At 46.2% G+C, this 104,077-nt stretch overlaps 12 protein-coding genes and 3 pseudogenes across 14 annotated transcripts; 12 read left to right on the top strand and 3 right to left on the bottom strand.

The window, feature by feature from the left end:
* The first annotated feature begins 313 nt into the window (after positions 1 to 313).
* On the top strand, positions 314 to 5,689 carry LOC117863437 (uncharacterized). Its single transcript, XM_034747133.2, has 10 exons — positions 314 to 723; positions 1,638 to 1,795; positions 1,943 to 2,115; positions 2,731 to 3,089; positions 3,162 to 3,234; positions 3,345 to 3,688; positions 3,775 to 4,194; positions 4,336 to 4,497; positions 4,580 to 4,668; positions 5,168 to 5,689. The coding sequence occupies exons 2-10, from the start codon at positions 1,683 to 1,685 to the stop codon at positions 5,319 to 5,321; spliced, it is 1,887 nt and encodes a 628-aa protein (XP_034603024.1). The 5' UTR covers positions 314 to 723; positions 1,638 to 1,682; the 3' UTR covers positions 5,322 to 5,689.
* A 279-nt stretch (positions 5,690 to 5,968) lies between these two features.
* Positions 5,969 to 11,436, bottom strand: LOC117863436 (uncharacterized). The gene is made up of 6 exons (XM_034747132.2): positions 11,116 to 11,436; positions 9,317 to 9,883; positions 9,115 to 9,221; positions 7,451 to 9,023; positions 6,834 to 7,327; positions 5,969 to 6,756 (listed from the first exon to the last, which is right to left on the bottom strand). Exons 1-6 carry the CDS (start codon positions 11,290 to 11,292, stop codon positions 6,285 to 6,287), a joined length of 3,390 nt encoding a protein of 1,129 aa, XP_034603023.1. The 5' UTR covers positions 11,293 to 11,436; the 3' UTR covers positions 5,969 to 6,284.
* An 11,453-nt stretch (positions 11,437 to 22,889) lies between these two features.
* LOC117863913 (nuclear pore complex protein NUP155) lies at positions 22,890 to 33,106 on the top strand. The gene is made up of 13 exons (XM_034747817.2): positions 22,890 to 23,769; positions 24,221 to 24,390; positions 25,009 to 25,135; positions 26,372 to 26,634; positions 26,719 to 28,354; positions 28,440 to 28,652; positions 28,779 to 29,026; positions 29,134 to 29,533; positions 30,186 to 30,391; positions 30,479 to 30,824; positions 31,574 to 31,792; positions 31,889 to 32,217; positions 32,433 to 33,106. The coding sequence occupies exons 1-13, from the start codon at positions 23,533 to 23,535 to the stop codon at positions 32,533 to 32,535; spliced, it is 4,497 nt and encodes a 1,498-aa protein (XP_034603708.1). The 5' UTR covers positions 22,890 to 23,532; the 3' UTR covers positions 32,536 to 33,106.
* Positions 33,107 to 33,782: 676 nt separating this feature from the next.
* Positions 33,783 to 38,648, top strand: LOC117863914 (probable UDP-3-O-acyl-N-acetylglucosamine deacetylase 1, mitochondrial). Of its 2 annotated transcripts, XM_034747818.2 has the most exons (8): positions 33,783 to 33,921; positions 33,998 to 34,309; positions 34,487 to 34,693; positions 35,304 to 35,402; positions 35,874 to 35,938; positions 36,645 to 36,789; positions 37,416 to 37,544; positions 38,287 to 38,648. In XM_034747818.2, exons 1-7 carry the CDS (start codon positions 33,859 to 33,861, stop codon positions 37,509 to 37,511), a joined length of 987 nt encoding a protein of 328 aa, XP_034603709.2. In that variant the 5' UTR covers positions 33,783 to 33,858; the 3' UTR covers positions 37,512 to 37,544; positions 38,287 to 38,648. The 2 variants fall into 2 exon arrangements, with proteins under 2 accessions (XP_034603709.2, XP_034603710.2); XM_034747819.2 differs by lacking the exon at positions 37,416 to 37,544 and having other exon boundaries at positions 33,784 to 33,921.
* Positions 38,649 to 40,067: 1,419 nt separating this feature from the next.
* LOC117863916 (histone H3.2) lies at positions 40,068 to 40,739 on the top strand. The gene has a single exon (XM_034747820.2). The coding sequence runs from the start codon at positions 40,172 to 40,174 to the stop codon at positions 40,580 to 40,582; it is 411 nt and encodes a 136-aa protein (XP_034603711.1). The 5' UTR covers positions 40,068 to 40,171; the 3' UTR covers positions 40,583 to 40,739.
* Positions 40,740 to 46,058: 5,319 nt separating this feature from the next.
* On the top strand, positions 46,059 to 49,782 carry LOC140223467 (BTB/POZ and MATH domain-containing protein 1-like; annotated as a pseudogene).
* Positions 49,783 to 50,912: 1,130 nt separating this feature from the next.
* Positions 50,913 to 55,177, top strand: LOC117862604 (zinc finger CCCH domain-containing protein 28). The gene is made up of 9 exons (XM_034746104.2): positions 50,913 to 51,334; positions 51,446 to 51,541; positions 52,366 to 52,411; positions 52,783 to 52,872; positions 53,072 to 53,185; positions 53,468 to 53,549; positions 53,655 to 53,749; positions 53,842 to 53,951; positions 54,879 to 55,177. The coding sequence occupies exons 1-8, from the start codon at positions 50,928 to 50,930 to the stop codon at positions 53,932 to 53,934; spliced, it is 1,023 nt and encodes a 340-aa protein (XP_034601995.1). The 5' UTR covers positions 50,913 to 50,927; the 3' UTR covers positions 53,935 to 53,951; positions 54,879 to 55,177.
* A 1,016-nt stretch (positions 55,178 to 56,193) lies between these two features.
* Positions 56,194 to 59,457, top strand: LOC117862606 (glycolipid transfer protein 3). The gene is made up of 6 exons (XM_072295213.1): positions 56,194 to 56,716; positions 56,940 to 56,995; positions 58,365 to 58,487; positions 58,660 to 58,797; positions 58,932 to 59,075; positions 59,191 to 59,457. Exons 1-6 carry the CDS (start codon positions 56,362 to 56,364, stop codon positions 59,224 to 59,226), a joined length of 852 nt encoding a protein of 283 aa, XP_072151314.1. The 5' UTR covers positions 56,194 to 56,361; the 3' UTR covers positions 59,227 to 59,457.
* Positions 59,458 to 61,198: 1,741 nt separating this feature from the next.
* On the top strand, positions 61,199 to 62,117 carry LOC117862607 (probable calcium-binding protein CML25/26). The gene has a single exon (XM_034746108.2). It carries the CDS (start codon positions 61,450 to 61,452, stop codon positions 61,930 to 61,932), a length of 483 nt encoding a protein of 160 aa, XP_034601999.1. The 5' UTR covers positions 61,199 to 61,449; the 3' UTR covers positions 61,933 to 62,117.
* Positions 62,118 to 63,210: 1,093 nt separating this feature from the next.
* LOC117862605 (uncharacterized protein C57A10.07) lies at positions 63,211 to 65,952 on the top strand. The gene is made up of 4 exons (XM_034746105.2): positions 63,211 to 63,532; positions 63,622 to 64,387; positions 64,970 to 65,094; positions 65,255 to 65,952. The coding sequence occupies exons 2-4, from the start codon at positions 63,808 to 63,810 to the stop codon at positions 65,573 to 65,575; spliced, it is 1,026 nt and encodes a 341-aa protein (XP_034601996.1). The 5' UTR covers positions 63,211 to 63,532; positions 63,622 to 63,807; the 3' UTR covers positions 65,576 to 65,952.
* A 134-nt stretch (positions 65,953 to 66,086) lies between these two features.
* On the top strand, positions 66,087 to 68,760 carry LOC117864713 (uncharacterized; annotated as a pseudogene).
* A 504-nt stretch (positions 68,761 to 69,264) lies between these two features.
* On the bottom strand, positions 69,265 to 74,544 carry LOC117864711 (dolabradiene synthase KSL4, chloroplastic-like; annotated as a pseudogene).
* Positions 74,545 to 75,485: 941 nt separating this feature from the next.
* Positions 75,486 to 79,954, bottom strand: LOC117865397 (probable pectinesterase/pectinesterase inhibitor 51). Its single transcript, XM_072295099.1, has one exon. It carries the CDS (start codon positions 79,834 to 79,836, stop codon positions 78,457 to 78,459), a length of 1,380 nt encoding a protein of 459 aa, XP_072151200.1. The 5' UTR covers positions 79,837 to 79,954; the 3' UTR covers positions 75,486 to 78,456.
* Positions 79,955 to 80,028: 74 nt separating this feature from the next.
* Positions 80,029 to 82,636, top strand: LOC117865399 (uncharacterized). Of its 2 annotated transcripts, none has more exons than XM_034749598.2 (5): positions 80,029 to 80,447; positions 81,048 to 81,121; positions 81,202 to 81,377; positions 81,831 to 81,939; positions 82,081 to 82,636. In XM_034749598.2, exons 1-5 carry the CDS (start codon positions 80,147 to 80,149, stop codon positions 82,390 to 82,392), a joined length of 972 nt encoding a protein of 323 aa, XP_034605489.1. In that variant the 5' UTR covers positions 80,029 to 80,146; the 3' UTR covers positions 82,393 to 82,636. The 2 variants fall into 2 exon arrangements, with proteins under 2 accessions (XP_034605489.1, XP_034605490.1); XM_034749599.2 differs by having other exon boundaries at positions 80,030 to 80,444.
* Positions 82,637 to 83,096: 460 nt separating this feature from the next.
* Positions 83,097 to 83,718, top strand: LOC117865400 (uncharacterized). The gene has a single exon (XM_034749600.2). It carries the CDS (start codon positions 83,097 to 83,099, stop codon positions 83,529 to 83,531), a length of 435 nt encoding a protein of 144 aa, XP_034605491.1. The 3' UTR covers positions 83,532 to 83,718.
* The last annotated feature ends 20,359 nt before the right edge of the window (positions 83,719 to 104,077 follow it).

The following is a 104,077-nucleotide window of genomic DNA, read 5'->3' as shown; positions in this document are numbered from 1 at the left end:
TAATCTATCCTATAGAAAATCCAAGGCCGCATTTGCAATCTAGAAGATTAGTGAAAGTTTGCAAAAGTATAACTCGGGGGTGAGCTTGGTATTCCTTGTTCCATTGAGGGCCTAAGAGGATATTCAACTTTATCTTATTCGATTTTGTAGACTCGTTCACAGATTATGTCAAAACAAACCTTCTCCATACAAGATTCAATAAAACCCATAGTCGTCTAGAAAACATTTAGCAACTAGCATAACACAATTCTATACAACCTTTGATACACCAAATTTGTGTAACTCGCATTCTAGGTACTAGACTTCTTGTAGAACGGGAGAACAAATTCTCAAATTCCATCCAGTCCGATGGTGACCAAATAACCCCAGAATCGAGGTACCTGGCTGCAAAGGTGCTCCCCAGTGATTAAGCGAGCAACCGTCCGTTTGGCCACATCAAACCGCTATAAATTCCCCCCCCGTCGTTCCCTCTGCCATTTCTCCACCACCTTCCCGTTCTCCAATCTCCCTCCCACCTCCGCTCGGCCAACTCGAAAACTCGGGCGCCAAACCACCGCCGCGGGGCCAAGCTCGGGGCCTTCACCGGCGGCGCCTCCCCGCCCACCGCGGGGGGCGCGCGCGTGCCCGCGCCCAGCCGGACCTCCACCGTCGTCCCTGCAGCTCCCCGACGCGACGGGGCCTCCCGCACCGCCGCCGGCCGTGCCGTACCAGCGAGACTTGTCGGTGAGCCTGGAAATCCTGTCCTTGTTACTGTGTGACGCTGTTTGGTGTAGGTTTGGAGGCGACGAGCTGATGCTTAGGTGGTTCTGAATCTCTTGATGCGCTCTCGGGTTTCTTGGTGCTGGGATGGTGCGCGGGTGGTCGGTGGCTGGTGCGGGTTGCGTTGGGCTAGGGTTCGTAGGCGCCGATGCGGCTGTTTGGGGGTTTCGTTCTGCGGGGTTGGGAATGGCAGAGTTTTTGTGGAGCTCGAATCGGGTTTTGTGGGGGCGTGCTCCAGCGGCAATCGATGATTCGGTGGGGATGATCATAAGGCCATAGGGAGTTTATTGATTCTTGGATTTGTGCCGATTGGAGTGGCGTGTTGATAAGTTCGTGCTTGATTTTCGTACCAGTTAAAAAGGTGGATATGGCTGGTCTTGTCTTGTCCTCTGTAACTTGTACTGAGCAGTCATACTGCATTGTTGTGTATTTCTGGGTTTCTTGATCTTTAACTAGAGAGAGACAGAGTGTTAAGCCAAGGCCCAAGGGTATGTATCCTATCTTGCATTCTGTGTCGAACATGGCTGTTGTCATATGATATGTGCCTCTTGAGCAGCTGAGGCGAATGCTTGATGATGTAATCGGCATGCTGTTGGCTTTGAAGTACCGCACTGGTTGTATTTACTTTATATTTTTTATCCTGTATCATATATAAGTTAGATTTTTTTCAATGGAAATTAGCATGTGCATACTGAAACAAAGACTGACTTGGAACTTTACGTGTTGATTGTTAATAAATTTTACTATGCATGCATTGCTTACAGTGTCTGGTTTTATCAGTTAACACGAGTATGCATGCTTTATTTGTGTGGTGTGATGGCTAGGAGCTTACAGCTTTCAATGAAGGAGATTGTAATTACAATCGTGAACTTTTGCAGGTGTCAAATAAATAGTCCATTTGGAGGTTGTATAACAGTGATCCAATGCCTCTACTAAGGAGATCCACTTTCTCCTTACTGGAGCCACCAGATAACTTGGATCCTAATGAGGAGGTGTTCCAAATTAGGTTCACTAAGGAGATATTCCGAGATTATCAGTATCCTTTTGCATGCCATTAATGCCAGCTAATTGATATGTACCTGATATGAATAGAACATTTTAATCAAATCGGATACCTTGTAACTTTCACACTTTCCTAGATTATATTGCAGAAATATGCTTGTGTCCTTGACTATTTGATTAGGGAATACCTGAATAGGTTGAACCTTTATCGTCAGAAGGTCTGGACTTGTGAGGTGTCTGGAAAGTCTAATCTTACCTATGAGGAAGCTTTGGTTTGTGAGCAACAAGCTGCAGTGAAGGCTCAACTGTTGCCGAAAGAGCTGATAGCTCATGTTCTCGAGATGATTCAATACAGTAAGGCTAAACCTCTTTCAGTTTTTTTTAAACATTTATTAACATTATTGTTACGATTGTACACTGCCGAGCTTGCTTGCAATATTATTTTTTATTTCTTGATGATACACACTGTTGGTCTTGTCCAAATTGACCTAGCATTTTCTTATGTGTTTTCTCATTTGTCCTATGTTAGATAAAGGTACATCTAGCTAATATTGTTTGGGCGATCTATTATCCATAGTTTTGATACCTTGACATGTTTAGAATTTTATGTTTCTCACTGAGTTTTGTATTGGACATTTTCCATTATGTCCATTGACTAGTCTTACTCATACCTGGCACTACTTTCCTCTTGATGTTTGCAGTTATTTTTCTTGATAAATTTGAAGGCAATTCTATATCATTGTAAAAAATTCTTAAGGACTCGCAATCTGTCAAACGATCCCTACATATAGATCACAACATACTTATTTTACATATATTGTCCCCCTGGTACTTCCGTTTCTTGTTTTTTGCTTCATGCTGTCATGATACATTGATCTATTATGTGAAGAACATTTTTTTTGTTTCTTTTTGTAGAATTTTGAGGTTCTTAAATGTGCCTAATGAAATTTTCTGCTACATTTACTTCAGGCACTCTTAGCTTGACTGATCTTCTCGAGAAAGTATACTGTAGTCTGCTATTGGATTTTTTTGAAGGACAAGAATTACATGCTAAAAAAGATGGTTCTGAGGCTGCTTGCAAGATCTTGAAGGTTATAGGCTCTGGTAGCACCAAATTGTACGAGGTGGGTTGGCTTGGCCAAGAGAATGCAGTAGTCAACACTTCAGTGGTTAAAGCTGATGATCTAATTCGCAAGAAGGCACCTGCTAGTCGTAATATACTGAAAATGTTTATTAGGGATTCAACATCAAAAAGATCTCCATGGATAGTAAATGCAGATCTTGCAAGGAAATATGGGATAGACACTGAGCCCCCAGAAGACATTATGGTAACCATATTTTCTCATTTCCTTTGTTTAATTCCATATTTATCATTACTCTAAATCAAGCATGGCTCACAGAATGGTGAAGATTTGTACAAAGGAAGGAAACGGTTTGCAAATGGAGAAGATACCAGTAACAAGTTGAAGAAAGGTGATCTAGCAGATATCCTTGCCATTTATTTCAGTTTATAAGTTTAAATAGTTTCATACCACTACTTTTTCTGCTAGGCTTCTTACTTTTGGCTTTCATATGATTTACAGATGAGAAGCTAGTAGGTTTGCCAGTTAAATATCCAATTGATGATCTTTTAGTAAAGCCTACGGCAGATGATCCCATTTTGCCAAAGAGACCTCCACTATCTAGAGACTTTAGAGTGCCTGTAGATTCTGTGGGGGATCTCCTTATGGTCTGGGAATTCTGTTTGTCATTCGGGAGGCTTCTATGCTTGTCACCATTTTCCCTCTCAGATCTGGAGAATGCAATTTGCAACAAAGAAAGCAACCTTGTTCTTGTGGTGGAAATGCATGCTGCACTTTTCCACTTGCTTATTAGAGATGAAGGTGAATATTTTACATTTCTCCTGAACAAGAAAAAGACACTAAAGGTGATTTCTTCTTCATTTTCTTAATTCAGGTGGCCTTGAGGCACTCTTGTACTTTTCTTTTCTCAGTTGCTTGAATGTTTCTGTAGGTAACTCTAGTCACCTGGGCTGAGTATCTATGCAATTTCTTGGAGATGATAAGAAAAGAAGAATTCTCCAGTAAAGTGTCAAAGATACGAAGGGGTCATTATGGTCTTCTTGACACTGGTCTAAAGCTTAAAATTCTCAGGGAACTGGTAGAGGAAGCCATTACAACTTCTGCAGTACGAGGGCAATTAAATGAATGGATTGACCAGCAACAAGCACTTGCAGCTGCAAAAAGGGAGGATGCTAGAAAGAATAGGGAAGAGCAGAAGTTTAACATGGAAGGGGTAGCAGAAAACGGAATAAATCACACTGATACTATACAAAATGATAACGAATGTCCTAAGAATCAGCCTGAGGGAAAAGAGCAAAAGGGCTTGAACATTTTTTTGTCCAGCAAGACTGGAGATGAGAAAATGTTTCTGGTGAGAACTGTGAATATATACCATTTTACATGAACTTCCATGCGCTCTTGTTCATTCTTACATCTGCATATACATTTATCTGCTGAATCTGTTCATGAAAAAGTTTATATGCTAACTTCTTCCTCGTCTTCTTTTTTTTAGAGAAGACACCTTGAAACTGAAATGGAGCAGCAATCTCTACGACCCGGTCATCTTGGAAAAGACAGATTCTACAATAGGTATTGGTTTTTTAGGTGTGAAGGGAGACTTTTTGCTGAAAGTGCAGATTCCAAAGAGTGGGGTTACTACAGCACTAAGGAAGAGGTGATTGCTTTGCTACTGAGATCCCTATGCTCCCTATGTTTCGCTTTCTTGTTGTAACGTCTCGGCCAATTTCAAATAACAGCTTGATGCACTTCTGGGATCATTGAACATCAAAGGCACAAGGGAGAGAGCACTCAAGCGTCAGCTTGACAAGTCCTATGATAAGATAAGGTGCGGAATTTCTTTACGGAGTATATACTGATAGGTGGTCAGTGGCTCAAGAGCCAGGGCCCATGTTGAGTACCACAAGATTGTTTCTCTTAGTTCTTGCGTAATATTGTTAGCACAGTTTTGGCCTTTCCAAGACTCTTTCTTTAGGGGACATCACGCGTGAATTACTGGCTGTAGCAGTTTTAAATTTACAAGCAAAGTATCAGTTTTCTGAAGCATTCTTGATTTGGAAAAACATGTTATATAGTTCTTAATAAAACATTGAGTTTGTCTTCAAATGGACAAGTATATTGTATATGTTTTCTATTTGTGAGCTTTTGGACATGTTGTCTTTTACTCTTTTAGTTACAAATAGAGCATGATGCAAACCTTTGTTCAAGTCCATATTGCCCTGAAACTGCTGCTCTTAGGTTTAAGCTATTACGCAACAGCTGGTTCGGTGCAAGTTTTGCTCTTAACCCTTCAACTAATTTCTCTTTCCCCTCATTTGTTCATGCAGTAACGCTTTGGAAAACACATCGAAGGACACTGAACAGAAAACGTTACATGAAGAGGTTGACTTGCGGCGTTCCACTCGTATACATGCTCAACCAAAAGAGGATAGCCCTTCCATGTCATTCCTCAAGTATATCAACAAATGGAAACAAAAATGAACTAGTACTAGTTGCTAGGGTTGGTGTCTTTTTTTCATAGCCTACTCTTTGGTGGTCCAATTTGAAACCTTGATGCACCAAAATGAGTATCCGTCATTTGAGAGCTTTTGGAAGCTGAGCCAAAGGTTCTTGATTTTGAGCTAATTTGTTGAACATCTAAGCAGCAGAAAGTCTGCGTGCTAATTGGTTCCATAATGCCATTGTTGTAATTACATCATTTTATTTTTCTTAGAGGGTAACCGAGAGCTAAAGATACCATTAGTAGGGAATGTAGGATCCTATGTATATCACCAGTCAGTTAATGGCTGCATGCCTGTATTTGATGGAATTGATAGTCGGGCGAGTTCCATCTTATTCACATTCTGCTACATGTGTGTGATTTTGAGATGTTTGTCATCTGAATAGTTTGTGTGCCTCCTTATGACCTTATGAGGAATACGTTGTGTATGTTACACTCCTCTGGTCAAAACAGGACGCTGCGTGCCAGGGCCCTCTGCGTGAGATGGTTTGCCGCTACCAGCAAATTTTCAGCTAGTATCATGCACGATAGGCCCTTCACACTCTGCAAAACAATCACGAACTTGCGCAAGATAGCTAATACTTTGAAAAGAACGTATGTTTCAACCAAATTCAAGTCTTCCTCAATCGAAACAAGCTGACATATGCACAGCATATAAATAACTTTCATCAATTATTTACATTATTCAGTTCTAAAATCAAAAGACCACGTCACAATTTACATCCCCAGATGCAATTTAGCATCCTTTGAATCCAGACTAAATTCTGGTGCACGGACATCCATATTCGCCCAGTTCACCAGAATTCTTCACATCCTGAACTTCCTACTGATCAACAACTATAAATTGCTGTACAACGCCATACCTCCCACCTCACCCAGTGGGTCAGGGAATTTACACATTTTGACCGTCTATATATTCACAATAAGAACCAAACCGTTGGCATTCACATCAGAGCTTTGTACCAAGGACCATGGACCTTCTCTGACACCGTTGCCACCTTGATCAGCACCTCAGCAGCCTTCACCACTCTGTCGACAAGCTTCACTGCGCCGATGCGGCGCATTGCTGCGTCAGCCAGCTTCTGGCCCTTGGGGCTGCTGCCACCCAGGACTACACCGCGGAAAGCACAGTAGACTGCCCGGGAGACCACCTTGAAGACCACGTCGCCGGGCTGGAGACTCTTGAGGAACACCCGGGTGATCATCTGCCTCCTGGCCTGAATTTTCTCCTCTGATGGTGAGCCAACTGAGGCTGATGCGCTGATCATCGCCTCCACAATCTCTTCCGTGCCAGCATCAGGGGAGCTGTCCAGTATCTTCTCGAGGGCCTTGAAGAGTTCTGAGATGGCATTTTCCAGTTCCAAAGGAGTGGCCTTTGAATTCTCACTCATCAGAACTTGGCGAAGGACGAGCATGCTGAACAAATAACACGATTCATATCAGTATGACATGACAGACTAGTTATATCAGAGGCCAAATGATAGAATCGTTACCTTGTGGCGATCGCAATCACTTTCTGGAATTGGCTCTGCACGGACCTCAGCCTCAGCAGATTAATTTGCAAGCTTTCAGGAGTTGACTGCATTTGCAAGCCTTCCATGCTAGTGATGAGTTGCAACAGGCCGATCCTTATCAGCTTGTCCAGCTTCTCACCCTTGCACTCTGGTTGACCAGAAGCGCCTGCTGCAGATGAAGATGGTTGCTCTACTGGAGCTCCATGACCAGCACGGAGCACTGGAACAAGGGCAGGAGCCTGGCCTGCTGATGGTATTATTGAAAGACAGTCTGAATGTTCACTCCATTCTTCTTCCACAATGTTCTTTGACGTCGAAATCCATTGCATAGTTAGGGGGAGAGAAGCTGATGCATTGTCAGGTGGCCCATAGCGATCAGTGAAAGCCTTCTGCAGGTACTCCACTCCCGCAGATCCTTTTATAATCGGCTGCATCAACTGGATTCGTGCCTTACTCACTTCTGCTTGCAGTTCCTGTTTTGCAAAGGATAGTGTAAGAATCTAAACATATGCAAGGTGCAATCAATTCTAGGAATGTTTATTTTGATGATAAAGGCTAGGAATGTTTAATGTGTTAAGATTAGCACAAGAACGTACCTTTATTTCTTCCAGTATGAAACGCAGGCCCTTGATGACAGCAATGACAAATGAGTTGATGCCATTGTCATTGACTTCAGAACTTGCAGCCAACTCACTCAATAGTTTGTCGTGGCTTTTCTTCATCTCATCCTCCTTTGCAGCAGCAGAGAGCTTGCGGACCATAGCTAGAGAATACTGCAAAATCTGCCCCAAGTATTGTGCATCCTGGGAACCTGACCCAAGTACCTGGGACAGAATTTCTATGTCAATATTCTCTAGTATTTCCTCCTTCCACTCCTTTGGGGCCAACTCATGTAATGAATCCCTCACTTCCTTTACAAGGTTGATCAATCGACTATAATCAGGCATGTCTCCTCTAATTGAGTCGGTGACCGAGTCCCAGAAAGCTTTCTCCATCGTTTCTCTCACTTTCTTCTGGAACTCCTCCTCAGCAGTATTAGCACTATCAGACCTTCCAGCAAAAGCACTGTCATCCTCATGAAGCATTTCATTGACCATTTGCTCATTCTCTGTCAGCTGCTTCACTGGTGATGTACTGCTTGATGAAGAAGCACCAAGCAGAGAACGGGCAACAGAACTTGATCCTAGAGCATTTGTCCTCGAATTCTCCTTAACCACAGAAGGGGTCTTCCCAGACGAATTAATGCTCAAAGGGGTAAATACATTTGCAACTGGTGCTGCTAATGGACTTCCATTCTCCTTTGCTTCAAAGAATTTTGACCTCGTATCTGAAAGAGCAGAGTCCATCCGCTCAATGCCAGCATCGCCACTCAGGTGCTGAACCTTCTCGCGTAAGAGCTTTTGATCATCAGTAACCTGCTTCTGAATTGCCTTCATGTCATGAGTAAGATTATTTGGTGACTGCCCATCCGCAGTTAGCTTGCATGTTTGCATCATTGACAGCTCAAGCTTGCATGCAGCCCTAACAAGATCTTCCTCCAATAATCTTGCATCTTTTACCTTCCACACCACAAAGCAGTAAAGATATGTGCACCACGCCTTGTCAAAATTAGCCAACTGAGTCCGGAATTTCCTCTGACCAGTAACATCAGATGACCGCCCTGGTCCATCAAGTATTATCTTAATTAACAGCTCGAATTCCTTGATAAAGTTTGCTGCTGACTCCATAAGCTGTTTCTCCCTTTCACCTTGCCCGCTTAAAACAGCACTGGGATGAGCCAGTATCATGTAAGCGCAAAGCACAACCCTCAGTGAGTATCTAGGCAATCTGATGCTTGCCACAGAACTTTTAGCTGATCTTTTTGCAACTGCCCGTGTTCTTCCCTCCCTGCTAGGAGGTACCTTCCTCCTCGGTGGAGAACTAACGCGTTTCAGTAGATGGTCAACATTTTCCAGTGACGAAGATGCTACTGAATGAGAAATGACAAGACGTCTCTCCAATCGGTCAAGTAATGCCTTTGTAGTCTGAAGAACTGTAGGAGATTCCATTGACATAGCTAAATTTTCAAAGGGCATACTTTTCACAGACTTCTCATTAATTCCCAAGGCATCATAAGCTTCAACCAATGTAAGTGTTGTCTTCCTGGATTTCACAAATATTCTCCAGCATCTGAAGTACAATAAAATGACCGAAAATATCAGATTAATTCCACTCACCAGACAGAATATAAATATGTATTTGTTGAGAGCAACATCATTACCTCGCTAGCTTTATAGAGAAGAAATCCGCATGCTTGATGTAATCAGCATGGGCAGAATTGCGAGGACTTCCTCGCTGCTTCAAATACTCAGCTCTCTGCCTCTTTGCCTGTTCCAATCAGATAATCTATGAATATCAGAAATAGAACAGAAGGATAAAAAATTCTAGAATTAACACATCTATGAGAAGTTGAGAATAAGTACCCTCTGAAGTTTGCTGTCCAACTGTTCTTTCAGTTTTTTCCTCTCTGTTTCTCTTTGGCTGCATACAGTCATGGCGGCTTTTTGGATGCGCAAAAGCCTAGCTTGAGCCTTCATCTTTTCAGCTTCCAGCAACCTCAGCCGTTTCTTCTCAGCAGCAGTGCGCTTTTGCAAAATTGCAGTCCGCACTTGCTCCATGTATTTGCTCTCTGATGTTGCCTTCTGCACCAGGGACCTCGCTGTTCTCTCCTTCAGCGCAGCTCGCTTCTGCATATCAGCATGCAGAAGCCTCAAGCGATTCTCCTCTGCCTGCCGGACACGAGACTCAACTCTGGTCTCAAGTTCTTCCCTTTCCTTCTCAAACCGCATTTCCACATCATTCTTAGCAGCCTGTCGGAGTTCATCCAACTTGGCCAATCGGTTCCGCGCCTTTGCCAGGAGGCTTAACCTCTTCTGCTCAGCAGCCAGAAGCTTTGCTTCAAGGCGCTGCCCATGATCTTCCTCCTGAGAGGACCATGACGGGCTCCGCGGCTTCTTCCTTGCTTTGCAGGCCAACCATTCATGGAATTGCTGAAAAGTAACATTTGAACATAAGTCAGCAAGTTATCCTAATACAAATTCGACTCCACTTAGTTGTTTCCTATGACAATTCTCTCAAACTGAATCAAATAAACAGGAAACATGACAACTCTCGAGAACCATCGGACTGCTGGCAAGCCCAGGAGACTCTAGCAAGCTCAGAATTTCCCCAAGAAAAAACCTCTCGGTTGTTAAAAGCAAACTGGACTGCACCTATCAAATCACATCAACCAACAAAAGTTTTAACCATGTTTCTAGACTTCTAGTAACCCAACTTCTGCAGAGGTACAGGTGTCAGGCAAGTTACTTCTAAGCCAATCCAAGTGGTCGGTGGTAACCAAACTGCTCCTAACAAATTACCTTAATTTTATTACCACGAATACCAAAAGGTATATCAATTTATCTACTTTCTGATTTATGAAAAAGGTATTTTCACAAACATGCAAATTGGCATACGTCGCTGCAGGCAACTAAAATACAATCTCAGCAGTCGTTTATTACGTTTTCTAAGACCTGCGGATAAAGCCAAAGCCGATAATAATAAGAGTACATAAAAAAGAGTCAAAAGGCGATGGAAGGAACCGATGAAACCGAGACCTTTATTTGGGGAAAGGACGCTTTAATCCATATAGCTCAAAGCCGCGAGGTGAGGAAGAACCGCGGCAAGCCCGAACCGAACGCAAAGGCAAAATTGAAGGCACACGTGAATCCGACTTGAGCTCATGACTACCTCAGTACCTACCGCGAATAGAATCCGACAAGGAATGTTACTTCAACTCCCCCACGAATCCTAACCACCGAAAGGGAGCTTCGAAGGTCACAGAAAACTTTCCACATGCTGCGCACCTCCCAATTTCCCGTTCCTAACCGGCCAACAAAAATTGCACCAAGCAAAGAGCAGAAAAGTTCGTATCTTGCAACAAAAAAAAAACTCCAATTTGGGAGTAAGTGAAACGCCTCTGAAATCGCACCATTTTTTTTTCTTAAAAGGAAGCAGCTTCAGAAACAATCGGACAGAAAGGACCCTCCTCACCTCACCAGTAAAAACTGAAAAGCGATCGAGTAACTTCTCTCTAAAGAGTTCAGGCAAAGACTCCGATGAATGAATACTTGGACTTCACAGTTCACTCCACAGCCACGCAACCCAACCCAACCATGAGCGAGAAGCAACGCGAACCAAACTACCACGGGGAAAGGAAACGGAGCACGACAGTGACACGTACCTGCCTCCGGAGCTCGGCCTCCCTGAGCCTGGCCTCGATCTCCTCCACGCTCGCCGGCGCCCCGCCGCCGCGCGCCCCCTCCACCAGCCTCCTCCTGATCCGCCGCGGCGGCGACCTCGCCGCCGCCCCTTCCTCCGCCGGTATCTCCATCGCCACCGGCTCCCGCGCCCCCATCATCAGTTCCCCTCCCCCGATCAACTCAAACTCGGCGGAGAGACCAAGCCGATTCCCTCTCTCTCTCTATCTCGCCGCCTCCGCCGCGCCGCGCTAACTTTACTCTTCCTCTCTCCTTCCCGTTGCTTCGCGCGAGTTGGTTTGTTCCGTAACGAGATAGTCGCCGCCCGGCGGGCGTCATTGATATAGCGGCCGTGCGCCGCTGGGGAAGCGGTTGGGCGAGTCCCGGACGCGATCGCCGATCGGACGGCCGAGCCGACTCGGAGAAGGAGGAGGGCGTTTCTGTAATTTGGCTGCGGGTGACGGCGTTAGGCGACATCCAGACGGTTCGGTAGCTGGGCCCACGGGCTAGGGGCTTCTTCCCTCGTCTGGGCTGCGGGTTTGACCAAACTGCCCCTCCCGACGGCGAGTACTACTATGCGTCTACGATGCCGTGCTTGTTTGTGATTACTCCTTGATCGAACACGCGGTTTAATGCTAGCAAAGCCTCTTGCCATCTTTTTTAAAAAAACATTATATTGGATAAATTTAGTGCTTGGTAGAGCATTTCCAGGAAATATCAATTCCCCAATCCACTATAATATTGAAAGAGTTGGTGCAAAATATTACTGTAGCAGATTTCTTTTGTTTTTCTCTTTTCCTAATAATTTGTAGAGCTTCACCCCTTGGCTCATCCTGGTATTAAAGAGGTTGATAATTATCTTAGTAAAAATGATAAAGTTTAACTTAAGATAAAATAAACATATTTTGCGTTTTTTCGAAAAAAATACTGAAGAACATGGTATGCTTATTTTGCTAACTCGGTACATTTGTTTGATACAAATTTGTATTTAGCATGCAAAAACATTTTAGATATACATTGCTTCGAATAGGAGCAAAATTAGTAGCTTAGTTTTGCAGTTTTCTACTTACCATATAATTTTAATGAATTTAATCGCACAAAATTTATGTGTTCATTTTCACTCCGTGTAATATGTATATTTTTCTAGGGGTGAGGACATGGGGCAAAGGCCACCAATATATAACCATTGATTGGAATAAGCATATTTGCTCTCCGAGCTAAAATTATTGCCTTAATCATTTTGCTTTACATCAGTTTAATTATTAGATTATTGGCACTCGTTAAAAGAATACCACGGCATGCTAAGAATTCACTAAAATAGACTTATTATATAGACTTATTATGCATGTGTGTGTGTGAAGAAAACATGGTGCATGGATCCGACCAGTTTCAGCATTCATATCTGTGCCTGAAATCCAAATTTTGCGTCAACATCTCTCCATGTTATGGTGGGGAGGGAGGCAGAGGCCCCTCAATGCCAAGTTTACTGTAGAGATAAATATCTGATTATTGAGCTAATAAGCATACTTGTTCTTCAAGCCAAATTTCTAGCTTTGCTCTGAGCGTTTTGCTTTACATCATTCTGATTATTTAGCCATTGACACAGTAGACGGAGTTATGTGATCGTTATATGAATATCATGACATGCCAGAATTCACTGAAATGGATTTATTGTGGCGCGTATAGTATACTCATGGAGAAAAGATGGTGCAGGGACCAACAAGTTTCGGCCTCCACATCTGCGCCCACCGTAATTTTTCCATTTGCATTTATGGGAGAAAGGGAGAGGGCGGAAGAAGAGCCCCGGAACTTTTGGTCCACGAGCTAATGAAACGTCTGTACTCCTGCTAGATTGCCTAACTTGTATAGAGATAACATGCAGGCTGCTTCCCCCTGCTGGTGTGCCGAAGACTTTCCTGCTTTTATACATTAGTGTACGATGATGAATGCTCTTGTAACGTCGTAGCACAGTACCCTGCCCCTTTTTGCTTGTCTAAGCACCAGACATCTGGTAGCCGCCGTAGCGGTGGTGCAGAATCCATCGCCAGATACAGTGACCAAAAGACACGTCAGCCGCCGGCGAGCGACCACCGTGAAACGAGCCGCGCGAGCCGTGTCCCGGTGGCCGATGAATCTCGGCCAGAATCTTGGCGTGGTGGGGGGGTGCTTGGCGAGCGGCGACGCCGACCCGCATGTGCGGCTAGCCGACTCGGACACGTCACTTCGCCGTCACCTTATATTCCCCTTTCCCGGTTTCCCCCGCGTGGCGGCGGGAGCAGGTAAAGGTAACCGATCACGACCGCGCTGCCACTGACGCGTGGGGCCAGATTTGCTCCGTCCCCACATGGCAACGGTGCGCGTCTCGCGGGTGGAGTGAGTTGCCGCTGGGAGTCACGCTGACGCGTGTACGCGCGGTCCTCGCAGCAGGGTACGCATCCGATTGTCCGGAGGGAGACGTGGCAGGGACCGCACGGATACGGAGGGAGGTGGGCCAGTCCTACAGTGCTCGCTTTTTGCCGGATTACGGAAATGCCCTCGCGAGCCTCTGACGGTTTGGCCCCACCTCGCGCGCCACGCTGCACGTGTGATTATCCCGTTCTTGCGGATAGCGTGCGCGTGTCTGCTTCCTGACGGAGGCACTTGTTGCTGGTTACTGTACGGGGCTTAGGGGCCACCCACGGTCAATTCGTGCATCACCTGCCGTGTTTGGTGTAGCAGTGTTTTTTTTTACAACGGCAGGGAATTACCGTTGGGAAACTACGGCAGGAGCAGTGACTCGATGAGGGTAAGAGGGTGCCGAAGGTAAGAGGGTAGAGGGCTCTCCCCGTCCACTTCACCGCTTTTGGGAGTCAATCGTTGTGCACTTAAAAAGGTTGATCTGCTATCATGTTCACATGGTTGATTTGGTAAGTGTAGGCGTCGATCGCTGAATCGTGAAACGGATAAGAGCAACTCAAAGAGTCTATCGAAAAATCTCCTCCAAAACTATCTACTGGGAGCTCTACTAAAAATTTATTCTTCTAAAATTATATCATCCCACAGTAGATCCTCAATACATCAAAAATGGTCACGTCACGCCCTTCCCTTCTTTGCTTCTCTCGCGGTCTCGCTAAAGCCCAACCCCCTCCCTCCCACCTCCGCCAATCATCGCATCAAGTCCTCTCCTCCCCTCCACCCCCTCCGACATTTCACAAACTCTTCCTCTGATCCTCCTCCTCTCGCTGATGGTGGCGGTAGAGCAGACCGCCGAGCAGTTCAGGGGCCAGGCGCAGTTGCTCGGCTTCGCGGTGCCATGGCACTATGACCTGAGCCTCGCGCCCGACCTCACCGCCTACGCCTTCACCGGCTCCGTGGCAGTGGGCCTCGACATGACCACGCCCACGCGCTTCCTTGTGCTCAACGCCGTTGAGCTCGATGTCGCGCCCAGGGGCGTCAGCTTCACGTTGCGGGGATCCGGCAAGGTAAACTAATCGCTTGCTTGCTCCAGGACTAGGTGTGCTTTGTCCTCGTGACGGGCGGGCGCCTCCTCCACGACGTCCTCTCCTACCCCTCCCCCTCGTCCTGGTCCTCGTCAGCATGCGGGAAGGAGCAGTTCAAGACAATTGGGGAAGACCGGACTCGCGGATATATACAAGGTAACGAAGGTGTTTTTCGCGTCCGCGTATTTTTACGGGAAGGATGAGGGAGCTGTTGGAGGTAAGATTTTTTTTATTTTTCCTTTAAATAAGATTTTGAGGCAATTTTAAGGGAGCTTTTGAAGTTACTCTAAAAGTTGGAGAAAGTGGTGGTGATGTGGTAGATGAAAAAGGGCCGAAACGGACAAGCACTCTTGGCGCCGGCGAGAAATGGCTCATGAGTCATCACCGAAGAGGAAGTGCAATTATATGCAAAGACGGACTAGTACTAGTACGGTGTCCTGAACATCAAATCCTTGCGAGTTTAGTACGATGCTGACGTAACGAACCCCGGAAAAAAAAATCAAATAAGGGCGGGAGCGTTTAATTTTGCCGTAATAACAATCAATGAGTAATCGATTAGTGATCCAACACGCGGCGTAGGTGACACACTGATCGGTCGGTTGATTGCTCGGTGAAGCAACCGTGCCTGATGCGGGCATCCAAGAGTTCCAGACTCGGGTCCCCGTCCCGGAGGCCGCACGTCATTGTCGTTGATAATTTGCCTGCTCGGTCGCGTCCGGGACCGGCGCACGCGCTTTGCTTCGGCAGCTGATCCGATGATCAAGGGAGGGAGACGAGACGAGACGAGGTGGGCTGGTTTTGCTTTGCTCCTGTAAAACAAATTTTGGTTGTTGGTGGGGAGGCGGTCGCGTGGAAACGGTCAGAGCCCTCGACCGTCGATCAGGTTGCTCTCCTGGGTCTTGCACCGACGGACGGGACGGGGCGGTGGCGCGACGCATGCGCCATGGATTGACGGATCGAGGCTGGGACTGGGGGGATCATCGGGCGGATGCATCGGATATATACTTGGCCCCCGGGACGAGGAGATCCTCTCGGCATCGCGTGCACCCGAGGCTCCGGCGAGTGACATCCACCAGCGAGAAAATAAAGCTTGGCGAACGAATCAGCTCCTGCTTCCCGGCCACGACAGGGCTGGCCCAGGCCACTGCGCGCGCGCACCGAGCCGAGCTGTGGTTTCTTCCTTCTTCCTGATCAGCACGGCCCCGGCCTTGTTCTGGCCCGCACCATGGAGCAGCGGAAAGCCTGAAACCATAAAAACCAGCGTCACTTCTCCTTGCGCGCCACTAGCGAGCACTCCCCTGTACTACTGCTGCTGCTGCTATTAGTAGCAACTGTTAAAACACTTTATCCTGATGTCCTCATGACCTCTGTACTCTGTATTCTCATCGATGGAGAGCCCATGCCCGTCCCTCTCGGAGGAGGACGCGAGTAGCTTTGATGGTGATGATATGGTCTGGAGCCCGGCCGCACGCGCGCATCATGGCCGACCGCGTCGCTGCCTTTCCTCCCGCAGCATTCACTCACTCGATGTCGCAGCGCGCGCGCGCGGGTTAAATTAACATTGCGAAGCGAAGCGAGGCGAGCGAGCAAGCAACGCAAACCCAACCCGACCCGACCGGCCTCCTCCGTGTCCATCCACGGCCACGGATGGCTGTCGCGCAAGCCTCCCCTGCCTCCCAGGCCCTCGACGGCTCGACGGCGACGGCTAACTGCCCCCTTTGCCCGGCCGTGGACCTCGCAACCAGAAAAACCGCCGCCAACTAATACCAGAGTACCTTCCTGCTGGGTTCGTGCATCACGCATCACGTCCCCTTGGCCCCCTTGCTGACTGACGCACGCCAGATTCCAGTCCATGGATGGATACCATATCGGTCGTGTAGGCATCCCGACTGCCGTGGCACGGTTTCCTTGTGTTCAGATTATTGATCAGTGCACGGATCAAGCATTGGAGCAGGCAACAAGAAGACTGATTGTTTAGGCTTAAGCCGATGGTTAGGGGTCCAGCAGGAGCAGGTTCTTCCAAAATCCAATCAATCCCGCGAAGACAACACTGTCCCCTCGTGCCGTGCGTGTCATCCGATCCGTCCAGCCGGGGGGCCCCGGCCCGTGGCGTGCGGCGACGGCGACAGACCTCTAACCTCTTCATTCCACGCCTCCGTCTCCCGGGGCTGAGAGAGATGATGGATCGGCCTGATCCCCGGCAAACGTTTCGTGGCCGTTGAGGTCAGCCTCGCGGCCGTGACGCGCGAGAAAACGAGACGAACATACGACCTCTCTAACTTTTTATCTGTCTCGAGATTTAAAATCATGTTTCCCTCACAAACTTGCTTCCCAAGCGACAAATAATAAGGAAACGGAGGGAGTATAATATATTATGCAGCAAAATAAATTTTCTTTTCTTTTCGGGGAAGACTGCTCAGAAACACATGAAGGCAAAAGCATCCTGTAGCTGTAGCGATCAGTCACAGTTGCGTGCCCGGGGCATCTCATCCCCAATAGGGGTGTTTGGATACCCCTCCTAAACTTTAGCACCTGTCACATCGGATGTTTGATATTAATTAGGAGTATTAAATATATTCTAATTACAAAATTAATTGCGCAAATGGAGTCTAATTCGTGAGATGAATATATTAAACTAACCATTTGCTAATAATGGATTAATTAGCCTTAATAGCTCAAATTTAATCCTTATTAGTATCCGAACACCCGATATGACCCTACTAAAGTTTAGCAATTCGTATCAAACACCCCTTAATAATCCCGGTGTCGGGATTCATGTGATTCGGAGGGCGAGCTCCCCAAGCCTACCAAAATTCCTGCCATTTCTGAACCAAGTAGTAGAACAAAAACAAAGTGGCACAGATTCCACGTGGACCACTATATAGGAACAGGATAAGGATATCCATCCGTGGACTTTTTTTTTCCTCCCTTTTCCTCGTCAGTGGGCGGCAACTGCCCTGCCGAACGGGGCCACTTTCCGCGGCCAGCAAGCAGCCGGAGGAGAGGGAGAGGGCATTTCTTTTGTTTCATCAGTAGCCCAGACCAACACAGGCCAATGATAATCCTGGGGCCGGGAGTGGCGCGGAGGTGGGAGGCAAGCAAGCTCGAATGCTCGATCACCCGACGAAACCAGACACCGCGATGATCCGTCCGTGCCTCCCGCTTTCCACGGCGGCTGCGGGCTGATGACAGGACAGCGCGCGTCGCCGCCAGGCCACTCCGGCCGCACCACTTCCATGTGGCGGAGGAGGGAGGACGCCAGGCCGCACGCGTCCGCCTCCCGGAGCGCCGCAGGATGGATGATGGGGGCCAACCGGCCAGGTCCACGCCGCCACCGTTGTTAACTCATCAATCAGCCATCGTCTCGGCGTGGCATGCATTGTTCAACCGATCGAAAGCCTCGGCATCAGCCTACTCAACTCTCTTTTCTCTGGGTCTGGGCCAAGTGACGCGTATCATGACATGTCCACAGCACTCTGGCCTCTGCACACCAAATCCCTCTCCTTTTTTTTCCCTGCCTATCCAGTAGCCTGGCATCCTAGGGTGTTTGGGAGATAAGATAGCCCTATCACATCCGATGTTTGATACTAATTTAAATATAGGTTAATTACAAAACTAATTGCACAACCCAAAGCTAAATTGCGAGACAAATCTATTAAGCCTAATCAGTTCATGATTTGACAATGTGATGCTACAGTAATCATTCGGTAATGATGGATTAATTAGGCTTAATAGATTCGTCTTGCGATTTAGTCTAGGAGTTCTACTATTAGTTTTGTAATTAGTTCATGTTTAATCCTCCTAATTAGCATCCGAACAGCTGATGCAATAAAGTTAAAATTTAGCCTCTGATATCCAAGACCCTAGGAGACTCTAATAACAGTAATCCGTGGCGGCCTGCACATTGCACGTCGCAGTTGTGGGGGCGGCGGTGGCCGGAGCGACGAGGGACCATGATGATGGCGGCGTGGCTCCGGGCCCCGGGTGGCGCGGGCGGCCAGTCCATGGGGGAGATGGCTGCAAGGAAACGGAGGGAGAAGCCCGGGCCATCCGGGCGCGTGTGTCCACACGTCCACCCCTCCCATATGATCGATCCATGGCGCCAACGTCCTGTAGCTAGCGATGACGGGAACGCGAACGCCCTATCTGGGACGGCGGATGCTCGCTTGTTCAGTTGCGGAGGCTTGACAATTGACAGGCCGCTTTTTGTGAAGGTGAGGTGCTAAACTCTCTGCACCGGGAAGGCATGGTGCTTGCCCGCCCTTGTGTGGTGATGCTTGGCTTGCCTTGCAAAAGCGCTGTGACCGGTGAGCAGGAAGGGGGGTGCCGATTCCGAATTGTTTGAGAGCTAAATGCTCTCCTGTTATTCCGTCGCTAGACCAGCTCCACGATCCCGTTCACTCGGACGTGCCTGCAGATTAGGGAGGTTGGTTAGGCAGTTCCGTTGTTTACGTTGTGCTCTTGTACATGTACCATATATACACCTTGAGAGATCAATACAGAATTGCGTTGACAAATCCGATCCGCGCAACTGGTCCCAGCATTTGGCCCAAAGCTCGCGGCTCCAAAGCTACACGGTAGAAGAACAGTGCTTGTGGACCTGTCGTCTCTGAGGCCTGGTTTGGTTCGGTTGCTTATTTTTAAGCACCCGTCACATCGAATGTTTAGATACTAATTAGGAGTATTAAACGTAGACTATTTACAAAATCCATCACATAAGCGGAGGTTAAACGGCGAGACGAATCTATTAAGCATTAGTCCATGATTTGACAATGTGTTGCTACAGTAAACATTTGCTAATGATGGATTAATTAGGCTTAATATGTTCGTCTCGCCGTTTAGCCTCCACTTATGTAATGGGTTTTGTAAATAGCCTACGTTTAATACTCCTAATTAGTATCTAAACATTTAATGTGACACTTCCTAAAAATAAGCAAAGGGAACCAAACGCCCCTGAAAACGGAAAGTCAAAAACTACCTGGATGCCAAGATATGATTTTTTTCCCCTCTGATATGGGCAGGCATCTCACTATGCATGACAGTGTTAATGTATTGTAGATTGTAATCCAGACTTTAGTAACATTGCTACTACTGTTTTGAAGGCCTGATTTATGGAATATGCTACCTCAACTTGCTGAAATCTGGTAACTACATTTTTTTTAAAAAAACTAATAATCTGGCAACTACGTTGCCGCTCCATTCAGGTTAGGGTTAGGTACCATTGCACAGAAAATTCTAATTATGAAAATGACCAGAGAAATAGTTTTTTTTTAGGACTGAGAAATACAGTTGAGAGATTTTTTTTAGAACAAATATAGTTGGCATGATGCATAAAACCTAGCGCAGTCGCACTTGTAATCGCGATTTTCTTCTGCTCCATACGGTCTCTTAACCGTGACATACATCTGAATTTTTTTGACATTTCTTTTTGAAAAAAAAGGATTCAATCTTGAAATGAAGTTTCTCGAGCTCTTTTTACCCGACTCCATTTACGCTCCCAGTTTGATCTAAAAGCTTCATGAAATTCGGTTCAGGTGCCGCCGAACTATCTACAGGTATTTTCCAGAAGAAGCAGAACTCGACCGCTGGAATCTGATTTCAATCAGGTGTTGTACTTTTGTCAAGCAAGTCGAAAGGATAACATTCTTCGGGCCCGTTTGGTTCCTTTGCTTATTTTTAAGCAAGTGTCACATTAATATTTAGATACTAATTAGGAGTATTAAACGTAGATTATTTACAAAACTCATTACATAAGTGGAGGCTAAACAGCGAGACGAATCTATTAAGCCTAATTAATCCATCATTAGCAAATGTTTACTGTAGCAACACATTGTCAAATCATGAACTAATTAGGCTTAATAGATTCGTCTCGCCGTTTAGCCTCCACTTATGTAATCGGTTTTGTAAATAGTCTACGTTTAATACTCCTAATTAGTATCTAAACATTCGATGTGATGGGTGCTTAAATTTAAGCAAGTGAACCAAACCAGGCCTTCATTGGGCTGTGAGCCTGTGACAAGAGCTGGTACCAAACTGGAGGAAGAGAAGTCAGTTCACACGGAAAGATTAGCTGATGAGGAGGAGGTGAGTGGAGGTCCCTGTAGGACTGGCCCACCTCCCTCCGTATCCGTGCGGTCCCTACCATGTCAAATAATATACGCCATCATAAATTCTGGTGAAGATTTTTTTCTTTCTGCAGTAGGCGCAGTAGGTTTATATTATTTGTATCGGAAAGTTCGGCTGATGTGTGTTAAAGTATAAATAGATTTGGGGCAAATTTTAGGAAACATTAGGTGAGAGTCCAGGATAAAAGGTATCATGTGTAACAATGGGAGTTATTGATAATAGGAGTGACACGTAGGTGATTCCATAGGAGGATGTGAATCCTGAAGCTAACATTAGAATTGGTGAAATATTTTGTAGTCTTTTAGGTTATGGTGAAACTTGTAAATTGGGGCAAAAAAGTGGAAATTAGCATACACCGAGTGGTGGCAGTTTTGAAATACTAAAAACCGCCCTGGTCTAATTTTAACTGGTAAGCTCAACACTGGCTTATATGGGATGAGTGATGATGTTGAGCCCAAGTTAAGGTTGAACTAAGATTGTTGGCTCTTTACAACTTTATTGAAAAGAAAGCACTGTAACATTAAACGTAAGAATAGTTTTAGCTTGAGCTTTTTTTGATAGGTGACATCATTCACTCAAGGGACAAATTCTCAAGTATTGGGAATTGAATTAGTAGGTGGTAGTCATTTTGCCTGGTTTGGTTGGTTGAGAAAATGGGATAGTGGTCACTGTTCATACTTTAAAAGTAGATGGTCATTTATGTGATTTTCCTTTGCATTGTTTTGTTTGTTGGATTTACAAAATCGTTCATGTTTTAAGTTTTAACTCGTATGGTGTTAGGATGAAACATGAAGAATCTACATACATCGGTACATGTTGGATGTTTTTGCCTCAAATGCTGGATTCTATAATTCAGAAGTTTTATGACATTGGACATGATCTTCTTGCATGGTCTAAGAAATGCATTGCAGGACCTATTCTTTTCTACCATCTGTGTTCATTTTAAGTTATGTCCGCAAAGTTAAATATGAAGTTGTTCCACAAATATAAATGCCCTTTAAAACATTTTGTCTCTTCTACAGTGGCCTCCTTTGGTGGAAATTGCTGAAACTCGTCAGCTCCCTCCTATGTTGATTGAAAGATACAATACTACAGCCGGTGAAGGAACAACCCTTTGTGGGATCTTTTCTGACATACACCGGGACCAAGGGGTCGGGCGCATCCGACCCCGGGACCAAGGGTCGGGCGAGACGGAGTTCCACCCTCAAGGGGTTGGGCGCATCCGACCCCGGGACCAAGGGTGGAGGGCGAAGGTGGGAAACGGCCGCAGGCTCCGGATCTGGACGGAACGGCGGCGGGATGTCGACGGAGGATGATGGCGTCGATGTCGGAGGACAGGAGGAGGGCGAAGGTGGGAACCGACCGCAGGCCCCGGATCCGGATGGAGCGGCGGTGGGAAGTCCACGGAGGATGATGACGTCGATGTCGAAGGATGGCGGGAGGTCGTCGGTGGACATGGGGTGGAGGGCCGGACGGAGCGGTGGCGGCTAGATCCCCAGAGGGAGGGCGGCGGAGGAAAGGGAGGGGAACGAGGGAGCTAGGTGGAGGGCCGGACGGAGCGGCGGCGTCTAGATCCCCCGAGGGACGGGACCGGAGCCGGACGGAGTGCGGCGGATCTCGATCCCCCGAGGGAGGGGAGGGGAACGAGGGAGCGGAACTCTTTTCGCTTTAATACCTCGTTTTCCTATTTTTTTCCACTCAAGCCCCCCTATACTCAGAATTGGACTGCGGGTTGATATCACGAAATGTCAGGATTTATTTGAAAAATAGTCCGACGGACGAAAAATCCAGGCAGAAACGTTACTTGCTTTAATAATAGGTAAAGATTATGGATAATTCAATCGGATGGTTACAATTTTAATTGTCACATGAACCATTTTTCTGTAGTAAACAAAATTTATATACTATGTTCCAACTAAGAGATAACAATAAAGATTTGAACATGAATTAGAATAATTTAGACCTAAACTTATCGTGTGATCCTATTTCATTTTTTTCACAGTAACGCAAGTTTTAAATTTCATTCAACTGACATAAACGGACTTCTTACGGGTCCACTGTGCTTTTCTCTCACTGAAAAGGAAAATTTCCTCGAAGCGCCACGGCAAAATCCGGAACCCGCCCAGACGCCCACGAAAATCTCAAAAGCCCAAACATCCCATCCCCGCCGTCCCCTTCCCTCGCGCTCTAGGGTTTTTCACCGCTCTCCCGGCGCACCATCTCCCGGCCGCACCTTCTCCCCTGCCATCTCTCCCGGCCGGACCTTCCACCGGCTGGATCTCGCCGCCGCCGGACCTTCCAGGGGCTGGATCTCGCCTCCGCCGCCGCCTCCTTCCCCCCATCCGCCACCCCTCTCCCGGCGCACCAAGTCCCGGCCACACCTTCTCCCCTGCCATCTCTACCGGCCGGACTTCCACCGGCTGGATCTTGCCTGCGCCGCCGCCTCCCCTACATTCCGCCATCCCTGACATCCTCCGCCGCTCCTGACCTCCGCCGCCCCCCTGCCATCTGCCGGCGCCCCTGACCGGTGCCGCCGCCCGTGCCATCTGCCGGCGCCCCTGACCGCTGCCGCCGCCCCTGCCATCTGCCGCCGCCCCTGCCAAGCGCCGCCCCTGCCATTTGCCGCCGCCCCTGCCAAGCATCGCCCCTGTCAAGCTCCACCTCCCCTACCAAGTGCCGCCCGTACCAAGCTCTGCCACCCCTGCCATCCGCCACCGCCGTGTCCCCTGCTCTCCAAGGTAAGGAAAGTCTACACCATGCTTGACTTGGTTGATATTTGAACTGTATTGGGTTCGGATGCTCCTGGTTGATAGTATTGTGGGAGGTAAGCCGCTCTCCTGCACCGCCGCGTTGTGCCGCGGCGCTCCGACCATGGCATGGGGGGAGGACGAGGCCATCGGCCCCGACGTGGCCTCGGCGGGGCTTCACGTCTCGGAGCGGATCGGCCGCGACGCCGCCGCACAGCCCGACCTAGAAGAGGCCCTCGAGGCATCGCGCTACTCGTCCCACCCCTACTCCTCGCACCCCAAGGAGGTAAGCCCCGCCCGACTTGCCGTCCACTGCGTGTGTTCTGGTTGCTGCACACGCTTGAGCCGTTGATCTGTGTCAGCGTCCGTTCTGGGCGAGCATAGATAGTGTGATTTAAAAGTAGATGGTCATTTATGTGATTTTCCTTTGCATTGTTTTGTTTGTTGGATTTACAAAATCGTTCATGTTTTAAGTTTTAACTCGTATGGTGTTAGGATGAAACATGAAGAATCTACATACATCGGTACATGTTGGATGTTTTTGCCTCAAATGCTGGATTCTATAATTCAGAAGTTTTATGACATTGGACATGATCTTCTTGCATGGTCTAAGAAATGCATTGCAGGACCTATTCTTTTCTACCATCTGTGTTCATTTTAAGTTATGTCCGCAAAGTTAAATATGAAGTTGTTCCACAAATATAAATGCCCTTTAAAACATTTTGTCTCTTCTACAGTGGCCTCCTTTGGTGGAAATTGCTGAAACTCGTCAGCTCCCTCCTATGTTGATTGAAAGATACAATGCTGCAGCCGGTGAAGGAACAGCCCTTTGTGGGATCTTTTCTGACATACACCGGGCCTGGGCAACGGTTGATAATTCATTTTTCATCTGGCGTTTTGACAAATGGTAAACCACTAAAATTTGTTTTATTTTTTCTTTGTACATGTGTGATTAGTCTTAAACAGTTAAAATGGAATACCATTTAACATGACGTTTACTTGGTATCTCAAATTTATCTCATTGTCAACTTGCCATTGATATAGAGTAGTGTTGCTTTGTAAGATTGTTCTTTTAGAGGAGTCCTCTATCAAAACCTTCCATGGTCCATTTTCATATCTGTTTTGAATTAAATGATTGTGTGGTCTATGAGATGTTAGTTCTGAACTTTTGGCCACTGTTAAAATCACTTGTCTAATTGTAAAGTGAGAGTATTCTGTGGCCCATTGGAGCAGGGGTGGCCTAATCATCCAGCTATCTCTATCAAGCCTTCCATCTATCATCATCATCATCATCATCATCATGAAGTGGCACCTCTTTTAACATGTATAGCACACTTTGTCGTATTGGTACTATCTAAATAGTCTAAAGTTGATCTCATGTATTTAGTTTTATTAAATAAACAGCTTAGCATTGTGTAAGTGATGCCACTTTCTCATTGGTCATAAGTTGTCTAAATGATACGTTTTCCTCAATGCGGGCATGGCATGCTTGTTGCTTATAATTGTTTTATGGTTTTGTTCCCAGGGATGGACAGTGTCAAGATTATAATGTGGATGAGCAAGCAATTTGTGCTGTTGGCCTTGCTAGGGCAAAGCCTGGGATTTTCGTTGAAGCCATTCAATACCTTTTAGTTTTAGCAACTCCTGTTGAGGTAAGGATGATTTATGTTTTCTTTTGAATTGCAACAAACATGCCGACCTTGAATGTCACTTCATAAATTCATGCTGTTGCAAGTGATACATAATAGCTAATCAAATCGATACATTTTTATTGTGAAATATCTACAGTAATATACACTGCCTGCAAAATTCAATCTCTAAATTAAAACACAAAATGAAGCAACAACATTTGAGAAATAGGTTCTGGATAATTATAAAAATATTCTTCCCAGTACCCTTGAGCCATGTATAGTGTTGAACTTTTGTAGTGTATGACTCTTCAACATTCCTTGGAGTAGTGGACTGTTGGATACCTTTATGTTTGCTTTCTTGGCCTTGCCTGGCCTAGCCTTTGGTGGGCAACGAGCCAAGGGAATCGAGTCCATCTTCACTAATGCAAGCACACACTTTGAACTATTGTGTCCTCAAACGTGTGCCTAATGGTTTTGCTATTCTTTCAATGTATTGAGATCATCACTGGATCTTGTTAAATATTGTAAACTATGTAAAATGAAGCAACAAAATATGAGCAGAAGATCTGTTTCTCAAAATAATGGGTCAACCATCAATTTTTTTACTAAATCCTGTTGAAGGTTTTGTATCCAAAATTTATGAGGAATCTAATAGTCAGGATAACAGTATGAAATACCAAACACAACTTTTGGTCAATAGAAATACTCCCTCCGTTCCAAATTATAGTTCACTTTAGCTTTGTCCTAAGTCAAACTACTCTTAACTTTGACCAAGTTTTTAGAAAAATACCCCATCCGTCCCACATTACAGGTCGTTTTGGCTTTTCTAGTGCATATTTTTTGCTTGTGCCTTTTCCTATAAATTTGGTCAAAGGTAGACAAATTTGACTTAGGACAAAGTTGGTGTGAGCTATAATTTGGAATGGAGGGAGTATTTGCAATGGTGACACTTTTATATGTACTGCTTATGAGTCGGACCATATTGAATGGCCATGTCTTGAAAATTTTTAGACCATGTAGCATAATATCAGATAGGTGGCTGCTACTTTTGTAAGGACAGTTAGTAAATGCTTGATGAATATAATCAAGGCATGAAGCAAGTTTATTTAGTGGAGTATCATGTCTTTGATGCTCACATTGCTCATATGCATCGCTGAAAATCTTACTGAATTGAGATACATCATAGAAAATCAAGTTGCCATTTCTTTTTTATTTTTGTCCAAGCTAATGTACTTTCACCTACATCTGCTGTGCCAGCTGGTACTTGTTGGAGTTTGCTGTTCTGCTAGTGCTGATGGAACAGATCCGTATGCTGAGCTTTCATTACAACCTTTACCTGAGTACATGATTGCCACTGATGGTGTCACTGTGACATGCATCACATGTACGGATAAGGGCCAAATTTTCCTAGCTGGACGTGATGGGCATATATATGAATTGCAGTATACAACTGGCTCAGGCTGGCGTAAACGCTGCCGTAAAGTTTGTCTTACTACTGGTATTGGCAGCCTTCTTTCCAGGTATCTACTGCTGTAAGACCAGAAATGTGATGCTTTATTTGCTTATTAGAGGCCACCTGCTTATTCAGCCATCATGATTTTCAGGTGGGTCCTGCCAAATGCATTCAAATTCTCAACTGTTGATCCTATTGTTGATATGGTCATCGATGACGAGAGGAACACTATCTATGCTCGCACCGAAGGCATGAAATTGCAGTTATTTGATTTAGGAGCTAATGGCGATGGCCCTTTGACAAAAGTTACAGAAGAAAAGAACATTGTTGATCCACGGGATGCACCTTATGGTGGTCGAAGGTCTAACGCACAAAGATCTGCACGATCACCAAAACCATCAATTGTCTGCATCTCACCTCTATCGTCTATGGAATCGAAATGGCTTCATGCTGTTGCTGTTTTGTCAGATGGGAAGAGATTATTTCTTACCACGTCAGGTGGAAGTGGTTCTTCAGTTGGATTGAGCAGTAGTTTGCAGAGGCCAACCTGTTTAAAAATTGTTGCTACTAGGCCGTCCCCACCCCTGGGGGTTGGTGGTGGGCTTACATTTGGTGCTGTTTCTGCGGCTGGCAGAGCTCATCCTGAGGATCTAGCTTTAAAAGTTGAGTCTGCGTTCTATTCTGCTGGTGCTCTTATAATGTCAGATTCATCTGCTACAGCCATGTCATCTCTTCTGGCTGTGCAGAAAGATTCAGCTGCGCAGTTATCCCTTCCGAGTACGTTTGGAACAGCTTCTAGAAGCTCCCGAGCTCTACGAGAAACAGTCTCTGCTTTGCCTGTTGAGGGTCGAATGCTTTGTGCCTCTGATGTTCTCCCACTTCCAGATGCTGCTTTCACGGTGCAGTCTTTATATGCTGATGTGGAATGCTTCACAAGTTTCAGAAAACCTTCTGAGAAAGCATCTATAAAACTGTGGGCGAAAGGAGATCTTCCTACCCAGCATATCTTACCTCGGAGGAGGGTTGTTGTATTCAATACAATGGGTTTGATGGAGGTAATTTTTAACAGGCCTGTTGATATTCTAAGAAAATTGTTTGATGGGAACACCTTGAGATCGCAAATTGAAGAATTCTTTAATCGCTTTGGCGCTGGAGAAGCTGCAGCAATGTGCTTAATGCTAGCCGCGAAGCTACTTTATGCTGAAGATAGTCTGATAAGCAATGCTGTTTCTGAGAAAGCTGCTGAGGCATTTGAGGACCCTGGACTTGTTGGGATGCCTCAAATTGATGGCACCACTGCTTTATCTAATACACGAACTCAGGCTGGAGGCTTTAGTATGGGTCAAGTTGTTCAAGAAGCAGAACCTTTGTTTTCCGGTGCATATGAAGGGCTCTGTTTGTGCTCTTCAAGACTACTCTATCCCATATGGGAGCTTCCTATTATGGTGATTCGAGGACCTGCTGGTGCTAATGAACACGAGGATGGCATAGTTGTTTGCAGGCTGTCAGCTGGGGCCTTGAAAATTCTTGAGAGTAAGATTCGTTCACTGGAAACATTTTTAAGATCTAGAAGAAACAAGAGAAGAGGCCTGTATGGTTATGTTGCTGGCCTGGGCGATTCTGGTTCGATACTCTACAAAACAGGGCCTATTATGGGTTCTGGGGGGCGTGGCAATGGAAGGAGTCCGTACAACTCCCAAATTCGAGATATGAACCCCACCGATCAATCTGCATCAAGTAAAAAGCCAAGGCTGGTTTATACATCAGCAGAACTAGCGGCTATGGAGGTAGGTAACACTTAGAAATTACTCAGCAGAATAAGAGCACAGTTTAATTCTTTTTTTTTCTGACATGCATCAATTGGATCAACAGGTGAGGGCAATGGAATGTCTTAGGCGGTTGCTTAGGAGATCTGGTGAAGCACTCTTTCTGCTTCAACTTATCTGCCATCATAATGTTGTCCGCTTGGCTCAGACACTGGGCAATGATTTACGCAAGAAATTAGTTCAATTAACGTTTCATCAATTGGTATGTTCAGAGGACGGCGACCAGCTTGCGATGCGGCTTATTTCTGCACTCATGGAGGTAATACTGTCAACCTCCCTTTCTTTTCTCTGCTTATATGGAAATGGGGAATCTCATGTGCAGCATTCACATTCAAATTTCTCAACTGTTACAATTTAGGTCTGTAATTTTATATGATTTTTGCAGTACTATATTGGCCCAGAGGGCAGAGGAACTGTTGAGGAAATCAGTACTAAATTGAGGGAGGGTTGCCCTAGTTACTTCAACGAGTCAGACTACAAATATTACTTGGCAGTGGAATGTCTTGAGAGAGCATCTATGACTAATAACCCTGATGAAAGAGATATTCTTGCTAGAGATGCTTTCAACCTCTTAACTAAGATACCAGACTCTGCAGATTTGAGTGCCATCTGCAAGAGATTTGAGAACCTAAGGTTAGTCACTTGCGCTGGTATTTTTCAGCCTAAAATATATCAACCTTGATAGCTTCTTTTCATATCTGCTAGCTGATTATATATTCTTTTGTTGTGTGGGGGTTCAGATTTTATGAGGCTGTAGTCCGGTTGCCTCTGCAGAAAGCTCAAGCACTTGACTCCAATGCTGATGTTATCAATGGTCAAATTGATCCAAGGCATCATGATATGATAACGTTGCAGCGTGAACAGTGCTATGAAATAGTTATGAATGCTCTACGCACCCTCAAGGGTGTTGGGCAAGGTGCAGATAAGTCATCTGGTTTAGCAACTGCTGTTGATCCAGCTTCTCGAAGCAAGTATATCAAACAGATCATCCAACTTAGCGTCCAATGGCCGGACACAGTTTTCCATGAGCATCTATACAGGACACTGATCGAGCTCGGTCTAGAAAATGAGCTTTTGGAGTATGGTGGTTCTGATTTGGTTTCTTTTCTGCAGAGTGCTGGTCGTAAGCATCAAGAAGAGGTTTGCCCTAATCCTTATTTTCCTACTAAAATTTGGAACTATCGATACATGATTAGTACTTTTATCAAACTGGAAACTTTTTCTGGTGTGTTGGTGATAATTATCCTATTCTGGGGTTTGTCCATTGATATACAAGTAAATCATTCGGGGGCAACTATATTGCCATTGAATTCTGTTGTCCCAGGGGAGTCCTGAGCACCTGCCATTGATCATGGTGTATGTTTGTTGAAGGTTACCTTCATTTCTTGTGTTATGTTCTATACCGCCCTCCATCCCTTCCCTTCAGATGCTTATTTCTCAGACAGGATCCAAGGCCCATGCATCTTGATAATACAGAAACAAAAGTAATAGTATGTTTTCACGTGTCCTGTTTAATATAAATAAAAGAGGTTCTGGATTTGCTTAGGTTTAGCATGCCCATCAAATACTAGGCAGATCCGTTTTTTACTACCATATACTGGTATTTAATACTCATCATTGCCATGAATAGCTGCAGAGAACTTCCTTAGATACTGGTGATGTGATCACATAAATGCCTTTCATGTCACTGGATCCTTCCAAGCCATTATTGTCCATGCATCATTTAAGTCTTTTAACCAGGTCGTGTAAGACCAGCATGTTGTTCCTGACTACCTAATTTTCACTGTATAAGGTTCGGGCAGTTTCTTCACTTACATCAGGAGCTGCTAAGTTGCAAGATTTAGGTGCACCTATCTCGACTAGCCAAACAAAGTATCTTGAGCTCCTAGCAAGGTACTATGTTCTTAAGGGGGAGCATATTGCTGCTGCCAGGATGTTGTTAATATTGGCAGAGAGACAATGCTCCAATTCTGAAGAAGCACCTACCCTTGACAAGAGGTCTCTCTCATTATTTTCTTTACCTTTTTATGTTCCATCATTTATATGTAATAACAGTATAACACCTACTGGAATACTGGAATACAGGTACGAATATCTCAGAAATGCAGTGCTTCAGGCCAAAAGCGCAGGCATCGCTGCTGATTCATCCAGAAATCCTATTGATAGTAGCACAGTGGATTTGCTTGAAGGCAAACTTGCAGTGCTTCGCTTCCAAATGCAAATCAAACAAGAACTGGAGCTCATGGCAGCACGGGTTGAAAATATTCTGAGCAATTCTGAATCACCAAATGATCCGTTCCCTCGTGACAACATTCTTGCTGATGCAGAGGCTGCTAAAGCTGCCAAAGATAAGGCAAAAGAGCTTTCATTGGGTCTCAAGAGTATCACTCAACTATATAATGACTATGCTGTTCCGTTTAATCTCTGGGAGGTATGGTTTTATTTTTGTGAATTTAATCTTCTTCATTACATCTCAATGATTTGCATGTTCCCAAACTATGTAATAAGCTCATCCATAGGACCTTATTGCTCTGCAAAATAACTAAGTTTGTGGACATGCAACATTTTGAAATAATAGACATAAGAGTTAGATGAAACTTGAAAGAACAGCATTTGTACTGAATAAAGCTAGCCGCCTTGGAGCCAAGCAGAACACTAAAGGACAACAGAAAAGTGAATAGAAAGGTTCACTCTGGTGACTGGCTGAAATTATTCTTTCTTTCCATCAGTGAACTTACTTTCAAAAGGATTTCCTTAATTGAGCACTGCTCGTGTTGGATACGTCAAACCCTCTTTGCTTGAACCTCTACACAGTAAGCAGGTTCCACCAAATCAATTTGTTGTGCTGTATTTCAAACTCACAACTGGGGTCAGGATATGAATTTTGAGCAGATTTTCTCGATCTTCTGAACCTAATTTTAGATTGGCTACGGTGCTGCTGTGTAAGGGTGGGGCAGGGGTTCGGGGGTTTTCTTGACCTGCATGAGAAGGTCTTCAGTCTTCACTTAAAAAATGCCCAAGGGCTCTTACCGCAGGTCGAGTTTTTTTTTTTTTAAAAAAAATTAGGCCGTCTCTTGTCTAATGGTACTAGGAGCACCTTTTACAAAATAATTCTTGCACGCATATTGGTTATTAGGAAATGATTTCTCGCGAAAATGACTAGTAACGTCTTCTTGTTAGGTTTGCCTGGAAATGCTGAGCTTTGCTAATTACTCCGGAGATGCTGATAGCAAAATTGTTCGAGAAATTTGGGCCAGACTCCTTGACCAGGCACTTACAAGAGGGGGTGTTGCAGAAGCATGTTCTGTGGTGAAAAGAGTTGGCTCGAAACTTGATCCTGCAGATGGAGCTTGTTTGCCTTTGGATATAATATCCCTTCATCTTGAGAAGGCTGCATTGGTAATGTGTATTTTGTGTTCTGTATATACCTGCATGCTCGAGTCGAACTTTGAGGGCATTCCACCAACTCATATTATATCCTGCTCTTATCTACAGGATAGATTAAGTTCAGGAGAAGAATTAGTTGGCGATGATGATGTTGCAAGAGCTCTTCTTGGTGCCTGTAAAGGTCTTCCTGAACCAGTGCTTGCTGTGTATGATCAGCTGTTATCAAATGGGGCAATCATGCCTTCACTTAATATAAAGTTGCGCCTTTTGAGATCAGTTCTTGCGATCCTTCGTGAGTGGGGGATGTCTGTCATTGCACATAGACTAGGCACCACAAGTGCTGGGGCTTCATTCTTTTTTGATGGAACATTTTCGCTGAATCAAACAGGAACTGCAAATCAAGGTGCTCGAGATAAAATAATTAGTTTGGCGAACAGGTAAGTTTATGTATGAATCGCATTTTACATTTACATCTCTTTCAACTGCATTGTTTCATACAAGTGTATTTGTATCAGTTGTTTAAATGTCGTAAATTTACCCTAGACTCTTAAAAAAGTCCATTCACACTATTTCACTATTTTACTTCTTTTGTTGTGTGAACCCACTTCACAGATATATTTGACCATTCTCTTGCGCTGTATTGCAATTTCAGGTATATGACTGAAGTGAGGCGATTAAACCTTCCACAGAACCAAACGGAGAATGTCTACCGTGGTTTCCGTGAGCTTGAGGAGAAATTACTCTCACCTTATTAGCCATTTTTCAATTGTATCCTCAGCATTGTAAAGTATGGGTCCTGCATCAGTTGTTGTATCAAGAAGAGAAAGAGCCAAAGGCCTCCAGATTCACCTGTGCTTGATCTCTATTGTTTCTGTCTTACACTTTATGTCTGAAAGAACCCAAGGCTGCGCTGACCATCACTCAGAGTTTATCCATGTGCAGCCTTCTTTTATTTGATTTCGAGTCAACGTGAATTATGGAGCTGCTGTGTAAAGTTGTTTCTGAGCTCGGTGTTGATTACTTGCTAATCCCGTGGGCAGATGCTCCTCCTCTGGTTTTACCTGAAGTGGGAAAACAGCTGGAAAACTCAGTTTGGCTTTACAGCAACAAAGATCTATCTGTTGAATACATGTCGGTTTTCATATAGGAAATTGAAAATTAGTATGTACCATGAGATTGTACAGTTTGATAGTAGAATATTCTTTCAGGGTTGTAAGCTCTGTAGCTCCTTGTGTTTATTGGCATCAAGGTATACTGTATTTCAGTAGCTGGGAAGACGATCGTTGTAGTGTGAGAAATGCTGAATTTTAGGTCCTTTTTTTGTTCCGTCTGTTTGGTTTTCCCCTTACTGTTTGGGTTTTTTTAGAAAGCTGCCAGGAGCACTGGCCCGTCGTGTCGTGTCGTGTAAGAACACGGGTGAACATCCGCGCTGACCGCGCGCTCGAACGCGAGCGGGCTGCCCGGGCTGTCTCGGGACGCGCCACCAAGTCTTTGGCTGGGGCCTGTTTAGTTTACCTTAAATCCTAACTTTAGCACTATGTAAAAAGAAGATTTCCCATCACATCAAACTTGCGGTACATGCATGGAGTACTAAATGTAGACGAAATTAAAAACTAATTGCATAGTTTTGTTGTACTTTGCGAGATGAATCTTTTGAGCCTAATTAGTCAATATTTGGACAATAATTCATAAATACAGACGAAACGTTACAGTGTTGCTACAATATTTTTGACACTTCGAAATTGAGCAACTAAACAAGATCTTCCCTGTGTGACACCTGCTGTTCGCCCAGACTGGGAATTGAACGCGGGCGCGGATAGCCTGGCCGCTGCCAGCGCTACCACCGAGCTGCAATAATTTTGATTCGATTGTTGTGTACAAATGTTTGGACCTCAATCAGTTTCACGATCTGATTTCAGGCAATTTACATATGTAAATGGTTAGTTCGCTAAAACTAATTGCGTTCATGTTAAGGGGGTTTTATGTAAGTTGTTGTGATCATGTCATCATGCTCCGTTTTAGGGCGTTTTCTGCAAAATGTGCCTGCCTCCTCTGCTGCTCGCAGCCTCGCCGTCGCCATGTCCACCGCCGCCACCCGAGCCCTCAAGTCCGTATCCCACGCAGTCTTCTCCTGGAAGCCGGTGAGTAAAGTCAGCGACGCGCTAGTGCTTGAAAATCTTTATCTGAAATCTACAGAGACTAACCCTCTTCTTCCAGACGGGTCGGCCGCAGCAAACGCTGGCGGCGGCCGTGAGCAGGTCTGGCGTGGGGCTCCACTCGGGCGCGCGCGTCACCGCCACGCTGCTCCCGACGTACGCCGGAGAGGGTAGGTATTTCCAGGTGGAGGGTAAGGAGGAGGCAAGGGTGGCGGCGGAGGTGGGAAACGCCGAGCCACGGTCGCAGCTCTGCACGACGCTTCAGCGGGGCGAAGGCTGCGGCCCGCGCATCCGCACTGTGGAGCACCTTCTCTCGGCGATGGAGGCTCTCGGCGTCGACAATTGCCGCGTGGAGGTCATCGGCGGCGACGAGGTGCGTCATGCGTGGACGTTTGCTAATTTGCCACCTTGTTTTAGCTCCCAACTGCCAATTCGTTACTTGTACTTTAGTTGCGTAGGTGTGAATTGTCGATGTTTGATTCCTACAAAACTAAGATCGTTGCAGCACCATGTCTTTTCGATTAATGTGAAACTGGTTAAACAATGACAGATTCCCTTGCTTGATGGATCAGCACAAGAGTGGGTAGAGGCAATACGAAGCGCAGGTCTGTGTGCGGCCGAGGATACCGGTGGGCAGAAGTTGGAGAAACTGGCCCCCCAAATCCATGAGCCTGTTTACTTGCAGAGAGATGATTGCTTTGTAGCTGCATTCCCTAGCTCGCAAATCCACATCACCTACGGAATTGATTTCCCAAAGGTATGTTCATCTCTTGCATAATCATGAAAAACTAGTTCATTCTGGATGTGCAACTGGGTCGTGTCTTATGAATGAACGATGCATTGGTTATAAAATTATCAATAACAGTATACCATTATATCGAATAGCACAAAGGGCTGGGGTCTTCGGTCTCTATGAACTTGAAGACGGATCAGTGTTACACAAATTTGACCTTTTTGAGGCTTATCCTGTTTCATGTCCACGTATGACATGATTTGGTTAAAGATCTCATATTTTGCATATGTGGCAGAAGCCAAGCTGTCAGCTGTCACATGCCAGACTCTAGTTGCTCATACAAATAATGTGTACCAGGACATGAGCATTAGGGTTAAACATTTCTGTTTTGAGTCGTTGAGGCTTTAGCTTTGTTCTAGTTATTGTTATTACCTGTTATCTGATGGTCATCAAATGTTCTTCATGGAAGAAGGAAGAAGTGCAAGTATTCTCACATTTTTGCTAGTAAAATATTTGTGCATTGGTTCAGGCAGGTGCAACATATTTCCTATCTTTTAACTACTTTTGGACTACAAAAATGGTGAAATATTTCAAACATGTTTGTAACTTGAGCAAAGTGTGTATCGAATCGCAGGTGCCAGCGATTGGGTGTCAATGGTTTTCGACATTCCTGGATGCTAATATATACTCAAGCAAGATTGCTCCTGCAAGAACTTTCTGTATATTCGAAGAGGTTTACTCATTACTCATACATCTAGTATATGCTTTCATCACTTCTGTCCATTATATGCTAGTAACCTATATTGGATCTGCATTTACATGTATAAATTACTTGATAAGATCTCTTTTAGTACTGTATGACTAAGTTACTTTTCTAGCACATGGTTTAATTCTAATGTACTTTGTCATGATCTCATGAGATATCATACACAGTTTTATTTTCATTTTCATCTTCTAGAGTTACTTATGTCGTCCTCACAAGTTTGCTGGCTTTTAGTTCTGTGGTTTTCCTTTTTCTTGGAATGTCGCAGAATATCTTTGTCGTGAATTTGTTGGCCTTATGGCCTTGGCTTTACCTTTTCTCCTTCAAGAGAGCTTCTTATGGGGTTCTTTATTGATGGACATGTTTTTACAATCTCTTTCCTCACATCTCAAATTTAATGTAGTGACTCCTTTCTGCTTGCTGCATTTTTGAGTTTTACAGATCGAAAAAATGCGTGGCGCTGGGCTCATCAAAGGAGGATCTCTAGAAAATGCTATGGTTTGCAGGTGAAGATAAATATTCTGGAAAATGTTACTTGTCTATTTAACTTTGTGCAGAACTACATATTGGTGGACTCCTTGTTGACATAGGTTCATAAAAAGTTTATATTATACTGCATGTGTTGCCAATACAGGGTGGCACTATTTGGTCTTATTTTGACATCTAAATTATAACATTAACCTTTTTCTGCTTCATTTCTTAAATATCTTATGTTAAATGACTTAATGAGTTACAACTCAGATGATTCCTTTGGTTCTTTGAGATTTTTTGTGGCTCTTAGAGAATTTAGGGGCTTAATCAGTATTTATCTTTTGTATTGGCTGGTTTAGTATGGACTTGTTACTTGTAGACTGAGCTTCGAACAAAGTTTATTTTTGTAGGAGCTTTCTTATCCATACTTCCCCCGGTAGCCTCACAGTGAATCTCATCTTTTGTATTGACTAGTTAAATGCAAATACGTACTTCTGTTACAAAAGCCAGAATTCATATCACAGCCAGTGGTTGACAATCCACAGTTGATGGGCAATACATTTCAACTATTAGGACTGTTGTGACTGTTAGTTTCTCTTCCCCCTTCTTTCAAAACTCCGCACATTGATGATGTTGTGATCTATGGCTAGGAATGAAGTTGTTGCATGATTCAAATTCATTATTTTCTGTTTTTGGTCATATCAAGTAACTGTGTACTGCTTTGTTTTTGGCAATTGATAGCATGTCTGGTGGATGGCTAAATCCACCAGTGCGGTTTGAGGACGAGCCTTGCCGCCACAAGATATTGGATCTTATAGGTGACTTCTCGCTTCTTGCACAGAATGGTAACCAGGGTTTCCCAATCGCTCATATAATTGCCTATAAGGTATGTTCTTTAAATTCTACTAGCTATGTTGTGTGTTGTATACTTCCATAACAGATTAGCAGCTGCCTTATAAGGCATAGATTTCTCTTCTTCTAATAGACTAGCCATTAGCCACCTTACAAGTTCCAGGCTCATGCTGCTCCGTATACTAGTTTGCGTGCTGACATGAAGCCTCTTGTATTCTGCAGCTTTGTTTCATTATTTGGATTCTGGATTGTATAAATTCAGCAGTCATCACTGCTGAAATTGCTCTTTTGTCCATCTTTTTGTTTGTTTTTTTCCTCGAACATGCGGGAGAGCTGTGTATCATTATATTAAGAAGAAAAACGGGGAAAGAACCCTTGCAATACACAGCCACACCCATAGGTCTTAGATTGCATTCACGCCTTTGACTTAATTGTGCATCGACCATGAGCAGAAACATCTAAACTGCCTGTCGCAATGGCTGCAAGGTATGAAAGGCCTCGGGCCTTGGCCAAACCCCAAAGATGTATTTCCTCCTTAGCGAGCAGCAGCATACCAGCTAAGTTTGGAAGAATGCCATCAAAGACAGTGATTCCTATGCTTCCAAATCGACCAAGCCCCTAGAATCACTAGTGAATCAAGCCCTTTCTGAATCTCTCCAGGAACTTCGGAGTTTATCCTTGCCCACCAGTCATCAAAGGAAGTGTGTTCAGGTTGTGGAGCTAGGCTTTGCAGATCGACCATCTGGAGCAATTTGAACCGGAACTTCCTGGCAAAAACACACGATACCGGCAAGTGTGCTGGATTGTTTCTTCACCCTGGTCACTTATCTTGTTGACAATCTGATCTTAATTAAAAAAACTTGAACTTTTACCATATCTTAATGATACAGTGGATGTTAGCCTATGTTAGTTGAACTCTCACATAAATTGTTCTTGATGTGATTATGTCAAGTTTATTAACTTTTGTAAGTATGTGTCCCATGTTTAGGATGTTTAATTTTGTGTACCATCTCATTGCCTTGCCTTTTCTAGCTTTGCTTAACTACTCGCTTTACAAAGTTAATTTTCGATACCATTTGTAGTGGTAGGTAAAGAGGTTATGCAGTTCATGACAATGAAAATGTCAGACACGTCAGATCGATAATAGATCAGAGGCCTAGTCAAAGTTAGGGAAAAATTACTGTTATCCAAAGGGGACATCAATAACAAAGAGTACCGTTACTGTGATAGGCCGGTTCAACTAAAGCCTTGCAAGTTGCTTTGACACTCATTATTCTGATGTGACCTTAAACTATAACCACCATATTTTTTTCGTTGGCGCATCGCAACGTCTTGCTTTCAAGCAACATGTGGTTCTGAGATAGTAGGGTTTATCTGAAACCATAGCATATTCTCTGTGCACCCTCTTTGTGCAAGAAGATTCTATGTCTAAGAGGAACTAATTATAAACTGTTTTCCTGATTTTTTTCCTTCTACCTTGTTGCCTTGTTTTTTGTATCCTGAACTGAACTTACCCTTTTCTGTGACATAGGCTGGTCATGCGCTGCACACTGATTTTCTGAGGCATCTGTGTGGAAGGATCACTGTGGACCAGGAAGAGGTTGCTAGACAATGCTGAAATGTACGGCTCCTATTCATCGTATGTTGTTGGTAGTGGTTAGAAAGCTACATTTCAGGGTTAGCACCTGATGGCCCTCATTTCATCGCTCTAGTATTCTATAAGGAACATTTCCTTCAGATTCAGAGGATGTGTCAGCCCAACTGTTTGGCGCTTGCCTTTCAGAAAAAAAAAACATTTTGCCGAGCTGTGTACAAACTGACAAGACATTGTAGCATACAAGTGCATGCATGCATTGTTCAACCGATCGAAAGCCTCGGCATCAGCCTACTCAACTCTCTTTTCTCTGGGTCTGGGCCAAGTGACGCGTATCATGACATGTCCAGAGCACTCTGGCCTCTGCACACCAAATCCCTCTCCTTTTTTGTAGAAGAACATAGCAGAAGAACAGTGCTTGTGGACCTGTCGTCTCTGAAAACGGAAAGTCAAAAACTACCTGGATGCCAAGATATGATTTTTTTCCCCTCTGATATGGGCAGGCATCTCACTATGCATGACAGTGTTAATGTATTGTAGATTGTAATCCAGACTTTAGTAACATTGCTACTACTGTTTTGAAGGCCTGATTTATGGAATATGCTACCTCAACTTGCAGAAATCTGGTAACTACATTTTTTTTTAAAAAAAACTAATAATCTGGCAACTACGTTGCCGCTCCATTCAGGTTAGGGTTAGGTACCATTGCACAGAAAATTCTAATTATGAAAATGACCAGAGAAATAGTTTTTTTTTAGGACTGAGAAATACAGTTGAGAGATTTTTTTTAGAACAAATATAGTTGGCATGATGCATAAAACCTAGCGCAATCGCACTTGTAATCGCGATTTTCTTCTGCTCCATACGGTCTCTTAACCGTGACATTCATCTGATTTTTTTTGACATTTCTTTTTGAAAAAAAAGGATTCAATCTTGAAATGAAGTTCCTCGATCTCTTTTTACCCGACTCCATTTACGCTCCCAGTTTGATCTAAAAGCTTCATGAAATTCGGTTCAGGTGCCGCCGAACTATCTACAAGTATTTTCCAGAAGAAGCAGAACTCGACCGCTGGAATCTGATTTCAATCAGGTGTTGTACTTTTGTCAAGCAAGTCGAAAGGATAACATTCTTCATTGGGCTGTGACAAGAGCTGGTACCAAACTGGAGGAAGAGAAGTCAGTTCACACAGAAAGATTAGCTGATGAGGAGGAGGTGAGTGGAGGTTGTTATATCATGGCAGGTCCCAGATGACTGATGTAACAGTAACACATTCGCCATCAGATCGATCCAACAAACTGATCTTGTTCTCTGAATTTCCAACACGACCAGTCAGGCCGGTTGTCAGGCCCACCCGTCTCCCTTTCGGCCATTTCCAACCTCCACAAGAGTCTCCTCCAAAAAATGTGACATGTTGCCAAACCAGCCCGGCAGGCCCACCGTGGTGGGCTGCACCGGCCCATTCCTCCGGTGGTCGCCCAAGCTCAGCCCGCTAGCCTCGGCGGAAATCACAAGGTGGGGCCAGCGATCCCCCTCGAAGCCGCTCCAGCCAATGGCATCCCACCACCACCCACCACGCGGATCGCCAAACGAGCCGCGCCATCCTCACCGTCCAACACATCCAACAGCCGAAACCACTCCCGCCGCCCGTCCCTCCCAAAATTTTTGGCGATCCCGCCGTTCCTCACCCTCTACAGCTACAAATACCCCCACCTCCACCCCCAAAATCCACCCACCGGCAATTCGCATTCCAATTTCCCATCCCCCCAAATCCTCCAATCTCCCCGCGCCGCCGCTCGATCCCATCCTCCTCGCCCCGCTCCGATGGCCCGCACCAAGCAGACGGCCAGGAAGTCCACCGGCGGCAAGGCCCCGAGGAAGCAGCTGGCCACCAAGGCCGCCCGCAAGTCTGCTCCGGCCACCGGCGGCGTGAAGAAGCCCCACCGCTTCCGCCCCGGCACCGTCGCGCTCCGGGAGATCCGCAAGTACCAGAAGAGCACGGAGCTGCTCATCCGCAAGCTCCCCTTCCAGCGGCTGGTGCGGGAGATCGCGCAGGACTTCAAGACCGACCTCCGCTTCCAGTCGTCCGCCGTGGCGGCGCTGCAGGAGGCCGCGGAGGCCTACCTGGTGGGGCTCTTCGAGGACACCAACCTCTGCGCCATCCACGCCAAGAGGGTCACCATCATGCCCAAGGACATCCAGCTCGCCCGCCGCATCAGGGGCGAGAGGGCGTGAGCGCGCGTGCTGCTAGTGCTGCTGTGTCGTGGTGTTCTTTCTCTGTTCAGTGGGGCTGGCACTAGATGGATGAATCCTGTGCTGCTGTGCAATCCTTTAGTAATCTTATGGATGTATTGGTCTCACTGCAATGGAATATGATGACTGGTTTCTGAAATTTCTGAATGGCTTCGCCCTTTCTGGATTTCCTGTTTGTTATGCGCCATCTATTTGTAGCAGACTGGAAAGAAGCAACCAGGAGTTGATTTCAGCATTTGATATGTCCCCCCAGGATTGATCTGTTTAATAAAGAAATGCTGTTCCTGTAAATGCTAGAAATTAGTGCTTCTTATACTAATGTTCCGGATCTGTTGGTTTTGCAAATGTAACATGGATGCTGATTTCTGAAGTTTCTGAAATGGCTTTGTTCTTGCAAGAATTGTACGCCATCTGTTCGAGCGATTAATGTGAAGGCTAGAAAGAGCCCAGCCTTGGTTCTGTTAGTGCTAGAACTGGATGATGGAAGGCGATAACTGCTTGCACTGCTGTCTTGTGAGCAATGTTCTTGGTGCGTGGGTCTTACTGCGATGGATTCTGATTCAAAGATTTGTAGTTGCAAGATCTGCTGTCTTATCTACGCTGCTTGATCTGTTCATGCGTCAGTCATGTTGATTTCAGATATGATTTCTGTAGCATTCGTTGAACATGATTTAAATTCGGGGTTGCAGGATGTGTGTTGGTTGTGGCAAAGCCATCTTGCTGTTCCCATTCCGGGCTTATGGCCCATCTACTTCTTCATCTGCTTGGGCGCGGGGGGTGCTCCAAGACGAGCCGCTAGTGGACGGCCCGGGCGCGCCCGGCCTCGCCGTGCCAGAGCTCGAGCTCGGCGCACGCCTCCCCACGCGGCCGCGCCGCCGCGCGGCGTCCCGGGCGCGGGCGGTGTACGAGCGCGCCGTCGAGGCGGTGGCCGACCCCGTGGAGGACGAGGGCGCGGAGCGGCTGCTCCCTGCTCCTTTCCTTCGCCGCGTTCGAGGAGAGGTGCCTGGCGCCCGGCAGCGCGCGGGCCGTGTACGGGGGTACTCGACCATCTCACCGACGAGCTGCGCCGTGCCTTCCTCGAGTTCGAGAGGCGGTTCAGCCACGCCGAGGCGATCGAGGCCGTGGTCACTGCCCAGAGGAAGCAGGAAGGTCCGGTACGAGGTCGCCGCGGCGAGCAACCTGCTCGAGTACGACGTCGTGGTTCGATCTGATCCGGCTGGAGGAAGCCGCCGGAAATCGAGACGGGGTCCGAGAAGACCGTCGCCAACGTGCCGCCGGCAGGGGAGAAGCGGCACTGGCAGCCTTTCATCTACCTCTAAGCAATATTTGGGCGCTATACGAGGAGCTCGACGCGCGCGACACGGAGCGCTCCGCACGAGAAGTTCCCCTCCAAGGTCTCTTCACTTTGTATCCGCTTATTTCCCGTTTCTCGGTGGAAATAAGCCATAAGTCCACCTAAACATTTTGATTATTTTCCGCTTGCTACGTAAGCCGCTTAGTGCACAAGCTGGGAAACAACTGGCATCCAGCTTAGGACCTGTTTGGCTCCATAGTGTTAAAGTTTAACACCCGTCACATCGAATGTTTGGATGCTAATTAGGAGTATTAAACATAGACTAATTATAAAACTAATTGCACAGATGGAGTGTAATTCGTGAGACGAATCTATTAAGCCTAATTAGTCCATGATTTGACAATGTGGTGCTACAGTAACCATTTGCTAATGATGGATTAATTAGGCTTAATAGATTCGTCACGCGAATTAGCACAGGGTTCTGCAATTAGTTTTATAATTAGCTCATGTTTAGTTCTCCTAATTAGCATCCGAACATCCGATGTGACACTATTAAAGTTTAGCACCTCGTATCCAAACACCCCCTTATTGTGTAAGTGGGTCGGGAGACGCTTCTCCAATAAGCGAAACAAATTTACCCCCGCTGCCCCTCACCCACCGACGCTCTAGCCGTCCGCCCCCGCGCCTCCCGCGACCGCCGCTGCCTCCCGACCGCCGCCGCCTCCCGTGGTCGCCAGGTCCCGCCGCCGGGCTTGGCCCACCGCCGCCACTCAGTTCTCGTCCGCCGCCGCCGCCCCCACCTCCGCGCCTCCCGCGACCGTCGCCGGCTTCCATCCGCCGGGCTTGGCCCCTGGCGGCTTGGCCCCCGCCGCCGCCCCTGCAACCGACGTCGGGTGCCGTCCGCCGGGCTTGGCCCCTGCCGCCTTCCTCCCCTGCCCGTCTTCCTCCGCACCCTCACCGAGCACCAGGACTCCATTGCAGGTTGGTCGCCGCACTTGCCGGCGAGACAATTGCTACTGTAATCTTGCTGCTATTTGTTCATTGTTTATTCTTGCAGTATTATTGAAGTGCAAAATCGTGGGATTACTATTGCTTTGGTGCTTGCATTGTCATCACTTGCTATTTGTTTGTTCTACTATATGGATATGGAAGTGTGGTTATGTGGTCAATTATGCTATTATTTTGCTCTGTTCATGTATCAGGGCATTCAGTTTAATTTACCAACCAGGATAGACAATCGACACAAAATAATTAGGATTGCCAAACACCCTGCTTATTCAGATAGTAGATTCTCCAAACAGCAGGCTTATCAGATAAGCTTGCTTGCCAGATAAGCGAGTTCCAGAAAAGCGTATACAAACAGGGCCAAAGTACATTGGTATTGAGCTGCAGCTCGGCAACATTGCCGTTGCAGAATTCTTTACCAGAACGTATCTCAAGTGGGCTCCGGCGAACAGTTGTGCCTGGCATGGCTGAGCTGACAACATCCCAATTGCTCTTTTGCAGGCTCAACCAACAGACCAAAGATAACATTTACCGGAGTAAAAATTACCTTAAAACCAAGGGGCCAAAGCCGCCGGTAATTGGAGACTCCAAATATATGACAAACACAGACAATGTATGATTTCCGCAAACAATTTATGCAAGTGAAGCCACGAATCCTAAATCACCATTCGATTAGGTGTCTTACCAAGAATTATTCCATAAATTTTCACAGCAGATCATTCATACATAATCAACGCACATACCGAACACTAGTTAACCGAGCACCTGGTCTATGGGGCTTAGAACAGCGACATGCATTACCAGTTGGAGTAACATTATACATGCCAAAAAACCAAGGTATACCACGACAATTGTTGGACAGCATAAAAAGGTTTTGCATACCATAGTTAGCTAGCGATTGTTTACTTGGTTTTACCTACCATAAACACAGTGGACCCACAAGCCCTAGGTTATTTTCCACCAAAAAGGATTGCCAAAAGTAATTTCTTGATCACTGCCACATGGATGTCATACCATTCCTCCCACAAAATGAAACCTACAGCAACGGATGCAACAGTTTGCAGTAGCGCCATCCTGTTCCATTTTGGCTGTTTGATGTTCTCCCTATCATAAGGATGTGAATAATGCAAGAACGGTAGGATTGTTTTATTTGAGTAAAAATCAAATAAGTTGAAGTGCCTCCAGTAAATTACCGCTCAGCTTCAGCTTTAATTCTAGCTACTTCATCATCAATAATACTAGCTATCTTGTCATTTATCTCCACTCCCTCTTTTTCTAAATTTGACAGCAGATGTTCAACTTCCTTCGTCATCCTAGCATCAGCTTTAGCTCCATTGCCGGATCCACCCCGCTAGGATTAATTAGAGAAATATAGTTGAGATGGTAATGCCTAAACTAAAACAGTTGAGCATGTTAGTGGATGGTAACAAGAGGGCATGGCTTCAATTGGGTAACAGTAGTCCTTTTAAAATCCATACTATCAAACCTTCAAAAGTTTTCTGCCAGGGTGTTTTGTTATTTCACGCACCAATGGATTCTGTTCCCTGAACGACTTGAAAGATCCAGTTAATTTACATCAGGCGTTCATATGTAAGCTGTTCATTCTCTGTAATTTACTAGACTATTTCCCTGTCTGTGTCCACTCTTTTAACATCCACGAATTCTTTTCCATTTGCATGTGTATGTAATAAATAAAATAACACCATGTCCTTCACAAAATATGAGCTGATCCACTGTATCCATGGGAGCACATGGTCCAAAATACCAAAAGGAGCTCTAGGAAAATGGATGGAGCAGCACCCCTTGCATCCATGTAAGGATATTTCCAGGTCGCTTCATAAACCACAGGATAGCACGACAAATATTAGACAAATAGGTTCTGAATACCATAGTTAGCGAACAATGTTTTACAAAGACTGCCTACTTGGTTTCGCATACCATAAGCAGAGTGACCCGAAAGCCCTAGGCTATTCGACTAAACACGCCTGCGTGCCGCACGTAGGGCATGTTCATACCATTCCATACCCAGCAAGAAACCAACAGCAACAGCTGCGATAGTTTCCAGTAGTGTCAACCCGTTACTTTTTGGATCATTGATGTTCCCCTTATCAAAAGGATGTGCGCAATGCACGGATGTTAGGATTGTTTCATTTAAGTAAAAATCAAATAAGTTGTAGCCCTAGCCCATCCAATTACCTCACAGCTTCAGGGGCTTCAGCTTTAATTCTAGCTACCCCAGCATCAATAATACTAGCTACCTTGCCATCTATCTCCACTCCCTCTTTTTCTAATTTTGCCAGCAGATGATCAACATCAGCTTTAGCTCCATTGCCGGATCCACCCCGCTACGATTAATTAAAGAAATATATTTGAGATGGTAATGCATAAACTAAAACAGTTGAGCATGTTAGAGGATGGTAACGAGGGGGCATGGCTTCAATTGGGTAACAGTAGTTCTTTTAGAATCCGTACTATCAAACTTTCAAAAGTTTGACCACTAGTATGTCTAATGCTATCAAGATTGACTATATGAAATTTATATTACTAGACTTGTTTTTGGAAATTCTTTAGCAACAGTACAATTTAAAACATATACATTGCTGGTACAGAAAGCTATAAAGTAGTTGTCAAAATTATATTTCGACAACCACACAAGTCACTGAGGAAAAATTGAACCATCTGTATACTCTTCATATCCCCAAGTAAAATCAAATGCCCACGCATCATGGAATTATCTGTTCATCATATCCGCTGTGTACTCAACGTGGCGACAGGGGCAGGGGCCATGGCCCCTCCACCCACTACAAATTGCTTCAGTAAAAACTAATTAATTAATAATTATCACCACTTTCTTTGAAGAAAAGTTAACAAATTTAGCACATATCTCTAAAGATAGGCCTCCTCTGCAATCCGGCACTTATTGTGCATATTCAAGCGGCAATTTTCACCATTACTGGATCCTATGGCAGAACCCCTCTGCTAACAAACAAGGGTCTGAACTAGGTAATTGCAGCGGATAATTTGTTATTCTCTGGGGAAAAGGCTCGTGGCGCATCATATAATTTGTCAGTAGAAAAACAGTTTGACAGGGGACTACTGGTTACTCCAATTAGGTGATATACGATGGATCGGATCTCGTCAGACCTAGGTAGTCGGACAGCGAATTGCAGGCAACCTAGGTGTATCGATCGAACCGGAGCGGAAATAGGTACCTCTATTTTTGCGCGTCTCTACATAAAGGCAACAAATATCCATCCATCCCGCTGGACTCCCTTGTCACCTCGGCTCCCTCCGTTCCTCCGATCCCATCACCCAACATTACCCCACCGCCATGGCGTCCGGCACCGGCGACCCGACGCGCTCCGGCACCACCACCATTGTCGCGGCGAGGTCCTACCATGTGATCACGATCGACGGTTACTCAAGCAGCTTGAACACCCATGGCTACCGGCCCTCCTACAACTCAGACCCGTTCCGTGCGGGAGGCCGTACCTGGCACGTCATCTACAAACCCATGGGGAGCCCGTGCCGCCCAGACAACACCGAGTACATCTCCGTTTCCCTTGCTCTTGATGGTGTCGTCGCCGTCGATGAGGCGGTGATGGCCATGGGTACATTCAGCCTACTCGACCAAGACACAGGAAGCCAGTGCGCGTCTACACCAGGATCACCAAAGCAAACGACTTCTCGGTATCCAATGCCGTAGGAACGGAGTGGTTCATCAAAAGGAAGGACTTGGAGCGATCGGAGTGCCTGAAGGACTACTGCTTCGCCATCAGGGTTCATGTCCATCTCATCAAGGAAGCGCACCCCATGGCGGTGGTGCCACCGCCTGACATCCACCGGCATCTCGGTGATCTCGTCTCCAGCAAGGAGGGCACCGTCGTCGAGTTTCGAGTTCGTGGCGGGAAGACGTTCGCCGCGCACCGGCTGGTGCTCGGAGCCCGGTGGCCGGTCTTCAGGGCGGAGCTCTTTGGCCCTATGAAGGAGGGCACCACCACGGACGTCATACAGATAGATGACATGGAGGCGCAAGTGTTTGGTGTGGTTTGCTCACTTTTGTTTACACGGATGCGTGGCCAGAGATTAAGCAAGAAGAAGGAGACGAGTGTGCCATGGCTCAGCATTTGCTCGCCGCCGCAGACAGGTAATACGCCCTGCAAAGGCTGAAGGTGATGTGTGAAGAGAAGCTTTGCGAACACATCGACGCAAGCTCCGTGGCATCTATCTTGGCGCTGGCAGAGCAGCACCAGTGTCCTCGCCTTAAGAAGGCGTGCTTCAAGTTCCTCGGCTTCTCGTCAGTAGCTTTCCTTGAGGCCATTGAATCGGAAGAGTTTTGAGTACTTAGCCCGGAGCTGCCCAGCTGTTACCAAGGAGCTAATCTCCGGTCTTCTTGCTCGCGATCTCGAAAAAACAGAACTTTGCTCCCGGATACCTTTATTCCGTGGCTTATGATGATGACAAAACTTTACTAGGAGCTGTCTTGTATGTATTATTGTACTCATCAATGTATATGACGCATGTCTATGTCTTCTTTTATTTGATCTTGATTGCAGTTTGATAGTATACTTTATGCCGTGTTGGTTTGCCCTCTGACCTGTGGCTGAAGAGAAGCGAATAAAAGATTTTTACATATGCTTATGAGTTTCCTACAATGCAATTGAAAAGTATTAAAAGTCATGGGTAGGGATGCAAGTTTTAATATTCGCGGGTCATTGGATGACTGCATAGGCTGAAACTCATCAAATTAAACTGATAAGGATTCTATGAAAATGAACTAAATTGACCCAGAACCAGTGTTCCAGCTTTCAGGATAGGAAAAAAAAATACCAGACTAGTAGGCCGGCTTTCGGCTGAAATTTTCGAAATTTGAACAAAATTTGATTGGAATTTAAGGTGGTAGAGGGGTGCAAGGCATGGTTATGTGAGGACGATTGGTTCATCTCGTGCTACTGTAAACATCCTTCGAGCAGGTTTACCGCACTAGGTCATACGTACAATGTATATTTCTTCCCTTATATTTTTTTTGAACGGTATTCTTCCCTTATATTATGGTATTAGATTTCTACACTATATATGAGGTAAAAGGAAATATGAGAATCCGCATAGCTCCACCAAGTGAGAGGATAAAGGAAGATGAGAGTTTGGAGGACGCAGATTCAGCAACTGCAGGTTAAGGACTGCACGCTACAGTGGCCGTCCATTTAGCTGATGGAGGATCCCGATTGAACGATACAGTAATCGATCCATGGTGAACAGTACCAACAGGAACAGTGATGCACAGTATCGCTACAGTAGCCACTGCACGGGAACTCGGTCCGAGTTTGGATAAACCCGTACATCGACTAGTCAATACTAAGTTATAAAAAATTGGAAATCTTTTTTCTTTAATTGAATACACAAATCCTGACGTTTCCATATATATCTTGTCAGGCTCGTGAAACATGGTGACACACAACTTCAGGTTTCCTGAAAAACACCGTTGGCCAAATGAGACATCCATTGAATATTCAACTTTTGCAATCCGGAACTCCAGGGAATGAGAGAGTAATAAGAGAGGGGAAAAATATCCTCCTCCTATTGTCTTTTTTTTAATCCTTCCTTCTATTATCGGATCTGTTGCAATTGGAGAGTTTTGCGTTTTTCTTCTCGTCCCCTGCCATCCTGGATAACATGTCTCCATGTGGATTTCATTGCAATCATCAACTCGATGGTTCTGCAGCACCGCAATTCACATTAGCGTCTCACCGGCCGGCCGCTTCCATGGAGTCCAGTGCCGGCGACCCATCCAACACCGTCTCCGTGAGAGCCTACCATGTGCTCCAGATCGATGGTTGCTCGAGAACCTTTGATGCATTCTCATGCCCCTTTCCGTGCAGGAGGCTACACCTGGTTCATCCGCTTCTTCCCCAAAGGAGACCGTCCTACCAACACTGATTTCATGTCCTTCTACCTCGCACTTGGTGATACTGTCGACGAGGCTGTGACAGCGGAGGCTACGTTCAGTCTCCTTGACCAAGACCAAAAACCGGTGCTACCCTACAGGCGCACCGCCGGCATGGTTAACTTCTCAGAATTCGGGTCTCTCGGTGTTGGATGCGACGATTTTATCGAGAGGGAAGACTTGGAGCGATCAAAGTTCCTGAACGACGACTGTTTCGATCTCTATCAGGGTAGATATTCATATTGTCAAGGAAGTGCCATCCATGGCGGTTCCACCGTCCGACATGCATCAGCATCTGTTCGATCTCTTGTCAAACGAGGAACGAAGGCGCTGATGTTGAATTCCAAGTTGGTGGCGAGACGTTTGCCGCGCACCGGCTGGTGCTCGGGGCGCGATCATCGGTTTTTAGGGCAGAGCCCTTTGTCCCAACAAAAGAGCTAGGGTGTCACAAAAAATGCCATACAAATATATGATCTGGAGGCACCGGTGTTTAGAGGTATGCTTACTTTCATCTACACGGATGCATGGCCAGATATGGATCATCAAGACTGACCCAACGCCTTCTTGCCGCGGCGGACAGGTAACAACATCCAAAGGCTAAAGGTGATATGCGAAGATAGGCTATGCGACCGTATTGATACAGGCTCGGTGGCAACTATGTTGGCACTAGCTGAGAAGCATCGTTGCGCTGGTCTTAAGGACGCATGCTTCGAGTTCCTAGGCTCCTCCACAACTCTGTTTGCCGTCATTGCAACCGAAGAGTTCAAGTGTTTAGCGCAGAGCCTCCCTGCTATCATACAGGAGCTAATTTTCAATGTTATTGCTCGCTACCGGGAAAAGGGAAAGATTGTTGGGTGGAATCCAGAAAGCGAAGATAGCGTCACCAAGATACCAGCTTTATTTCCACTGCTGAAAATTTCAAGCATTGCACATCCGTAGTCTAATGGAGAGCCCGTCTAATCGCACTTTTTGGGTAGCTATTTATTTTGATATATCCATTCAACATTGATTTGTGCATTAGTAGTAGCATGCAATTACAACATATTTGTTGTTCCACATTACCGGGAAGCAATTCCTCTGCAATACTGCTCTCTGCAGTTGAGTCACTAACGCGTGGGACTGGGCTCACATGTCAGCGACTCAACTGCAGTTATATCTACTACAGAGGAGTCTCATCGCATTACCGCTACCGAACGCTAGTAGAACAAGTGTTAGTTACTTTTATTTTCATTTGATCAAAATGAGTAATATTTCTTTTGAAACGATCAAAATGAGTAATATAACTTCCATTTCATTCTATTATAACTTTGGTTGTATGTATTTATTTCTCGCCACTCCAGGTTCCATCACATTATAGCCACGCACATTAAATAAACCTATCAAAAGGGTGGAAGGAGGTGCGACAGCCTGTCCTTGGCCAGATATATAGTTAAAAACTGAAATATTTGTAGCTCAATTCTATTAATGACATCAATTACATCCCTTTGCGTCGCTATGATAAATTGCTCGCTAATTCTATTGACTAACTAGCAGTATATTGGCCGTGCTAACACTACGAGTTTCTCAACCTGTCAGTGCTTATTTTATTCTAAAATAATACCGGAAATATGTGCAAACTGGCTGCCCCCTCCCCGCCAGTGCCGTCGTGTTCATTTTAGACTTAGGGACAATACGAGGAGAATGTACTACTAGTAATGTTGCTGTCACTGCTGCAACCTAGTGCTACCACGAGCGAAGTTGAACGAGAGTAGGATTAATGAATCCGACGATAATCTGGGCAGCGTATAAGAATTTTTTGGACCTGAAGATGTGTGAAGAAAGACCTAGTTAGTCTTCGCAAAAATAAAAAGAGAGAGCGTTTTGGATCAAATACGGGCCCGTTTTGTTCATTCGAAAAAGAAGAGTCTGGCCCGTTTTGAATCGGAGGGAGAGCGCCGAGCAGCATTTTCCACGTTCTGATGAGCAACAAAACCAACCAAATCCTCCCTTGGAAACGAAATCAGAGTCACCACTTAAACCTAGATCCCCCGTCCTGTCTACGTTTACCCTCCAGCTGCAGGCCACCCCTCCCCACCTTCCCCACGATGGACTCCGCCGCCGAAATCCCCAACCCCAGCCCGGAGGCCACCAACCCCGCCCCCGCCGCCGCCGCCGCCGCCGCCCCCGGCCCCGACCACTCCTCCTCCCCGCCGCTCCCGCCGCGCAAGCGCCGCCTCTCCCCTTCCCCCTCCCCCACGCGCTCCGGGTCCCCCCGCTCCCGGTCCCGGTCCCGGTCCCGCTCCCCCCGCGGCCGCCGCTCCCGCTCCCGCAGCCGCAGCCGCAGCCGCAGCCGGAGCAGGAGCCGCAGCCCGCAGTACCCGCCAGATGGCAAGCGGCGGCGCCACAACGACCTCACCGTCGAGGCGTGCCGCGACTTCCTGCGGGACAGGTGCACCCGCTCCGACCTCGAGTGCAGATACGCGCACCCGCACCCGTCCGTCTCCGTCGATCGGTACGCGCGCGCGCGCGCGAGATCCCGCCTCCCTCCTGTGCGCCCGCGCTTGTGGCAGTTGTGGGCGCCGTTCTAATTTCTCTTCTGCTTGCTGTGGGATTATTTGGCCAGGGAGAATAAGGTGACGGCGTGCGCGGATTCGCTGAGGAACAATTGCTTCCGCGGGAGGACGTGCCGCTACTACCACCCGCCTCCGCATATCCAGGAGTATGAGCTGATTCCCGATTCTTGTTTGTTTTGTTGGATTCGCTTGGTTAGGCCTCCTGGTTAATGGTTATGCTTTCGGGTTGTGGGAATACAGTACTCTGTCTGGTTTGATGTTTAGAAGCACGGTTGTCAATACTGTAACTGCAAGCCTATGAAGACTTCAGAGTAACATATACATTTGCATTAGCTGCTTCACAATGTGCTTGTTATCTTCTGCTAACACCTGATGCAAACCGCTAGTGCCTGACGACATCTTACCATTAAAATTACAACATTGCTTTGTGAGAAGCTACTGGCGACTGAAACACATGGCCGATGGGTTGTTTGTGTCTTTGTCATGGTGTAGAGATGTAGCTCCTCTAGTTGTGCGTAGTGAATACCATTTGCAATGCCATGAGCTCCCCCAGTACATTCCTCCATAAGTACAACAGATTCCCATGTAGCCTTCTTTTTTGTTGTTTTGGGAAGCCTTTAGTTTCATCAGCCATCCACATGTGGAAGTTTGTCATGTTCGTTTGGGTCCCATAGATTGGTCAGGTTCATCTATTGCTTGATGGTTGTAATCTTTTCATATGATGTTACTTTCTCATGGCATGCACACATATGTGTTGCAACCTTGGGGGAGAATGACACAGAATGCAACCTGTGTTATGCTTGACTCTGATGCAAGACAGGCTGTGTTGAAACTTGGATGAATTTGTAGAGTGTCTTGTAATTATTTTGTCGGAGCACATGAAGTTTTTTTTAGTCAGAGTATGAGATTAAAGCTTTTTTTTGCTGTCTTCTGATTCCATCCCCACCTTTTTTTTCCCCTTTTTTGGTAGGCAATTGCTGAGATCAATTGGTGTGGAAGACCCAAAGGTGAAGACGGTAAGTTCTCCTGTTGGGCCTTTTATGTTTTTTTTCCAGTAACATGCATCTGATTGTCCTTTTCTGAGTGTTTAATGTTTCCTTACTATTTAGTGCCATCTGCTGACTAAGAGCTGACCAGTTGACTATGTTCTTAAGATGACAGTGCGAGTACTATATTAGAGTTTGTGTTTATGTTATGCCTGGTGCAATCTAATGTTGTATAGCCTTTTGTTAGAACTCATGGAGTCTATCTTGTACAACTAATGTGTAATGTCGGTTTCCGTAAAAGTTTGTAGCAGTTATTCTGATTTGTCTATCTTAGTATAGGAGTTTCATATGCATGTAAGTTTTGGATTGCCAACTTAACAAGCTTTTATTTAACTTAGCAGATCTGCAGAGATTTTACACGTGGGAAGTGTTCAAGATCAGCAAATGAGTGCCGTTTCTTGCACCATTCATCTGTTGAAGAGCTTGCAATTGTAAGAGTAACTGTTTGAGCTTTGTGTTTCATTAATAAATAGCCTACCCAAAAAAAGAACAGTTTTTTGCTCCTTTTTCATATGCTCTGCCTACTCATTTTAAAGCAATAACATTCAAACTGATTTCCCCCATTTGACACCTCCTAGTTCTTAAAAGTTATTTTGGCTTACAGTTTTTTCTACTTCGTTTCTTTGAAAGGTTTGCCAAGATTTCTTGCGTGGACAGTGCAACCGCAAATCATGTAGGTACTCTCATGCAGTAGCACATCCGGTGCCACCAATGAGCCATGTTCCTATTCCATATCCTGAGATGGTATGTGCTTATATTTAGTATACATTCTCATGGTACACTGTTAAGATCTAGTCCCTATCTTGTTAGTATTACTTGGAAGAGAACTGGAAGTGTTGCTTCAACTAACTTAACTTTTTTTGACATTTATCCACGATTTATCTAAAATAGGAAATGACTGGGTAAAAAACATATTTTTTTAATGAAAGAGTGTTTCATGTTTCGTATTATCATTTAAATGCAAGATGATTATGATTATGATCATGAGTAACATACTGTATATCCTTTTTATGCATTATTCCCAAGCTTTACATGCCACCGCCGCCGCCACCACCCCTTGGAGTACCAATGATGGGGCCTCCGCCTTCACCTCCCAGACCATATTCTGGTACATAACACTTGATGATACAGTTTTTTCTACTTATTGTACCATCACTGCTGGTTTTGAGTTTTAATGAACTACCCTGAATAATGTACTCCTCTGGAAACGCAGATAATAAGAACAGAGTTGAAGTTTGTAGGGACTTCTTGAAGAATATGTGTACTAGAGAATCCTGCCGTTTTTTGCACCCTGAGACACATACTGCGGTTTGCATTTGTGCCTTTTCTTTTGCTGTGTTTTCTGCTAGTATCCGAGCTACTGATTTGTAACATTTTATTTTCTGCATCTATTTGATCAGGCGACAAGTGACAATGTTGAAGTTTGCCGTGATTTTAAACGAGGAGAATGCAACCGACCTGCCTGTCGCTTTTTCCATCCATATACAAGCTGAAGTTTCTGTTAGCTAAAGTAAAGTAAACTATACCTTTTTTTATTTTAAATCCAGAACAGAATGACTATAATTAGCTGCCAAGTATCCTTCTCCCCCAGAAATACCTAGTTACAAATTAAACTTTAACCTCAATCCCTTATGGATCTTTTCTGCCCATTGAAACAGCTAGAGCAATATATAGAAAGTTAAAGATTGGCAATTTTTGTCATTTGGGTATTCAAATTGTTTGGGTGAATTAACCTATGTTCATCATGAAATGGAACTTTTACCTCCAATCAAAACAGGCATGCCAATGAAAATGTTGTTTCTCTAAGATTTCCAATTGGCTAAGGTAGCATGCACCATTCAAGTGATCTACTGTTTGATCAGCTTTATTGTCTTCTGTTCCACATCAGATGTCATGTATTTCATATGATCAATTCTATTCCTTCACTGTGAAAGTTCTTACTGCTAATATTGCTCATAGATTCGTGAACCACAACAATGACAGATGACCTGTTATAAGTCCATTGTAATAGAATTTCCCGCTCCCACCAACTAATTTTCTGTATGGTCTAGTCTGCTGCATTTCTCGCTCCCACCAACTAATTTTCTGTAGCTAGTTAATAAATTAATGACTCATTCTACATCACTGAGTTCCTTTCAAGTGGCTTGCTAGCTACTACCTCCGTCCCAAAGTACATATCTAGGTGCATGTCAAAAGGGGTGTATCTAGAAAAGCCAAAACGAATAGTAATTTGGGATGGAGGGAGTAGTTTTCATCTTTCGTGCCTGAGTATGTTCCATTGAGAAGTCATCAGTGTCCAAAAATCAAGATTTCAGTTTTATTGTTTCCATGTACTTAAACGAGAAACTGCTGGCTATAATTCCTGTATTTAGTTTTCAGTGTAATTTACAGTGCTGTTAGCTCTCTTTTAACAAATGGATACTCATTGTTTCCTCAGTCTGAGTGCCCAGCCCTGTGCCGCTGCTACCGCTGTGCTGCTGCTGCTGCTGCCGCCGCCGCCACCTCCCATCCTGCTTCTGCTGCCAAAGAGCTGCTGCGCTGGCTGTTGTGTTGCTAAGGTGCCATAGAGTATGGGAGCCTTAGAAGGTGCTATGTATGCATGGAATAAAGATACTGTTACTATCATCCTGTGATGTTCTAATGGTTTCCTGAACTTGACTCGGTACCCCTTTACAATGTGGCTCGCATGTGTGGTTATGTACTTGCTGTCATAAAGATAATTTTGCCGTGAGTTAATTTGGTGTCCGCGCTATTGCCTTTCCTTCAGTACCTCTTTTTGTTTTGTGGCAAGATTCTTCAGCCTATTTGTAGCTACTGCTGGCTGCTGGTTCAAACAGGCATCACCAGGGGATATTCTGATTTATGCTTAGAACTGCAGTACCAACTACCTTGTTGATTAGAACAAGGTGTCTGTCTGTCTGGAGAGCCAAATGATACGGTTCATGCAGACCTGTTGTTGTACTGCTGATTGAACTCTCCGCATTGAACAATTTCGAGCATGAGCTCTGTAGACAAATTCAAACATGAGCCTAGAATCTCCTATCATCTTTGGCAATTCGGGGACATCTGGGAATTGATACTCAGAGCTGAGTGAGTCCATGCTGCCTCTGTGAGCTTCACCTGCTGATGCTGAATTAGGACCTGACTGTTGCGGAGATTTTGTAATAATACTGATGTACCCCTGTTATCTATTCATAGCCGTGGTTACGAAATAGAGTTTTGAGTTTGGTGTCACCTGTGTCTTTCTGACGACAGTATCATGTTTTTCTTCCATCGTCCAGTAACTGAACATCAGTAACTATCTTCGCCTGAAAAATCAAGGCCGTGCTGGTCGCTTTTAGGTTAAAAGTGACGAGGAAGACTGGATTCATCTGCAGGGGCACCCGTTGCGATCGTCATCGCCTGGTTGAACAGGAAATGTCATCTGCATTGCCGCCCCCTGACGATTTACGTCAGTGCTTAAGTAGCCTGACGACCAGATGAACTCTAGCATTCCATTTCTTTTAAGATTAGATTTACCCTGCAAGTATGATATGTTTTCGTGACGCCATTGCATTATTCTATTTTTGAAAAGTGATCAGCTATCGGCATCAACGGTCGTAAGCTGCTGATGAGGTCTACGCTATCATACCTCTCAAGACGAAACAAGGGCCGTCCTCCATTTTGAAAACGCCAATGAGGAGAGTGGTTTGAGCTCCCTGTTCTTCTACAGGATTTCATTTGCAGCTGCCGGCAATAGAATATGAGTCTCGAGGCCTGCTACCGGTTTGGAGGCAGTAGTAAATTAAAGGAACCGTCTCGTCAAAGCCTCTGCTGGTTGCGTTGCTCTGATCCCCTCTCTCACTTCTCAGAGCAAGCGGCAGGGAGGATAAGCTTGGAATGCGCTGCTAGCTCGAGGGTGCAACTGCAACCGGGTGTCCATGGTGGAGAGGGAGAGGGACGAGAGAGAACCCATTGCCCTGACCGGCGGCGGCGGGCAGTTGCAGCAAGGAGGAGCATCAGGCCCCGGCACGGAGGAGGACGATGACAGGGACGGCGAAGAAAGAGATAGAGACGCGGGAGACGAAGTGGAGGAGGAGAAGGATCGAGGCGGCGTGGAAGAGTGGTCGGAGATAAGGCTGGCCATCGCGGAGCTGTCCCCGGCGCAGCTCACCAAGCACCGCGGCTGCGGCTGCAGCTGCGGCCGCGTCGGCGGCGGCGATGGCAAGCCGGTCGCGTCGTCCCCGCCCACGCTGCCGTTCCTGGCGCTGTCGCACCTCCTCCTCCGGGTGCTAGGTGAGTACCTTCTCGGCCGCCGTCTGCTCTTGTCCTCTTGATCATCTTGGCCTGAAGGCTCCTTTCCTTCTTGGTTACACTTACACATGGTTGCTCTCCATTTCCATGGCCAAACTTCTTTTGCATCCTCCTCTTGGCAGCTTTTGCTTTTCTCTTGATGTTTTTCTTACTGTTAATCGGCGACTGGTCGCCGTCCATGCTGGTGTGTTGGTTGTGTCTGCAGATAAGATCGGGCCGACCATGGCCGTGCTGAGGCTCGACGTCCAACGGAACATCGAGGTGAGTAAACAAGGCCTCTCTTGTCTCCAGTCCGGATCATTAGGATTAACCGCCATCATCGCCCCTTGATAGATTAACCCTGATAGTACCTGCAAATAGCACGGAGAGGAGCCTCGAGCTACTGATCGAGCTACACCTGCAAAGTAGGCACGGAGTCTCCATCAGACGCCTACCTGCAAAAAGCTCTAATTGCTCTACTATACCTTGCCTGGGACTGAGAGATGAGAGAGCAAAGAAACCAAAAAGAAGATTGCGAGTTGAATCCAATGGCAACATGAATTCGCATCTCGAAACTGTTGGTGTGGTCCATGCACGCAGCCAGAGAGCAAGGGGCACGTCACTCCGGTGGCTGCTTCTGCTTGCCCCTGCCCCGTTCAGGCCACACGGCTAGGCACCAAAAACACTGGGTCCGTCCGTTCATCCCATCCGGAATCCGGTCAGGGTCGTGTCATGGCCTCTGCTTATTTTAACCCCACTTCTTCATCACAGCTACAGTATAATTTTACAGTGATTTTTACCCAAATGGATAAACAAAACTCGTCGACGACCTTAGTTGAGTTCTTATCTGGGGAGGGTCTCTTTCTGGCGTCTTAAAATTCTTGGGTTGCAGAAAGCGACGGGTTTGAAGGGAGAGGAGGAGGGGCGTCGTCAGACAAAGGCGATAGGATTAGCGTCCTGATGCGAAAAATCTCTGCTTTCTCGCCGGGGGGTGACGGATGGGCCCTTCGCGTGTGCCGCGCACAGGCCTTGCCTTCTTCTTCAACTGCTCCGGTCACATCCGGCCCCCGGGGGACGTTTTTGGACGGCAGCTCGTGTCTCGTCCCTTTCAAGGATGGTGTCTCTCTTTGCGAGAAGATGAAGTTTTTGCCATCATTTTGTTTCCAAAGATAAAGATGAGGGCGAGAAGGTCCTAGGGGTAAAATCTTGTAGGCAAGGTACTGATGGAGATGGCCAAGTGGGTTAGCAATTGTCTTGGGCAAAATCTTGTAGCCTGTAAATCTGTTCTTTATCTACTTTTAATATATATATCCAGTAGGGGCTTGCCCCTCCTGTGCTTTCAAAAAAAAATTTGTCTTGGCATGAAAGAAAGAGTTGGATGGCATGGAACTTCTATAATTGATGCAACAGGGAGGGTGTTTCAGTGTTTGTATAGCTTGTAGGTGACTGTACTGTACCTGCCTACAAAGTAAAGTAGCACCCCAAAACCAAAAGTAGATCGAGTCCAATGATCCGTTTGTGTTCAGCAGCTCAGCAAAGGTGACCCACACAGACGGCTGAGGCTCAATACTGCCTTTTGTTTTTGTTTTCTCCTGAAACATACAAACTGCACTTGGTATTTTCCCCCCTGAACAGTGGATGCCTGTTGCAGAGGCTGCAGGAGCTGTACTTGTTGGACCCAGCCAAGTACTCTACGCTAACGGAGATCGTGGAGAAAGAGGTCACGGAGGGCACTGCACGGAAGGTCGATAGCTGTGCAAGGGCCGTCCTGTGGCTCGCTAGGCAAACACCTAAGCAACCTACTGTTTGTTCTTTAATTTCCTTGTGTTGTCAACCTACTTGAAATCTTCCATTTGCCATAACTCGATGATGTTCTGTTCTATTACTACTTTACTAGGCTGCAACTATACCTGTTCTCCTGTAATATTTTTCTTCTTGTTTCTAACGTCGCCAGATCCATGGATTTCGCAATCGCGCTGTTACAGAGATTAGAGGAGGACTCTGACCTTGCACAGCTTGTGGAAGCTGCGTACGAGGTCAGCCTAAAGCCATGGCACGGCTGGATCTCTTCGGCGGCATGCAAGGTCTGGGAATTACTGAATTCTTTGGGTCCAACCTATGCCGCTATGCAAAAATGCGACGCTTTCTAGGCTTCAGCCTGATTGAAGTTGGATCTTTTAGCGCGATCCTGAATATCCGATGGCTTGGTCGATTGCAGATAGCTTTGAAGCTCATCCCTGAGAAGAAGATCTTCACCAGCATGTTCCTAGGGATGGGCCAAGACTGCTCTACTCTGAAGGATGAGATCGAGAAGCTCGCATCGTTGCTTGGGCCCCTCCTTGATGACATCCACTCCATGATGGTTAGCTCTGCTTCTGCGTTTTATCTCACACAGCTTGAGAAGTTCTCTAGTGCTGAACTTGATCCGTGCCACTGCATATTACTAATAGCATCTGGTCTGTTGGCGCATTTCGCAGGCAAAGTTCAGACTGGACAGGCTCAAGTCGACGTGATCCATGGCAGGCCCAAGGCCCCAACAAGCCATCTGTTGCCGTTCTGTGAATATTGCCCTGATTGTATTTGCCAGTGCTGTAAAAGGTTCAACGTCCACTTTGCAGCTGCTGTTCAGTTAGACACTGGTTTTGTAGTCTGTACATAGGTCTTTGCTTGTAGAGTAGACTGTAAGATCTGCATGCAGTTGCAGTGCCTTTTTCTTTGAACAAATCATGTCCTGATTCCTTGTTTGGGTCGCTTTTCTAGCTCCCGATGGATTAGCTTTCGGGGGGAGTGGGAGACCCAATCAGCGGCGGATGCTGCCCGTGAGTTTAGGAGGGACTCCATCTTCTTCCCCTTACTTCCCTTCCTTCTTTTCTTCTTCCTCCTCCTAAAAAATCGAGGGGGGGCTCCATTGCCCTGCCGCGGCAGGGGGAGTGATCGGTTAGCTCGACTGGGCGTGTTGGGAGAGCGCGGGACCCGTTGCTTGAAGCCTGAATGGAATAGGGCAATGCGCGGCACCTTGCTCCTGGGGACGGACCAGGACTACTCTGCCCTGAAAGATGAGAGGTCGACAAGCTCGCCACGCTGCTTGAGCCACACACCATGATGCCGAACGTCTCTGTTCACTATTCGTTACAGGAGCATATGGTAGAGTTTTTTTTTTTCGAGAACTTGCCTGGGCAAGTATTTCATTAAGAAGCAGCAGAGAGGAGAAGAAAGAAAAAAAAGGCGCTGGCGCTGGCCATCACCGTCACGGATGACGACGGTGCAACGTGGGCCGCAAGGGTGTGTGTTCATCGCTCCAAAATGAAGCGCGAAAGTTCCTGGAAATTTTGCAGAAACCCTCAGCGCAAGTTGTTATTCTTTGTTTCCGCAGCTATGTTTGTGTGGTTCATGGCGGCCACGCCGGCACGACGTCGTGCGCACGGTAACCACAGCTGACACACCTGCCGGCGTCAACGGCGCCGACCACTGTGGTCGACCGAGAGCTGGTACCAGATGAGAGATGCCATATGGAGTAGCTAGAGTTGACGGTGCTCGATCAGATTAATTGGACAACACATCAGTTTCAGTTGTATAAATCGATCAACGGCGCACGTACAATTTCGCCCCTCGACTTTGTTTCGGCGGTCAAGTTTGTCCCTTAATTTTTTTTTTAAATTAAGGAGGTAATTTAGCCTTACAAGACTTTTGTTTCTAGGTTCAGTAAGCCATTTGTCCTACCTGATCAATCCATGCTAACATGAAACACGGCCACCTAGGCAATTAAGCGTGGTGTTTTGCTGAATCATCACTACCAAATGCCCTTGTTGGTTGTTCACTAACATGTCCAGTCAACTTGCCCATTCCTTATCGTGTGGTTGCCATTTGTCATGAGACATTTCATCCTATTGTCCACTGAAAATAGCTGTATCTTTAAAAATATATTATCTTAAGAAGAGAGATGCATACTTAAAAAATAGGTTTCTTAAATTTTAGATATTAGTGGTAGAAAGAAATTAGTCAGTGCCTCCATTCCAAATTATAGGTCGTATTGGGTTTTCTAGATACATAGATTTTGCTATATATTTATAGACATAATCTATGTCTAGGTACAACAAAATTATGTATCTAGAAAAGGCAAAACGAGCTACAATTTGAAAGAAGAGAGTATTAATTAGTGACTACATTTCATGTGTATTTGACTTTTGGGAGGGAGAGGCTCTTGGCCAGCTTTATATTGAAAGCACATTAGCTGGAGTGGAAAACCCTCCATTATTGATATGCAAAGAAAGATACCATGATGCGTATTTGACTCGACCAATTGCTCCTGGTTAGGTGATAAAAAAATAATTTCATAAAGCTCTTACCTTCTTTTTTTTTTGGTACGGTTCTTGCTTCCATAGGAGAATATACTCTGAACGTACGGTAGTACGGCACGATGCACACTCTCCTGCCGAAATGACACGGAAATTACATGCAGCCCACCTCTTATAATTAATTTCTTTTCTTCTTTAGTCAAACAAGGGCTGAAGGGCATACGGCTGCGAGAACCTTCGATTTGACATCTCTCTCCCTCTATATATGCATCGACGCAGGTCTCAAACCAACAGCATAAGCTAGCCAAGTAGCCAACACGCACCAACCAAACCACCTACCTACGTAGCACAAACTAGCCTGGCCACTAGCCGAAATCGTTCAGCCGCGTCCAGAGTCTGGCCTCCAGCTGCTTATCATCGTTGGCCGATCGATCGAGGCCAATGGCTGCGGCGGCGGCGGCGTTGTTCGACGCCCTGGACAAGGACGGCGACGGCAAGGTGTCGGCGTCCGAGCTGCGCGGCTGCATGGCGGCGGCGCTCGGCGAGGAGGAGGCCGCGGCCGTCGTCGCGGCGGCGGACGCGGACGGCGACGGCCTGCTGAGCCGCGACGAGTTCCTCGGGCTGGCCCGCGAGGCGGCGGAGGCCGACGACGGCGACGAGGACTGCAGGCGGCGGTGCCTGAGGGCGGCGTTCGGGATGTACGCGGACGACGCGGCGGCGGCGGAGGCGGCCGAGGGCGGCCGGGAGCTGTACATCACGCCGGCGAGCCTGCAGCGGATGCTCGGCCGGCTGATGGTGGGGTCGCAGCAGCAGCAGGTGGCATTGGACGAGTGCAGGGCCATGATCTGCAGGTTCGACCTCGACGGCGACGGCGTGCTCTCCTTCGAGGAGTTCAGAGTCATGATGCATGACGGCCTCATGTGACATGATCCACGTTCTTGTTAATTACCACCTTCGCTCACAGTTGCATATATATAATTCTTTTTTTGTGAATTTTGGCTTTACTTTTAAAGATTTATATAAAAACGTGGATAATTCGTGTAAATTTGCATTGACTTCGACTACTATCATGCAAAATAAATTGATAGTTCATAGTTGTGTTTCGAATACTACTGACACGTCTAAAATTTTTTAGTTACGAGCAGGTACTGTGTACTAGACCATCCCAACCAATATCTTGAATTTCATTTAACCCGCGTAGCATTTTCTTATTTGGAATATAATACTATTATTATATGTGCAATATATCATAATCAAGATTATTAAAGGCGCGGTGACCCTTCGCCTAGAGCTTTATTTTAGGGCACCCTCGCCACCTATAGCTTAGGCACACCTAGATTAACCTAGGCGTTTCCTAGTCATTATCATACATATACATATACATATACATATACATATACATATACATATACATATACATACACATATACATATACATATACATATATATCATAAAAGAAAAGATAATAGAAGACATCATTGGACCTAGAGTTGAACAGAAAGGCATGTTAGAGCAGCTAAGTCCAAATTTGAACATCACCACTTCTCCATACCCTCCCTCCCACCTTATCCATTCGTGGCTCACCTGTTGCACGCCATCCCCGCCACCTCCTCCGCCGCCGCCGCTACCCCACCGCTCCACGATCCCGACCTCCTCATTAGCCGCCACCGCCTGACATCCCTACCTCCCCCTATGCTGCCTCCTCCCCGGTGATCCAATAACCATGCTAAGTTGCATAGTAATTGAGTGGTTAGGGTAAACACTAATTTCTAGGCTTTTTTCTAATAATTAAATCTTCTGATCATTTAGTTTGAACTCATTTCAAATTGTCGTGTCTTAAATGTGGCATTGCACATTTGCACTATCTTGTTCACTGCATCAGTTATTTTCTACGGATAAACTAAACATTACTAAAATGGCAAAAGTACACAATTAATCTCTCTTTTGATCCATGTCATGTTCCAAGTTAGAATCTTTTGTCCAGTGTATACTTATGTTTGTGCCAAACATTCCATGTTAGAATGTTTTGGCCAACGTATACTTACGTTTGTGCCAGATGATAAATCGATAGCTTTTACTTACTTGTGGCGTAATTCCAGATACAGTTGGATTATTAGAGCTTAGAACAGTTTTTTTAAAAAAAAAACTTCTGTATAACCTCCAAAATGTCAAGGGCCTCCTCGTGACTCGTGAGAGGCGAGACATGGTCCAGCCAGACCAAGTCAGCTGTGTCTGTGAACCCCGGTTTCGCTCCCCTGCGTCGACCCCGGCCGGAGCGCGCGCAGAGCGGCAGAGGAGACAGCAGAAGCCCGAGCAACGCCGGCGTCCGCCCCTCCCATTAGTGCCGCCCGGCCACGCCACGCCCCCATCCTGCTACCTGCTGGCCCGCGTCGCCACCCCTCCCGCCAGATTCTCCTGCTGCATCTCCTCCCTCGGCGCCGCCTGCTATCCATTCGCCTCGCCTCGGCAGATCCGGCCCGGCGCGCGACTGCTCACCGATTTGTTCCCGGCGGCACCTCAAAGGTGGGATCTCTACTTCCATGGTCATTGGAGCAGCCTCTCGATTTGGTCTGCAATCGCGCTAACTGGCGCCCCATTTTTCATCTCCGCAGGCTGCCTCCCGGGATCGGTTACTCGCGTGGCTCGCACGACACCCGCGGATCTTGATTTGGTACCAAACAGCATCATACCTGCATCTTCTCGAGCCCAAGCTTTGGATCTGGGCTTCTTCTCAGTTCACCGAAGGACAGCTTGATGCGCTGCCCGCGTGATACCGAGAGGCCGAGTTCTTGAGCGCGATGAGCAGCAGCCAGGGATTCGGTCCGGGGAGCCCCAAGTCCTTCCGCTACCCCAGAGGCGTCGACTTCGACCTCGAGTCCGGGGTCTCCCGCAAGGGCCGCAAGCCCAAGAACCCGCACCTCGAGGCCTCGATCGTGATGAGGATCCGCTACTTCTACGAGGCGCACCCCGTGGCCGTCGCCCTCATCTTGCTGTCCTTCGGCCTCAGCGTCCTGATCCTCCTCTCCGTGTACGAGACCCGGTTCAGGACGATGAGGAGCGGCGGCGCGTGGTCGAGTGAGGTTGGGGAGTATCCGTTCCCGAACCTCCGGAACCTCGTCATGGTGGCCGGGCATTCGATTTACACGAGCGCCAGCTGCGGGAAGACTGACCGTGAGGATTCCTGGTTTTTGGAGCCGTACCAGAAGCACCCTGGTCAGGCGGCCACGTTCTTGGCGCATATCAAGGAGGGCGTGGACATTGCTGCGAGGGACGAGGGCGTGCTGCTGTTGTTCAGCGGTGGCGAGACGAGGAAGGATGCCGGGCCGAGGAGTGAGGCGCAGAGCTATTGGGCGATTGCGGAGTCCAAAGGCTGGTTTGGTGAGTTTTGATCTATTTGGACATTTCTTCTTTCATGTGCTTTGGTAAGATCGGTGGCATTATATATGTTTGAAAATGTTTAGTCTGAGTCTTCAATTGGTAATCATATCACCCTTAACTTAGAGCCTGTCAAGGTCCAATGGTCTATTTGGCCATGATGTGAAATTACTTCTGACCAGTGAGCACTGAGTTGCTCTAATCAAATGCCATGCTTGTGTTAGTGCAACATATTTGTTGAAGCATGAATTGATTTTGGAGTTGAGAGTGTAGAGTTAAAATGATGATTTTAAGCCTCATATTTTCTATTGGATGCCATCGCGTAGTACTGCATGAAAAGTTGAATTGTCTGTTTATGTGGAGAAGTATAATGCATGGATTTATTATTTCAAAAAATAATGCATGGATTTATATCTGAGCATGGATAGTCAGAATATGAACAAGCTAATGCTCCCTGAAATTGATACATTTTACTTTCTCATCTGTCACCTTAGTGTATTATTAGCACCCTTTTGTTCATGCCCCCAAGTTTGAGTTTCCAGCTATCCTTTGTAAGATTCTCATAGTTTCTATGTATCTACACAGGGAATGATGAGAGTGTAAGGAGCCGGGCACTCACTGAGGAGCATGCCCGAGATAGTTTTGAAAACCTCCTGTTTAGTGTTTGCCGTTTCAGAGAACTCACTGGAAGATACCCACAAAACATAACTGTAAGCTTCTATTCTTATTAAACCAGTCTTGCAAAAACCTTTTCACCTTCGTGCTTAGCAGTAATAGGAGATGATTTTTCCTTGTGAACTTCAATCCAAACTCTCTGAGTTCTGATGGATGCTATTCACTAATCAACACTTCTAAACATTCATTGCTTAGGTCGTAAGCTATGATTTCAAGGAGGAACGGTTTGCGCAATTGCACAGAACAGCGCTTGGATTCCCAGAAGGAAGATTTTTCTTCACAGGTACCCCAGCAACGCCTGCTGCAAGGGAGGCTGCTCTGAAAGGTGAAGCCGCTGTGAGGGCTCAGTTCCTGGAAGATCCCTATGGATGCCTAGGCTCTCTCCACGTGAAGAGGCTCAAGAGGGACCCATTTCACCGGACCATCCCATACCCTGATGGCTGCCCGGAGTTGAAGGGTCTGTTCTCCTATTGCGGCCCGGTGCCTTTCTCCGGGCACCTCCCATGGACTGAATAGTTGCATGAATCTTTTTGGATCAGACTCCTGCCACCGCACAATTCCAACATTCTTGCAATCACCCTGTTACGAACTGAACTGATGTCTGACGGGGAAGAGAAGATTTTACACTAGTGAGAATTGATTTCGCAAAATAGAAGCATGAAACATGATCAATATATAGATTTTTTTTCTCTTTTTTTCTTCTTCCTTTCCTGCCTATGCTCCCCATCCCCTCCCCTGGTGACTTGAGGCACCACTGAAACTTTGAAAGTGTTTGCACACGTGTTATGTAGAAAGAACTCTCCTTGCAGCTGAACCTGCGCCTGTGATGTTATAACCTGGATATCCTATGAACAGTCGTACTAATTGATTGATGTCCTACTGTTTTTGCGCTACTGATCCTCCATGTACATGAATGCATCCGTGTCAGTGCAGCCTGATACTGCTGATTCTCGATACCCTCATGTCAGTGCACTTCGATTTGGAAAATCGCGAACCAAAGTCAGAGAGGGGATCAGCCCAAACTTGAATGCCAGCCTATGGTAGGTAGATGGACGGCTACGGATGAATGCCGAACCGGTACGCGGGAAACAAAGTTAACTCCGACGAACTGATGAAATGGCTCCCTCGTCGCTTGGCTGCGTTTTCTTTTCGCACTTCAGATGCTGGAAACGATTTGTGCGGTCCGGGAAGACGACGCTCGCGCTGGCTCAGGCCTACGATTCCCAGGGAATCAACGAGAGCTCCGTCAAGGACATGCCGCTCGAGAGCCTGGCCACGTCGATGCAGTCCCCTGCGGTTCTTCAGGCCGCGAGGGCGCTGCTGGAGCGGTTGGAGAGACGCCTCGTGATCTCCCACTCGGCAGCTTCGTCGTCGGTGGAGAACGTCGACCACCTCCTGAAACACGTCAATCCCCCTCCACGGAGGAAGGCACCTCGTACCACGAAGGGAGCGACGAAAAGATCACCGGCGGCCGCAAGTTCAGGCACGGCCACGAGCAGGTACTCGCTGAGGGTCGTGCTCTCCGCGTACATGATCGTGGCCCATCCGGGCGCCGTCCTCAGCGGGCGAGGCGACGGGGAGGCGGAGCTCATGGAGTCGGCGGCGATCTTCGTCAGGGAGCTCGAGCTCCTGACGAGGATGATACTCGAGGGGCCAGCTGGTCAGGGGAGGTTCGGGGCTCAGCTTGCCGATTTCGACAGGGCGTTGTGCGCCTACCTCTACCGCTTCGTGGTGTGGAAGGTGAAGGACGCGAGGGTCCTGGAGGAGGAACTCGTCACGGCGGCGTGCAAGCTCGAGCTGTCGATGCTGCAGGCGTGCAAGGTCACCGCGGACGGGAAGGCACCGGGCGATCTCACCCACGACATGCAGGCGATCCGGCAGCAGGTGGTCGACGACCAGGAGCTCCTCCGCGGGAAGGTCCGGCAGCTGAGCGGCGGCGCCGGCGTCGAGCGGATGGAGACGGCGATTTCTGACGCGAGGTCCAAGTTCTTTGAATCGAAGAAGGTAGCGACGCCTGTCGCCAACGTGTCGGCCCCTCCGAGCATCGATTCGTCGTCGTCGGCACGCAGTACATCGCCGGCGAAGCAGGTGACGGAGAATGAGAAGATGGTCAATGAAATGCTCCATCAGGACGTCAGTGACGGTTTCGGTGGCAGGACTAATACTGCAGAGAAGGATTTCAAGAAGAGATTGAAAGAAACCATGGTGAACGCGTACTGGGATAAGGTCACCGACTCTAGGAGAGGAGACAAACCGGATTACAGTCAGTTGATCAGCCTAGTAAAGGAAGTGAGGGATCTGTTGCACGAACTGGCTCCTCCCAAGCAGTTGACGGAGGAAATTGTTGAGAAAATTGACCTCGAAATCCTGTCTCAGGTACTTGGTTCAGGCTCCCAGGACCAGGACGCGCAATACTTGGGGCAGATCTTGCAGTACTCGCTCGACACGGTCCGGAAGCTCTCTGCCGCTGCGAAGGAGGATGAGATGAAGAAGAGCCACGACAAGTTACTGAGCGAGCTGGCTGCGAGTTCTGAGGTTGGCGACAATGGCGTCAGCTCATTTGTCATCGCCGTGGTCAAGGGCCTGCGTTTCGTCGTCGAAGAAATAATGGAGCTGCAGGCAGAAGTGACCAGGGCGCGTATCCAGATGGTGATGCAACCGATCGTGAGCGGCTCCGCTGGCGTGGAGTACCTGCACAAGGCTTTCGCCGATCGCTACGGGCTTCCTGCCGATGCACCAGCTTCTCTACCCCTGACCCTGAAATGAATCTCGGCGTCGAAGAGCGTCGTGGAAGATGAATGGAGTGAGCATGTTGGGTCTCTCTCGACTTTGCCATCAGCAGGACAGGCCCCTGCCATTGTTCCGGTTCTCCGAGCTGGCCATGGAGCTCCGGTTGGGCAACCGTCTCCTTCACCTGCGGCATCAGGCGATTCTGGTCAACCGGAGTGCAAGGGTGAGAAGCTTGACAAGCTGATAAGGATCGGCCTGCTGCAAATTGTCAGTGGCATAGAGGGCTGCAAAGTGCAGACAACTCCTGAGATCTTCCAGATCAATCTGCAGAGGCTGAGGGCCGTGCAGAGCCAATTCCAAAAAGTGATCGGGATTTCTACGAGGTAAACTATCTCATCGTCTGATTGATTCCAATCTAGTTCGCCAGAAAGATTAAATAAATTCTTTTTGTGTGGTATGCTAACTTTGATCCAAATTGTGTTGTTTCTGCAGCATGCTGATCCTGCGTCAAGTTCTGACGGCTGAAAAGTCGAAGGCCACTCCAGCAGAAGTTGAAAACTCCGTAGCAGAACTCTTCAAGGATCTCGTGAAGATGCTTGACAGCTCCCCTGACGCCGGCACCGGAGAGATCGTGGAGGCGATGATCCGTGCATCGGCCTCCGTCGGCTCGCCGTCGGAGGAGAGGATCCAGACCCGGAGGCAGGTGATCGGCCGGGTGTTCGTCAAGAGCGTCCAGCCCGACGACGCCGTCTTCAAGAATGGTCTCCCGGGCCGTCCACCGCGCCTTCCGCGGCGTCGTCCTGGGTGGCGGCGGCGCCAAGGGCAAGAAGCTGGCAGACGCTGCGTTGCGCCGCGTCGGCGCGGCGAAGCTCGTCGACGGGGTGGTGAAGGCTGCCGAGGTGGTGATCAAGGTGGCCACGGTGTCGGAGAAGGTCCATGGCCCGTGGTACACAGCTCTGATGTCAATGTGAACGGTTTTGTTTTTTTTATAGTTGTTCGTCAGTAGGAAGTTCAGGATGTGAAGAGTTCTGGTGAGCCGGGCGAAAATGGATGCCCTTGCACCAGAGTTTAGTCAGGATTCGAAGGATGCTAAATTGCATCTGTCGATGTAAAATTGTGACACTGTTCTTTTGATATTAGTACTGATTACTGAATAATGAAAATAATCGCGAAATTTCGTTGAAATATACTTTCAACATATCCTTTTAAAGTTTTAGCTATCTGCATGTACTTTGTATCTTGCAGACTTGCACAAGTTCAAGGCAAACACTGAACTCCCTATTTTTTTTACCCTTTCTTTTTTTGCAGAGGCAGACATTGACCTACGCAATTGTTAGATTTAATTCAAGAAAATCATTTAAAAACACTCTAATAACGTCCTGGTATGGACAGTAAAAATCATGCTTGGGGTGATTTAAACTAGCTAATCGTTGTGGAAATCAAGCCTCCTGACCCACATGATTTAAATATGGCCCCTACTCGTCCGCCGCTCCGAAAGGCGGAGGCACCTGCAGCGGCTGGAGAAGCACGGCGTTGGCCGCGCGCATCATCTCCTTGGGCGAGGCGTAGCCGTCCTCCTCCATGTAGAAGAGGTGCAGCACCTTGCACATGCTCCAGAACAGCATCCTCACCGCCCTCGCTGATCACCAGCCTCAGGAGCTCCCTCCTCGAGGCCTCGACGGTTCTCCTCAGCTCCCCCTCCGCCTCCTCGACGGAGGACGCCGACGAGGCGCCGCCGGCGTAGCGGAGGCCGGCGAGCAGCAGGACGCCGTTGACGCCTCCTTCGCCGCTCTCCTTGGCGCACGTCCGCAGGTCGTTGAGGAGGCGGCCGCAGACGCTGACGCGCCTCAGCATCTCGCCGTACTCCGGGGCCCTCGCCGCGCGCTCCGGCAGCTCCGGCCCGACGAGGTACAGCGACGGGGGCACGATGGGACCCAGCGGGAACGACGGCTCCCCGGCCGCCATGTACTCCTCCATTAACGACGGCGCGCGCCCGCTCATCCTCCACTCCGCCTCGGCCATCCCGGCCTTGTTGGTAAACGGCCTGGGAGGAACGGAACCCGTCAGCAGCCAGAGCTACGATCTCTTCATCTGCACGAGGAGGCAGGCTGACCCGACGACGCATGGAAATTAAGGTTTGGAAGACTCGATCATCAGGCGGTTACTGCGGGAGCAGGGATTGCTTAAAAATCTCTGTCGACCAAGGAGAGGGCACGTCGTGTTACCAGTACGCTGATTTCAGCATCTGGAAGCGCTCCATCTTGAAATGCTCGATGTTCCTCCTGTGCTCTAGCCGCTCCAAGGTGGCGTACCAGGGGAATTCAAGCGCATGCTCCACCTGAAAACGCACAGCAATTTCACCTCTCAAGGGAATTCAAGCGCATTGTATATATAGGTGGAGCTGTTGCCTACAAGGTGTTGTAATGCACCTCTGAAGGGTCTACTGACAGCTTCTTGCCGGAGCAGAGCTGTTGCCTCAGGTGACTTTTTTTTATTTTGGCTCTTTTTGCGAAAAAATTTCACAAATAGACCCCCGGTGAAACTAATTCCGAAAATAGACCCTTAGCTTGGCGTCAAGATCCCCCACACGCGCCTCCGACGTGGCACCGGCCCCCTGACGTGGCGCCGAGGCTTGGCGCCAAGATCTATGGCGCCAAGCCTTGGCGCCAAGGCTCGGCGCCAGCCTCCCTGGCGCCAAGCCTCCCTACATATACCGCCACCCTTCTTCCTGCCCGAGAGTTCCTCCTCATTCTTCTCCACTCTCTCGGGTTTTTACTCTCCCTACCTCGCCCTAGACTACGAATCGACATTGTAGCTTAGGAAACTCTCATTTGATCCGTGGATCCTGAAGAGCAAGGTATACTCTCTCCCTCGTACCTTTTTTTCTCGTACCTTTTTTTCACATCGATTTGCTATATATTTGTTGTATTTTTGAACTTAGGGTTTCATGCAAATGTAGGATGCCGAGGCGTGGAAAAGCTAAGAAACTAAGGTAATCTCAGCGCACGTAGTTATGTTATATGCTCATTGTTGTGGATCAAATGAAAAAACCTTAATTGTAGGTTTATTGTTAAGTGCGTTTGATTCATAGAATGAAATAAACTAAATTGTAGTTATGGCGCCAAGAAGACCGGAAATGCGTTTGATCCATTGCCTCTGCCTAGTGGTGTTCCAGTGCCGATGTGCTTTTGCGGCGATCCTTGCAAGGTAGCCAAGTCCGATGAACATGCCACGTATAGGCAGAGGTATTGGATGTGTTCCAACTTTGCGTTTGAACCTACACTTCGTCAGCGCCGCATTAACATGTTGGTAAGGAATTGTTGTTGTCTTATAATTATTGTCCAAATTTTTTTTGTTTTATAACAATTGCATTTGTTGTAGACCCCTCCACCGCTATGTGATTTTGAGCAGTGGATCGACACTGAGATCAATCCTGAAGACAAGGAGTTTTTGGAGTATATGATGCGCTGGGATGCAGAGAGGAAGGAGGTGTACGAGAAGAGGCTCATAGAGGAGGCTGCGGAAAAGGAGCACAAGGAAGAGGAGGAAAGGAGGCGGGTTGCTGCGAACAGGGAGGAGAGAGAGAAGAAGCTTGAGCGGGCACGCCGAGCGAAAGCAGCGGTTGAGGAGAATCCCGATGCCTTAAGGAAGGAAAAGTGGCCTCGTAGCACTCGGTAGCCATATTTAGGTTCTAGTTCTATGGTTTATTTATGAACAATATTTTCTACTGTGAGACTTTTATTATGTTATCATGTAATAATGCACTTTAAGTATGGACACGCAATTTGTAGACGACCTATGTTTATTTTGCGATGTAATGCATTTCGAAGTCGTAGTATAGTGAAATTTCCACAGAAAATAAAAATGGTACTTGTTAGCGAAATTTCGGCAGAATTTTCCCTACTTTTTGATGCAATCCATACAAAATTACGAGATGAATAGTGAACATAAAGACAAACATACAAGCATATGACACATTCATAATAGAATCCACAATAGTTCAGAATGAAAGTCCATATATACAAATAGTCCATATAATACAAAGTTCGCAATAAGAACCGTCACTGCCTCCTAGTCTTACCCTTACCCTTGTGACCAAGGGCGTCGGTGCCTGGAGTGTAAGGAGAACGTGGACGACGTAGTCTAGTGCCTACAACCTGTGTAGGTTGAGTCAAGGGAGCCTCCTGGAGCTGAGACGGGCCAAGCTCCTCGGCCCTCTGCTCATCATCGTCGTACTCCTCCCGAGCCCTTGCAAGCAACTCACTAAACGAGGGTTTCTCGTCAAATATGACAACCTCGCACTGCATGCTAACAAACTTAACACATTCATATTCATCCCTGTCCACGGTGCCTCCGTGATATATGCTCACTACGTTCTCCATCTAGTATATCAATATAACGACGCACAATTCATTTAGTCCATAATAAATCAAACATTCTAAGTCTAGTATGAAATCAGATAGTATCAATTGACTACTAACTACTAAATACAACTAACTAACTATGTCACCTATATTAACTAGCTATGTCACCTAATATGTACATATGTACTTAACTATACAGCTACTTAACTAAATATCGTAATAACTAGTTTACTATGTAAAAACCTACCAAATTATATTAGTTTTCATATCTAACAATTCTATCTATCTGTCAATTTATCTATCTACCTATTTTATCTAACAATTCTACCTAACTATTCTAATTTATCAATATAACTATTTTATCTAAACCTATCTATCTAAATTATACTACAACTAATTACCTTCGGTCGTGGTGGGAGCAGGAACAGGACGGGAGGCGGCCTGCCCGGCTGGGAGCGGGCACAGGGTGGGGGGCGGCCGGCCTCAGGCCACGGCGGGCGCTGGGGCCCGGCCGGGGGCACCGGCGGGGCGGGGCGGCGCGGCTCGGGCCGGGCAGGCCGGGGCGGGGCGCGGCGGGGCGCCGGGCGGGGCGGTCGGGCGGCGCGCGGCGGGCCACCTCCTGGCGTCGGGCGGGCGCGCGGCGGGGCGGGCCGGGGCGGCGAGGGCGCCTGCGGCGGCGGCGGCGGTGGACTTCGAGGGAGCCGGCGCGGGTTGTTGAGATGCGAATAGATGCGAAATCAAACTGCGCAAAAGGAAGGAGCCGGGCGTTAAGGTAAAAGGCTTGGCGCCAGGGAGGCTGGCGCCAAGCCTCGGCGCCACGTCAGGGGGCCGGCGCCACATTGGAGGCGCGTGTGGGGGACCTTGGCGCCAAGATGCCTGGCGCCAAGACGTTATACCTTGGCGCCAAGCTAAGGGTCTATTTTCGAAATTGGTTTCGCCAGGGACCTATTTGTGAAAAAATTTCGCGAAAAGGGTCAAAATAAAAAAAAGCCTCAGCAGCTTAGCTGACCAAGAGCCGATGCTTTCTACGATGTGCTCCTCCTCCAGAATCTGGACCTGTGAAGCTCTGTACAGCTCTAGCAGTGACTCGGTATCACCTAGATGCCCTTGGATCGAATCATGGAAGCTGGATTTCTTTACTGAACTGGGCCAACCCATCTGCACAGCACTTTACTGAACTGGGCCAGCCATGACATGCAACAAGTGGGAGTGGCTAGTAGTAACCAGCAGGTTTGGTCATAGTATGCGGTTGATCTCATAGGAAAAGCTCTGAGAGATCCCCATCTTTTCCAAAGTGTCCACCATGCGTTCCGCGGATACACAGTCGGCACTGAAAACGACGAAGAAGGAGAAGAAATCAATCATCTCCATCTGGTAGGCACTCGTGGTGAAGTTTTGTTTCCACCTGAGCTGCCGAACTTGCTGATGAGGGAGTCCAGGTACTCGAGTGCCCTGTCGTTGTGGCCGTTGTGGATCGCCGCTGCGGCCGTTGTGGCAGGTGAGTTGAAGAACGACCCGTTCTTCCTCTGGAACGCCGTCGCCTTGTCCCAGTCGAGCAAGTCGCCCAGGCCCTCTGCTACGTAGGCAATGAACGCCTTGCTTTCCAGAAGCCATGATGCTGCCGAGTTGGCGAACACAAAGTTCAGCACATGACATTTTTTCACTTTCAGCTCCGAAGAATGGAAGTTTTAGAGGAGGACACATTTCAACGGTGACGAAATGAAGCGAACCTCTTGAGCTCCGTGTCGCGCAGCCGGAGGATGGCGTCGACGTCGGGCTGGGAGAGAGGGATCTCCAGGCCCATGCCGATGCCGCGCGCGAGCATGCCGGGGAAGATGACGTTGAACCCTGCCGGCGTGCCGCGGCCGTCGTCATCCGTCAGGCAGGACGCGTCGTAGTTGTTCCCGATGAAACGGAGCCCTGCGACGATGGCATTGGTAAATTCGGCATGAGATTGTACAGGCGGCGGCCGGCGACATGCTCAAGCGCCGGGAAACCTTTCCTGACGTGCCCGTCGCCGACGCCCCACGTCGTGAGCGCGAGGACGCACGCCATGGTCGACGAGAGCGCGTCCTTGACCAGCGAGGGGTCGTCGCCGGCGCCAGCGCCGTCGAGGTTGAGCCGCCACGACCCGTCGGCGTTCTGGTTCCGCAGCACCCAGTCGAGGCACCGCGGGAAGCGCGGCGCTCTTGGGGACGACGACGCCGGGACCATCGCGACCCACGCCGTGTCGTACGGCGACGGCGACGGCGTCGGCGAGGCGGCGTTCACGAGCTGATCCCTGATGATCCTTCCCTCCAGCTCCCTCGTCCCGTGGTGCTCCCGCTGCGCCGGCGACCCCTCGCTGACGCATCTTTGATGGACGACGCTGTGATCGAGGAAGATGACGAGAAATGAGAGCAAATTTTGGAGGAAACATGATCAGTTGGCAACAAAGTCTAGCTTGAGATGCTAGCACTTGAGTCGTGACTGACACCAACCCAAAATGTGTACTCGGTAATCAGTATGCCACCGTACCCTTGGTGGCACCCACTGCAGTTTTGGTCGAAGACCACTGGAGCTGGAGAGCTGGTGCTGGTACCCAAGGAGGGGCCAGCGAGGCGAGGCATACCTCAACGGCGTCCTAGCCGCACTCACAGCTTTAGCAAAAATGTTTCACAACAGCCGCGGCAATTATTAATGCAAGGGGCGGATGGTATTACGTGCTGGTATACTCCCTCCATCTAGAAGGTATTATATAACTTGACACGATCTTCCAAATAACACTTTGACCATTCATTTATCTTATAATATATTATTTATGGTTATAAATTTATAATCATTGTAAAGTACGCACGTGTGTCACGCACGTGTTTTTGAAATAGCATATTGAACACGTGTTTTATATTCATTTTATTCATTTATTACATATGGTAGTATCGAATTTTTATCCACTGGACGTAAATGGCAATGCCACATAATCAAGTCTAACCAATAACCCAAAAAATTGTGTCAGTTATCTTCTTTAAATCAAGAAAATATTGACTGGTTTGTTCTTGAGTTCAAACTTAACACATAATTCCCCAATCAAAAATATAATTTCAGTACTTCTAGCTCTCAATGCATTACTGCTTTGAGTAATCGTACCATAGTCATTCTAATATTTGGGTATATCTATATTTGTAGAGAGATCTATGATGACTGGATGCCAATTGTGCCACGGCATCAGAATCTCCAGATGACTGGAAGCTGGTGGCCAAATTGAAGTCGATGCAGAAGTCTATTAGCTGTTCCAAAATGAAGTCGAGCACACCTGGTCTACTCTTTGCCAAAATGCCCATATCACCTCAAAATTGTCAAAATGAGATTCTAGTAAATAATATGGACTTTTTTCCCCAAGCCAAAAGGGACATACACACAAATTATACATTGGCATAATCGCCATACTCTCATCTCTCGTAACTCTTTCCGTTAGAAATATATGTAACAAAAAGATTAATTAGTAAGCAAGTAGACTATATGAAAAATTAGAGCATCATGGAAATGATTGAAGCTCGAACAAAATGAAGTATGTACAACAATGATGCATAGCAAGAGAAATTTCTGAAAACTGTACACATATAACTCATAGTTCAACCCAACCTGAATCTGCAGGTAAAAATAAGGACATTGGTTACACCTCAAATCCAACTTTAACAGAACATGAAATCCATAAGAGGTTTTTTGCTTTTAATCAGGATGGCATGCTCCTCTGACCTTACGCAGCTTACAATAAATATCTTCTTTTATTCTGCAAAAGGGTGAAAATACACCTCTTGGCTGCATGGGGAGTAGAAATTGGATAAGAAACAAAAGTTTCAATCGGCAACAATGCAGTACATGAACATCAGAAGATGCCGCCAGAAATGCATATGAGATACAATTCAGTAATCAAGAATCTTATCTGTCAACAAACAAGGAAAGTAATGAAATAGCACGAAAATATGAATCATATTTATTCATATAAGGTACCATGTTTGTAGTTGCAAAAGGTACACAAAATGGGTTCATCTTCTTGTAGGAAACCCTTAATTCTTCGACCATGTCAATAAAAACCAGATCATGAGAAGCTAATTAGGAAAAAAAACAAACGTAGTTCGGGCATCGGGTACCTATTCATGGAAAAATAAGAGAAAACTTTCGTAATTCACCTGCTGAGCCATATAGTCGAACACCTTGTGTGTGTTTTGGCAGCTGGAATTCCATCTGCCCTCTGGATGCGTACGTGCACGAATGCGAGCTAGCAGATAGAATGGCATAGGCTCGTGCTAGGCTACGGGTCGCACGCCATGCCAGTCCATACCGGCGTGCTCGCCGCGTCGCTGCCCCACGCCATGGCCATGAAGGCGAGCTTCGACGGGAGGTGTGGGGGAGGGCGTTGCCGGCGGCTTGGGCTGGGCGGAGCTTGGCCTCGGCCGCGCGCGGGGGAGGGTGCTGCCGGCGCCTTGCGCTTGGCGGAGCTTGGCATTGACTGCGGGGAAGAGGGAGGGCGACAACATGGCGGAGGGCGAGCGCGGCAGGGCGACAACGTGGTGGAGGGCGAGCGCGCCAGGCAGGAGAACAGGAGAGCAAGTGCGGCGGGGGTGGGTGGGGAGCGCAGGCATGAGTGTCGCGCGCGGCTCAACGAACTCGCCGCCGAGGTCGCCCGGCAGCCTCGGGGGAGGGCGCCGTGGGGGCGTTCGGGACGGGGAGCGGCGTTCGGCCATGGCCCATGGCCGCAGGGGAGCAGGAGAGGGAGTTGGGACGGCGCGGCGGGCGGGGGAGCGCCGGCGCCCGTGGTGGGCTTGGACCTTGGTGAACGGCGGATACGGCGGGCAGCGCGGCGGTCGAAAGCAGGAAGGGGACTCGGTGAACGGCGGGTACGGCGGGCGAGTGTATTTGGGTGCGACGGGTACAGCGGGCGAGTAGAAACATTGCGCGTGAGAAAAAACGCCGGGTTTTTGCATTTTCTAACTCCCGATTTCTATGCATATGCACCCTATCCTCTTCCTCGAATGCATGATAGGTAGATTCGGTGTGAGGGGTACGGTGATCCCGATTCAAGTGAAAAAGGTTTTCAATTATTTTCAATTTTATAGTATAGATATTTGAATCCAACTATATAAAGTTTGCATTATAAAAATAAAAAATTAATAGTTAAATTATTGGTCAAAGATTGTAATGTTTGAATCTTGATATGTGTGTGCCTTATAAATAGAAACAGAGGGAGTAAACGATAAGGTTAGTAAATTGTAAATTGTTCTGTCTTTTCTAGATACATATCTTTTACTATGCATCTACATATTCTTTTTAGAAAATGAAAATACATCCGGCCTCTGCGATAAACATGCATCTACATACATATATATACATACATATATATATATTATGTCTAAATATATATACATACATATATATATATTATGTCTAAATATATAGTAAAACTTATGTATCTAGAAAGTCAAAGAGACTTGCAATTTGAAACGGGGGAGTATAATACTATACGCCTAACCGAAACAACCCCACAAAGTCATCGAGCCATTAAGCCTATGGGTACTACAAAATTTAATCGCATAAATATGATGGAGCTGAAGCAGAAGCTGCTGCTTTCTGTGGGTTCTTGTGGACTTGCTCATCCAGTCAAAACAATAAGTGCTGCTTAATGGTACGGTCCTAATCGTTGAAAGTTGTAGAACATCTCATTGACGTGTGTACCATTATAACTTAGAAGAAGATCGATCAGATAGCTTCTATTTTTTTAAATAACATTTGCTTCCAAAGACATGTGGAATTGCAGATAAATGGTAAATAACAAGTACATTGCTGCCTACAGGAGTTCTGAAGCAGATGAAATAAATGACCTTCCATTAGCCATTGAATTACCAAATATCAAAAAATATTTCTTGTTATCCTAGAAATGTTTTTATGAGTAATGGACCATCAGAAACTGGAAACAGTAAAAAAATCCAAAGACATCAGTAAGAAAGCAACAATGCAAAGGCAAGAGTAATTTACTAGCAGAAGTTCCGTCACATTCTGTAGCCAGCCTATTTTTCAGTCTTTAATCTATGGAAAGGGCAATGTAATTACATAATGGCAACTAAAGCTAAAAAAATGAAACTAAAACATGTATGCAAAAAGGTTCAGATGTAGGCAAATGGGTAAAACAAACCACATCCATTTGGATTTTCTACCAGGAAGGCAGGAAACACAGGTGCCTCCAGATTCTTAGAAGAATGGCAGAAGGTATTTACCATTCCAGAAAATTCAGTGCGCTGTTCAAGTGCTAAGAAGGATCTACAGTAGTTAGTAAGCGATCCATTGATGGCCCTGTATAAAGTTCTCCACTGAATAGAGTTTGACATGATGTTCTGGTGTCTGATTGCTCCACTCAACCCTTGCCGTGCGGTTTGCACCAGGTCCTCGACTATCAAACTCTCCATAATATAGTGTCCTGAATGCAAAATCCCCTCGCCAGGGAAGCCATCCCTCTGGCCTGATAACCGTCCCCAGATAACAGCTGACATACAATGTCCTGGCATACTCTTTCCATGGCCGCCCCAAATACAGTCTGTATGACTGTGGCTTTGTTCGGAACAATTCCAGAAACTCTTTGTTCCCATCCACGGTGCAGTTCTGAAACACAAACCCTGTCGTCTGCCCCGGATCAATCCGCCCATTCGCTGCCACCACATTTCGTGCAGTCTTCCGAACTCCCTCTGCCCGCGGCACAGTCTTAATCACACATTCCTCAAACACCGCTGCAGCATTCCCGAAAATAAAATCCACTGTCCCCATGATATGGCACCGGCGATACAACTGCCGCATCGTGCGAGCATACAGCGTATCCTGGTGCCCACGGAACTCTACATTCTCCAGCACTGACCGGTCACTGTCCGATCGGAACGCCACAGCCTGATGAGCTCCAGCACCCGCATTGTTCTCAAAGGTTATATCCCTCGCGCGGAAGCCATCACCAATCACGGCCACCGTCGCGGTGTCGAATGTTCCAAGCCCATCAATCCCCACGCTCCGTGATGCGGTGATCACAGTAGCCCCCCTGCCCTCCCCGACCAGCAAAATGTTGGTCTTCTCGTACGGAATCACGACATTTTCCTTGTATGTACCTGCAGCGACGGCGATGACGAAGTGCCCGGCGGTGTAGTTCGGCGCCGCGTCCACGGCGGCTTGCACGGTCGAGTATCTGCACGGCTTCGCCCCGGAATTCGACTTGCAGACCGTGGCGTCCGGGCGGATCCTCGCCGGGAATGCGGCGGCGGAGGAAGGCTTAGGCGCAGCGGTTAGGGTTCGCGGGGCAAGGGAATTGAGGAAGCGGGACGTGAGCGGGTGGGAGCGGAAGGCGGGGAGCGAGAGGAGGTGTGAGCAGTCGTACTGGCACTGGAGCGAGGCGGAGGCGAGGTGGAGCGCGGCGGGGACGTCGCCGGCCTCCAGCGAGGCCAGCGCGGTGCGGAGGCGGCGCAGGGAGAGGGCGAGGTGGTCGGCGCAGGGCCGCCCGTAGGCGGCCGGCGACGGGTGCGCCGCGACGGCCGCGCGCAGGAGCGAGGCGGGGCCCCCGGCGGGCGGCGCGGCCGGGAGGAGGACGAGCAGCGCGAGGAGGACGAGCGCGGCCGCCGCCGCCACGAGCGGGAGGAGCCGGCCGCGGCGGTGGTGGTGGCCCCGCGGCATCTGGCGGGAGCGCGCGTCGGAGCGGAGGCGGCGTCGCGACGCCGACGGGGACAGAGTCGCGCCGCTAGATTGCGCTCTGTTTTTCTCGAGGTGTCCTAGATTCGTCTCGTTTCCCTTTCTCCATTGGGAAAGCAGCGGCCGTGCTGGTGAAAGCGGAGTTTTTGAAAGGCGCTTTCGCTCCCTATTGGCGTACTTTTGATGAGCGAAAGGAGAAAGTGATAAGCTGCCATCGTTCGGACGCTTGGCGCGCGCCCACGACACGGTCGTTGGTTCTTCGTTCTTGCCTCTGTTGTTGTTGAGGTTAACCCCGATGGATTTGGTCGCCGGAGGAGTGCTGCACGGGCGCTTGCCTATCAGGGCACCGAGATTTCCTCCAGTGCTCCGCTCGTTGCCCGCTCCTACCGTGGCGGTCAGTGCCGCACGCCCATGCCCGCCAATCGTTCGTCGGAATGCGCCAGCGGTGGTGCCGTTCGCCAAGAAGAAGAGGAAGGGGTACAGAGACGACCCGCCGGATGAGGAGGCGGGGGCGGCGGAGGATTTCGTCGATGAATTGGAGGAGGACGAGGAGGTGGAGGAGGAAGAAGAGGATTTCGACGACGTCGATGAAGGTGGTAATGGTTTTCGTGAACTGGTGTGATATTTGTTTTTGCTCTGATGATGATTGGGAGGTTTCGGGTTCTGTATGCTTTGGGGCGAGGGGGGCTTTCGCAAGAGTCTGCATTTTGGATCTATTTCTTGGCTCACAATGTCTGCGATGCAATATGCAGACTCGTTCCCTTCGTTTCAGAGGAAATGGCTCGGATGCAGTTGCATTGCGTATTGTTGGCACCCACAATAACAGGCAAAATTTCTTGAGCGGATTTCATTGCTCATTTGTGTAGCCTGTCTACTTATCTAGGATTACATTTTCCCGGTTGCAAACAGTATGACGTGCAACAATACATCCTTGTTGCTAAAATGGGACTGGCTGATGCCTTACCTTCTAGAAAAATGTGAAACGAATGCCTTGGCTTTGGGTTATGCAATGATTCCCGTTTACAACGCTTGGATGTGTGCTCTAAAACTCTCCATGTTTCACCAACCACGATATTTGTCTGCTCATGTCTGCTGATGTATCCGCTCAGCTAGTAGTAGTAGTTTCAAATTATAAGCTCAACAAGCCAGTACTTTGTTATATCCAATAAAGTAATTCCATTCCCCAAATTGTGCAGATATAATGGATGAGGACGAGGACGACTATGACTTTGAAGATGATTTTGAGAGTGATGATGAACAGGATCTTTACGTAAGTTTACTCTGTTGAAATATACAGTTTCATTAGATAGTACTGACTAGTGACCTTGCATATGTGTTTATGTTCTGGAGGTTGGAGATGGAGGCGCTGGAGGTGGTATATCACTAGCTGGCACATGGTGGGACAAGGAAGCATTGGCTTTGGCAGAGCAGGTCTCAGCATCATTCGATGGCGACTTGAAAATCTATGCTTTTAAGACAGCTGCAAATTTAACCATCAGAGTACGCATTGAGAAGATGTCCACTAGGTATGTGTCAATTTGCAACTATATGCAGTAGCTTTCAGGGTTTGTCATGTTTATAGAGGCTTGGAGCCTGAAAGTGTTATAGATGTAGTGGGTTCACATATTTGATTCATAATATTTTTATGAGGAATTTCAGTCATTTGTTTGAAAAGTGAGTTTCCATAAATCAAGACTCAGGCCTTTATGTATTAAAAATATGCACACAGGGTATACTGCAAGATGCCATGTTTTGCTGTACTCAAATGTAGATACAGTCCATGTTCTTTTCTTTCCATCAAAAGGCAGTGAACTAACTATGGAAGTTAGAGCATGGACTATAACACTTAAGCATGGTACTCACTCACAACAGCATAAGAACATATTAATTGCCATTTGAAGATAACCTTCAGGTCAAAGTTTCCTTCAGTGGACATGATTTATTATGTGATAGCTCTCATCAAGTGCTTCATAATATAGGTATGGTTCTCCAACAATAGACGACATTGAAGCATACACAATCGCATACCGTGCAAAGTTGGACGATGCAGAGTCAGCAGGAAAAATACCACAGAACATATCCTTGGAGGTATTTTCCAGTCTGTATAGAGTACACAACTACACATAAATTTCTACTCTTTTAAAGAAACGAACAGCAATAGTTCAATAAGATTTGCCATATCTGTACTTGGTTTAAGACAACTATACTTTTGGTTTAATCACTATGAAGGTGTCATCCCCTGGTGTGGAGAGAGTTGTTCGTGTCCCTGAAGAGCTCGAACGCTTCAAAGAACGGACAATGTACGTCAGATATACTACAACAAGCGATGAGGCAGCAGCCACACCTCAGGAAGGTGATGGCGTGCTGAGGCTAATTTCATATGACATGGAGCTGCGAGAGTGCACCTGGGGCATAGCTGACGTGAAGATAAACCGGCAGCAGGCCGGCAAGGGCAGGCCCCTGAGCAAGAAGCAGAGGGAATGGCAGCTGCAGACGCCATTCGAGTCCCTGAAGCTGGTCAGGCTGTACTCTGAATGTTGAGATGCCGGTTTTCTGAGAAAATTTTCAGTGTCCATTTGCCCGTAGTCCTTCAGTTTGTCCAGTCTTGCTGAATTCTGATAGGTCACAATCAATGATGAGATAAGCGTTTCTACTGCTAGCAGATAACACCAGAGGTTTAGCCGTTTAGCTCGCAAAAGAGAATGTTCGTTGCCTCGTTCTTGACAGTAACACATGCACTTGATTCATTGCTTATCTTCTCCTAGATATCTGCCTAATTTACTAATCTCCTGTCAACGAGCGACAATGTATTGCTTCATTGCTTGTCCTAACTCCTACCTGATGAATGGTGTGAAACCTCGTCATCTCTCGATGAACCACTGAACCAAGCTGTTAATTAGCCTTGTATGATACCACTGTTAAGCCACAAGTTGTATCTACTCTAGTGTACTCCACAGTTTTAACTAGCACAACTGCACTCTAAAATGGGCTCATGTCATCATGGAGCAGCATCTACCCTGATGCAATTAGCTGTTCGTTGCATTGCACATGTGTGCATGCATGCATCCTAGTTGGACCAAGCCCAATGTGAGGCAGATAACGACTAGCTCTCTCTCCCTATAAAAGAGGCCCAAAGCTGCATTGCTCTCTGTCTCATCTGCCATCTTAAACCTTCACAGAAAATATATCAGTGTGAATTTCAAGAACAGAACGATCCTCTTGCTCGGCTTACACAGAACTCTGATATGGCAGGACCACCGTACGTGACTCCTCCGCCGCCGCCGCCACCGCCACCGGCTCCGTCGCCGACGACGCACGTCACGGTCATCGTCATCATCGTCCCGATCGTCGGCGTGATATGCCTCGGGCTGCTGGCGGCCCTACTGTTCATCCTCTGCATCAGGCGCCGGCGCCGGCGCCGGTGCCCGGACGTGGAGGAGGAGGCGAAGGTGGAGGACGTGGAGGTGAAGGTCACGGAGCACGTGCGCATCGTGGAGGGGGTCGTCGGCGAGGCCGGCAAGGTCGAGGCGTACAAGGCCGGCGGCTGTGGAGAAGGCGGCGGCGTCGTGGAGGGGGCCGGGGCGGTGGCGGTGGCGGGCGGGATCGTCGTCAAGGACGACGTCAAGGTGGAGGAGCACATCGTCAGGTTCACCGAGGCGTCGAAGCGGGAGCAAGAGTGATCTCATGAATGGTTGACCTTGGCCGTGTGCATGTCAAGTGTCGTGTACATGTGTGTGTGTGATGTGCATTTGGTATTTCTATCCATGTTATATTCCGTTGTAATTGGGTCAAATTAGTTGCCATTCCATATTCTTGGGTTCAAAAGTTAATTGTGTACTTCCCTTGAATGAATTTAACTTGGGCTCAGCCGTACTTGTATCACTCATTGCTAGATTTTCTACATTTCTTGAGTATTTATTTTGCTCATGCCCGATGATAATTGTTCTTCTTTAGAACTTTTTTCCAAATACCTGATGTTTTTAAAGTATAATTATTGAGCCATTATCCGAGGTTATTTAGTAAGTGGCCGGTGTTTTTTTTGTCAGGAAATGTTAGTTGGGATTTTTTTTTTGGTTAATCTATTTTCACCCTTAAGGATTGCCCAAACTAAGCTACAGAATAATCAGGCACTTGAGAAAAAAAATAAAAAAGCAATAATATCCATTTGAGAAAAAGCTCATGTATAAAATGTTAAATATGTTGTTGTCCACTGGCAGTACCCTCTTCAAACATTTGAATTTTGTAACCCGTCTAGGAGTGGGTTTTTTCCTTTTTGACGAAAGAAATGGATTTGTTTTCTATGAAATTTATTGAATAATTTCTAGTATATTCAAACATAATAACTTACCGAATGTTTTTTAAGTCTTGTTAAGCCATTATCCGAGGTTATTTAGTAAGTGGCTGGCGAATTTTTTGTTGGGAAATACCAGTTTTTATTTTTGGTTAATCTGTTTCCACCCTCAAGGATTCTCCAAAATAAGCTCAACCTCGTGCACTTGAGAAAAAAATATAAAAACAATATACCCCCTGTCCATTTGAAAAAAAAAAGTGCCCGTGAAATGTTAAATATCACTAGTAGAGAACTCACCTTCCATGCGCTTTTAAAGTTGGTCCGGGACAAAAGGTTCACCAACCGGGACTAAAGCTCGGTCACTGGCGGGCTCACCAACCCGAACCTTTTATCCCGGTTGCAAAGGCTAGTGGAAAAAAAAAAAGGCCCTGAGAGGCCTTTTATCCCAGTTTGAAACACCAACCGGGATAAAAGACCCCCCTTTTATCCCTGTTTGTAATACCAATCGGGATAAAAGGGGATCTTTTATCCCGGTTAGTATTTCAAATCGGAATAAAAGGGTCCCCAATGGGGTGGTTGAAAGAGGACTAAATCCCTCGAACCCTTTTATCCCGGTTTGTAATACCAACCAGGATAAAAGGGGGTCTTTTATCCCGGTTGGTGTTTCCAATCGGGATAAAAGGGTCCCCACGAGTTAATACAAAACGATTGTATCTCCTATATAGTTAGATGTGCTATGTAGGTGGGATGGCAAGGAAGCTACGCGCGAGGCTGGAGGTTGTGGGTTTGAATTCCACGCAGCGCGCACGCGCATATTTCACGTGAAAAATCGTGTGACTTGCTGCGTGCGCGTGTGGGGGGGCCTCCCGGGATTTTTTTTTTTTGCAGCGCCTGGCGTGGTGAACCGGGATAAAAGGGGGTCTTTAGTCCCGGTTGAGTAACCCGGGATAAAAGACCCATATTTTGTCTTGATTGGTTTATCCCGGATGGATTTTCGGGAGATTTGCACCCTACCAACCGGGACTAATACCGAGTTCTCTACCAGTGTACGCTGTAGTGCACCTTCTTTGAACGTCTGAATTTGTATCCCGTGTAGGAGTGGATTTGTTTTCTTTTTTGACGAAAGAAATGGATCTGTTTTCCATGAACTTGTTTGCTCATACAAGTCTCCGTTGCTACTAATGGTTCACAAACTATACATACACTCCCTTTTGTCTGTAAATGTATATGATTCTCTCCGCGTCAAATTATGTCCAATATATATGTAACATTTGTAAATCAGTGGCGGATGCAGGTCAGCTACTAGAGGGGCTCATCTACCCCATCCTTCCTCCTCTTCTTCCTCTCTCTTTTCTTCTTCCTCTCCTCAATCTATGGCCAAAAAATGTTGCGGGCTCAGGGGTATCCATGGTGTGTGACCTGGTGGTGGTGTGGGGGGTGGCTAGAGCCCCCCTGTGTATATATCCTCCCCTGTTGTAAATGTATAAATGTTGTGGATGGTTGCTTCCGAAAAAATCCCTTCAAAATAAATGTACTTTGTGGAATGCAATATGTAACTTATTTGATCAACTCTTTTTATAAAAATGATTAATAGAAAGAAAGCGCAAAACCCGATAGGTTTAAGTGGATGCTAAGTAGGACGCCATACGCATTTGCATGAACTAGCTCGTAATTTGAATGAATTTCTATTCATGTCCTCAACACAAGTCCTTGAAACCTAACAAAACATGAGCCTAGCCGGCGGCTAATCATAAAATCAAATTGACCGAAGCATTATCAATAACATTAACTTGCTATCAGCTACGCCATGCAATGTACACTTCCATTTCATGGATGATTGGCTCTGGAGGTTCTCTCTTATTATTCCTCCGATCCCGTCGTCTCCGCACATTTCAGATGTGAATGCATGCATTGTGTATGACCGAGTAGCTGGAGCCTATTATTACCTAGCTTAATGAACTTATCTGTCAAATATACCTCTCCGTTCTTGTTTTTGTCATTATTCAAGGTGTCAATACTACTTTATATACTGACAAAATCAAACTTCAATGAAATATACGAACTAAAAAAGATAAGAGAGAAGAGTACAGTACACGTAGCACTTTATCTAAGGACCTGGACTTGGTATTTTCATATCGTATATATATTTTGTCAACCATGTGCAAGTGGGAAGCTTGGTGCTAACTGAACAACGTTTATCCAATCTGAAGTAGTAGTACGAGAAGAACAGATTGCATTGGTTACTATCTGAATTAAGCTTATGCGACGTAATATAACCTATGGTTAGTAATACATCAACGTGGCGCATTCTTCAATTGGCAACTGGGGGCTCAGCATAGCAACATATATTTCCTGAAATATCAGAAAATGACCATGTTGCGATTGTGTGTAGCTGCCTCATCATTAGCTATCAAACATATACATAGTCACTGGCCACATGATACAGTTAAAAGTTTGCGCTCGCCCTTGATAGTCTTCCATGTCTTTGATTAACTGGTCATCGCATGCATGTTCAGCCGTTCTTGTGTGTTAATCTTCACGCAACACAAAGTTGACCCCAGCATACTTATGCATAACTCATGATAGTTAAACTCAAGTGTGCTCACAATATTCATCGAATTAGTAGGCGTTGTAGCTTTTATACACACGTTCTTTGTGGTTCATCGATCGACCTCATTGTTATGTTAATTGTGCATAACACAAGACCAAGCATACATGCATGCAGTGCGTGATCGCACGCTGTATTCTTCAGCTAGTCTCTGTATATAGAACATGCGAAGAATTAGCGTAGAGCCACCTCACGCGCATGTACCAAGCAGTTGCACGGTTACTTTTTGTTTCACCTTGTGTGTTTGTGCATCTAACTTACACAATAATCTTTGAACAAAAAAAACCTTACATAATAATCTTGTTGACTGATATATTTAAGGTTGTGCAAAGGTATAACTGGCTGTTTGGATCATATCTAAACTGGTAGTTGCTTGTACAACGCTAATCGATGTACTACTTATAATGAACTCCTTGCACATGACATCACTCACTAGTTAATGGTCCAATCAACTGATAACAATGGACTAAAATCTAAGGAGGCGTTTGGTTGGGGCTCAGGTAACGCAAAGGGAAACGTAATCAGATCATAGCTGGTTTTGTGGTGTAATCACTGATTACGTCCTTTGTTTGGTTTGATGCGATAATGGTAATGGATTACGTTACAGCTGTTTGGTTCACTGCTCAGGTATCACAAGGTAGTTTGCAAATTTACTCCTCTAACTGATAGCTAGCTCAATGCTCAACCCACAGAGAGCAAGCTCATCCGATTTTCCGCAACTACTGAACATCAACATGGAACAGATTGAACTACAACCATCCAGGAGCAGTTCGAACCATGTTCAAACGGCAGATAGTTCAAAGTTCATCCAAGCAAAATAAAAGTTCAACATCCAGATTACATAACAGGTTCAACATCCAGGCTAAATAGAAGTTCAACATCCAAGCTAAATAATTGACTGACTCCCTATGGACTTGTTGTTCACCTCCATCTCACACATTGTGCAGTAGATGACTCCCTATGGACTCGTTGTTCACCTCCATCTCACACATGGTTCAACAACAAGCCTACATGACTTGTTGTTCAGCAAAAGACACATTGTGCAGTAGATGACTCCCTATGGACTTGTTGTTCACCTCCATCTCACACAGGATAGTTTAATCATATAGACTCGAAAAGATGCAAGCTCCCTATCTTGATTCACCTTCGATCCTATTCCTTCTCTCTTCCTCTTCAAAAGAAAAAACAGAACAAGTAATGAGCTGTCAAATTTATTTATAGAAAGAAAAATAGACAATGATTTGACAAAGATTTGCTGCACAATAGATAAGGAATCCACATATCCAATTAAAGAACATAATTGATTTGCTGCACAAATTCTAGGAAAACAAGCATATGATGTATGGCAGTAAATAAACACAAATTCTAAAAATTAGTTACACAAATTCTTTCTTGGTTCAGGATGAGCGCCTGCACAGTTTTTCTGAGATCCTTTATAAGCTTTACAAATGGCTTCATTAATATAGGATGGCCACTTGGTACTTTCAGCCAGATGAGTCTCAAGCACTGAACAATATCCATTCTTAAAGCCTCCCTCACCCTTCCACCTTGGGTCCAAAGATATCTCATACAAGGCTTTAACCAATTCATCATCCTCGGCAACAGTCCACTTCCTTTTATTCTTTCTCCTGCCACGGATTGTTGTTGCTATAAATCCATAGCTGCACAAAATGATAACATGTTAGAAGGGATTGTAAAACAAATCTAAAAGTAAACAGAAAACAAAACAGAAGCTTTAAACTAAGTAAACAGAAACAAAAAAGCAAACCTTAATGAGAAACAGAAGCCCTATAATTATTATAAAGCCCTTGAGCGAGAACATCTCGATAATTAGTCCACTCATTAGATGTCGACACACACGTGATAAATTCTGGTTCACTCATTTCCCCCTCTGTAATTTCCCCTGATGATTCCCCTAATGAGTCATCCTCCTCCATTTCCATTGGATCAATAGACATTCTTTGCAAAATTAAATTGTGCAAAAGGACGCAAGCCATTATTATTCGGCATTGAGTCTTTATAGGAAAATACGATGGTGATCTCAAAATTCCCCATCGACCCTTAAGCCTTCCAAAACACCTCTCAATGATATTTCTTGCTCTAGCATACCTCATATTAAAATATTCCTCCGCACTGTGTGGTGGATTTTGTGCAGTCCAACCACCCAAGTGATACCTTTGACCTGGGTATGGAGCTAGAAATCCATTTGCATTTGCATAACCAGCATCAACAAGGTAGTAACACCCTTGAAGAACACGCAACCCATTTGGCCTTGAAATAGCATCTCGAAGCACACGCCCATCATGTGCTGAGCCCTCCCATCCAGGCAATATATATATGAATTGCATGTCAGGAGCACAAACACCGAGAACATTTGTCACAATGTCTCCTTTTCTTGACCTATATCTTCCTTTAAGCCTAGTTGGAACTGTTACCTTGATATGAGTTCCATCTAAAGCGCCCAAACAATTCTAGAAACAAAAGACACAACAAATAAAAGAATGTTACAAAACTACTTCTTTAATTGGGATTTTTTCTTAAAACTAAAAACTATTTGATAAGTCATTTACCTTAAAATATTTCCATTTACCATCCGTGCTATTCTCTGGTATAGGTTCAGGGGCCTTAAGTAGTAAGTGGTGCAACTTTAAAACAGCTACAAGACATAAGTTGAACTATCTACTAACTGTCTAACCACTTCGAAAGAAAAATTCTTTTATTGTTGAATTCTTCAAATGATGGGATAGTGTGTATAGGAATTGAGCCACTATCTCCTCTAGAGACATATTCCGTGTTGCTTTCAACCCGCCAACATCACTAAGCATTTCACACAAAGTGTAAAATATTCTCCTGTCCATCCGAAGCTGGCTGATACAAGCAGCATCACTATTGCGAATAAGGTTGCTCAACCGCACATTCCTTTGTTCTATATTTTTTATCCTTTGTTCAATTTTAAACATCTCCTTTTATATGCCATTGCAAGGAGTGACCACATATAGTAGTAAATAACAATGATGGAAGTCATCATATTTCTAAGGGCCATGTTCCTTCTTCGGGTTCTTGTGGATAAAGGAAGGCGAGCCATATTGCTGTACACAACAAAAAATGCAAGTAAACAAACAGAGCATCCAAAATAAAATTCTCTTTTATGCAGCCAACAAGCATAACAAATTCTAGCAACACACATCCTGTTCTACTACCGCATATCCAATTCAAAAACATAATTGATTTGTGGCTTTGTTATAAGTACAAATTTAAACCTAATTGATACACAAGCCAATGGAAGGTGAGTTCTCAGTTTCAATGTTGTGGATGGGGCAGCACTGATGCAATATAGCTGAAATGATGCAAGTATGCAACACATGGTATTGCCATGTAACAAGCGGTCATCAAACAGAAACATAATCATGTCAAACAATCCATGTATGCACTTTCATGATAACATTAATTCAAGTAACAAGAATTAAAAGTTAATTATTTAGGAATAGGTCAAGCTGTTCCCTTTCTACTTTCCACCTCTATGATGCAAGCATCCAAAAAGACAGATCAAGAACCAACATGATAAAACATGCTACTAAGTGCCATCAAATAATTCAGGACAAACATTCAGACATCTTGTTTAAGTATCAATTGAACTCTCTAAAATATTTTGAAATTTAGTTTAAATTCCTGGTCAAACAAAGGCTAATTAGTCTAATTTTCCTGGTGCTAAATACTCAAACCGGTCAGTTTTCCTGGTGCTAATTAGTCTAATTGGTCCTTAAACCGGCCAATGCATTGTTAAGCGGATCTGTAAGAACTACTACAAGCCATTGCAAATATGTACATCTTCATGTCACATGAATGCTGTGAGAACAATCAACTGGGGCTGAAATCTACTTTCAGCTATACCTGCAAACAATTAGGACCATTTAAGGACCGATTGAGTGGGTTCCCAAGTTTAAAGCTGAGTAATAGAACAGTAATATTTGAGCTTGCTGGCAATGTATACAGGAAATCTGCATTCATGTTCTCTCTCTTTTTTGCAAACTGGCAAGGCTGTTTTGAACAGTCCTACAAACAATCTTTCTAAGCAACATAGAGGGAATGAGTTTGGCATAAACAAGTTATGCCAGTTTTATTTAGTTGGTGAATCAGTAAGAAATAGAATAGCACAAAGAGTTTGTCCAAAAAAACTCTTTTCCTTTATCCATTTACTGATATTTGACCAAATAAACAAATGAATGCCAGTCACAAGCTTATGTAGAACAATAGAACTAAACTACACTTCCGTTGCCTAAGAAAAGGCCGTCACCCGTCGGATGTATATTTTATCCTCCATATCATAAGTTCACAATACAAATGTTATTCAACCTAAAAAATAGCATGGCGTTTTACATGCATAACCCAAGCCCACACTGCTCAAGGAGAGTAACTGAACAAAGGATTAACTGCTAAAAATCGAACGTGCGAAACAAGTATTCCTGTATTGACATGATATTCTTTCTCTTAAAACCAATCTGGACTATCTCGTGTCAAAATAACAAATTAGAGGATCTTGCAAGTCACAACAGGTCAGACCATGGCATAACTGCCTAGAGATGACAAAGTTTGCATCTGGAAAGAGAAGTTGTGTCAAGAAAGCCCGAGATAAATCGAGGAGGACCTGTGTCAAGAAGAGGCGCAAATCCTTCTCTTCCCCTTGCAGTTCCTGCAGATCCTTCTCTTCCCCTTGCAGTTCCTTCTCTTCCCCCTGCAAATCCTTCGGTTTTCCTCGTTCTCCTCCACTGCTTTGCAAAGGAACGGATCTAGGGTTAGAAGAGAAGAGGATTTGAGAGAAGGAGATGGGAAAGGGAGGAAGCGCCTTCGTACCGGTGACGAGGGGAGCAGCTGCCGGCGACGTTCGGGAGACGGAGGACAGGCAACGACGGCGCACTTCTCCCCTGCGCGAGATGGGGACGATGGCAGTATTGACGAGACGGGAGATGGGAGATGGATGTCGGGGGAGACAGGGGAGCTGAGGGGGAGCAGTATCGACGGGATACCGGGGAGGGAGGCCCGTAATCGGGTGGAAACTGCCTGGTATCCGATTGCGGATAATTGGATTGCAGAGGAGGTTGAAACAAATGGGTGTATGGGTATCGCTTAACAACCGTAATCCGTTTACCTTACATTTTCGCGAACCAAACGCCTTCTAAATGCTTGTCCACTTCAGCTGTTTTGTTATTCCTTCTTGCAAGATGCCCCCTTCGAGCTCACCAAACCCTAGAGCATATATATCTTGTTGGCCCTCCTTCTTCTTTGCTCTGATGTGCTACAAGCAAAAACATTGGTTTGGTACCATATCTTAGCAAGATTTTCCATGGCCCCAACTTCACTTTGGCGAATCGAGCCGCCGCCGCCACCACCACCGCACGCGTATCCCCCTACTCCACCCTACATACCACCGTCGTATCCTCCGAAAGTTTCGCCACCGTACCACCCGCCGGTGCCATCTCCTAATCCTCCAGCTCCTCACCCGGACCCGCATACACCATACTCGCCGCCGGCGCCGTGTCCTGAGGCTCCAACTCCCCACCCGGAGCCGCCCACACCATACTCGCCGGAACCGTCTCCTCCGGTAATGCCGCCGCCGATGACGACGGCGAGGAACGTCGTGATCATAGCGGTGGTGGTCCCGATCGCGGGGCTGCTCCTCCTCGGCCTGCTAGCGGCGCTGCTCCTGCTGGCGCGGCGGAGGCGGAGGGCGGAGGGAGCAGCCGTGGTGGAGGAGGACGTGGACGTGGTGGAGGAGGAGCACGTGCGCGTGCAGGAGCACATCGTGCCCGACCCGTCGGGGCAGTTCCTCAAGGTGATCGACATCGAGGACGAGGTCGACGTGAAGGAGCACATCATCAGGCACGAGATTGACGACGAGGCTGTGGACAAGTGACGCGTCGTAGCAACTAGCTGACGCGTGCATGAAGGGCACGGAGTGAAATTAGGTTGCGCGCGGGTCCATGGAGTGTGCTTGTTCGGTTTAAGATTGCAGTTGTGTGTGATTAATTTCGTGCGTACTTTGATCGGTGATAACGTAATTATATATAATCTAGTTAGGCCTCCTTATGGATGGGCTGGCTGTTTAGCATGTGTAATTGATGATATCATCACAGTTCAATAGAAAAACTTCCTTTATCTTAAAAAAAATACTCCGTAGATGTCAGTAATCATCATGATGCGTTCACCTTAACTGGTTTGTCGCATAGTATGTTATGTTCCCTGCACTTGGTTGAAAAGCTTAGGCGGAGTGGGTTTACCACGTTTGAATTCCACATGTAAAACTCAAAGTTCTAAAACTTGCAAGCTCCTAAATCACCAAGATGCCGAGTAGATTTTAAGATTGGCAAAATCACCAAGATGCCTCATTGTCACCTGCTTCTAAAATAATACAGTACTACTTAGCCAGACAAGATGTGTAGGTTCCACCACAATAGGCTAACTCTCAGCTCACGGAGCATGCCAATTCTGGTTGCTTCTTTTATCAGCCTTCACCATACTTTACCGTGCGCATCTCAATTCGATTGTTCGTCTCACTTTATTATTATATCATATTTACCGCTGTTTTATGTATTTAATTAATTGGCCAAATTTCTTCCATAACAATCCAATGCAAGGTGTTTGCTCCTGTGGCACTATTTTTTCATGGATTACTCTCGTAGCATCAGATTTGATTGGCACCCCACACCTCCTCCATCTAGCACTGCCATGGATGATGGATCACCACCACCAGGCCTCCGCTGATGTTGATCTAGTTGGGCCTCCTTTCGGATGGGCTGCCCACAACGGGCCGCGATATTTGTTCTTCGATTCCTAGCCCACATCTAGAAGCATTTGCTTTACCAAGATTTCGTAGCTATCAGTTGAACAATTTATTAGCAGGATCGAATCACGCCGTATATATCTATCTCCCAAAAAAGAGGATCACATGAGAAACAACCCCCGGTCGAACCCCTTCTCCCCCACAGCAAAACTCACCGGCCATGTCCTTTTGGGTCTACCCCATAGTGGTGGGTCCGAAGGCGACCCCTTATCCTGGGTCACCTCTGCTAGCGCCGCCACCGCAGCGGGCCCACCTCCATCACCGTCGGCTAGCGCCATCTTCTTCTTAGTGTTGATGTACATTTGCGTGGCGCTGATGCTTGTCGGCGTGGTCGTGATGCCAATAGCGGAGGCGTGGGATGACCGGTGGCGGAGGAGAGAAGGAGCTGCAATGTCGTGGGCGAAGGCGGCGGTGTAGTGTAGGAGTAGCGGAGGCGGCGGTACAGTGTAGGAGTAGGAGACGACATGCCGACGGGGCCGCGTGCTCGTGCAGGCGATGCGATGCCCACGCACATGCGGCGTGTGTGCAGTTCGAGATTATTCGGTTCTTCTAATGTGGACATTTTGTAATCGCGATATGCAACCTTTGAATTGGTTGCCATGTTCAAGTTCAACTGCTACTTTCCTTTATTATCAAAGAAACTGCTACTTCCCTCAACCTTTATGTAATTTCTTCTCTTTCTTCTATGCTTTCATCAGCCCCCGAGGTATATTTGGAGTTAGAGTATTCCTAAGGAATTTACTACTGATTTGAATGTCCTAAGAGCTCGTTTGGCAGGGTTGTGGCTACGGCTGAAATGGCTCCCGCTGTGGCTCTTCTGTTGGAGCAGCTTCTCTGATGGAGCTGAAGCCGTTTCTGGAAAGTGTTTGGGAAAACAAGATCTCCTGTTTTTTTAGAATGGATGTAAGAGATCAAATGTCCTATATGCCTTTGGTTGTGTGACTTGGTTATATATGTAATTTTATGTGTCCTCTATTATAATCTGATTTCATATAAAATGGAAAAAATTATTAATGGAAATGTAGATTAACAATAATTAGTGACTCCTCATAAGTAGCAAATGACACCCATTACATTTTTTAACGCACCCTTTGCTTCGTTATCTGGTCCACCTCTTCTTTCCTTCCAGATTTTTCCTTATCTCCTTTTCCTCTCGTCACTTTCCTCCTCGTCGCCCGTTACTCGATCTAGCTCTGTCCTTTTGTGCTGCTCTGTCCCCTACCGCGCTGTGAGCCCTACCTATTGCTCCATTGCCTCACGCCCAAACTGCATCTAGCGACCGACAAGGAGACGCTAGGCCACATGGCAAAGGCGGACGGCACGCTTGCACCAGCACCGGCTGACGAGGAGCTGCCGGTTCGGGCATCTATAGCCGTGTCGGAGGCATGGACGCCGGGCAGCGACGGATGGCAATTTCAAGTGAGATTTTTGCCAACTTGAAGGGCAACTTGGTCTTGGTAGATGCTGGGACAAAGAAGGAGCCACGGGGAGCCCCTTTTTGGACTCCCACTCCATCGATCGGCTTCAGTCACAGCATTTTGCGGGGTTTCCTGGACGAAACTGTTTTCTTGCTGCTCCTTTGGTAGGGTTTCCCCCGAAGCCGGTTGGGAAGCCATGCCAAAGAGGGCCTAAGTTTTGGACCTAACTCTATGCAGGATCAACTTGCAGTCGTTCAGTTCGGGCGAGTGAGAGAGAACACACCAAAGTTGCCTGAGAATTCACCGGCATTTTGGATTCAGGCCCAAGAATGAGCCCACGAGACCATGGCAAGTTGGCGACAAATAGTGAATTTTTTTTGAAACTAAGCAGGAGCACTACTGATTCATTTAAGAAGAAACAAGTTTAGGATTACAATAGTTGTGATATTACATAAATAAATGGTCTCTCTGAACTCTAACATTAATAAAAGAGGATACACTAGCCCAATTCAGGGCTACCACACGCACTATGGCACTGATTTATGTCTTCCTTGATCATGGCCAACACCTGCGTCTATTGTTGGCTTCTTCCTTCGAACACTCAGCGATTTCTCGCCTTCCAAATGTTCCAAGCGGTGAACATTAGATAGGCCCCCACTGATCTTCTTTCTTTCTTAGTATGTGGCGCCAAGGATCGCTGCCACCAGTCTTCAGCATCAGCCACATCTCCCTCCGGCATTTTTATCTGTCCACCAGTCCAATTCTCCACCATATGCCATACTTCCTTTGCAAAACTGCACTGCAGACACAAGTGCAAGGCCGTCTCAGCTTCTTGATCACATAGGACACATTGTAGATCACATTGCCAGTTTTTAGCTGCCATTTTGTCTGCAGTGAGAAGCTTGCTTTGAACTAATAACCAGGCAAAAAAATTGTGCTTGCCCTCTGCATGAGCTCTCCAAACTGTCTTTCTATCAAATGTGTTGTAAGTGCCCTTCATTTGGGCTAGGTATGCCGATCTGGATGTATATGATCCATTAGTTATCCATTTCCATGTAATCTTGTCTTCTTGGTCATTGAGTTGCACATTACGTACCATATCCCATAATGTGACAAACTCTGCCATTTGTTGTACCGTGTTCATGCGCCAAAGCCCTCTGGTCCAGTTTTGACCAGTGATGTCTTCTTTGACAGTCTTATTTTTTTTCTCCATGCCAACTTGTAAAGACTTGGTGCTGTGTCTCTCGGTGCCCTTCCATCAATCCAGGAGCAGTGCCAAAACTTAGCTCGCCAGCCATTGCCTAAAACCACAGTGGTATTAGCTCTGAATAATTGTTTGTCTACTCATCACAGGGAGTGCCTGAGCCTATCCAAGGCATGTCATTGTCTGCCCATTCATACCATAGCTAATGTAATTGGAGTGCTCGGCTGAATATGTGCAAGTCCAGTATTCCCAATCCTCCTAAATCTTTTGGCAATGTTGCCTTTTGCCATCTGACCAAGCAGTGTCCCCTACTAGCCTGCTCCGAGCCTTTCCAGAGGAAATTCCTTCTAATCTTATCAATCTTTTTTATTATCCACTTCTTCTATAGCAAAATGATCGTGAAGTATATAGGCATGGATGTCAATACAGATCTAACTAATGTTAATCTTCCCGCTTTATCTAGTAACTTTCCTTTCCATGTTGGGAGCTGCAACTCTGTCAATCAGTGGTTGTAATTCAACTCTCTTTTATTTTCGTAGGCTAAGAGGCAAGCCCAGGTATTGACAAGGAAAAGTTTTGACTTGATATGGCAAGCTCTGTAGAATGTCATCAAGATCCATGTTGTCACATTGAATTGGGTAGGCATAGCTCTTGTCTATATTGATTTTGAGCCCTGACACTCTACCAAAGGCATCAAAGATTTCTCTGATCCTTTCCACTTCCTTTTTAATTGGATTGACAAAATAGCAGCAACAACAACATATAGGCTTATTCTTATTTTTGCCATTCTGTTCTGGATTGGTGTCAGCATCGACTCATTTTCTACCATTCTTAGCAATCTTTACAGTGGCTCCAGAGCTATGATGAAAAGCATAGGTGAAAGTGGGTCTCCCTACCTGAGGCCGATTTTGTGTCTGAATTTTCTTGTTTGGGAGCCATTTATCAGGACAGATGATGTTGCTGTTGACAGGAGTGTAGAAACTCATTCTCTCTATCTGATCCCAAAACCCATTTGTTCCATCACCTCCATTAGATAGACCCATCTGACTGTATCAAATGCCTTGGCTATGTCTAGCTTTAGGAAAAGGGATGGTCTCTTTGCTTTGTGCAAGTCTCTGATTAGATTTTGAGTGTATAAGAAATTATCATGGATGCTTCTTTTCTTTATGAATGCATTCCGATTTCTAGAAACCAGTTCACTTAGGCACTGGGATAGCCTTGTTGCCAGAAGTTTGGAGATTATTTTGGCAATGCTGCTGATTAAGCCTGTAGTCAGCTACCTTTTCTGCTTCTGCTTTTTTGGGTATCATCACGATGTGTGCTGAATTTAAGATGTTGAAATGCTGACCATGTTGATCATAGAATTATTGTATTGCTGATTTCAGGTCTTCTTTGATTAAATCCCAACAACTCTTAAAAAATTTTCCAATATACCCATCTAGCCCCGGGGCCGCTTCAGATTTTAAGTCCATGACAGGTTCTTTAATTTCTTCCTCAGTAAAATCCTCCTCTAGGAATTGAAGATCATGCCTCTGTATGTGTAGGGCTTCCCAGTTTAATGTTTTTGGCCTGCTACTCTCTTGACCCAGTAAAGATTGAAAGTGCTTCAGCACTGCTTTCTCTTTATCTTCCCATAAGTGCACCCTCCCATTAGGTGTTGCCAGGCTTTAAATAATTCTTCTCCTCCCATTTACTCCTAGAAAGAAGTATTTGGAATTAACATCTCCTACTTTAATGTATGTAAGTCTGGATTGTTGTCTTACTCTTAGTTTTTCAATTGCTGTTAATGCTAGGTATCTATTTTTCAAATCCCTCTTTAGCATCAATTCCTCATTGCTCAAGGCTCTGTGTTCTTGTACAACATCAAGTATCCAGATCAACTGTCTTGCTGCTAACAATAGAATTTTGCTATTTCCAATTCTTGCCCTTGCCCATGTTCTCAGCCTTTTTGTTGTTCTTTGCATTTTGATATGTAGCCTTAAGAAAGGATTGTGCAGAGTTACTTGCTTGTTCTAGGCCTCATTGACCTCCTCTTTGAATCCCCTTATTTTTGTCTAGAAGCTCTCAAATCTGAAACCTTTATATTTTGCCTAGGCATTGTCACCAGTGAGCAGTAGTGGATAGTGATTAGATACTAGTGTGAAGATGGCCTGCAGCATACAGTTTGGTAGCATGGTCTCCCAGCTTGTGGAGCATAAAACTTTGTCAATTCTGGTGTGGGTGACATTGTCAAAGCGGTGGTCCATTGTTGTGCTACTTATATTAGCAGCTTGCACGCCTGTGCATCTCGGCAGAACCGTGCTGAGCAAATAAAATTCTCATTAATGGTAAAAATGCGTAGGTCACAGGTTGACTTGAGGGGAACACACAGAATCGTTGGAGAAGACCAGCACTGCAACGGTGTATTAGCTTTACCAAGGACCTCGTCGTGGCCACAGATCTGCCTTTTGTTTTGCGGATATCAGTTCAATAATTATTAGCATGATCGAATCATGCCATCTCCATCAAAAAAAAGATCACATGCCCATGAAACAACCCCTGATCAAATTCCTTTCCCCCGACGTTGGCTCGTTTGGTTTACTGCCCGCACGCGCCCTACCAAAACTTCGGTCATTGACTGCACAACCGTCAACCCATGTTTGGATGGTAACCAATGTTTGGCGCACCCTGGTAATTAATTTTTGGCCGCGCTCTCGCCGTACTCCTAGGACACACGCCAATGACGGACGAATTGCAGGCAGCGAAATCATCCACCAAAATATTGGCGAGACGTCTGTTGGTGCGGCACTAGCAGGAAGAAACCAAATGTCCAAACCTCTTTTGCTTTGGCTCTACTACCCCATAGTGTCGATCTGCCGGCAACCCCTGGTCCTGGGTCGCTTGTCAGCCTCTGCCGGGGGTCAAGGCTCTGTTTGGATACGATTATAATCAGCTTACAGCTTGAAATAAGCGATAATCCCACCAAACGCCTCGCTCATTCTCGCTTTTGCTGGAAGCCACTTCAGAGATTTGAACAATAAGAAGTGAAAGGCGATAAGCGAGAAAATCTTCACGTAGTTTATAATCTAAGCGTTGCCACGAGAAGGTATCCAAATAGGGAAGCTCCTCACCGGGTCATTTCTAATTATAGCCCAGTGAGAGAAAATGCACGACGGGGGTAATTCACTAGCACAGCCATTCGATTCCAGGCCCAAGATGAGCCCATTAGGACATGCACCCAAATCACATTCGAAAGAAAACAAATAGATTCCAGGCCCAAGATGAGCCCATTAGGACTTCCACTAAGATAGCGATTTCATGCCCATATCCTGCTCTGCTCACGCTCTTTTTTTATTATTTGTATGTCTACTGGTACTAGAACAAATAATTGTACTGTCAGAACTCTTTTCTTAAAAATGGAATATTACAAATTAGAAGGAGTCATCAAACTAACTTTAATCCCGCCACACTCCCTGATGTTTAGCGTGCTGCTACCCTCCCTGCTCGGCCCATGCTCTCTCTTTCCGCCTATTATGTGTATAACTTCTTTTTCTTTACATGGTATATGGTACATATAATTGCTCTGCCTGTACTTTTTTTTTCTTCTACTGACCGTAATAAAAGAACAGTTTTGAATTGGGTATGCAGATGCATGAAAGTACTCTCTTCGTCCCAAATTACTATTTATTTTGATTTTTCTAAATATATAGTTTTTGCTACGTATCTAGATATACATACATCTAGATCCATATTAAAAAAATTATATTTAAAAAAGTCAAAACAAATAGTAATTTAGGAGGGAGGGAGTATGGAGTGGGTATAGCCGGTCCCAACAAATTGGGTATACATCCAGCTTGATGAACGGGAGGCGGCATTCGGTACTGTGTACGGTCCGTTTCATCGGGCAGCATGTGCAAAGCCTGCAATCATGCGACTGGTGATGGAAGATTCCCAACCGGCGGCGGCTAGCGTACGCCTGGCCCTCCATGTGTGTTCCTCTTCTTAGTACACTTGACCTCTCTAGCTACCCGGCGTTGACATTCGTAGGAATGCGCAGTATCATGGATGGTTGCAGGTCAGGGTTCGTTCGTGTCCAATAATTGTCTCAAATAGTGTACTCCTACAAGTACTGGATTTATCCTGGTCCAGACCAGACAAAAAAAGAAAAAAAAATGCGATCATGCCCATGCATGAAGGTTGAGCCATGCAGATGATCAAAGAATAATACTAGAATGCTCCTCGATCAATGACGAAAAATCCGCTCAAACCGCCGTCGTATCATCAGAACGGAAAAAGGAAAATGGAAGAACCACCACTGGGCGCCTTGTTTTTTCCAGGGCGTGGCGAAATTGTCACCCAAATCTACAAAACGGAGGCGTTATTGTATCATCGGACCTGTCCCTAGAAATGGTCCTGTGAAAATAAATTCATAACTTTTTCATATGATCTCAGATGAAGACAAACTTTATATCAAAATTGTATAGCTTGATGAGATCTAAAACTTTGTAGTTGAAAATTTTTTCATTTCAGATTGTTTAGTACTTCAAAATATCATTATAATTTCTCTAGTTTTGAAATCTAAAACTTTTGAAGTTTCAAATGACTTCGGCTATACATAGTTTTTAATTTGAAATTGTTTAATACTTCAAAATATCATTATAAGTTCTCTAGTTTTGAAATATAATTTTTTAAATTTTCAAATGACTTCGACTAGAGAGAAGATCTATATCGAAATTATAGAGGTAGATGAGACCTAACACTTTGAAGTTGGCATGTTTTTCATTTGAGATTGTTTATTACTCTAAAATGTTATTATAAGTTCTTTAATTTTGAAATCTACAAATTTTAATTTTCAAAGGTCTTCGGTTATAGAGAAGCTCTATATGAAAGTTGTAACACTCAACGAGATCTAAATGTATATAAGTATATAATAGATAAATAAGTACATGCGTGAGTATATGTTAATGTACAAGTATATGTGAATGAGTTTAATAGATGTATTTTTTTAATACAAACTTTTTCATGTCATCTCGGATGAATACAAATTTTATATCAAAATTGTAGAACTCGACGAGACATAAAACTTTATAGTTGACAACTTTTACATTTTAAATTATTTAATAGCTCAATAATATATTTTAAAAGAAAAACAAAAATGGAAAAATAATTGTAGGGGTGTGTATGGCATCACCTGTACGTGAAAATAATTTCTAGGGCGTCACCCGCCCTGTAAATCATTTCTAGGTGTGGGTGATGGCATGACCTGATCCTAGAAATTATTCCGTGCAAAAAAAATCATTACCTTTTCATATCATTTCAGATGAAGATAAACTTTATATCAAAGTTGTAGATCTCAACGAGATCTAAAAATTTGTAGTCATCGATCCACAACTTCCAAACAAAGCATTATTATTGGCCCAACCTCACTCCAGAGTCTAGACTCCCTTCGTCCCTATCTTATCTTCTTCTCGGTATCTCAACAAGATCTAAAAATTTGTAGTCATCGATCCACAACTTCCAAACAAAGCATTATTATTGGCCCAACCTCACTCCAAAGTCTAGACTCCCTTCGTCCCTATCTTATCTTCTTCTCGGTATCTCCTCTCTGGCTCTCTCACTTCTCCTCCCCTATCTCTCTCTTTCCTCCATCCTGCGAAGACTGGTGAGGGCTTCTCTCATAACTTTCTCACTAGGTTTGTGGTCAATCTGCTAGCTTGTGCTCGATTTGTGACCATGTACTTCGATTCGATCCATGACAGTGACTAGTTTATTAAGATTGGTTGTTCTGAACTTCTGTTTTTCCATCTATTTGCTGAGTGGTTGATCCCCATGGGGTTCGTCGGGGTTTGGGGATCGACGGGGATGGGCAAAAGTGGTGTGTGGCCGCGGCCGTGCGTGCAATTTTTTTTAATCGATTTGCAGGGGCGGGTCACGCCATCATCCGCCCTTGAAAGTGTTGCCCCTGGAAATGCACTTCCAAGGGCGGGTGATAGCGTCACCCGTCCCTGGAAACGGTTTTATAGGACGGGTCTGTTACCTACTCTTGCAAACAGTTATTTGTAGCTGTGAAAGTTAGAAGCGGGTAGAGCGCCGCCCTACAAATACATTTCAACCGTTGTTGCAAACCGTTTTTTAGTAGTTCACGTCGTTACGTACGTACCTAACGTAATCTCTTCCATCAAGCATTTTAATTTCCTCGTGGCTAGGAAACAGAATGGAACTTCAGCTCCTGATGGGGACAGTACATCGGCACTGAACACTAACGCACCCAAGGAACTTCAGCTTCAAGCTACGCGTGCATACGACGCAGACTTCAGAAAAAAAAAAGCCGATACAGCAACCGCTACAAGTCAGCAATGATCTTACCATGACACACACACACATATACACCATCTCATGATAAACAAAACTTCGCGTGTTGACTGCATGCAAGAGCTAGTACGACGAACTAGCAGCAGCTAGCTTGCGTTCAAACTAACTTAACTATAGACTACTGCATGCTTAGCCAGTTAAATAAACAAGAATTATTTACAAATTATATAAATAACTCGAGGCAAGGGGCCACGACCACGAACGAAGCACGTATGAAAAGAGGCAAGAAAGTTAACGATCGATGACTTTAGCCTCGGAGCAAAGCTAACCCCCCTCTCGAGTCTTGACCTCAAAGCATGTGCAAACACGTACGTACGGCCTCGGATCGAACGCGTTCGTTCATCGATCGCAAAAAGTGTCGCGATATGATCTTCCGTCGACGTCAACCGGAGATCCGGCCGACTATATTGTAATCCTTGCGGTTGGGGTATTACCGTCGATCGGGATGGATAGATAGTATACATATGCTGAATCTGGCTCCTTGCGAGCTTTGGATTCTTGTTGCCGCGGCGCTGTCCGGGAGCTGGGCGATCGAGACGCAAGGGTAAGCTCGCTAGCGTCATGGGTGGAGAAGGAGAAGCAAAGGTAGGGTAATTAAAGATCGATCCATCCCTGCGAATCGAATGAAGTGACAGGGAGCTTAAGATAGCATCGGGATGGTTAATATCCGCGCACCTCCAGATAACCAGCTTTATGTGAAATGGGATTCGACCCTAGTGTTGCTGTCAGGGCATGTGCGCGCGTGATGATCTTGTTGTGTTCGTCTTCCACGCCTAATAATTTGATTAATCCATCGACCGGACCATCATCACAATATTATACGTATATAAATACAGGCCGTGACTCCTGAATCCTGATGGCACGTGTCGTGCTGAGATCGATGACAAATGTAACTTAGACAAAAGTTACTCTCCCTAGCAGTGGCGGATCTTAAAAAAAAAATATTAGAAGGGGCTATTCCCTATAGAAGGGGCTCTATGTCTACGGTTCCAGCAACAGGAGGAGGGCGCTCCGGTGCTAGATCCGCCCCCGCTCCGTAGTGCGCTCTTGTGTTGTGTCTCTTTGGATCGTTGGATCAAGATGTATCCATTCAGATGAACTTTGTCCTTTGGCACTATCACAATGCCCTCATCTCTTCGTCCCGTTTCTTTTCGTTCACCGTGAAGCTTCAAGCTCCTGCAACTCTTCTTCTTCAACACTGATCGAGCTCTCTCGTCTTAATTCCTTGTAGAGCAAATTCAATGTTGTCAGGCTAGCTTGTGTCTTCTATAAATTTGGTTAAGATTTATACGTACATAAAAAAAAATGAGAAACGATGTCAAGACACTGGTACCTAACCATCACACACGCTTATGAAAATAGTTCAAATGAAATATAGAGCATACATAACGGAATTTAACGGCCAATCAATCAAAGTTTGATCAAAATACATAGTGCTGTGCGGCTCCTGGCGGCAGTACTCTATGGCGGCCAATGTATTCCAACACGGTATTTTATAAGGCTGCTTTCATCGATC

This window comes from Setaria viridis, chromosome 7, assembly GCF_005286985.2.
Source record: "Setaria viridis chromosome 7, Setaria_viridis_v4.0, whole genome shotgun sequence".
Classification (NCBI taxonomy): domain Eukaryota; kingdom Viridiplantae; phylum Streptophyta; class Magnoliopsida; order Poales; family Poaceae; genus Setaria; species Setaria viridis.
This window is presented reverse-complemented; position numbering and strand designations above follow the sequence as displayed.

Bases quoted from the DNA above. Each gene is read 5' to 3' on its own strand.
- LOC117863437 (XM_034747133.2), top strand. From the start codon at position 1,683: ATGCCTCTACTAAGGAGATCCACTTTCTCCTTACTGGAGCCACCAGAT. The intron at 1,796-1,942 runs GTATCCTTTTGC...CTATTTGATTAG, and splicing joins GAGATATTCCGAGATTATCA to GGAATACCTGAATAGGTTGA. The intron at 4,669-5,167 runs GTGCGGAATTTC...TTGTTCATGCAG, and splicing joins AAGTCCTATGATAAGATAAG to TAACGCTTTGGAAAACACAT.
- LOC117863436 (XM_034747132.2), bottom strand. From the start codon at position 11,292: ATGATGGGGGCGCGGGAGCCGGTGGCGATGGAGATACCGGCGGAGGAA. The intron at 9,884-11,115 runs GTACGTGTCACT...GTTACTTTTCAG, and splicing joins AGGCCGAGCTCCGGAGGCAG to CAATTCCATGAATGGTTGGC. The intron at 9,024-9,114 runs GTAATGATGTTG...ATTGTACTTCAG, and splicing joins TTCTCTATAAAGCTAGCGAG to ATGCTGGAGAATATTTGTGA.
- LOC117863913 (XM_034747817.2), top strand. From the start codon at position 23,533: ATGCTCCTGGTTGATAGTATTGTGGGAGGTAAGCCGCTCTCCTGCACC. The intron at 25,136-26,371 runs GTAAGGATGATT...CTGCTGTGCCAG, and splicing joins TTTTAGCAACTCCTGTTGAG to CTGGTACTTGTTGGAGTTTG. The intron at 31,793-31,888 runs GTAATGTGTATT...TCTTATCTACAG, and splicing joins ATCTTGAGAAGGCTGCATTG to GATAGATTAAGTTCAGGAGA.
- LOC117863914 (XM_034747818.2), top strand. From the start codon at position 33,859: ATGTCCACCGCCGCCACCCGAGCCCTCAAGTCCGTATCCCACGCAGTC. The intron at 33,922-33,997 runs GTGAGTAAAGTC...CTCTTCTTCCAG, and splicing joins CAGTCTTCTCCTGGAAGCCG to ACGGGTCGGCCGCAGCAAAC. The intron at 34,694-35,303 runs GTATGTTCATCT...ATCGAATCGCAG, and splicing joins ACGGAATTGATTTCCCAAAG to GTGCCAGCGATTGGGTGTCA.
- LOC117863916 (XM_034747820.2), top strand. From the start codon at position 40,172: ATGGCCCGCACCAAGCAGACGGCCAGGAAGTCCACCGGCGGCAAGGCC.
- LOC117862604 (XM_034746104.2), top strand. From the start codon at position 50,928: ATGGACTCCGCCGCCGAAATCCCCAACCCCAGCCCGGAGGCCACCAAC. The intron at 51,335-51,445 runs GTACGCGCGCGC...TTATTTGGCCAG, and splicing joins CCGTCCGTCTCCGTCGATCG to GGAGAATAAGGTGACGGCGT. The intron at 52,412-52,782 runs GTAAGTTCTCCT...TTAACTTAGCAG, and splicing joins AAGACCCAAAGGTGAAGACG to ATCTGCAGAGATTTTACACG.
- LOC117862606 (XM_072295213.1), top strand. From the start codon at position 56,362: ATGGTGGAGAGGGAGAGGGACGAGAGAGAACCCATTGCCCTGACCGGC. The intron at 56,717-56,939 runs GTGAGTACCTTC...TTGTGTCTGCAG, and splicing joins CCTCCTCCTCCGGGTGCTAG to ATAAGATCGGGCCGACCATG. The intron at 56,996-58,364 runs GTGAGTAAACAA...TGCCTGTTGCAG, and splicing joins ACGTCCAACGGAACATCGAG to AGGCTGCAGGAGCTGTACTT.
- LOC117862607 (XM_034746108.2), top strand. From the start codon at position 61,450: ATGGCTGCGGCGGCGGCGGCGTTGTTCGACGCCCTGGACAAGGACGGC.
- LOC117862605 (XM_034746105.2), top strand. From the start codon at position 63,808: ATGAGCAGCAGCCAGGGATTCGGTCCGGGGAGCCCCAAGTCCTTCCGC. The intron at 64,388-64,969 runs GTGAGTTTTGAT...GTATCTACACAG, and splicing joins GGAGTCCAAAGGCTGGTTTG to GGAATGATGAGAGTGTAAGG. The intron at 65,095-65,254 runs GTAAGCTTCTAT...TTCATTGCTTAG, and splicing joins GATACCCACAAAACATAACT to GTCGTAAGCTATGATTTCAA.
- LOC117865397 (XM_072295099.1), bottom strand. From the start codon at position 79,836: ATGCCGCGGGGCCACCACCACCGCCGCGGCCGGCTCCTCCCGCTCGTG.
- LOC117865399 (XM_034749598.2), top strand. From the start codon at position 80,147: ATGGATTTGGTCGCCGGAGGAGTGCTGCACGGGCGCTTGCCTATCAGG. The intron at 80,448-81,047 runs GTAATGGTTTTC...CAAATTGTGCAG, and splicing joins CGACGACGTCGATGAAGGTG to ATATAATGGATGAGGACGAG. The intron at 81,940-82,080 runs GTATTTTCCAGT...ATCACTATGAAG, and splicing joins CACAGAACATATCCTTGGAG to GTGTCATCCCCTGGTGTGGA.
- LOC117865400 (XM_034749600.2), top strand. From the start codon at position 83,097: ATGGCAGGACCACCGTACGTGACTCCTCCGCCGCCGCCGCCACCGCCA.